At 44.7% G+C, this 119,319-nt stretch overlaps 1 protein-coding gene across 1 annotated transcript; it reads left to right on the top strand.

Moving 5' to 3' along the window:
• Positions 1-10,990: 10,990 nt before the first annotated feature.
• Positions 10,991-98,897, top strand: FOXO3 (forkhead box O3). Its single transcript, XM_036379890.1, has 3 exons — positions 10,991-11,936; positions 82,895-84,329; positions 94,723-98,897. The coding sequence occupies exons 1-2, from the start codon at positions 11,355-11,357 to the stop codon at positions 84,293-84,295; spliced, it is 1,983 nt and encodes a 660-aa protein (XP_036235783.1). The 5' UTR covers positions 10,991-11,354; the 3' UTR covers positions 84,296-84,329; positions 94,723-98,897.
• The last annotated feature ends 20,422 nt before the right edge of the window (positions 98,898-119,319 follow it).

Genomic DNA, 119,319 nt, shown 5'->3' with positions numbered 1-119,319 from the left:
CATTTGCTTCTCCCTTAGGACTCTTAAAAAAAAAGAAAAAAAAAATAAATCTATTCAGAGTCTAAGGCAGATGCAAGCCTGCTTCCTTCTGTCTGGCATTTGGAGCAACCAAAAAAGAGCCATCAGTCACCTCTGCTGCTGCTGCTGCCATCTCAGCAGGTAAAGGGGAAGCATGACAAGGCCGTCTTCCTTCTTCCCCGTGACATAATTCAACACTGGAGAGCAAGGCTGCCCCTGTGCAGGGTTCTGCTCTGAGCACAGATCGCCCCAGGCACACCCAGACCACATCCATAGGGATAAATGAGCCAATGGGCACAGATTAGCTGTGAACAGGCTGTTAAACCCTCTTACCCATCGAAGTGTAGTGACTGCAGACCTTTTAGGCCCATACCTGGGAATTGTTTGGGAAAATGCTAACATCCTGAGGCCAACACTCTGCCAGGGACCAGTCTCTCCATGGATCCAGCTGGGCTCCACTATCTGGGAGTACTCCCACCTCTGCCATCTCCTTTATCAAGAGAGGTAAATGCCATCTGAACACAGAACAAGCCTCCAAAGAGGGAGAGGGATGAAATGGCTCCCTCATTTTCTCCTTCCAAACAGGTCAGCAGCATTTCTAAGACCAGGAAGGCAGCAACAGGCTGGGGCATCTGGCAGTTGCATCAAACCACTCAATGCAACCTCATGCCTCCCAACAAGGGAAAGGGCACAGGGCAAAAAGGCAAGAAGGAAAAAAAGGCAGTGAAGGCACTTTTGCATAAGCTCAGAGAGGAGAGCTTGTGTCTAGGGCTTGCATCACCATGCAGCTGGGATCCAACCCAGGCTGGCAACCTCACCCAAGCTGATGCTTTAGCCCTTGGGAGACCCTGACCTGCCTGTCTTGCACCAAACATCCACTGGGCACCAGCACCCTGGAGTGTCCTCATCACAGGCCTGTCCTACAGTTGCTTGTCAGAGCTGAAACAGCAGTCACCCAGGAATCCAATGCCAACAAAGCTGGAGGCACTTCACACAGATTATACATAGAAAAGGTGCCCAGGCTGTGCCTAAATAAAACTTTGTCTTCAGTTCCAGGGTCCTCAGATCAGGAGGCTGAGGGGAGAGTGATTTTGGGAAAATATAATCTCAACCCCAGCTCATCAGAAGGGAACAAAAGTACCTGGTGGCTAATATTTTATTAGGTTTTGATTAGAACAATAGGGACTTTCTTTTTTTGCTACAGAATTTTCCCCTTTCTTGTATCTCTCAGTGGCAGAAAATGCTGAATCACAAACCTGGAGCTTTAAAAAAAAAAACTATTTCATATGCAGAAGAAACATATCTTACATAATTTCATGCTTCCTGCTCTGCTTTCTGGTGCCACGTTCCTCATTTTCTGGCTGTTTTAAAGGTCAGCTTCACAGAACAAATCCTGACCTCAGACATGGGAAATATGCTGCCTCATCACTCCAGGATCTTTTCTCACATGATTAGTCCCAACATTCCTGCAAGTAGAACAGTCCCCACTGCCACTGCTGCAGACATTAAACAAACAAACAAACAAAACAATCAAACAAACAGAAAAGAAAAAGGGAAGATATTTTTTTCTCTTCATTCTCAAAGTTAATGCTCACCAGCATCACAGCCTTATTTTACAGGCTGGGGGCTACTTCAGCACTGTAATGCTATTGCCATCTACAGACAAGCAATAGTCTTAACAAACATACATACAAGTAAAAGTAGGAATACATGCCTAAACTGACAACTGTTTTTGAAAAAGTCTGAGAGGATGTAAAAGAGAATTTTATTTAAGATTTTCCAGTGGCTAAGATATAGGATCTGAGCAAAAGTTAATTGAAGACAGCAATTAGTCCTCATAGTACTGGTTTTGATTCTGATGATGTATTCATTCAACTGGCTCCATTTTTCTGGAGATTTTTATTTTGATACTATAATTTGAGCAGACAGGAGAGATCACATTAAGGGGCTGATCCAGAAGACACACGTATACTCTGTTTATTTTGAACAAAAGATCTGAACTTATTTGAAATTACTAATATCAATTACCAAAGAATGATGGAAGGCACAGCCATGATGAACAAGCTCCAGTGCTACAGGAAAGCTGAATATTAATTTACTTGCTTAATAAAGCTGAAAATATAAGATTTCAAAATTAATAAAAAACCAGTTACTCTATTGGTTATAAATGACAAATATATACTGAAAAATATTTTGAAGGAAGTATTAAAATTAATTCAAACTCTTTTTAGTGTGCTTAGGCCTCTAAGAAGCAATATGGCTCTTATTCAGTAACTTGGTGGACTAGTTTTTTGTCAGTATCTGTAAGAAATACAAAGCAAAACTGAAGCTCCCACTCACTGGGAGACTCTACAGATGACATTTAAAAGAAAGCATACCACCACAGTGAGATGAAAAATGGGGTTTCTGTTAAATTATAACTAGCCAGACAGTTATACTGCTCTCAGGCTCATGATAAAAGCAGAAAGGTTGCCTCCCATGCCTGCAGAGTTCATTGCCAGGTGGCTCAAACCATGCATGGTTTACTTGTCAGACTTGGCCTCTTCTTGTTGATCCCTGCTGAACCAGTGAAAGGGAAATGCCCAGGCCCTGAGAGCAAACACTGCCCCACAGCTTGTTATTCTTGGGGGGGAAAGAGACAAAAGAAAAAAAAAGAAAGCCGTGAAGACATCGGACCCATCTCGGTCCCTTGCCAGAGGAAAGACTTTGTAAGACTGAACCCTGAACAAGTCATAGGAAAATAACCAAAGCACAAAGTCTTCTAACAAAGTCAGAACAGAAACGTTTGGATAGGATTTCTGGAAGAAGGAGCCAGAGGTGTTTGTGAATAAGCACAAGAATAGGCACTTCCAGTGACCACAGAACTAAAAACAAAAGCACTTTTGTGCACTCCCGGATTACTTGCTCTTATTTTCTCTTACAGTCACATGCTTATGTAGGCCTGTACTGTTTGAAAACATGATCTATTAAGACACCTTAAATTGCAACCAAGTATTGTACTGTTAATAGCAACTTTGTTTTAACTTTCCTGTTCTTAATATAAATTTACAGATTTTTAATCTCTTATGCAGCCAAATCCCCACTGATTCCTTTAAAAGTTTTTCTAGATATGTGCGCTATATTTCCAAAGTGTTTCAGATTTATGGGCTTCCCCCCTCCTTTCCCATCATTGTTTCATTGGTTCGGGGACAACCCCTTCTTTTCAGCAGATTGAAACATCCAGTAATGTGAAACAGATCTGGTGACCCTATAGCATTAAATCATGCTTTGTGGTGCTTTATTCCTGCTCCAAAAGACTTTATGCATTAGCGAGTACATAAAATTGCACCAGAGACTGAATGCATATTGAAAAGCAATAAATGATTCCATATGATCTTAATTTTTCAAAGCAGTGCACCACTGTTTTAAAGCAATAGTGTTTAATTTTCTAATTAAAGGGAGTTTTTTAAATAGCCCTTCTAACCCACAGATATGGGAACACTCTCACTTTGGATATTCTCTCCAGCTGAAAGATTTGGGTACACCAACCATTTTCACAGTCAAATGGTGTCCTTGGTTAGCAAGCTAGCAAGGGTGCAATTAGCCACGGCAGTTAATTTCTTCCTTTTATTCAAAAAAGCTTGTGTCATCATTACTGCGAAGACACAGGTCACAAAGGCTCCGTGAGCAAACTGAATAGCACACGTTCCTCTTTAAGCTTCACATACTTGAACATCTGTCAGACCTCAGCTAGAGTTCCTCCCCCAGTTTTCTCTGTTTACTTCCAAGGAAACAAGTCCATTTTGACTAAACAAGGTTTATAATACCTCTACCTATATTTTAAACTAGACATGCCTATTATGAAGAGTAGCTACTGTGTTTAGAAGCAGCACACTCTCTAGCAGATTGGCATGTATTCAATTAGATGGGCTCAAAAAATAAAATTACCCCCGAAAAATACATTTAAAAACCAACAAAATCAAGTCTCACTCTTGCTGTCATTGCCTCTCCATAGATAAACTGGCAGTAAACGACTTTAGTTGAAGTTTTGATTTGCTAAACTGAAGGAAATGATTTTGCAAGGCAGGCAAGGGTGTGTGCAAATGGAAGAATTCAACTTTTCAGATTCCAGGAAGAGTTTGCAGGGCAGCTGCTATAACTCCATGCCCTGAGCTTGTTTGAATCACGTTCACATGAGCTGCAAGGAATGTAAAGTCTTTAAGAGCAGAACAGTACCGGGGCAGAACCGAGGCATTAAAGTTCAGAACTGCCCTCCCAAAATCCCCTGCTCCTAATTAGATGCCTAATCCTGGAGGCAATAAAGTCCTATTTTTAGGTTGTCAGCATCTCAAGAAACAGGATATTCTGCCTCTCACATACACACAACCACCCCATGTTGGGCAGCTCTGGGCCTGTCTTCCCCCGGACCCAGTGCTGGAATTCGTAGCTCGGACACGTTTCCATGCAAGACGAGACCCACGGCCCCGGCTGCGTAGCCTGCTCAGAGCACATCCAGCACATACCAACATGCTCTGGCTTCTTAGAGCACGCTGCTGGGATCGCTTTTCCAGGACGGGACGGCATGTAGGAGGTGCCCGGCGCTATCCCATCGCTCTGCGGCTACACAGGCACTCGGGAAACACGAGCCCCCTCCCATTCCTCCGACTTGATGCAGCTCCTGAGTCAGCAGTTACCCAGTTCCTCCGAGGTAGGAGAGAGAACCAGCTGCAAATGCTTATAATCAACTTCTCCACCATGTGCTAAGCCGCTGATTGCTTTTGCTTAACACTTCAGCAGCCCTTTTGAACCCTTCCTCAACTCCCCAGGGGAGATTTCCTTCCCTCTGTGTGCCTTGCAGTGCCCCTCACACACACCAGGAGACACGAGGTCATTTTCTCCTTTTCTGCCCGCCGGGGTTCAGATGCCTGGCTCTGACCTTCCCGAAGAGTGCTTTACCAGGGAGGCAGGCCAGCCTGACACGCACTCCATTTCCAAGCAGCCTGTTGAACCCGTACTGCTGCTTGGGGGAGAGGGTGGGGCTTCGGGATTCACGGGAGCAATCAAGGAGAGGCCATGACCCAGCAATAATAACATCGCCATGGGGAAGGGAGGGGACCAGCCTTGGATTTCAGTCCCCTTTTGAAAGTGTGCTCTATGTACTTTACATCAAACATCTGTCAGAGAAGAAAACACAACGTCCTGGGAAGAGGACCAGGAGCCACATCTTCGGCTCCTGAACAAGTGCTCTGATCACTGGAAATACAGGATGACAGCATGAGGGAGGTGCTTAGACTTTTTCCTCCAGGGGCCACGTACGGGAGAAAATAATTAATTCTTTGGAGGAAGCGAAATAGGCCGTATTGGGCACCTGCTGTCAAAAGGAGAGGCCAGGCTGCAAGCCTGAGAAAAGGTAAATCCTTTCCCGCAGCCCTCATTCTCGTCACGGGATCCCCGATTAAATCCCCTGCTGGACAAGCGCGCCTTCTGTTTGCAGGTAGAGGGAAGCAGGGCTGTGAGAGGTAGTTATTTTAGGGCTGTGCTGCGTGAGCACCACCACAACGAAGCAAGGATCGAGGCTGCATCTCTGCACAGCACCATGCGGACAGGACAGTCACCTCGGGGACGTTTTTGGTCCCGCGAAGACAACCGACATTGCTTCAGAGGTGTGGCTTCCAGGTCTCCCTGTCGGTGCCCTACCTCTAGGCATCTGGCACACTGGAATGGCACCCCTGGCTGCCAGACACGTACCCACCCAGCCCCTTCCCCTCCCTCCGCACACAGCTCTCCGCTGCCTCCAACTCACATCTGGAGGGCACCTGCAGCCTGGCACAACTTAGCTTTGAGACAAGGGGATCGGGGAAAGCCGAGACATGGCTTTGCTTGGTTCTCAGTGCAGCAGTACCTTCTGGCTGAAGGCAATTTCCGTGCGAGCGCCGCGGCACCTTGAGGAAAGGCTTTTCTGGCGGCAGGGCTGCAGGCAAGGCCCGGAGCGAGGGGCAACTCCGGGGAGGGGGCGCGGAGCCCGCCCGGACCCCCGCCCCGCGCCGCATTTTACTCGATTGTTTATTATTTTCCTAGGGGCGGCGGCGGGGCGGAGGCGCCGACCAATGGGAGGTGTCGCTGGCCTGACGGGCGACGGGCGGCGGCCAATGGGCGGCGAGGGCGGGCCCCGGCGGTCACGCGCGGCCCCGGAGCATGACATCATTCAGTTCGCACGGCGCAGCCTAGCTTGGTGGGGGCGGGGCCGCGGCGGGGGCGGCGCGGGGGTGGGGCCGCAGGGGGCGGGGCCAGCGCCGCCGCTCCCCCTCCCCGCGCCGTGTGGGAGCTGGAAGGTGTTAAGTTATAATGATGGAGCAATTAAGCGATAAGTGGGTCTAATTAACCCCACGTGGGGGTAACCGAGACGGGCTAAAGTGGACACGGCCGCGTTGCACAACGAGTCCGTGGCGGGGCAGAACGGCATTTGGTCATTCAGACTAGCTCGAGCTAAGGGAGAGAGCTGTCTATCTTCACAAGTCAAAATTCTTTCATATAATCCAAGATTAATAATAGAAGTGGAATTCCTTGGTGTATCTCAGCAATTTGACTGCACCCTAACAGTATAAACTCAAGAACTGCATGTACCCCCAAGTATTTAAAAATTATGAAGCAAGCCTTTGAGCAAAGTCAGCCTAAAGAGCAGTTTTTGTTAAAGGGTTTAAAATATGTAATTAGTTTTTGCTTTTTCCCCACCCCTTACCTTTCTTCCTAGCCCTCAAAGCACATTTGGGTCACATCCATGGTGCATCAAGAACTTGGCTATTGGTTTAAAATGGAAGCTGAGATGCTCCTTCAATGGGACATTAAGAAGAGGGATATCAGGGAAATACCAGTATTGCAGGCCTCATAAAGAATGCTGAGTCCAACTTGAAGCTAACTTGAAGTGGTCTTTAAATTGCTGTTCATCACTTCAGGGAAAATTTTATAGTTAGAAATCTGTGGCCATCTTTGGCAAACCCATCAATTTCCATGGCACAATTTGGACCCTTGTTCTGTGTCTGCCAGTCAGCCAATCTTTCCATAACAACTGCGAAACCCATTAGCCCATTTTAGCCAAACTGGGCCAAAAAGTTAGTCTTAGGGTATCAATTTGGCTGGTTTATAAATGACATTTCTTTCTAATCATCAGCATCCAGCTTGCTCTGAATCAGCCACAAAGCCTATTGCCTGTTGCCCAGTCTGTGTTTAAAGGACACAGTAGGGAACTGTGGGAAGAACAGAAACACATTAAGGGAGCCACTCTCTCACGGTGTAACTGGGAGGGGTACACAGGGTTATTGCAGGAGACAAACTGCTGAGAGACCAGGCTGCAGGTGCCTCACAGAACAACCCATGATATGCTTGTCTGTGTGAGGTCCACACAGACAATGCAGCCGTTGTTTAATATAAGTGCAATATAACATTCATTTACTGAGCGGCAGTACACTTCACAGGAGATGTCCATAATGCTGTACTGACAAGAAATTCCAGGTGTCCCACCCCCCATGCGACTTTATCTCCAACCCTGCTTCTGCAGTTAAGATATTTGTGTGAGAGGTGAAGCCAGAAATGTCACCTGCACTTCTCTAGCTGCCATGTGACTGTGACCCTGCCAGATCCATATAATCCAGACACCGTGATAGGCACAGGTTACCCACATCAACTTGAGCGGCCATAGTAGATAAAAGGAGAGGCAGATGCAGCCCTGCCCTAAAACACTCACAGCCTAAGTAGGCAAAGTAAGTGAGCTGGCTTTCAAATGGCCTGAGGGCTGGCCTAACTTTATTCCTGTTGAAGTCAGTGATAAAACTCCCATAAATGGAGCCTTTTGGAAAATCCCACCCTTGGGGCATGAAAGTACTTAAAAGAGGAGACTGAAAATTGTGCAAGCTTTAGATTCAATTTTGATCGGTTTTTATGTGTATTTCAGAGGACCCAGCCATGGAATCACAATAAGCAGAGCTCCTGTGTCTTTCTGTTTTGCTCATGCACTTTTCATAAGCAAAATGTGTAGGAAAAATTATACTGTGGTTTTAATTACGCCCCTAAACTGCATTATCATGGGCACACACGTGCTGCATGGAGCTGTGAAGAACTGGTATCATGACATGTGATAAAGGTTATGTGGCTGATATACCAGTGAATTCTGAAGAGGACAGGTAATCTTGCTCAAGGCTGGCACTCAGGTGATCCAGTTTTATTTCTCAGTTCTGGCATGGGCTTCCTGTATGACCTCAGTACAGTCATGTAATTGTTCAGTGCCGCAGTCCATCATCTTTTTAATAGGGTTACTACTTACTTATTTCCTTTCTCCCGCCCTCTCCTGCCTCACTTAGACTGCAATTCTGCCAGGGAGTGGAGCATTTCTTACCACGTGCAGGGCCTTCATCCAGTACAGTAAGACCTAATAGCAGTGCCTGTAGAGTAATGCAATGCCAATTAAATAAATAGATGAAGATGATAATATCATTTAGGACTAGATTTGCTGCTTGCAACCCAGCCCAAGGTCAAAGTGTTATGCTTCCCTGGAACCTCAGGATGCGCTCCATGTGGAGGTTTCTGCAGTGGTCAAAATCAACACCAAGCAGTACCTAGTTTTGGGAAAGGGCTGAGCACCAGTCATGGTTCACAGGCAGCCTTCTATGGCTAACTGCTGAAAGCCACAAGGAAAGCCTCCTTGGAGATGTGGTGTTGGACTAAACATCTTCTCACCATGTCTTTTTGTCTGAACTTGGTTTCTGGCTCTTCAATTCCACTGTGGTTTTCCTCCCTACCAACTGCTAAATCATATACATGAATGCCAGTGTCACAATTGCAGAGTGGCTGCTGTCTTTTTGAGCTGCCTTGCATTCCTGTAGGGGCCATGTTACAACAAAAGCCATGGCAAGGCACTCAACATGGTGACCCAAAATGGAGTTGTGGCCATTATTTCCATTACTCGAACCTGCATTCATTCTGATTAATTCAGTGTCTTCTGGTACATTTAGATAACCAGGGGTTAATTGTATGCATATTGAAATGCTGTCCCTTGTAATAAAATCACACTAAATTATTCCTAACTTCAGTGGTGTTTGAATTCAAAACCTAACTAGACCCTTAGGCCCTACTTAGCAGCAGTGTAAGGCACTGACTTAGGATTAGGGCCTTGATGTTTTCTAATAAAATGGAATGGTTTTCAAATCTCTCTACTTGTCTATAATGCAATACATCAGGAATAGTTTGATTTGTCTGCTAATTCTATCCAGCAAAGCTTCAGAAGCACGCTGCTTCTCAGTCCATGCTATTGTCTGTATGTTGTCTCAGAGACAATGCTACTGTTGGACTAAATCTAGTCCACAGTCTAGGACGATATCAAGCCAGGTGAGAACTGATACATAGAAGTTGCCATGTGAAGTATTTATAACTACATCCATATTAATAGCTTTTATGTTCCTTGGTTTTGTGGGTCATCCCTTTATTTAACCCACAATTAACATCTTCAAGCGAGCTACTTTGGAGGGCTTTCTGCTAGGGCATGGCCTCCAAGGAGGAGGTGCAGCAGCACTATATTCACGTGTGGACATGTCTGAACATGGTCCTGGCATCACCCAAAGGCAGAGTGAAAGTTTACAAAGAATTACTAAATTAGTCTATATTTTAAAGTTTACCAGAATAGCTCGTACACCAATAATTTATGACCAGTGAAAACAAGTACAGAAAATAAAGAGGCCTAATACAACCCTCGGAGAGATTTACCGGGTACTTGGAGAGGCTTGAGCGCTTTCCCCTGGGCCGGCCGGACAGGGCTCTGCAGCCGCAGGGAGGGCGAGCAGAGAGGCGCTGCCCTCGCCAGGTACCGGCAGCTTCTCCAGCCCGCCCAGCTCCGGCGGCTCCCCCCATCCCGCCGCTCCCGCCCCGTTGGGGCGGCTCCAGCGCGGCGCCGCCCGCCCGTGGGCGGGCCGTGCCGAGCCGTGCGGTTTGGTTGAGCCTCCCTGCGTGTGTCTATAACTTTGTGTTGCTGCCGGTGGTTGTTAGGAGGAGGGATGTGGAAGTCGGCGGCGAGCAGGGTGACAGGCTGCTCGGGCGGGCTGCGGCGGCGGACGGGCTGGGCGCGGGCGGATCGCTTGCCTCTCGCCGGCTGCTCGCAGGGGGAGCGGGCGCTCTGCCGTTTTCCTATCCTTCGCCTTTAAAGGGAAGGCTCTTTGGAGCTGAAGGCGCAGGAGCAGCAGGAACCATGCAGCAGCGCTGCTTCTTCCTCCCGTGAATTCGGATCTCGATTGCTGCCGGTTGTGGAGGTGGCTCTCGATCCAGCACCCCCCCTGCCGCCTCCCGCCCCTCCCGATGTGGCTTTCCCTGCCTCGTCTGCCTGCGCTTTTTAAATGACTTAAGTGAAGGGGGGAAAAACTGTCAAGATGGCAGCAGCAGGAGCAAGGAGGTTATGAATGTGGTGTTGGTGCTGGAACAAAACCTATTCTCTTTGGCAGCCCTAGGGAGGGCTTAAAGCTACTGGACCTGTTGGAAGACTGGCGATTTGATTTGTTCCCGTTGTGTTTGCTTTTTCCCTGCAAGAAGGAGGATTTATTACTAATTTTTTTTTTTTGAACCGACCAGCCCCCGGGTTGGCCTTCTCCTGCCCCCTGCTCCGCCGGCTGTGAGATTTTGGGGGGTTGCTTGCGCGTGGCTTGGGGGCACCGCAAAGTGACAGGTTTACGCTAGTGTGCAGCTGGATGTATGCTAAGACTTCGGCTCCCTTTAGGGCGTTTTGAAGAAGGAAAAAGTCTTCGGCGTAACCCGAAGGACTGCTCTCCTTGCCTTCCTGCCGACGGAGGGCGCGAAGGACCACCCCCCCAAAAGGCAAGATATCTGCGGAAGCGACGAGGAGCGAGCTCAGAGGCGCCGGGGGCGTGAGGGGGTCCTCTCCCGGCTGGATACAGCGCGGTTCCCGCCGGAGCTACTTCTGCATCCGCATGGAGTGAAACATAAACAAACGCACACACGCACCGCGGGAGCGGCCGCCGCTCCGCCGCCGCGGAGGGCAGCGCGGCGGGCAACTCCGGCACCGCCCGGCCCGTGCTGCCGCGGCCGCTCCGGCTCCTAATCTGATTTTTTTTTTTTTTCCTCTCTCCCTCCCCTTCTCCCCCCGCCTCCCAGCCTCGGCGTGCGCATCGCCTGCGGGGAGCGGAGCTCGGAGCGCAGCGGAGAGCCGGCCAGCCCTTAGCGGAGCGCGGCATGCCCGCCTGGCAGCCCCCCGCCTGCTAGGCTCCCGTCGGCACCGAGGAGGCGGCGGAGGAGGAGCAGGGTCGGCGGCCGCCCGCCCGCCCCGTCGCAGCGCCCCGCAGCCGCCCGTGGGGGAGGCCAAGATGGCAGAGGCGTCGCCCCCCGCCCCGCTCTCGCCCCTGGACGTGGAGCTGGACCCCGAGTTCGAGCCGCAGAGCCGCCCCCGCTCCTGCACCTGGCCCCTGCAGAGGCCTGAGCTGCAGGCCAGCCCAGCCAAGCCCGCCGGCGAGTCGACCGCCGACGCCGCCTCCATGATCCCCGAGGAGGAGGACGACGAGGAGGAGGGGGGCGGCTCGGCCATGACCGTCGGCAGCGCGGCCCCCGCGGCCGGAGAAGCGGCGGCGACCACCGCCGTGCCGGAGGAGGCGGCGCGGCTGCTGGCCCCGCTGCCCGGCGGCGGCCCGGAGGGACCGAGCCTCTCGCCGGGGGGAGCGGCGGCGGCGGCAGGCGGCGGGGGGCTGAGCGGGGGCCCGGCGGCGGCGCCGAGGAAGTGCTCGTCGCGGCGCAACGCGTGGGGTAACCTCTCCTACGCCGACCTCATCACCCGCGCCATCGAGAGCTCCCCGGAGAAGCGCCTCACTCTCTCCCAGATCTACGACTGGATGGTCCGCTGCGTGCCCTACTTCAAGGACAAGGGCGACAGCAACAGCTCGGCCGGGTGGAAGGTGAGGCGGGGTCCCGGGGCCTGCGGCGCTCCCGCCGCGCCGCCCCGACGGACGGGCGGGCTGCCCGTGGAGGATGCGGCCGCGGAGCGGGGTGCTGGCGGCTCGCAGCAGCCCGCCGGGCGCTGGTGCTGGTCGTGCTGATGGTGGTCGTCCTGTCGGCTTTGCTTTTTTTTAAGAGAGAGATTATGGAAAGTTTTGTCTCTTTCCTGTTGCTGTGTACGGGCGGTGAGGGCTATTGACTCTGAGGGCAGAGTACACTCCGGAGCGGAGTTGAGTTTTGTGATGCACGAGCACATAAGCAGGAAAGAGAGAGGGAGAGAGAGAAAGAAAAATGAAAAATATTTATAACGTGTGTGGGTTTTGTTTTGCCTTTTTTTTTTTTTTTTAAAGTTATGGTAACACCAGAGGTAACTCATGCTGGAAAAGAGCAGAATTGCTTTTATGTATGCTCAGTCTGCGTCTCAAAGCTCAAATACAGAACGACTTTATTCTTTTTGTCAAGGAAACCCGCAGTTTTTTGCCTATGTGTTCCTCAAAGGCCGTAGAGGGAAATTCGGGTTTTGACATTTCTTCATAAAGTTAATCAAAGCATGGAGTTATTGGCTGTTCAGCCCCTGGAATGCTTGGTGTGCGATTCCTGCCTTGCCAGTGTATGAGAGCACCGTCTACTGATAGCCCAGCATTTTCTGTCCAGCACTGCGACAGTGAGCAGCTAAGAGTACTACCGTTTTAATAAGTGAGGGGGGCAAAAAATAAAATCTGGTTTTGTGGCTTGTTTACTCAGCACGTGCAAAAGCACGTTGCAGGCAGGCAGGGTTTTACCCTCAAGAAAGAATCTTATAAGGCCTACCAGGAGCCAGAACTGCACGTAAAGCACATTTGAAGTGATTTCCAGAGCTGCTTTTTTTTTTTTCCTCTCGTTTTCCTATTCATCTGTCAGCGTCTGTTGGATGCCAAAATGTCACGTACTTGCAGCTGTACAGAAATGCAGGTGCTGCTTGACGCCGATACTGTTTGCAGAAGGAAATCCCGGCAAGGTTCAGTTGCTGCTGAGGGCCGATACTAGCTGCATCTGACACTGAGTTTTTGTGTGGATGACTGAAGGTGAATTTGCCAGCAAGTTCAATGCTTTTACAGAGAAATTAAATTTTGTCTTTGAATCTATCTAGGTTGGATCAGGTGATAACTTTCAGTATACAAGTTGGTCAGAAATATTGTACAGATGAAACATTTCTGGCAGTTTCTGTACTAGCAGCCCTGTCTTGTATTTTGGTGCCTGAGTAGGACTTGGTGCTAGGAATTGAAGTGTAGCTGTATGATTTTTACCTTCCAAATGAAACACAGGAGAGGAAATATTTAGTTGACAGACTTGTCTCAGGCTGGGGAAAATACAAACACAAAGTTTATCTCTGGCATAGCTAGTTGAAGACAAGGCTTTTAAAACCACACATTCTATTTACAGCTTTTGTGTCTGTATTAGGTGTTGAATTTTGATCTGACTTTACAAGTGTGATGCAGAGTGTGATAAAGGGTTACATCTTCCAATGACAGCCTGTGCCTTCGTAAGTTGTTTGGTTCCACACAGAAGCAGTGGCTTTAGATGTCAGCTGTGATGACAAATCCAGCATTTTTATCTGGTACTTTGAATTTTCAGTAAATTCTCAGTATCTGATTCAAACGAAGATTTACCTAACAGCAGGGCTGACACTGTTTTGAATTTGGTGGCAAAACTCCTTTTCACTTTTGCAGAAGCAGAATCTGGGCCATAATATGAAGTGCTTACATTGATTAGTATCCTTAATACCATCACAATTTTTCTGACAATTTGTACTGTTAATTTGATATTGATTCCTTTGCTAAGCAGCATTAACTGGTACTTGGAGCTAATTAAAATGTTAAAAATTTGGATCCCTTGAGATTCTTCTGTTACAATTTAGTTCAGAAGTTTCTCATAAGCCTTTAGGATGACCTTTCTCAGGAGATGCAGGCACACTGGTAGCAGCAAATTCTGTCTCTGATGATTGTGAGCCATCTCTGAAGTTAGGGTAAGGCGTTCGGTCACGTTAACAGTGGGTGCAGTTGTGTGTGGGTGGTAGGGGCATGCTGGAAGGGGCAAAGGGGAGGTCAGGAGCTAAGAATAATAATTTGCCAGACATCTAAAACTGGAAAATGTAATTCCTTAGCAAGGCTAGGATTTCTTTTTCAAGTGCGTATATGTTCAGAAGAGGACTACTTCAGTTTCTCGGCTGGAGAGTAGCTTAATTTGTGCAGGGGCAGCACTCTTATATGGGGACTCCATCTTAGTCTCCTGATGTTAGAAGACATTATATCTTAATTACCACCTTTGTTTCCTTTACAGGTAATGAATACAACTCTTCAGGAACTAATGTCAGCTTTTCACATTAGACTTCTTCAGATCGCTAGTTACACCGAGACTTTAAATTAACAGAAGATAGTTCTGTGTTAGAAGGCTTTCATCTTAATTTAGAATATTTTTACACAGCTAAATTAATTGTTGAAGGCAGTAAGCCCATTTAACAATATTCTGCTCTGCCACTGAGTGGGAAAATTGTTATTTTAAACAAAGGGAAAAAGAGAACTTGGTCTTATTACCTTATGTATTATTATATATGAAATATTAATACTGTTTCAAGTGAGATGTGCTGAACACCATAATCTGTAAATATAGCCAGGATGATTCTCCTCAAACAATTATTTTAAGAGCTGTAAATTAAAGTTACAACTATCACTTTTTTTTCTTTTCTTTTTTTTTTTTTTTTTTTCCTGGCTAGGGCATTAAAGCAGAAGTGAATATTTCAGATGTGGTTAGGAAGGCATATATTACGTTTCCGGTAATTCGGATAAGGTTTGCCCAATACACCCCCCCAACAATCTCCTTTGCTTCCCCCTCCCCCTGGCCCCGGTGGGACATTGGCTAAGCTAATAGTGCCTGAAGCTGACTGGGGCAGTGGTGTACGGTGCAGTGCTGCAGAGGTGCCGCACTCCTGACACTCCTGTGTGCCACGGGCTGCCCCGGTTGGTACAATCCCATACACTTCCAGACCACTGGAGAGGGTTTCCATGCACGTTCCGGTATTGGCTTCTGTCTTGAATACTTAGGGAAGGTCGGTATTTATCTTCGTCATCACCGGAGGGGGGAACAGATCCGAGGGTGAGCTGGTTTCACCCTTGTGAAATTCACTGTGCCAGGTGACTGTTCCAGGTACTTCACAGAGCTCCTTGATGACTAGATCTTTCCTCATTCAGGTATCTGTTACCCAATCGAAGTCCTGCAGTCACAAAACTAGTGTGCTGACTTAAAAACCAAGTTTTATCTTGCAGGTATTTAAGGTGAAGCACTCACTTCCCTCAGTAATCTTGAAATAAGAAACTGGAAAACCTTTTGGTCTGTGTACATAGTAGAGATGCCCAGTTTCACTACAGTTTAAGTAATTCCATACCTCTTCCCACAATGTTATTTTGTAATTTCTTGAGCACTATCTTTTGAAACAGTCTTTTCTACATGGAGAGTACACTAGGGGGACTATTTTCCTCTTTGCTAAGAGATATGGCAAGACTATGAGTCTCATCCTTTATACAGAGATACCAGCAGTTCCCAAATTTAAATGTAGCTGATTTGCTTTGAATTGTTTTTCATATCAGAAGCCTATTCTGTTTTCCACCTGTTGTATTCTTCTTCCCCATAGAAGATAAACACTCGCTGCTGGGATATTTACTTTGAAGGGGAGGTTTTTGTAAACTTTGTACATTTCTTACCATGTTTTATTGGCCAGTATGTACCAAAGGGCTGCAGTCCCTTTGGTGTACCAAATGCATGAGTCTCTTCTTTAATTACTGAGACTTGAAAAGGCTTGAGAAATTTGCCAGTGATGTAGACAGATGTCTAAATCTGTTAGCCAGATGCTGATATGCAAGATGTGTCGGACTCTTTTTATCATCTTCTTGCAAAGATGTGAGAAGGAAGTAACACCACACTCTTTCTTCTTACTTCTCCTTCCTCAGACTGACACACAATGTCTTCATCAGGAGTGGCAACATAAACTGGAGTCTGCGTCAGTTTCTTTTTTTCCTCTATTGACTTCTAAACTTCTTTTTATTTATTTAAAGGTTCTGTTTCCCAATTAACTGCTAGCAGGAATATTTTTTTCAACCTTCTATTATTTTTTAAATATATTTTTGTGTTGCCTTATTCATCTGTACAGAAGGGTTTGAGTTACAAGCTGTAGCCTGATTATTTTAAGTTTTGACCTACCAAGGAGAGCATGGATTTAAGCACGTGAATGGATCCTTGGGACTTCACTGGGATTACTTGTGTGCTTAAACTTGCTGCTTAAGCATCTTACCTGATCAAAGCCTTACTATGTTGTGCTTTAACAAAATACTCAGAAACATTTGTAAGTGACTTTTGTGCTGAGCAGTGTAAGAGATGTGTGGTTCCAGCGGTTGAAACCATCAGATAACAAATGTCTTTCATCAAAGAGGAGTATACTGTAGTAGCACAGTAACAAATGACTTTTTAAACTTTCCAGTAGAAACCATTTGTAGGTATTAGCACATATTGTTATTTCATATCTGTAGTGTACATCAGAGATCTCACTTTTCCCCAGCTCATGCAGGCAGGTGACAGCTATTAGAGCAGTGAGAGAGAGACCAAGTAAGTAGCTCTCCCAGAATCACTCTAATTGTTTGGTCCACAGTGTGACAGTGAGGAGCACCTCTGCTGAAGGACTTGTTAAATGCAGACAGAAACACATCACCTTGGTGAATGTGTTCAGCTGGTAAGAATCACAGGCTCTGATGAACTCAAATTTTGATGTGAATGAGAAACTTCCAATCAATGATGATGTGATATTGCTGGATAGTTATCACTGCCAGGTAGACCTGCATGATAAATGCTGGAATCGATGTCCCTCCATTGTTCAGAGACAGAAGGTTACCTAAAACAGTCATGCAGCAATTGACATTGTCTATAATAGATCGATTAGTGTCAATATTTGTACATATTTAAAATTTGTGCATATTTAAAATAGGAAGCTTGAGAGTCAGAGGTTGGCTTCTCCTCTTACCTGTGTGTTTGAAAGCACCCAGTTAATGCCAGTAAAAATTAAATCACCTTAGTGGCAGCAATATCTGATGTATTGTACTGGCTTGAACAAACATTGTCTGAGACTGAGGCCGGGGAGGAGAAATGTCCTGGCACTCCTGCCCTGGGACATCCTGCCTCTGCTCGGTGTTGTCCTGGTGAAGCGAGCGGTGTCTTACTCTCGAGGCCATTTTGTATTCGGGTCATTTTGGTGGTGCTACACTACTTTGCTGTAATCCTGGGAGATTAGGGGAGGCTGGGCACGTGCTGGTGCATTTAGAAAGGCGAGTGATTAGGGTTAGCTGTGTGGTTTTGTGAAAGCTCTTTGTGCTGATGTGGACAAAGCAGCAGCCCAGAGTGGAAGGTAGGCAGCTCTGGGGCAGCCCCCCTGCATCCTCCCGCAGCGGCTGGGTGGGTTTCAGCCAGCTCGCCTGGGGTGCACGGGGTGAACAAGTGTGAAACCACCCCAGAAAACTACAATGGGTGTGCTGGCTTCAAAGGGAGGCCGAAGGGATTGCCTTGGAGATAGGGAAAATTGAGGATAAGCAGCCAAAGCATTTCTCTAGGTGGCAGCCTCCTAAAGGTGCCCTGCTAGATTTTGGCAGCCAGCTATTTTGCGTGGAAGTATGGAAAATCTTTTGTGAGGATTGTTTCTTATTTGCAATGCAATTAAACTCAGTCTTGGTGTAGTGGCGAATTGCCAAAGGAGAAACTGAAAGTGTTTCCTAATGCAAGTTGCTACTTAGACTAAAGTCTCTGCATGTTCTTGTTTCTCTCTCACTTTTTAAAAAAGCCTTACTTTACTACTCTGTCTGTCACAGAAAATGTGCCCAAGGGCAGCATTACAAAATGGCAATATTAGTTTGCTTTAGAGGCAAGGAGCCCTCCTCTTTTGGAGGTACTCTGTCTGGAGAAATGCATGCTCTGAGCATCCTCCCTGTTGCTGATCTGTTCCTCTTGCCATGGAAAACTGCTATTTTCAAATTGGCTCTGGAAAGGGGCACAGCTTGGCCAGGCCCTGGAACAGAAGGTACGTTCAGGGTCCTGCACACAGTGACAATCCCGATAAAGGCCTGGCCGATAGCAGCACTCAGGGAGCGCAGGGATTTTTTGGTGTGGCTTTTCTTGGGACTGACAATATGCGCGTAGCGCAGTGGTTCAGGAGCAAAATGAAGTGTTCGAGTAATGTGCATAGTCATGCAGTTTTCTGTACTGCTGGCTCAGCACACCATGAGTTAAGTGAAGATTATGCTTAACCTTTTATTTGCTCTCCTTTTTGTGCTTCTACAAACTTATGCTGTTCTGTTACAATTTCCTGAGCATTGCCACACACCAAGCTTGGAAAATGAGGTGCATTTAGCCAATTTATGGCCTGACATATGTTAATTAACATTAATTACCTGCTTGAATAGTCCATTTAGCACTTATTATTAAAAAGTGGCTTGTCTACAGAAGGGGATTTTCCTTCAGAGTGAGATGTTTTGTTCTAACTTGTTTCAGATGAACTCAGGTTGGGGTATCCCGTGCTTCTCTGCATGACTGTACCAGTTTCCTGATGTTCTAGTTGTACCTGTGGGATACAGTTGTACCACTGATAGGCATCAGCTCTTTACCCACGTGTATTTGGCATTTATTTGACAACAGTTTAGCTTCCCAAGCAAACTAGCGTGTTTCCAAGCATTTTCTGCTAGTGGTGGGTACAGCTCTTGCTCATCTGGTTGAGGCAGCAGAGAAAGAGCCGTGCTTCTCAGCCTGCCAGGAACTGCAGGGGCATCTGGAGTCCTGTGGTGATGTGACCCCAGCACCTTTGGGGTGAAGGAGTAGGAAAAGCTCAGGTGTGCAAGGCTGGAGAGGGTATGTAGGAGTTGCTGGGGCACACCGTGGTGCCTTGCGGGGAGGTCATCTTCTGCTCTTTGTGGAGGAGGTAGATGGACCTTAGGGCTCCTGCAGCCATTGAGAACAGGACACTGCTGGAGTGGAGCGTGATCTCCAACAACAGCAGGAGTCTTGCTGTATTCATCAACTACATTACCCAAGTTATCTCCTGGGCAGTGTGTTGAGTAAAGGTTGTCACAGATCATTGGTCTAAAACCTGTGAGGGTAGTAAGAACCAGAGAGGACATGTTAGCTTTCCAAATACCAGTATTAAAAAAAAAATAAAAAAAATCTGTGCCTCAATTCCCCATATCCCAGTTTCTCATTCCTGTCTTGGAAGGAGAAACTTCCCCTCCAGGGACATTATGTCCTACTTCACCTTCTCCATCCTTCCACCTGTAACACCAGTGGGAGGGTTGCATGTTACACTTCAGTGGGAGGTAGAGGGCTGGCTTGTAGCTGGCAGTTTTGGCTGGGGATACAGCGAGGAGATGATTAGTCTACAGGACTGATGAAAAGCATTGCCATTTCAGTGTGAGGAGTTGGGAACAAGTGAGTGATTGCATCCATGCTCTGCCTCATCCCTGCGGTGAAATAGCAAGGAAGCTGCCTTCCAGTAGGGCTAGAGAAGAGCATTGCTTTTTGCCAGAGTGCAAAAAGCAGAGTTCTCCTGGTGGTGTGCTTGGCTGTGAAGTCCAGGAGGAACCCCTCTTGCCCTGCAAAGCCAGAATCCTTTCTTTGGGCCACCTACCTTGCACATTTGCTCAAGGATTGATATGCTTATAATGCTGTTTTGCAGGGAATTTGAGGGAGGTTGGGAATTAGTGGCATTGATGTGTTCTTCATAACTCTGTCTGTGTGTGTCCTACGTGGACTTTGCTTACTGGGGCAATGTTCTGTATCTGTATGCTGATACCTATTAAAAATAAAGGCTATTTAAATACTTTTTCAAATACCTTCTTAAGATCTCACAGAGAAATGCCCTTCTGTGGATTTGTACTAGTAAAGAAATGCCTTGTGAAAATTAGCTCTTATAACAGATTTGTGGTAACAAATTAAATGGATTGCTTGCTCTATCACAACATGCTACATACTTTAGAGCTGAATTATGGAATGCTGGGTTCTCACATGAACATGTTTATTTGGCAGGGTATTATTTTGCTTTTCTTTATTATTTTTCCCCTGATGGTGAAGTTTCTACTCGCTGTGTGTAAAGAGAGGTGTGAGGACGGTGCATGCTGGTACAGAAGTGTAGAGGCAGCCCACGGACCATTGTTGGAGGAGCTGGTGGAGGAAGGACCACTTGAAGCAAGGACAGCACTGTGTGGCACTGCCAGCTTGTTGTCAGGGCCCTTGCAGTGTGTGCCTCCAGTTTTGGGGGTCAGGAGGCCTGTGGGCGCAGGGCTGTGCCTGTGCAGCCTGGGGCTGCTGTACACCCAAGTGCTGCCCGCGTCAGGTGCGTTTCCGTGGGGTGAGTCACTGGATCACGCCACTCCTGTGTCCGTCCCTTCACCCACTGCCCCTGCTGAGGTGAAGGGTGGGTCCCTGCTGACGTCTCCACGCCAAAACCCAGTTGAGAGCTCTGGAATGAGAGCAGGAGGGAGGAGTGCTGCCAAAGAAGCCATTTTTCTCCTTTGACACCTATCTCTCAGGCTGCCTTCACACTCTGTGCTGGGCTGTGGGTCTGCCTGGGATTCCTCACAACCCAGCTCTCAGCCTTGCATTGTCTTCAGACCAGCCTGAGTCCCCATCCCTGGCCTTCCAGTTCTTTGTCTCTAGGGAGCAGCGGAGGCCATGGCGCTCCCGGGACTGTGATCAGTGGGTGGGATTCAGTGCTAGGAAAGAGTTTCCAGGAGGTTTGCTGGCTCCTGAGTCATGTGAGCAGAAAAGGGCAGGTCTGGCTGCTTGCCAGGACTTGAACAGGGAGGTAACATCTGCTTATCCCAGCCCTAGAGGAGTGGGAGACCACAGATAAGTTGGAAGACTGATGCAGACAGAGTGCTGTGGGAGGACAGATAGAGGAACACCCAAAAACATCAGGATGTGTCTGCTGGGCCTTTGCTCTGCGTCCTGGTGCTGCGACTGCTTAGCTGGGAGTGGGAATGAAGAAGAGTTGGCATGGATGTGGGTTTATGACAGTGCAGCTTTCATGGGTAGATGAAGTAAAGAGGGCAGGTCTGAGTTTCATCCCTGCTAAAGGCTGTGTCAAGGCAGGAGCACACATTTGCATTAGTGCTAGACAGACTCAAGCCCGCAGTGCCAAAAATTCTGGTTGCAGCTCAGCCTGAGCCCCGTGTGAGGACTGAGTATGACCAGGGAGCATTAGTAACAGTGTCATACTTAAGTAAACAAAGCTTTGTTTAAAAATGTATTAATTGCCTAGTAATATCTAATACAAGCTGCTTTCCTAGTCTAGACAGTCAGCACCTCTGACTCTGGAGACAATTTGCCCTTATAACTTAGTGTTTTCTCGTACTGTATCGTGTTGGTTTCTATGCTTTTTTCAAAATAGGTTGCAGAAGAATAAATGTACTATTCTAAAGAAATAATTTTGGGACATGGGCCGAATATTTGTTTTGTCTAAAATGTGGACTGAATTGTCTTGATATGTACTCACACAGCAGTTCTTTTAAATCCTGCTGTATCTGGGGTTTTTTCTCTCCACACTATCTCTTCAAACACCTATTGCAGTTCTCCAAAGGCACATTGTGACCAAGGTTAACTCCACTTTCTTACTTGAAATTTGCAGTGTAAACATACCTTTAAATGTGAGACTTAATCCAGATCAAAAGTTTCTGACTTTGTGTGAACCCCAGTCTTGTGTAAATATATTTGCTAATACTTCATGGAGGATTTATCAGTTTCGCGTATTAAGTTCTAGATATGCTTTAGTAAATAAAATTTGGCATCTGACAAGTGAGAACAGTGCTCAAGAAAGAATGTCTTATTGTGAGTGTTTCACAAGTTCTCACATTATCACCACTTCTGCTGACTGGTTTTGTGCGGACAGCAGTGATGTGGTTTCCTGAAAGCCTATAACTTACTGTTTGTTCTGCACAACTGCTCTGAGCCTTGACTAATTTCCAGAGAAGTTTTTTTTCAGGAATTTGTACAAGAAGGTGATGCCAGTTCAAGTCGTGTCCTGAGATGCTTGTAAGCTGAGACGTGGAGCTGCTGTCCCTGCTTTTGTGCAACATGATCTATTGTGCCTGAGAGTTTCACTGTATGGGGGAACTCAAAACCGTTTGTGTGAGATGTCAGGTTTCAGAGTGAATGGTGCTTCTTTAAGTATGCATCAAGATCTACAATGGGAGGCTGCTGACCCTTCTATGCCTTTGTAGGACAAGAACATTGGCACTGATAATGATGCTGCCACTGAGGAGCTGTAAAAATTCTGAAGCATTTTTTTGAATTTGAAACCTCAGCTGAGTATAAGTGGGCTACATGTAAAATCTTCGATTTGCAAATGGAAGTCATGTCAGAGCTCTGCATGAGTTGGGCCAGAGGTTTCCAGCCTAGTTTGTGCAGCAGCCAAAAGCTCTGACCTAGTATTATGTTCATCATGATGTTGACAGTGTGATTTTCACTTCCCATGGCATGCTGAGATTTATTTCTTGCCCCAGTGCTTTTGCATCCTGATTCATGCACGGCAAAAATACTTCTGATTAAAATGTGCTAGAAGGTTTGCATGCTTGGGGTAGGAGAGAAATCTTTTATGAGGAACTATACTATATAAAGCTATGGGGAGGGGAGCTGTGGTGCTTAGGAAGGTATTTGAAAATCAACAGTGAGGCCATTTTCCATACAAAGAAGAGGGGAAGTGTGTAGTCCATAAGGTAGTGGCATACGGGACTGGGAGGAGGAAGGATTCTCTGAGCTAGCAGTAGGGTGTAAATCAACCTGATGTATGTTCATAGACATCTGATGTCTACTGGGCCTAGTGGGGTAGCTCAAAGCAGGTGGAAGAAGCATATTGTTTACCTAATTAGAAACATAAATAAAATCTTTCCAACATTCTTCTAAATTAAAATGCATTTGAACCATATGTCAGACTTCTCACATCCAGGAAAGATCTCTTAAAACCCCACCGTTCCTCATGGAGGCTGTTTCTAGCCCACTTTCTGCAGGGCTCTGCCAGGTAACAAGTGTTCTTGGTTGGAAGATGGAGTGGGATGTGCATTAGCAGCTGGAGAATGCTGGGGTTCTTCCTGAGTGTACCTGTACTCCTTTTTAATCAGAGGGAAAAGGCATATTGTTTGAGATGATAGACCAGGGAATTGGAATAACAAAAGAAAATTATCATCGTTGAAATAATTGAAGACAGGATTTCACCTTTGTATTTATTGAGGAGTCAGTGATGGTGGGAAGCAGGGCCTGGGCTGCAGTACTGTCAGAGCAGTTTCATATCTCCAGTGTATTTTAGACACCAAGGAGACAAAGATGATGCTAATTGCAAGAGAAACTACTTAACTGCTTTGTATTATGTGTGAAATGAAGGGGGAATAACGCTGATTGAATGACCTATTTTGACTTTCTCAGTATAATATGTTTAATGTTTTCGTCTTTTCCTGGACAGTGAATTATAATTTTACCAAATCCTGCTGGAAATTAATATGTTGCTGGGCAAAGTTATTTTATCCTCGCAGTTTTAACTGCAAAGTTACATCTTGCCACTTAACTCGGTGGCAGGAGTTTTCTCTTTCAGCTGGAAAGGGCTTTTGCCATGCAACACAGCGACAGTAGTACTTTTTGTTTTATACAAAATAGGGACCTGTCAGGAGGAATATAAAATAGGGCACTGAAGTAGTCCAATTTAGAAGGAGAAAGGGCATAAATCTCCACCTCTCTCTGATGACAGAAGGCCAAAGTACAGCAGAAATGTTTCCCTGCTTGTAAAATGCCAGATGCCAGATGTAAAATACCAGAGAGGTTGAGCTGTTAAAGGCACAGCTGTATCTAGCGTCCTTACAAGTTTTTCAGCCTTATTTTTAATATGTAAGGGGGTTCTTAGACAATGAAGCAGCTCTGTTAGGGTCTTCTCAGCTTATTGTGCAGTTACAGAAATTATTTGCTGTCTTGGACCAGTGTCAGGCAGAATAATACTGAATAAGTCCTAAATGAATGTGGATGGTGAAAGGAGAAAAATAATTTCAAATAAAGAGGGGCATTATCAGCTGAGCAGCCAGTGTTGATCCTATGGTGCTGAAAAATGAAAGCAGGAAAAAGGCACTTTCTTATGAAGAATGGAAATTTTTGCTGAAAAGTCTGCTCTGACCAGAGCTTGGTATTCTACTTAAACTTGCAGCAAATTAGCATTGGTGCAGCAGTGCTGTGAAGCACTGAGAGGGAGAACAGAAGTAGGAACTCCAAAAGTAGAAGCCTCCAAAACTTGAAGAGAATCTTCAGATTCCCTGTCCATTTTGGAAAACGTGACCTGTAGTGTCACTTGCAGCTGCTGGATCCAAGAGTATAAATAGTGAAAAGAACACTGGTTTGGCCAGGATAAAATGTTCATTTTGGGTTTTTCCAACAGCTGTGTTGGGACTTAACCCTGGCAAAAACTTCTCACGTGTCATTGCTATTCAGGCTTGTAAGCATGTCGAATGACAATGTTCTCTAATTGAAAGTAAGAAAAGAGGAATAAAGTAGTAAATTGAGAAATAAGTGTGTATTTGGTATCTTCTCAGCCTGAAGGAAAACACTGCTTGAATTGTATGATAGCAGTTGTTTGAGAAATTAAGTATGGATTTCCTTCAATTGTAGTTGAATCATGGCATCTTGCTAAATTTATCCAGCTTTGAGTGCCTGCTTTCTGGTTTTACATTTTTGTTGGTGGCTGTTGGCTGTGTTTGGTTTAAAAAAAAAAAACAACAAAAACTTTTCATTGCCACAGAGGTGGTATTTTCCTTATTTTTTGCAGGAAATTGTATCAGGTATCAGACCATAAATTCTTCTAGGTGATCACAGACTTGTGGGGGTCAGCAGCTTTCTCCCTAGAAGTACCATGAGGCAGTGGGTGGGTTTGAGCAATGCCGGTGATGGGCTCTCGTCATTTTCTAGGAGCTGTCAGGGAGATTTTGCATGGTTTGACCGCAAACTGTAGATCACCGGAGTATCTCTGTGGATAGTTCTCACTATCTTCTGCTTGGCCCTTCACTGAACAGTGAAGGGCTAAGCAGAAGAACTAAATAAGAGCATTTTTTATTTATCCAAAAATCTTCTCAGAAAAAAGTATCAATATAAAAGTTAAGTGCTTGGGAAGTACAAAATGTCAGAAATGAAGCTGCCTCTAACACTTGAAATTACTTCTCATGCCGGTTGTGACACTGTTATTAGTAAGGAGCTCACAGGCTCCATCCACCCCCGCTCTCCTTGGTGGGCTGGATCCTTCAAGGGATGCTCAGGGTTTCAGCTCATCCCCTGTGCTCTCAGTGTGGGCCCCGTGCCATGGCTGTTGCACTTGGCTCTGAGTAAAGAAATACGCCCTTCTGGGTGTGCTTGTCTGTGTCTTTTGCCTCCTCAGTATCCATAGGCTTCCCTGATGAGCACTGTCCCAGCACCAGATATTCTCCCCTCTCCAAGCTCCTTACTATGTTCTCTCATCCCAGTCTCTTTCTCTTGTGATTCCCTGTCTTGCTCCATGCATTCCTCCCTCCTTTTCCTGTGATCTTCCCCACCTCTGCCCACCACAACTGGTTTTCATATCTGGTCTGCTTGTCCATCTTGTCTGTTTTTTTTTTTTTTTCCCCAGCTCCCCATTCCACATTTCCCCCCTGACCCAGGACTGTGTATTTCCTGTGTCTTGCTTGCCTATCCTGGAACACTTATCCTGTTTCTAATCCCAGTTTCAGTTCAGGTTTGTAAAGTTATTAGTGCTGAGGAACAAACAGGGTTTTGTAGTAGGAAGTGTTGGACAATACAAGGTGTAGGTGGGGCTCACAGCACCACCTATAATTTAGAACACTGTTTATATTTTTAACTGATCCACCCTTAGGTAAGCAGTCCTGGTGCTGTCAATGTGCAAATCCTTAGTCATTGGGATAATCCTGTTCCTTGTGCCAATACTGGGTACTGAGAGGTTGCTCATTTGTGTAAGAGATGGAGGGTCCTGTTTCAGAGAGACCTGGATGTCTTACTTCTCTGTGGCCTGACCTAGACACCAAACAGCATCTGAGATTCTACAATTGATGGGGCTACTGAGCTGTCCCTAAAGTATTTAATGGTATAGGTAGCAATTGCTCTTATTTCCATGGTGTGAGGGGCTGTTCCTTTTTCCTTCCTTATCTGTGAAAAGAGAGGAGACATTTGAGTACCTCACCAAAAATAGAAAAGATAGAAGGCATAGAAGTGCATGAAAGTGTACAGTCCATAGTCATAGCATATTCTGTGTCCTCCAGTAAGGACCCTCTGACTTGATGAATAGATTTAGACTTGAAAATATAATGATACAGCTGACCTTTTCTGATATTGCTTCATGGTTTCTTGTACCTTCTGCCTGTGATGCTGACTTCATGCCTGGTCTTTAATGGTTCTGGTAAAATGCTTTGACATCTGGGGAAGCTGATGGCAGTGGTTTTGTTATCAGAATTAGATTGAGAAACTCATACTGAATTGTGGTGCTAGCTAGACCAAGTCATTTATTGGTGTGAATAACCCTGTATTGACCTATTAAAGAACTTGGGCATAGAGTGTGTCATCCATGAGACTCTTGTTCCTTCATGATAAAAGTTCAAAACTTTAATCAGGTTAACAGGGTGTCCTGTCCTCTTTCCGTTGCAATAAAGTGTATGCAAACACGCATTGCAACAAATAGTGCAAAGGCAAATCTAGCACGCCCTGCTTTTTCTCCTGCAGTTTGTTCTCTGCCACTGCTCCCCAAGCCACTCTGGCACGGTGGTTGGCTGAAGGGTTTACTTGTGATGGCTGATGCCTTTCAGGTGCAGTGTTTCAGTTTCCCAGGCTATTGATAATGGCTGTTTAGACACAGGGCTCTGGGTCACGATGTATGGGGATTTTCTGATGGTTGTGGTGACCTTGGGGAGAGAATTAGAGTGGATGTAATGTTCCCAAGAATTGGAGACGCCTGTGCCATTGCACTGGTGCACATTGCTGAATCAATTACTAGCATTGGTAGGATTTTGCTTTAGGAGAACCTCACAGCTATATCACAGTCTTGTTATTAGTAGCATATTGTTAATTTGTTTTAATGCAGAGCCAGATATTTGCAGGGAGAAGGAACCTCAGTAGTTGGTTTCTGTGAAGTATTTTCCCTAAATGCAGCACTGTTGCAGTGCATACTCCAGCATTCTTTCTCACTTTAGTTTTTAGGAAATTTTTATTAGCTCCTGTGTGGAAATAAATTTGGTATAAAACTGTCATCCTCAGGTGAGGAATTGCAGCATGGTGTCCCTACCTCTTCCAAAGCCATTGATGACAACTAAAACTCTCAGCATGAAGATTTTCTAACTTTTTTTGTTATGTGTGTCACTCTGGTGACTCAGTCTACTGAGACATAGGCCCCTGGTGAGCTTTTGCAGAAAGCCTTCCCAACAAACCTGTGCAGCCCTTGAACTAAATCCGTATCACCAGCCTCTCCTGCACCCATTGCTGTAAGTTTACAGTGTTTGTAATTGATTGTCAGTGTGTTGCATTTAATTCAGGGGCTGGTAGAGTATTCCTCGAAATGCCTGTGTAGTGTTAAGCCAGTTAGGAGTTACAAATGTAAATATGTTTACAGAGAAAAGAGGAGTGCATGAAAGCTGGCATTGCCTAAACAGCCAAAAGCAGTGTGATTTTATGCTAGAGGGACACTGGAAATGCAGGTAGCTGGAGTGTGCTTCCAGAAGTAAATCCCAACCAGAAGCACTTGTAGTCCCTGCCTTCAAATGCACTGCCCATGTGCTGGAGTTGCTGAGGCACCATGGGGGAGAGGGCTCAGGAGTCCGTGGGCATCCTTGTGGAGTTTTGTAGGGAAGCTTGAAATGCCAGAGGGAAGCGTCAGCTGTGTCTGAAGGGCTCCTTGTTTGAGATTTTCCCAGGCAGGAGCAGTACAGCTGGCAATGAAGTGACTCCTGACGCCGGTGTTTCATAACTGAAAGTTCAGCATTTTTCACAAGCTGTCTTCCTTGGGGTTGTGAGCGCGGGCACACGCACACCCCTCGCACACCCCCCGCACGCCCCCCCAGCACATTGTTTACTTCCTCTCTAAGTTCTGGGACATTCAGTACTAAGGAGCATGATACGCTTGCATAAACACCCCAGCCAGATTTATCTCTCAAGCCTATCTTTCCTTTCCCATCTTGGAAAGTGATTAATCTGCAGCACACATTTTGTTCTTTGATTGCAGGGCATTATTCTGTAATCATTTACAGTTTTGCAGAGCCGTAGCTCTGGCTTGATGGAGCATTTCTGTCATGTAGCCCCTGCTGTCGGCTGAAGCTTTAGCTGTGTAATGCAGGGGGAGCATTACCCCGTGTCTCTGTGTCATGTTAAAACTGTTTTCTATTTACATTGCCTGGTTTCTGCACATTCAGAAACATTCAAATGTACACATTTAAAGTGCAGATAAGTGTCTGCAGCAATACATGCCGAGGACTGAGGTTTAGGAACAGCCTCAGTACTGCACCGTGCTGGCTGCCAGCTGAGGTTTTCCTTTGAGTTTATGGAGAGTGGAGAAGTTTAAGTAACTTTTGTTTTCCATGCTGCTGGTCATCTATTGAAGCCTGCACCAGTTAGAAGTGGGCAATTTATGTAGCTACAAGAATTGTACATATTTCTTAGGGTCTGTGGAAAACAAGAAAGTGAAGAGATTGAAGTTGAATCAAAAATCTGTCCTGTCTGTACTGCACTGAGGCTTCTCCATGTGCCCTTTGTGTATTTTGTTTGTTTGCTAGTGTGCAAGGAAAGGAGATGGAAGAGGTAACAATCTTGAATTAGCATGTTGTGAATTTGAGATAAGGCTCTTGAGCGGAGTTTTGTTTGATGCAACTCTCCATGCTGTAAGCCTCTTGTTTCAGTAGAAAGATGTGAAAAGTAGGTAGAAAAAATTCAAAGAAAACCATGTTACTTTGGGTTCTGACCTTGTGGTAATTCTCTTTTTTTGCAATGTATGTGCACCTTTCTGGCCTACAAAGGCCCTGAAATGGATGGGCCTAGTCTAGTCACCCGTGCCAATGAGTATCTTTTTCCAAAGTCTCTCAGAAATCTGGCCCACAGCACATCAGATAAAGCATTTTTCTGTCACCTTATGGCAAACCAAAGTCCTGTAGTTACAAGACAGAGACCTGAACAGCGATGTATTGCATGCAGATACCAGGAAAAACTGAAGGCCTTGCAGGTGCAGCGTGTCTGTTAAATGAAATATCCAAAGGATCCCATTAAAATCCCAGGAAAAGTTTTGTGTATTTTGCTGCTGAGAAGTCAAGACAAAAAAAAATCTTCCAACAGCCTTCCTTGTCAGTCTGATTTTGAGGGCAGGACAAAGAAGGGGATTTTCTCTGACTGCAAATCCAGCAGTTGTTTTAAATGGGCAGGTGTCAAGAAGAGTACCCTCCTCTGCCTTGGGGATCTGACAGTGCTGGAGCAGGGAGAGCAGCTGCTTCACTCCTCCAGCAGTGGGCTGTGGAGCAGGAAGAAGAGGCAGCACAGACCAGTAATATCATGGTATTTTAGTTTAAACTCCTGTCCCTCCCCTGATTTTTGATGTATAGGGGTGTCTTGAACATCTAGTCACAAATGTCCTTTTCCCATCCTAGAAATGTAAATGCCTGAATTCTAAATAAAAGGGAACTTAAAAGCAAGGAGAAGGAGAGCTAGGGATCTTTGGAAGCAGCAGCTGTTTAGGGAAACTACCAAATTGTGTAAGGAAAGGACGGATTGAGTGTGTGCACGTATGAAGGTATCCGGCTGCCTGGGTTGTGCTAAAACCCGGGATTAAGGTTCAGTTGGTGCAGCCAGCTTTGGGTACTGGTAAGTGAGGGGAGGTGACTCCAAACAGGAGGCAGAATGGAGTGCAGTGCTGCTGAAGTGCAGCCTGGCAGCACTAGTGCTGTGCCCTTCTGGCATGGCTTGCAGGCCCAGCTTCTGGACCACTGGGAGCTTCCTCTTACTGCACTTGGATACGTGCCACAGGGTCTTGGAGTCAAGGTTCAGCTTTGCTCACCCCAAATCCCTTATCACCTCAAAATGATTTGTAACAGTTGTATTTGTTTGTCTTTAACAGCGGGAGATGAACCCCTTTAATCTCTGTTGTTTGTTACTGTTTATACAGAGTACAGCTGCCCACAGAAAGATTTCTGGGACATACTGGGTTCAGTACAAAGGAGCTTCACACTGAAAACTTGAGGCCCCATTCCCTAAGGCAGAAAGGAGCCTCTGTCTCAGTGTGGGTTAATTATTTAATAGTTGGCTGAGTAGGCAGGATGATCATGGATAAGGAATGAGGCTGGTCAACTATGTCCTGCCTAATATTTCATGGAGTAGGAGGGGTTTTGCTTGGCCCTCCAGAAGCACCAGAGCTAATGTCATGCTGAAGTTAGGAATCGTGTAAAAGCTTTGGGAGGTGAAGAAGCTTTGGGCTTTAACACATTCAATTATGGAAGAATGCATGCACTGAAAGCAAGGTTCTCTTGAGTGGAACACATGCCTCTAAGGGATGTGTTCCTGGTAAGAACCAGGTGCTGAGAACATCTGTTGGAGCACCCCAACCACTCACAGAGCTTCTCCTTGGAGCTCAGTAAAAACTTAGTCTGCTCCTGTGTACAGCCTCCTCTGCACTGTTAACTGTGGTGCTGATGCTTTACCTCCCCTCTTGCCTGGTGCAAGGGTGGGTGAAAACAAGGTGAGTTTGCTTTTCCAATCCGTATGGGTGAGTTTAGAAGGTGATGCTGTGGATTTCAGTTCAGAGAGGCCATCTTCCAGATGCAGAGGAGCCACTGGCTCTTTTTTTTGCATCGCATCACAGAGAACCCCTGAACCATGGAAGTGTCCCATAAGGGTGGAAAAGTGTGCTAAATTTTATGCCACCATTTTATCCTAATTCAGTGCAACTGAAAAGCATGTGTGGTGTTCTTTACCCAAGAAATTTGTTTTTAGACAGACTAAGATCCACCGTTGCCAAGTGCTGCTGTTGTGCACCTGCACAATTTTTGACAGTGATGGCTGCAGTTGGGGCAGATCTTTAGAGAGGACTCCGGCTGTGCCAGCCCTAGTAACATATGTAACAAACCCAGCAGAGACTGGAAAGGGCAGTGGTGGTACCTGAGGGACCACCAGATGACAGGCAGCTCCTCTCTACCACCAGCCCCTAGCTAATTGCTGACTTTCAGTCCTTTCTTTTCCCTAAACTGTGAGGCATCGGAGATAAGTCCTGCTTATAGTCACCCACAAGGGAAACTGGACATTAAATTCTAAACTTCTAACCAGGCTAACATTTTACTTCTTCATTTCATGCTAGAGGCTAGTTCTGGTCTTGAAAGCACCTCCTGTGCAATGTAAAACAGGGCCCAGGGAAAGGAAATGAAATCAGAAATGGAGAAAAGTTATTTTAATCACAAATAGCTGTGGTAGGAAGGTAGATGTTTGTATGTGCAATAGTACAGTACCTACTGTGTGTATTTTAGGAGAACCTGAGAATAGCAGCTGTGCTGAAATACTTGGCAGTGAAGTCAAATATAGTTTAGGTTAAAAAAAAAAAAAGTGGCTGGGGAGGGTGGATTTGCAGCTTGAAGCCTGTAGGTGCTATCTCTGCCGCGTGGCCCAGAACAGCCTGTGACTCTGGCACTCGTTTGTGGACGCGCAGTTCCCGTAACGGGATCCGTCCCGCTCCTATCAGTGTGGCATTGTGTCTGGGTGAATGCCCCCCACCTCCCAAACTTCCTCAAGAGCCACAGTCAGATGGATGACAGCTTTGTTGCTCCCAAGGCTGCCTTTTCTGAAGTGTTGCTGGTTTTGCAGCCAGTGGACCTGTTGAGCTTTAAATCTATAGAGCTCAGAAGAAGCAAAGCTGCAGGCACTAAATCTGGAGCTCTTGCTAATGTGCCAAGGTCAAAAGGATCAAAACCTAAATTAAACTTGTCCCTGAAATTTGGCTGTGAATCACAAATTCAGGAAGTTGTACATGAAAATCGGTCTGGGCACTATTTCTTCCTTAAGAGTCCTTTAGCTAAAAATAATGTATTGCGCTGTAGTTATAAATAATACGGGTTTTTTTTTTTTCTTCCCCTGTCTAATTAAATTGTTACTCTTGCCACAACGAAAGGAAAGGGAAAAGATAATAACATGAATCTGGTTGAACAAGTATGTAGCTTGCAGGTTTCAGCTAGAGTGTTTGCAGCTGCAGACGATGCTGAACTCTATGCTCATGTGTTTAATTGTCAAAATGAAAAGAGGGTGCTCTGGAGGGATCAGTAGTGTTTTCCATGCATCCATCGTTTGGGAACCCTTTTGAAAGCTCGCACAAAGTGGGTTTTTCCTGCACTGTCAAAATACAGAAAAAAGGAATTTTTATTTTATGGTGGTGGGGTTTTCTTTGGTGTTTTTTATTTTTTGCTGCTAACCGAGTGGATTTTGTAAAATTGTGGTTGAACTATATGGTGGGATGTTTTGATGGACCATGGTATCTTACTTAAATGACAAATAGTGGCTACAGACAGCTCTGCCATTATACAGTGTGACACTTGGGCAGGTTTGCTGTGGGTAAGATGTGGATAAAGCTGGATAAATGAACTTTTCTGCATATTAGTTATGGCATTGAGGTGCTCTTTGAAAGCCACGTGGGCAACCTGGCCATGGCCTCCTGCCTGCTGAACAGTAGTGAAGGCCAGCAGCCTGGTGAGGGTACTTACCACACCTATTGCTGCTGCTGTGTTTACTCCAGGAAAGTTTTGTCTATCTTGCTGCTGAGATTTGCCAATGACTTCTGGGGCCTTTTAGCAGTGTTCAGGTTTGTGGTGGATTGTAGATGTTATTGGAGAGACTAACTCACTTGCTTCAGGGAGGGCAGTGATAATGGCCAGTGAAAGCAGTAATCCCAGGAGCCTAAGGGACAACGACAGGCAATAATGTGGCTGCCAAACTTTAGGCTTAATCATGACATCTTTCAGGTGCTGAGAAAGTTATTTTCCTCAAATGAGGCCATGCTGAAGGAGAAAGAAGGATCCTACAAAGCAGAGAAGCTGGCCTGTGTGAGCAGTAGAGCTGGGCACAGGCTCAGAGATTTATTGCACTGAAATTTGCTGTCACTTTAAAAAAAGGAAAAAAAAAGCAGTGCGGCAGCTGCGTTATTTCACTGGCAGTGATGCAATGCTGGTGACACACCAGGACGGGAGGGACCAGCACGTTCTGTGACAGCACAGCATGTACATGGTGTCACCCGAGAGTGCCCCACCAGCCAACAGACCCAACCAAGTGCCAGCATGTCGGCTAGGACTTCATTTTCAAGCCAATATTTATACATAACAGCTGGAAGTATGTTTTTGGAAGTAACCCATCGTGACTGCACGTGTACAATTTCCAAAACACCCCCTTTTGCCCCTCCTATATTCTGTGCTTTAGGGGCTTTTAGACTTTTTTCCTAAAGTTATTTTATTGCAGTGCACTCAAGGCATTTACTAATTTTTCATTCACTTGTCAACTGCTATAAAAGACTGAAAATCTCACAGGAAAACACCATGCTCTGATTGTTGTAAACAGCAGAAATCTTGGTATTAATGTTTACTGCATTGTCCTGAAGATTTCTGCTGCCCCCAAAAGTTAGTGATGGCACAGTCAAAAAAGACTATTGTAGTATTGAAAAGAAAGATCCAAAAAGAAGAAGCTTAAGGATTTTTTGAAGAAAAAATGCAAAAGGGGTGAGGAAGAAAGCTGCTGGTATATTAAGTGTGTGTGTTTGGTTAAGGAATTGAATGGGTAGCAAATACTTTTCCATGTGTGTGGAAAATATGAGTTGGCTTTTGCAATAGCAATTTATGGGAAGAAAGATCAAGGGTTCAGGAGCTGAAATACTTATTCATAAAATGTAGGGAGCAAAGACAAGCTACTTGTTGTGCTTCTGCCCGTTTTCTGTAAGTCCAATCTAGCTGAATCATTTCTAGGAATGGAGTGGGTAACTGGATTTCCAGCCTTCTCTCTGTCCTTGGCTCCTCTCCTGCATGGCTGCTCCTGATTAGTACTTGTTGTACTGAGCTTTATATGAAGGGTAGGTTCCTGTCCACTGCATTGCTAAAGCTTTTACCACCTTGGGATCTACACACAGTCCACTGGAAACTGGATTAAAACAGCCAACTTGTTTCACAGAGGTTTTTTAACAGCTGTCAGACAGAAGCTGACCCGGGTAGGATTTTGGTCTGATGCTGGGGAAACGAAAGGCCCTTCCCCATCACTGGTCCATTGCCACACTTTGTGGGTGGTTTCTGACAAAATCAAACCCAACCCATGCATTTCCCCTGCTGTTTGAGGTCTTCCAAAAAGGCTGAAGACGGATGATCTGCCGCATGAAGCCAAGCTTGCTGCAGGTGTAGCTTGTATTTGTTCAGTGAATGTGATTTTTTATTTGTGTATCTGAAGAAATTTGGTGTTAGGCTGCAGAGACTGCTTGCCTGAAGGTTTTTGCCGTCTGCTCCCTGCACAATGCCCAGACGATCTGAGCCCCACTCAGCTGCCAGGGTGTGCAGATAGGTGTGTGCCAGGTCAGCACAGCAACCTGGGCTCGGCCCCTGCACAGTCCCGTGCTTGCCTTTGTTTAATCTGACACCTTCCCAGCTCACCTGAGACATGGCTGTGTGCCTCAGGGTGGGGTGGCTCTGCAAGGCTGCACTGCACAGGGTGGTGGTTTTCCCCTCTTTCCAGTAAGTGTAATGAGAGAGGGAATTAAAACAGCCGTTCACAACATTTTTAAGAACTTTTGAGAGCCTCTGTGTTTTCCATGGGTTTCAGGACAGGTTGATGCTGCATATGAAGGCTAAAGTTTATCTGCCTGTCAGGAGGCCAAGGGGCTGAGCTGGTGCCACACAGGGTGAATTTTGGTCACTTTGGTTAGGAAAAGCAGCTGTGGTTATCTTGGTGATGAATATAAACCCTTCTGGTTGTTAACTAGCGAGTTTTAGTGTTCTGTATTTTTGCACTTCAGTTCTGAAAAAGGTGCAATTTGGAGCTTCTGATCTTTTCATCCCAAAAGAAGGAAGTGTTTTTAGTGGTGGTCTTGATCCAAGGTGCAAATTGTTTTTTAACAGCAAGTGAAGTAGCTTCCTAGACAAAAAAGGTTCTAGGTAAGACTGTCACCTCTGCGTCCTGCAGTTGCTGTGCATTTAATGAGTGTCTTATGAGGGCTAAAAAAATTAAAAGCACTTTGTTTACCTAAAGATAATCTATGTGAAAATGCCATGTCTGGAGGAATTCAAAGCCCTCTGATGATTGAAAGTTTTTTTCATTTTTGTTGATGGTTTTAATCTTAAGCACGATTCCCTTTCACCCGTGGCTTTTCTAGCTGTGCACCCATTTGTGTGTGTGCACTTGTGTGGTTATCAGCACATGTGTGGCTCCACGTCCCTCGGGGCAGCAGCCTTTCCCTGCCTAATGGCTCTGAAAGGGCTCTGCAGAGCCAGAAAGACCCTGAGGATTTGCAGTTACCACCCTGTTTTTAATACAAGCCTTTCACAGGCCCTGCTGCCGAGGCAGGGCTGCGCCAGGCTGGAGACTGCTCTGCTCTTTGGAGCAGCTCTGGCAGCTCGGGGGTGACCCTGCTGCCCAGGCTGGTGGGGAGATGCTGCCAGGCCAGGCAGAGCAGCTTTAGTTGGGAGGCTGCCAACTTTCCATCTCCTCTGATGGGATCTCCCCACTTCTGCTAGAGAGAACCAAAAGAAAAGGATCTGTACTCCCCAGCATGCTGTTGCTAACACAAATAGGGGCACAGAGAGGGCCAGCTCACTCCTCTATGTAGTGCTCCATTTTGGTGGTGTATGAAATATCCACCTCCATTACCAGTTCCACAGGCACTTCCTTCCCTTGCTGGCTGCCTCCTGCCTAACCCTCTCATAAGAGGTATTTTGGCAGTCATAGGTTCAGCAAGGTTAGGGGAGCACTCACTCAGGCTGAGGGTCTGCTGTCTCTTGCAACAGAGGGGGTTGAATTGTAAGGAGGAGATGATGGCCAGCCTTTAGGTGTAAGGAGAGAGACATCTTGGGCTGGCACACTCCCCATGCAGTTACTGTGAGGCCAGGTTTCTTCTTCAAAGCCACGAAAATACTCCTCACTGCTCTTACTGCTCACCATGGTGAATGTGGGTCCTTCCCTGTTTAAAACATGCATTAATGTTAAAACTGGGCAAATCAGTGGCAGAATGTTTAAGATGGCAAAATGATAATTGGTGTCTGCTCTTTCCTTTTCATGGGCAGAGGCACCCCACATTGAGCTGCCAGGAGAGCCTGGCCCCATTGTGTGAAACATATCAGTGCTGCTATGCTGGAGTTAGGCTGGTTTCTTAGGATATGGGTACTGTGTCCACCAAGACTTCTGAAGGCATTTGGGGGATCCATTGGTGGGGACTTCGCCATCTTCCTCAGGACTCCCGTTATCCTGTGAGGAGATGTCTGAGTCAGGAACTAGAGAGCCAGAAAGGGAAGAGTGTAAATGCATGTGATATTTCAATCTAATAGCATGTCTGTGTTTAAATACCTTTTGGCTGCAAGAACTTGTCTTTCATACCTCATGCTGTCATTTAAAGAAATAAATAGCAAGAGATGGGACTGAATTGTTTTTTAAGCATCTTAAAGCTAGCCAAGATATAGATGTTTCCAAGACCTCTGGCAAAAAGAAATGAAATTGTTTTAATCTAGTGTATTAGGATCAGAGGCAACCTGTCTTTAGGAACCTTCTGCCTCTTCTTCCCCAGCCACCTGGGGAAAGCAAGCCTCTTTCTTTAGGAATAAATAGTTCTTTACAGTGCTGGGACACAGTCGTCCAGCCTTCCTATCTTTGCCGCCTCCAGCCAGTACTTTACTGAGGGAGTTGTGTTTATTCTTTTTTAGCCCGTGCTCATTTCAAATTAGTGCTGTGTTTCCACATAGAGTCAACTCAGATCCTTTGCTATTATCTCTAATATGTGAAGCAATTAAGGTTGTTGAGTATTTGCAAGATGAGCAAAATCCAAAGATGTTCCCCTCTCTTCCAGCCTCTTCCACATTGTGCAAGTGGTTTCGCTCAGAAGAGGCTGCGCGTTTCGGGAGCTTTTCTGTCTTCCTTGCGTGTTGGGCCAGCAAAATTTTAATCCTAAAGGTTGTGATCCTAAAGCACTGCCTATGTGCTGCTGGAAGTGTTGCCAGGTATGGGGTGATCCTACCAGGCTGTTTGAAGGTGGAGGATGTTGACATGGTCTGGTGGGGTGTGATTTACAGCTGTCCTCCCTCAGGTGGGAGGTACTAGGGACAATCAAAGCCATGGGACTCAAAGGCTCTGTTCACTGCAGAGTGCAGGCAGGTAACTCAAAAACCTGAATGTTTCCTTTGCAAGACCTTAAAAATTTCATTCTGTTGTAGACAGTTAGGTGTATTCAGAGCAAACAATCAACAGACTGAGTGTTTTCTGCATTGTTTTCCTGTAGCAAATATTAGAGGGTTACAGTTATCATGGGATCATTGTTTTTGTCAGGATACTTGTCAGCCACTTCTCTGTACCAGGATGAAGATGCATTGATAATTATATTGGTGCATAATATGCTAGGTGAACTAATTCCTGCTCAACAGAAATAATTCAAAATTCATATTTAATGGAATGGTTTTGAGAACACTTTTGTAATCCTTTACTTATTTTAGGTACTTCTCAGTAGTCAGATTTTTTTACCTTCCAGTAGCCTCTCTCTTTTCTTTGTCTCCAGAGATTATTTTTCTGGGAGGTTGTTTCATTAGCCCAGTGTGTGTGGGGGTCATAGTTGTCTACCCAACAGCAGTTACTTGGATTCTAAGCAGGAAAAAAAGAAAATTAATTTGAAATTTCATACTTGTCATTTTTATTTTATCTAAATACAGCTGCAGGATTATGCCAGAAGTCTTATATGAAGCTAATATTCCATATATTTTTGGTTTAATGCAAGATGTACTTCTCTGTCTTCTGACTCAGAAAGGAGGGAATGAAAGTTGATTTAATGTCATAATGTGACATCAGTTTTGGACTACATCTCTGTTTTTTCACAGAAGAGTGAAAAGTTCTTAAGGAACAGTATGAACAACTTTCCCAGACAATAAAAGTACATACTGAGATTTTTCATTTACTGCATTTAGGCATCATTTTACAAACTCTTGCTTTAGATGATAATTGCTTCTTCAGAGCCAATGTGGCTAGGCATAGGGAATGATTTAGGCTGTGCTTTCAGGATGTTAAACATCTTCCCAAAAACATCCTCTTCTTGAGACAGGAAGGGGCAAGATGAGAGGACATCACTGGGACATGGGGCAGTTTTGCAGCCGAGCTGGACACGTCTGCCTTTGGCCAGTGTTTGTGTTAAGGCAACACAAAAGCTGACTTATTTGGTGTCAAAAGGCTCTGCTGCCTGCCACTCCGTGTTGGGAGCCTCTGGGCTCCAAAAGAATGCCACTTGGGAGTTGGTCTTCTATTATTATAGTTCTCAGTCTGGCTTGGCGGGCTGCTGAAAAGTGGCTCAGACCTTCAGTGAGTTATGACAAACCAACTGAAATTAATACCATATTTTACATTGTTTTAGAGAGTGACCTTTCCTCACTTGGGAAACATAAAAGAGCTCATCTTATTTCCCCAGTACTTCTTTCTGAGTCTGTGTTAATTTCCCCTTGGTTAGGCTGAATTTATAATGCTGGAAACAAAGACAAATGCAGAAGATTTAAAAGCGCTTGTTCGTGAACTTTAAAAGTTCCCTTGAATAGACTGGGCACTTCTAAATTTCTCCTTATTTACGGTTGGTTTCCATTTTCTTTTTTTTTTTTTTCTCTTTTCCTTTTTGGAATTCCTGACTCAGATGAAGGAGATTTCCAGTATTACTGTGCTAGAAAATGCTGGAAATTTACCTGTGCTTTCCACAATACTTTAAACAGAAAGGATTGCAAAAAAGCACCCTATGTCAAAGCTGTATTTCTTTCCTATTGCATTGTTAATCTAGTTACTCAAGTGTAATCTTAAAACACCTGATAATCAGATAGAATACACAAGCTCACTTTGTTGGATTTTTTAAATTGCATTGCATTTCTCAGTCACTGGCACCTGAATGAGAACAAAAGGGCAGACACCAGAGCAGTCACCTTCTGTCTTCCTTTGTGTGAAGGATGGGTGGCAGCTTTAACCTTGTGGGCTGAATCTTCTTCTCTAGGGACTTGTTATGATAGATTTGCAAGGTGCTCTTTATTTTCTAAGGGTTTTTTTTAGAAATTGCAAGCAGGGAAGTAGAACTGAGTCTAAGATCTAGTATATTTTATCAGAGTTATTACCTGTGGATTTAAATGTGTTAAACAGTGATGAAGGAGGTTCTTTTGTTCACTACTCAGTTGCTTCTCTCAGAGCTTTGATCAAAAGTTTTAGGGATCAAGTTAGTAGATTTTTCTTAACAAAAGCAAATTGTATCCTTCACATGTAACCCGGTATCTTTTCTTATCAGCAGTTTTTCTCAGAATTTGTGTTGGATTGGACAATTGCATTTTTTTTTCTCTAGCAAGATTGACCCAGTGGAGATGACAACTTGGAGGTTTTTTTTCCCCAGAGGAGTCCAAGCCTTTGGACACAAATCATCTTGATATGGATGTACTTCCTAGGAATCAAAGAGTGCTGTGAGGCTTTCAGGATCCCTGACAGCTGGTGGAGATCTCATCCATCTTTGTGATGTGCATGCCCCATGCAGTGTGTTGTACCCATATTTGCAGGTTTGTAAGCACTGTGAGCCCCAGCTCTGATGGACAGAAAGGTGAACTCTTGACTGATTTGTGTAAGCCAGCTTTAGCTGTGGTCTTCAAGGGAAGTGTTCCATGAAGGGTTGAGATCTCCATGTAGCTGGTCTAGCAGCTTTTTGAACACAGTCAACCTTTGCCTTTATTAGCAGGTTAGTAGTTATCTCCTTATTGGTACCTTTCACATTGTGTTTTGTAATTCACTTTTGGTAGGAGGACCTGTTAGGCACGACCCAGCTCTGTCATTGTCTCTCTGTACCCTTTGCATCTAGCTGGAGAGGACAGCCCCAGCCTGAACCACGTGCTCCAAACCACATTCCTTCTAGCTCCAAGGTCTTCTCCAGGTACTCTGAGTGACTGGACTTCTTACTGTTTTAATTTTTTCTGATGTTCTCAAGATTTCTGGCTTCCAGGGCTTTTATTTTCCCCCCATCTTTCATTAATCCATGTTAGAGGTAAGAGAGCAGCGGTTGTTGTGGACTGAGGACCCAGGCTCCTAGTCTCAGAAGATTCCCATTTGTCAAAGAAAACAAAAGCTGTGCTTCTCTTGCAGGACAGCAAATGGCTGAGCTGAGCAATTCTGCTCATTAGGTCTGTAACTTGCTTCATCTCCCTCCCATACAATTATTTGCAGAGAGAAAAACTCCCATTGCATATTTTCGTTCACATCAGCCAAGCTTGAGGACTTGGTCTAGAAAGATTAAACTCGTGTTCTGTGTTGCCTGCCAAGATGCTGCAATCCACTGGAGATAAAATTAATTCCTTTTTGCTGAGTGAGAATCCAAAGCTATTTATTAATAAGGAAAAGAAAGTGCCAGATCTTTCTTCTTCTCATCTCGTATGTGTGGGCATGGGAAGGGTACTCATCCTGCTTTTGACCCTCCGTTCCCCCTTTCCACGGGACATTTTGTACAAATCAGCATTAGAATAATCAAGTTACTGAAACAGAAAAAACTTTAGTTTAAATGCCTTTTAATTTAAAGTCATTCATGCTTTCCAGTTTTCAGTTTGAAGAATAATGAGGAGATTTTCAGGTATACCAGGAGAATTAGTCTCTCAACTCCTGTTGGCTTTTACTGGTGGGATATGAAGAGAAACAAGAGCTGTTGTCCTTGAAAGATCTCTTTGTAAATTGTCTAGCATTTTGTGATGAGTTGGTGTTTCTCTCCAGGAGTCTTTGAAGCTAGTATTTTCCTGGATCCTTCTTACCAGAATTACCAAGCAAAGCTTTATATTCAAATCTTTAAAAGATTGTAATTGCTTTAATTAAAAAAAACATGCACCTACTTGCATTTGATTTATATTACAAATACCTGTATTATCAGGTTGTATTTGCCAGAGTAAATACCTGAAAGGTTTTAAGAACCTCATTACATTGAAGCTCGTGGACTGAGCTGGCCTGTTTCACAGGTTTCACAAGGTTTTGTCCTATCTCCCTATGTGTGTGCATGTTTATATGGGTGTATATATGTCCTTGTGTTTACCCTACCAAAAAGCTAGCAGCCTGAAGAGCCAAAGTTATCTGTGGTGAGGAGAAATACCCATTGCCAGGTTTTCTGAAACTCCTGCAAACACTGGTGAAATTGCCTTGCATAGCGGGAAAAGGTTTGCTCTGCTCGTATGGGTGCAATCTCAGTCTCTTCTGTGCAAACTAAAGCAAAGTAGAAAACTTCACTACAAGTGAGAGCCACCATCCCTTTCTGCCCAGGTGAGTGTGTTCCCCTGGTAGTGTCACAGCTGTCACCTGAGAATCACTGGCAGGACTGAGTGATGTGCACATGATCTTCTGCTACCTTGAGATTTAATTTTATTTTTTTCCCCTGTATGGGGTTATATTGGTTTCTTACACTCCCACTTAAAAATGCGTGTTGGGAGAAAACATTAAGAAGGTCACAGCATTTTCTAACCTGTTTTGTAAGGGATTTTATGCACACTATTCTGTAGGAGTTGTAATGCACACTTGCACAATATATTGTACCACATAAACACTTTAGCATTTATTTAATGGTTCATCAAAATGCATCATGCTGGGGGGAATTTCTGCTTGTGTCACTTGGTGAGTTGGGGACCAGTGTGAGCCAAACTTATTTTAGGAGCCAAGGTCAAGGCAGGCACTTTTGAACTAAGCCTAACTTCAGAAAATCTCAGGAATTCAGAAGTTAAATTTCACTGAGAAGTAAGTTAAGTAAATTTAATAAAGGGCAAATACTTTTTTTCCCCAGAGCAATACAACAGTCCAGCTGTATGTGCTTTAAATGTGAAAATAGCAAGGGAGGCTCCAAATAGGGAAGGGTGACAGATAAAGCAGGAAGTAGAAGAAAGGGAGTGGGAGCCTCCTCACCGTTGTCCAAGGAATGGTGCAGTAGTGGAGGATCTCACTGGATGTGTGATGGGGGTTGAAGGTACATGTGTAAAATCTGGAAAGAGCCTTCAGCTTTGAGCTCAAAAAAGCCACCTTTGTTTGAAAGTGGTCTTGGGAAGAAGCAGAGCAAACAACACTATCATAATGCGTCTTCTCTTCCTTGGCGTGCAGTTGTCACGAAAGATTTGTAACTCTTTTCTTGGTTCATTGTTCCCCAGCTAGTGTGTATTCTCCATTCAGTAGTGCCAGAATTAAGATGAAGCCTGCCCGTTTCAATAAGGCGGCTTTGTTGTCCAAATGGCAGCACTTGTATAGAAATTGGATTGACTCCAGCAGAGCTTGCACGATACACTGCAAAACTGTTGTCATATGATCCTTTTTATTACTAAGAAATAGCCTGTTCTCAAAAAAATGGACTAGACCTTTTTTTTTCTGTTTTTTTAGGGAGGGGAAAAAAATCACCATAAAGTTCTTTCCATTAATAATAAAATGCAAATTTGAAAACTATGCCTAATGTTTGAGTGAAAGAAAGAGATTGGATTAAGTAAAGTGGTATTAATGTAGAAATATGATAGAGCCTCATCTACTTCATTTAATGTATCAGGAGCTGTGATTAATCTACTCCCAGGTCTGAGTAAGCATGTACTGTTCAACCTTAGTAAGAGGGGATGGGAGGTGATGGCACAACAGAGAAGAGGGAGATGTTGGAGTGATACAAAGTACAGCTGCAGTTTCCAAAAAGTACGGTTCTCTCACCTACCTTCTGCATTTCCTTGAGATGTGGGGAAAAGGCAGCTTGCTCTAAACAAGCTGTTTGAAAGAGTAGACATTCCTTGGTACTCTGTGTTCAGGTAGCACCCAGCACTGTGGGTCTCTCATCCAGGCCAGCCACGAGGGAGGATGCATCCTTATGAGAAAGACATTAACTGATAATGTGTTCTAGTGCTAATAATGGAAATTGCTGTTCCAATTCCCTAAGATTTTTTTTTCTCCATTCTGGAATGAAGCATCTGTAAAGAGAGCACCTTCTTATCAACTAGGGTCCAGGTGGTGGATTTGAAAAAGAGACTTTTCCTCCCCTTTACTCTTGTTTGGTTTGTTTGGGGTTTGGTTTTTGGTTTTGTTTTGGGGTTTTTTTGGTTTTTTTTTTTGTTTTGTTTTTGTTTTTGGTTTTTAGTTTTTTTGTTTGTTTGTTTTTGTTTTTCTTCCAGTCAAGCAGTGGAAAATAGGTGAACACATTTTGTTATGATTATTGATACTACTTATTAACCATGAAATTTTACTAAAAAAATTGTGTTTTAACAATGTGGTAGCATGAGGAGGAATTGGCATAGGTCTAGATGAATTTTATAAAGCACCTTTTTTTAAAAAAAATTGATTCATTAATACACTTTCATCATGATAAGAAGCCTCATTTTGCAGTGCTTTGTGATTCATGAACTGTTTCTTCTTTAGCTTGTCTTTTGCAGCAATGTGATAATATTTGTATAGATTTTGATGGTTCCAAAATGTAATTGAATTCCTAACACATATAGAATAGAATTAATAGATTTTAAAGCTGGAGGGACTGATTATGCTCATGATCTGATGTCTGTGTGACATACAGGACATCAAATTTCATCTAATACTTCCTGCATAAAGGATGTGAATTCTGGCTGAGCTTGAGGTTACTCTTAAGGCATCCAGTTCTGATTTAAAGACTTAAGATGAAGCTTTTGTAATTCTTTTTCCCAGTCGATAATTACCTTAATTTTTTTTTTCTTTTGTTATAAGCTTGATACTTCTTTTCTTCTCTGAACTTGTCAAGCCACTGTTTGGGCTTTTTGGTATTCCATTTTTTGTGTGCTAACATCAGCTTATGTCTCGTATCTGAGAACTTTGCCCAGGGAAGGTACAAATGACCAGGTGTTCTCTTAGATAACCTGAATCCTTGGACTCTTCCTGCTCCTCCTGAAAGTTGTATCTTTTAGGGCTTTACTCTGGTAGTCCTTTACTTTTCTTAATAAAATTTATGTAAGTATTGCTACTATAGTGCATCCTGAAATGTGCTTGCAAACACACTTCATAGTATATGAGTCTCTTCATTTGCTCCAAAGCATCTAGTTGGAGTCTCCATTAAAGTTCAGTTCTATTAGAAGCTGATTTTTTAGTCAACATCAGGGTTTGTGGGGATTTTGATTTTTTTTTTCTTTTAATTGAATTTAGTTTGTGGATTTTTGTTTGTTTAGCGTTGTAATTGAATATATTTCTGATGCTAGGGCTTCAAAATCCCCACTTCCCTCTCTAGACCTCTGTGTTGGGAAAGATAGTTTTCTTTACCTACCCAAATAGGTTAAGTGTTTTAAGTAGAAATAATGTGGGTCTTCCATTCTGTATTCTTGATCCATTTCCCTATTTTGTTCTGCATGTGATGAAGAATTTGGGCTTTTGTAGATGTAGGAGCTGCAGCTCTTCTGAAGCTACTGGAGCTCCAGTCTCAGTTTTCTGCTGCTTTTTGTTTGCCTCTTACTTTGCACAGCAATTTGCAGGGAGAAGCAGCACTGAAGTTGCTACTTCTTGAAAGGAAGAAAGGAAACTCTGAGTTCCAGCATTTCAGAGCCACTTGCAGGAGGCTAAATGCACTTTTACCACAGAGGTCAGCACCGTTTTGGGAACCTTTTTTTGCTGCATGGGGGTGTAGAAAAAGTGTCATGTGATTTTTTTTTTTTTCAGATATTGAAAAGGGAGCTGCTATTTGTGTTGTACATGGCTTCTGTTCCTTGAAAGTTAGCCATGGAGAGGGAGGTGCTTGTACCCACAAATGGTTACAAAAAAAAAAACAAAACCAAAAAAACCAAAAAACCTAAAAAAACAAACAAAAAAAAAAAACCAAAAAAACAACACTGTCTCCGTGCAGGGAAGGTCACAGATGTCTTCTCTCAATGGCAGGCTGCTGGAAGCTCCATGACAATTTTGGTTTGCTTCTGTGTAAATCCAAATCCACAGCTTTCCAAGTACGTGGCACAGGGGAGGTTACTACAGGTCATTTAGCAGTTTCCAAGTTTGGTGAAGCTGCTGTGTAGTGCTTATTAAGGGGATGGGAATATAACAGGTAAGCCAAGTAAATGGATTAGCTGTAAGCAGTCCTATTGTTGGCAGTGCCTGGAGATAGGTTGTGAACCAGGCAGGCATGTCTTGCAAGCGATATTCTTTCATCCCCCCGATTACAGAAGAGCAGCATAAATAGAGTGGCCTACATTGAAATGATTCCTGGAGGAAGGAGGCATTTAAAGCCAAGAATGGCTACGGGTACTCGGAGCAAACTGTTCAAACAGAATACCATTTCCAAGAAGGAGGGGAGGGGAGAGGGGAAAGAGCATTAAGCCAAGTGTCTCTCTGTCCGTCTCTGTCTGAATGCCTGAAATGTTAGAGGACAAATGATTCCTTCGAGGCATGCAGCACTGCTGTCGTCTTTAGAACCCTCATGGAGCAGCTTTTACCTTTATTTTTCGTGGTTGGCTACTGTTGGCTTGAGGCGGAGTTAAAAGAGGAAGGTCGCTAAAGATGGTGCCTTTGTGTTTTATCAACAAGAATGGTTGTGGGGGGGTAGAACCATTGTCCACTTCCAATGGTGCATATCGACACGTTTGGAGAAAGCATTTGCTCCAGCACAGGGATTGCTAATAAAAGTCATGGCTTGTGCTTTTGTGCCTGTAGTCCCTGTCCAAGAAGGTATTTGACTTTTACGTCTGCTTACCCCGAGCAGAAGAGAGCATGGCTTTACTGTGCCCGCTGGGCAGGCGGGGTGCCCACCCACGCTGTACAGTGGCAGCTGGGGGGTGCATGGAATGGGAATGCCAGCTGCTGTTTGTCCCCAGGCAGAGCCCTGGCTGTGGAGGGTGTGCTCTCCTTTCTCCTGCTCTGTGGCTTCCTTTTCAGCAGAGCAGACAGCACTGATCAGTTCTCAGAGGCGTGCTATTCTTGGTGGGGTGTTTTTGGTGTCTCCCCCACCATCCTGGCAAGGTTTACAGCATTGCAAGTGCTTGACAGCATGGTTTGTTGAGATCAAAGGAGTTCAGGAGGCTTAAGGTTGTATATTTATGTGGTTTTTTATTACCTACTATTATCAGTCATATTATCTAAGATTACTCAAACTGAAAAGCTCAGGCAAAACAGTTGCGTCCACAGTGTTTCTTACTGTGCCTGCTGCACTCCAGGCTTCTTTCAGGATGAATCTGTGTTACCTGGGGCTGCCTCCCCCCATCAGCTCCTGCAGGTGTTACTGCAGTGGCTGTGTGTGTCCAAGGTGCTCTCTGCAGGCAAGGAGAGCTCACAACACAGCTCACACCTGCTGTGTTGAATCGTTCTCTTTAGGAAACCCTCTCTACTCCCCATATTTCCATTATAGCACTTAGGTACCACAGGTATCTAAATTTGATCTCTTAAGGTCAGAAAAAGACACTTTCCCAATCCTGGCATCAGTCTAGGTTCCTACCTAGGTATAAACAAGCCCTTTCAGGTGGGCTGAAGGGCTCTTCAGATACAAAAGAGGTTCTGGGCAGTTCTGTCCTACCCTTGTTCTTGCCAACCCCGCTCTGTCTTTTTTTTCCCTCCTTTTATTTTATTAAGTTAATTGGATTTTGAGCTGATAGCAACTTCTGATGAAGATGGAAGGACATTTTCTATTGTGTGCATTAAAAGTCACCTGTAAGGTAAATGTCTTACATGCAGACTACATTGTTTAAAGTGTCCTGCTGTTTCTGCCAGGTGGAGTTGCAGGAATTAACAGTTTTATCACTTAGAAGCAATCTTTCACTATCTGCAGGCAGAAAAAATACACTGGGAGATAGAATGAAAAATCAGGTGATTTGTATCTGGAGAATAGGGCTGTTGATAGAGCATTCTTCCTCTGTACTTGGCACTGATGAGGCCACACCTCAAATCCTGCGTTTGGTTCTGGGCCCCTCAGTTTAGGAAGGACATTGAGGGGCTGGAGTGAGTCCAGAGAAGGGCAGTGAAGCTGGTGAAGGGTCTGGAGCACAAGTCCTGTGAGGAGGAGGTAGGGTTGTTTAGCCTGGAGAAGAGGAGGCTCAGGGCTGACCTTACTGCTCTCTACAACTCCCTGAAAGGAGATGGTAGCCAGGTCTCTTCTCCCAGGCAACCAGTGACAGGATGAGAGAAAATGGCCTCAAGCTGTACCAGGGGAGGATTAGTTTGGACACCAGGAGGAATTTCTTCACAGAAATGGTGGTTAGATATTGGAATGGGCTGCCCGAGGAGGTGATAGAGGCACCACCCCTGGAGGTGTTCAAGGAAAGACTGGATGTAGCACTTAGTGCCATGGTCTGGTTAACAAGGGGTGGTGTCAGGTCATAGGTTGGCCTCAATGATCTCAAAAGTCTTTTACAACCTAATAGATTTTGTGATTCTGTGTAACATGTTAAGTATTAAAGGATTGCAGGGACAGCTTCCCTCTGGGACTTGTCATCTACCCACTGTAAACCTGCTATATCAGATGTGTATGTGTTGGAAATATTGCAGTTTTATAGAAAAAAAAATGACTTTAAGCAATTGGTCTAAATAGGAATACTCATTTTCTGATGTGTTTGATTTAAAATCTTTGTGTATCTCCACATGGATCATTTCCCCCTCAAAAGTAATGGGCTTTTTTCCATGTGAAGTAGTCTACAGTTATACCAAAGAGCATTAATATTTAGCATGGCATGGAAATCATGCAATTTGAGTATGTCCAATTTTCACTTGTGTTGTTTATTTAAAGGATTTCTACTAATGCAGCTCTACAAATATCATGCAACACTGTCTGCAAATAGAGGCTTGAAATCACTGTAATGCAGAGATCCCTGCAATTCTCCAGTGAGGCTGAAGAGCTTTTCGGTGCCTTGCAGCAGGCCAGAGGAAACTACTTCAGCTGCATTCTTCCATTGACATTTCTGTGATTGCTTCCACTAGGAATGATAAAGTGATATTTCACATAACTTTGTTCTTTTGGCAGTTCTTCACAGAGAACTTTGCAAAGCAGCAATGATCCATTTGAGCTCCACTTCAAGCACTGAGGGTGTCAAAGAGTGGGTACATGCCATCACTTTTGGTCTCACTTTATGTGAAGAATCGACGAGTTTCATTTCAGGAATGTTAATTGAGCCATTTGAGTTCAGGTATGAACTCTTTGCATAACTGCCTTCCATCGAGGGAGTGAATTCACGTGACTCTTGCCTGTCCCTCCTGCCTTGTGTTGTTTCATTTTTTCACCACAGCCCTGCTCCAAGTGTATTCCATAATCTAGATTATGGCCAAGGGCAAGACCTACATAAGCATATGGTGCACATTGCACGTTGCATTATCTGAAGTCATGAGGGTGTGATTAATGGGCTTAGGGTTTTAATTTGGCCTATCTTACTCTCGTGTCTCTTCCCAGTGAGGTTGCAAAGCCTGACCAATCACTGTGACTGTGGGGTGTGTGCACAAAGTGGTGAGGTGACATTTATTTCCTTGAAGTGCTGGGCAGCTGCTGGAGGTAAACCTCTGCTGCCAGGAGCGGGGGTGAGCCTGCTTCAAACTGGCTGACCTGGTTTGGATGGCACGGCTTTGCCAGATGCGAGTGTCTCAGGGCAGCTTGGGCTCAGCTGTCTGAGTGCTGCTGGGAAGAGTGGGTGATCTCATTCATGGCTCACATCAGTGGTGATTCAGGTGTTGCTTGGCCTTGTGCAGTGGTGTGGATGCCTCAGGTTCGTAGTGGGCATCTGCTTCTGGGGCACTTTCTGTGATGGGGTTCAACAGATGTGCAGGTCCTGTCAGGGAGGAGCTCATACAAGCTGGATCAGAACTCTGATCTGCCTTGTGAATTTGTGTTCTGCAGTGTGAAGGTTGTACCTTCATCCTCACATTCAGAGCATAAAATGGTTTGTTAGTGCAATACTTGGCTGTCCATGAAAAATATGTTGGATGTGTGTCCTGCACACACGGCAAGAGGCACTGGCTGGCCTGTCAGCTCGCCATGCTAGACAGACAGGGGCTTTACCTGCTGTGTGGCACAGTGGGGGATGATGAGTAGATCAAAGCAGCAGGTACAGAGGCTCCTGTATCTACACTATATTCAAACTGAACATTTTATTCCGGACTAGATTTTGTCTGGTCCTTTGGACTAAATGTCCCCACTACATGTGTGGGTTGAATCTGCCCAAAGCAGAAACTACTTGTTTCATACACTTCAATCTTAATTCAACGATGTGAAGGCATTTGGTATGTCCTGGAGCTGAATTTCCTTTTTAGTTTTTTCTGAAAATAATTTAATTTTGACCCAGCAGAGCCACCTTGTGAAGAAAGCCATCTTGCAATGGGAGGGATGGCTAGGAGGGTTGCTTCAGAACTGCTTTGGACCACCCACGTGTGTGGACACAGCCAGGGTGATCCTAGCTGGAGGTTTAAGAAACCCAGGTTTCCTTTGCATCTGTGGTAGCAAAGGGAGCCATGTGGCTTATGGGAAACTGCTGCACCTCAGGCTGCCCCATCTGCTTCAGGAAGGGTGATGTGAGCTCTCCGGGTGAAACCTGCTTCATCCCAGCCAAATGGACACATCCTGACTGCTGGTGTTCTCATAAACGCTGCATGTGCCTTGTGCTGGGACTTGGGGACCTTGCACTGACTGCATTTGTCTTGCATGTTGTTGCCCTTGCTACTTTTGCAGTGAACCCCACACTTCATAAAATAATCTTGAATGTGTAGCAATGGAGCGTGGTTGTCACCTTGATAATTCAAAGACTTGTATTTACTTGTAATGAGACATCTTGGAAGGAAAATGAGGTAAAGCTTCAGTTTACAGCCAGCTTGCTTAATGTAGTGAAATTAACTTAGAAATACAAAAGTTGAAGTTGTATCTCTTTTATCCATGGTGTTGCGTTCAACAAACTAAATTAGAAGCTTTGTTTGTGGACTGATAGTCAGAATTCTGAGTTTTTATTTATCTTGGAAAGATGTAATAGTTTGTTTTTAGTAATAACAATTCTGCTAATTTTTATGTTAGACAGTCAAATGTTGTTGGCTTAGATATCCATGTCCTTCAGAACTGCTGTTTTTAATTTTTGGATTTGGAACAAACCCAACATCCTAAGTTAAAAGCAAAAGTTTTCTCAGCAGGTTGAGACAAAAAATAAAGCGATTTTATCACAGAATATATGCACTTAACAGCCAAGTTTTTTGATTCCATGGTTACAACAACAAAACAAAAAAGCCTCACACATATAGCCAGTTGGTGATTTTATTGTTCGAGTGAGATGGCCTTTCTTTAAATTAATTTTAATGGACAAGAAAGAATGTATTCCTGTACTTGTGCAACTGAAGTTTATGAAATAGGATTAGAAAAATACACAGAATAATTGGGCACATCCTGTACTTAGTGAATCACCAAGGTAGTGCAATAAACATTGCTGCGTTTGGGAATTTAGATCTATACCCTGCTCTTGCCAAGAACAATGGGAATTGCTTGGGATCACAGCCTACCTGAACTATGTCTTGTGCAAAGTTGTTCTTTTCTTTGGGTATTCTGTGTTCTGAGGTAATTTCTGTTTTCATAAAATAGTTGTTAGTCCAGTTCTATGACACCTTAGACTGACTCAGTGGAGCCTGGGAGACAAACTAGGAGCTGTACGTGGCAGGACCTCTGCAGACATTGGTATTGGTAAAGGAAAGAGATTCCTGAGCAGGAAACTATGCAGTCTACCCAACATCTTCCTTCAGAGAAACAGTCTTTTGTCTTCAAAAGTAAAAACAAAAGCTACAGACATTTGATAATTTCAATCTTGTTTGCCAGATAAGAGCGATAAACTTGTGAACATATTTAAGAAATTACTGAGTTTCCAGAAAACAAACTGTTACTTAAGGGGCATGAGAACCATCACGAAGCCAGAAACAAACACAACATCCAAATCTGCTCTTGAACACACACGTGGCTCTTGCAAATTATGAGAGCTGCACATGCACAGGCTTAATGGAATCCTGATGGAAACCATCCAGGGCTGGAGTCTGGCTCCTGGTGAAATTAGGACTGCTGTCTGGCTAGGACTGAAGTTCGGGTCTCAGGCAAACTGATCGAGATGCTTTCTTCCCTCAAGGAAATATGTGTTTAGTTGTCAGCCAGAAAGACAGGATGGCTTGTGTACAAGGTTTTTGTAGCATTGCTTAGTGTGAGCTCTGGACTTCTTCCATCCTATTTACTTACCCAAAACATGATCATCCTTCTAAGGATGATTTAAAAACTTTACTGTTTTTCCCAGTAGCAGAGGCAGTGAACCGAGCGTGCACTGAACGCTGTGCTCCTGTTGTTTCACCCTGTGAGGGCAACAGCCATCCAGCATTTCTGATACCACTGAGCTGAATGGCAGAATTTATGTATTCAGCCAAACCAACCAGTAGTTTCTTCGAGTGTCTGCAAATATGCATTGATAAGTCCCCAAAGGGTCTTTTACAGCTCTGCTCCATCTGAGGAACAAGAGCCAAGAAAGTAGGAATAGGCTGGAAAAGTCTCATTAGCCCCAGAGTAGTATTTCTGAGTAGTATTTGAAGCAGTGGAACAGCAGAAAGAAATGGTATTACCGAAATTTCTATGTTAGCACAATTTATGGATGTTAAACTTTAAAACATGTTTTCAACAAAACATGGCCTTTTTTGTTAAGGATGTAGCTTCTCTTGGGGGAATAGAGAATTGGGTTCAACAAGCAGAAAGCATTCCCTGGTCTTCTTGCCCTCCTGGATAAACACCATTAAAGGTTCAGGACATTTCTCGGGAGGGGAAATCAATTTTCTGCACTCCTCAGTTCAATGCAGATGCAGCTGTGGCCATACAGTAAGTGACTCACTCTGTGGCCATCTTTTTAATGATGAAACTATTATGTGCTGCACTGCCCATTCAGGCATTTTAGTTTCTAATTCTCTACCCCTGGCTCCCAGAAATATTATTAATGATGCTTTTACCAGTGGTGTGGAAATGCTCCCTGAGACACACCACCAGGGCAGGACGTGCTGTTGGCTGGTGCCATGGATGGTATTAGGGATACGGGAGCGTAATTGGCTTGAACTTCTGCTCACCCCTAGACTTAAGTCCAAAGCTTTTTTATCAAGTTCAGATAAGGTCCCTACCTCTATATGACTCCCATTAGAGCTCTGCTGTTCTGTGTAGTTCTGGTGGTGTCTCCTCCATTCTGTTTGGGGTTTCAGATGGGAATGCCAGCGTTGTTGTGGATGCAATAGTTGAACCCTGGCCTACAAAACCCAGCCAGCTCAGATGATAAGGAAAGGCAGCTTATTACTCCAAGAGCTGCCTTTCCCACATCAGGTAGATCTGCATCAGGCAATTGCATGAATCAGATGCTGATCTCTATTACCATAAAATACAACAAGGAAAATCCCATTTCTGAAAGTCTTTCTACTGTACACAGACCCAGATGTATAGCACTGCTCTGTGCAAAGCAAATGGGACTTGTATGTATTTTAATAATGTAAGTGTAATGTAATTATTCTCTTGTCCATCTGGCAGGTGGTGTTTTCATTAAGAAGTGAATAATCTAAGCTATAGGCTCTGTAGAGGGGGATGAGTATGGAGGAGATTCAGGTCATCTGCTGTGGGACCATAAATAGAAGCTAACAAGGGAGCCCTTGCCGTCCTTGTCCACTAAAACTGAAAATCTGTTGCTTTTATTTTTCCTTTAGCAGACTGCTTGCAGGCTTAGGAGCTGGTCTATTAGTGAAAACTTCTCACCATCATGTAGTTTAATTCCTCATTTATGGCAGTGGCTGGAGGTACAGTGTGAAAAAATAGGTTTTATGTAAGAGAAAAAACCCTAAGTCCTTACATAAACCACTATGCATAGAAAGATAAGATTAAAATCACACTTGTGGAGGTGCCCAGTATGTCTCTGGTACTGATTGAAAAAGAAACTTAGATTACTTAGATTACTTTTTATTAATGTAGAAGGTTCTGATTAAAAAAAAGCATACCAAAACACACACAGAAGAACAACAAGCCTGAGCCATCATCCAAAAAAAAAAAAGTTTTGGGAGGAGTGTTGTGTGTAGCTTTCTAAAGGAAGTCTGGTTGCTCTCTGACCATCTGTGTGGCATCTTCTGTTTTCCAGACAACGTTTTCTGATGTCCACATGGAAACAGGAGCAATTTCCTCTTTCCTTGTCCTAGCAGGACTTTTCTTGGCACAGCACAAGGCCTAGTTTGAGTTTTGCCCTGGAAAGATATAAATATCCTGGCCCTGTCCCAGGAACATTCAAGCAAGGATTAGGTTTTATTTTTTATCTTGTAGCATTCAGAGAAACCTATCAGGTTGACCAGGCTGGGAGGGGTTTTCATTCACTAAAGCTTGTAAATAAAGAAAACTGAGCTTTAAAGAAATTATTATTTTTAATCTATAATTTTAAATTTAGAAGGGGATCCTGAAATGGTGCTGAGCATCATTCATTCATTTTGTAGGCATCACCAGGCAGAAAGTTAGAGATTGTCATTGCCCTTTTGTGAAGCTGCAGATTTTCATTCTGACAGGCTCGTTCTTTCACGGAGGATCCTGCTTATTTTGCTTCCCAGAAGCAGGGAACTCAGGTTGGGTTGCTGTTCAGCCAGGATGGAACACAGAGGCTGTTGTACCACCACTTTCAAGGAAACACTTCCTAGGGTGTTCATTAGCCGGGCTGCAGATAATGGGAAACTAAAAAGAAACCTGAGCAACAGCCCCTTGAAAACAGCTTTAGAGGCTGGGTGCCAAACTGTTTAGTGCTGTCTGGAGGTGCTAGTGTGTCTCTTCTCATTAAGGGTGCTGCTGAGCCTCTTTCTTTTGTGTGGGCGCTGAGAATACCTGAAAGAAAATATTTAACTACTGCACAACTTGCTCAGTACAAGGAGCAATGGGAATAGGGACAGTAAATACAGCATCCCAGGCAAATGGTGAGCTAAAGCTTTGTCAGGCTGTAATAAAGCATGGGTGAGCCTTTGTCAGACATGCATTTCTCTCTTTATTTAAAGATGTTATTTATCCCCCTGACTTCATGAAGTGTTATCTGGAACGGTTTGCTGTGCAGATCAATCTTTATCCTGTCTGCTTTGATACACTCTGCTTTAGAGGGGGTTCCTTGGGTTCTGTAGGAGTCAGCGATCTCAATGTTTTGTGGTTTCAAGCGAGAACTCGTTTCTCTGAATGCATCAAGCCTCAGTTGTTTGTATATGTGTGTGAAGGTCAGTGGGCTTGTCAGATAACCAATTGTAAATCCTGTCACTAAATCAATTTCTTTTAATTAAAAAAATGTGCTGCTCTTCAGGAGAAGTGCACCCTTTCATCTGGACAAAATCCATTATATCCCAACACAAATATGATAGCCGTAAGCTCTCTGCTAGTCTCATGTTGGCTGCTTGTCTCAGCTGGTGCATTGGAGGTTTGGAAATATTGGTGGTCAGAGAGGGGCTGTGTTTTCCCCCCTCTGAAGGAAATGATTGTTGTTACTATTCTGACATCACCTTACTTTGCAGCCTTTGAAGCAGAAAACATTAAATGACAAAACAAGTAGCCACACCAACAGGTGAGAGATGTTCGAGTCCCGTTCTTGCTCCCTGTGGCGCCTGCACCCAGAAGCAGGGAGAAGTCTGTCACAAGGGCTAAGAGCAGAACAGGATTTCACATTCGTTTGGTAATTCCCTTGGGGTTATACTCTTAGATGACTTAATGACTTGGTGTATAGCCTGTCTGGAAGATAAGCAGGCATAATTCATTGCAGGCAGGTCGTTCATCCTTTGAGATAACCAGCAACTACACGCCATAGGGAGCAGGGAGATAAAGACACTAGGCATCAGCAGCTGTAGTTCAAGGTTTCAACCCTTCCACCTCCTTCTGTGACCCAGAAGTCATTTACAGTTGATAATTCAGTCATTTGCTTTCTTTAGAGAGAAATACAGTGGCCGTGGTTGGCTGAAGTGAGTGCATTTTCCATTCTGCCCATGCCTTTCAGCACAGCCACAGCGTAGCTCTACCTGGAAGTAGGCATTCTTGTGTCACTTAGAGACTTCAGGGCTGTGTTAAATGCTGGTTTTGAAAACTTACTGTAAATTGATTCCAGTTTTTCTGGTGTTATTTAAATGGTGACTGTTGTTCATGTACTGCTTGGCATGCCTACACATTGTTAACTTTAAGTTTCAGTTCAAGTGAAGCTTTAAGGGGTCCAGTTTATGTGTTAGGTCCAAACTGAGGCACAAAGAGAGAGAGTGTATTACATAATGTATACATAATATATTCTATTTGTTGATTTTCTTGTGAAAAGACATTTACTTTCAGTATCAGCAGGTCTGTTTTAAAATTGAACAAGTCCCACACAGCCGTGCTGCTCCAAAGCCAACAAATATTAGGATCAAACATATGACATGACTTCTCCCTAGTTAATATTCCCTCCTCCAAAAAACCTGTAGTCTGTAAACAGCAATCTATGTCTTGAGATCGCTTGCATGCAAAGATAAATGATTGCCTCAGTGGGCACTTTATGATGACTAGCTCTCAGTAAAACATTTTTATCTTGTCTGCGTGCACAGCAAAAGAAATAACAAATACAAGGCTTTTGATATGGTCATATGATGGCCACAATGTGATTCACAGTCTGTGATGTTGCTTTATTTAAGGAGGAAGGGAGGGACAGAAGGAAAAGTCTATTTTTGTTTGTTTGTTTTCTAATTACTTGGGCTGGTTTTTCTTTGACTCAGCAACTCTGAAGAGTACATACTGTACTACAGTAACCAGCAGTCAGGGCTGGGAAGTGGAGCTATGGTGATAATAGAAGTAAATATCCTGCATTCTCAGAGGGATTAGGAGGAGATGGAGGATTTAGTCTCGTTATGGTTTGGTGTGGTGTCACAATCCCTCTGCATCAGTGCTGTCTTGTATGTAATCTTTCAATCTGTATTTCTCAAGTGAAGTATGGAGAACAACCAAGCAGTCAGAATAGTTTTATTTTCACTTTAGGTATTTTTCATTTATGAAACACGTGTGTTTAGGCGATGGAAGCATTCACCTTGCACAAGAAACCGTGCAGCAAACAAAACAGGTATCTTGTTTTCAGTTCTTCCTTGACAAATACGGTGCTTATGGCCTGTCTGGAGTGTGTCCTAAGAGAGAAGAGTGATCTTGACTGCCATGAAATAATTTGATAATTGACATGAAAAAATTTGGGTGACATGGAATACCCCTTACCTTGTGATACTTTCCTGTCAGTCTGCATAGCACACAGCAAGAGTTGTGCTTATCATGGCACACCATGTCACTCAAAATGGTTTGAATCCCAACTTCCAAGATGAGCCCTTACTACTTTTAAAGGTGTTAAATTACATTTGTGATTTCAAATAATGAAGATGCTCAAGGCTGTAATGGATTGCAGGTGATTCTGTCTGCAAGGGGAAGAAGTGCAGCCTGTGGACTGCTTTGTGCAGGAGGGGATCCTCACTAAAGCACTTGTCATCTTTGTGTCCTGTGTCAACTTGCTCCATTAATGCTGGACATTGACATGTCAGGGTATGTTAAATACAAAACTTCCTGGCTCCTTAGGGGAACAGCCTCACTTTTGTGAGACCTGTTCATTAGAGTTAGTTGTGAGCAAATTTTAAGCGAGATGTGAGTTTTAAGCAGGATATCCAGGCAGAAGAGCTGGTGTTAATGGCGACTGGGGAGAAAATCCTGGAGACAGTCTTTCAGAGATGCATGGCTCTCAAGAACTGGGAATTGAAAACTACTTTTTTACTCTATCTCATGGGCTAAAAGCCCTGCAAAGTGCATTCTTCCCCTTTGCAACGTGCTCCTCTGAGAAGTCACAAGTCATGAGGAGGCTTTGTGGAAAGGCAGTGGGTTTCTTTAACAGGTAGCAACTCCTATCTGGTTCCTTTCCAGAGACCACTGTTACAGATTTTTTAATGCTTTATTCCATGTTCTTGCTTCTGATGTTTATCACAGTACTGAAAAACCTAAATATGCCCCCTTGCAGCCTTTAATTATGTGATAAAAACCGTGTCCAATTTAAAGTCTGTTCTTTTACCAGAGAGGGTGACCTGATGATGGCATTCTCTTGTGAAGAAACAGGACTTCACTGCTGTTGATGGCCTGCCCTCCTTCTCTGTTCTTTACTGTATTTTTTTCATTTCTCTGATGATTGTAATTGCACTAAATGCATTTGATAATGCAGAAGTGACCTATTTTGTGCTCCGTTCAGCTGATTCTGCAGTTGCCTGTAGGGTTTCCTAGCAATGTTCTTCAGCTGGTCCTTGGCTTACAAAAGCCTGGTAAGTTAGGCATGGCCAGCACAACATACTTGAGGCAAGGAAAGTTCCAGGTAATGAAGGAGGATGAGCCACACAGGTGTGAATGCACTGGACTGAGTGTTAGTGAGGCAAGCTGGAGGAGCAGATTGGGATGAGTGGAATAGATGTCATTAAACATATTAAACTGTTGGAGGCCCTTTGCACAAGTTTGTTAATATCCAGTGACATGGCCAAACATTGTGCCCCTGTAGGCTCAGCAGTTAATGTATGGTACCTCTGGCATCTGCAGTACCTACTGAACTATTAAAAAAATAGATGAGCTGGGACCCATTACCATAAACACCGTCTGCAGCACTAACCCTGGTAACAGATTGTTCTGTGCCTCATTAAAAAGGAGATAGCACTGTCAGAGGAGTCAGGGCTTCATTTTGCCATGTTTGCTACATAATCAGTTAATTTTGCTTAATAGTGCATTGCATCGCAGATGTGCAAAAGGGCAGAGCCACTTCTTTTTCTGCATAAAAGCTCCACTCTGGTGCAGCTGCAATTTTAATAGAGTGTGGTACAGCCAGTGAGCTAACCTTAGTCACTGTCCCTGCCTTGACCTGTCCTGGGCTCTCCCAACATTCATCTGGACAAGTGGCGTGCTTGTACGAGTTCAAGGTACAAGTTCCTGAGGAGTTAGACACAGATGTGTATGAGAGTGGTCATTCAGTGTTCAGTGTCGGCTGTGCTTGTGCCTTTTTTTTTTTTAAATCTTACACAAGGTACTGTCAAGGACTTCTACACATTTCAATGGAAAATACTTAGTGCCTGTCTTTCATTTAAGCATTACGTAGAATGTGAAAGTTAGCATTACTGATTTCCAATGAGATGAATCCAAATATGCCTATCTTAACATGGATCTTTACATTTTACTTTCCTTTGAGTGCTGCTTTTGGGCAGATAATTAACAAGTCAAATACAGTAAGACAAAACATATGGAGAAGCCAAGTTTTGACCCCTGTTTAGGGACAGATTATTAAACATTACAATTCAAGGTTTTAGAAGATCAGTGTATTACACAGTAAAACAGCATATCCAACAATTAGTGCTAATATGCTGCCTAAATTTGTAGTGAAACTGGGTATGTGTAAATAGTTTTCTTCAGATGAAAATTAATGTATTCCAAGTAAGTATATTCTGTACTTACATATCCCAGTCTGAGAATATTATAAGGATATAAATATAACTGAGTTTATAAACTCTGAAGTGTGGTGTGAACATCTTGATTAAAAAAAAAATCCCTGTAAAAAGTAATGCTAGATGTCCGAAGGGCCCTTGTTTAGAAGAATAGGTACACATGTAATTAAGTTCATCTGCCTTCAGAAAAGCAAGCAGGCAAGCACCTACTTAAATCTAAATGAGCTTAAGTTGTGCTTACTTCAAGAAATACTTAAGTATTGTAGTTAACCATCCACATAAAAGATTTTCCCCAATAAAGACTTGCACACATACAAAAGGAGAAAGGTATTTCAAAACCTAGGTATGATTATAGGTGTAAGCACTGGGTTTGATTTTAGAAGAGCCTTGATTTAGAACACTAATTGAAATTCTATGAGTCTGTCTTGGGTCCCTCTGAAAGCCGTGGCCTCTTTTAAATGCTAACAAGTGAGGGAGGTGCTGGCCCTTACAAACTGATTTCACATTAGCACACCCAACACCTTCCTGGATGTTTCTCCCCAGATGCTCAGTGTGAGGATGGAACCTTCTGCACATAATTTCTCCAGTACTGCCAAATGTGCGTCGCTTTGAATATTTTTGAACTGAAAATCCACATCAAAATGCCACTGTTTACAAACTTCACTGTTTATCACCCAGGGAGATTTGCAGAAGATGAAGGGTGGGGTGGGGGTGGGGGTGGGGGATGATGGTTCAGTTGCTGTGCTGTGAAGAGCATAAGAACCTTTTGGAAGCAGGTCCAGGAGAGAACTTGAATTCATAGGTGCCTGACTTGGGTCCCTACCTGAGTCCAGGCATCCTGCATAGGAAGATGAGATCTAAATTTTGAATTGTGCTCTTTCTCTGCTTTTGAAAAATGAACCAAAAATTTTTTAAAACATACTTGAATTTGCAGTGCTTGGTTGATTTCATCTGAAGCCATGGATGTGAATTCTCAAGGTGGTCTCATGCTCACTGACGCATGATGCAGAGCACAGAGAGGAGCGAAGAAGATTAAAAAAGAGACAAGTGGACTCTGGAAACCCTGTTTGGAGCAGTGCCACCCAACATGAGCCTTCCCCACATCTTGGTTGTGAAGCTGTGTGTAGGCAGGCAGCTCCCTAGACAAAGGAGCTGCTAGGGGTGGAAAACAATACACTCATGCATCCACCTAATCATCTCCAGAAAATCCAGGGGGACAGTCCAGGGGTAGGCCTGGGCAGCAGGTCTGTTTCACATCTGTAGCCATGGAGTTGCTGTGCTCCTCTAAACAGATGCACTAGGACATGGAGGTAAATTCCTTTAAAGAAAAGGAGGAAGATTTGGGATTGACTGGGGTTAGTTCTTAGGACAGTAGGTTGAAGTCTTGTTGGTGCTCTGTGCCTGGTAAATCCAGTTCTGATGGCTGAGCTGTGTGGCCCATGGGGTCCATGGCCATGGGCAGGCAGTGGTACATGCTACTTCCAAATTGCAGGTTGCTCAAATCAATGGTCTTGCATAATGGGGCATACAGAATCTCTGGGATGCTATTTATTTATTTATTTATTTATTTTAATTTTTTTATTATTTATTTTTTTTATTTTTATTAAGAATGACTGGCAGCAATATGCCCTTCTGAAGCTGGCATACTTCTCCATTAGCCCTTCCACTTGCACGTAGACACATACAGTCAAACTTGTGCAGCAGCATGTCACATGCAATTTGTATTCTTTGTTTGAGAAGCAGCCTATAGACAAAACTCGTTTGTTTCTCCCTTTTGTGGCATTAAGCTGTTACTGAGGGGATTTCAGAGGCGTGGATGGGTTAGGCACCTGATTTCTGCAGACTTGAGTAGGAATCAAGGCATGTGCTACTGCCTGTGGTGACTAAAAATTTCCCCAAAGGTTTTGGCTTGCTGAAAGCTTCTTCATTTTGTTTAGAAAAGGATTAATAAGTCTTAAAACAAGGAGTGTGTGCTGTTTTGCTCTGGGGGTGAAGGCCTTGTCTCGTTAAAGCTCTTAGGACTGTACCTCTTTCTTTTTTTTCTTTTTTTTCTTTTTTTTTTAATTTTAATTTCTTTTAATAGCTGCTTGTTTTCTGAAGTGCAACTTTGTCTTTCCCAGTGTTGACGAGATTAATGGTCAGGCTCCCAGCTGGTGCTGGGTTCTGCACCCGCTGCCTGGGGTGCTGGGCTGGGAGCAGTAGGTGCTGCCTGCTTTGCTCCCGCACAACACCTTCAAAGTTAATCTGCTTTTAGGCTTGTTTGCACTCCCTTCTTGAACAATGTATGCTGTGTGCATTGTTTGCTTTTCAGGCTTTTAGTCAAGCAGAAAGGCAACTTTTGCACTTACTCTGTGCCAAAAGCGATGGAAGTATTTTCCCCGAGTTCATATTTGGACTCCATAATGAGCTTAACTGTTTAGTAGCTGCTGTAAAATAAGCTCAGGGAAAGAGTTAAAAAAAAGACTGTAGTTTAGGCATGCACTGAAATGTACTTCTGCCTTACTGGGAGATGGACAGGTTTTTTTGTAGGGAAGGGCAGCATGAAGGCTCTTTCACTGGGATTGCTAATGACAGGGCACAGTAGCCTCACTGCTGCCTTATTAGCTCGGTATTACAAACATGTTTCATGGAGTCCCCATCAATAGCACTGCCAGCTTTCAATATGTAGCAGGAGAAGCGAGGTCACCATTAAGGCCTTGACTCATGGAGTTGTGGGGCAGAGCTCACACCTTCTGCAGGCCGTGCCGTGCCGTGCTGTGCCAGGGAGGAGGCTCGCCCTGGAGCGAAGGCAGAGCAGCACTGGTGCCACAGCCCTGAGGGCTGTGTCGGGGATACACAGCTTTGTCTTGTGGATAAGGCAGGAGACACAGCCTGATCCTGTGGGTGGGGATTAGAGCCAGAGGCTGACAAAGGAGCATACTGAATGAGTTTGTATCTTGGCCGTGCACCTTGCTGGGTGGTGGCACCCTTTTGGGAGGTGCTGGTGAACCTCCCATGCTGACAGTCCTGGGCTACACTTATGGAGTGCTGTCTGCCCCTTCCAGGCTAGCTTTTCATGCCCTCTTCACACAGGTGATGCTGCTGTACCAGCCTGTCCTCTTTTGGAAGTACTGGCAGAGCCTTTCCCTTCCATCCTGCTAGACAGACAAGTTTCAGCATCCCCCTGGCCCTGCTGCAGCAGCCTGGGCAGTGAGCCCTTTATGGGGCTGGGGTAGCACCAGGGTGGTGGGTGCAGAGTCTGAGCCCTGGCCCCTTGAGCAGCCCCCTGACATGGTGTGAGCATGGTCAGGTGACTCTGTTGTGGCTTGAACACTTGCTCACATCCCCTTGGGTCTGGGCTCTAATCCTGGCTTGAAATTTTATATTGACAGAGTTAATTCCTGACTGCTTCAGACTGCAGAAACTGGTCTCTGATAAGGCTGTGTTTAATAAGGATATTCGTGGTAAAGAGCTTTGTTGGCTAGACAGAGCTTTACCTTGCTGAGCTCTGCTCTGTCGGATGAGGAGAAGGTCCCCTCCCAGCACGCTCCCTTCTTGCAGCCTGGCAGTGTGGTGGAGTAGGAGACACAAGGGAGGTGGGGGGTGGTACCTCTTTCTTCCTGACAAAAAAATAGCCACTAAATATCTTTACACAGATGGCTGGAAGCAGTACACGGAGCCAGAGTAAATGTACTCTTGCAGTAAGCCTAAACTCTAAAGTAAATGCCAAAAATAAAGCAGCCTGCCTTACTTTTTCCACCTTACATAGCAGTTTCCAACCACATCAAGTGAAAAGTCTAGGTGGGTGTATAGTGTTTATCATCACTGAGTAATACACATTGCATTAGCTGGGACATCTGTTTTGTACCTGACTACTGGTTTAAAAATAGTTTTAGTGAGGGCAGGCAAGATTATTTAAGTTTATATTGCCACCTAAGAGATAGGAGTGTGTTCCTGATTTGGGGAGGAAAGCTGGGAATGTAAGGAATACTTTTTTAATATTTTTTTCCTTCCCCCTTCCACTACAACTGTAAGTGGGTTGAAAGACTGTGGAAGTGCAGTATCCAGCAGTGCAGTCTCACTTTGTCTATGATCATGTCAGAATGGTTTCTATGCCTACATCCATCTGCAGCAACTGCATCCTTCAGTATTTGAAAGTTGTTTACATAGGTGGTAGCAAAATTTTATGTCCAGAGTAATAAAAAATTGTAAGCAGTTTTACATCCAGACCTATACTATCACTGATACATGGCCAGAGATGGATTGAGGAGGTCTATGAAATTAGGGTGAGAGATTAAAGTTCCAGTCTGCCCTTTCTTTACAGCCACTGAAAGTCAGAAATATACCAAACACAGACCCAGAGGATATGTGAGAGTTAGCAGAAGGGGAATGCTGGTGCATCTGGAAGTGGTGGACAAAGAAAACCTTGTTACCTTGCGGTGCCTTAGGCTTTGATGCATTCATTTCAGTCACAGGATGTTCAGGTTTAGCCAGGAGTTGGCAGCCAGATGGACCGCGAGGCAGTTCCCAGAGTGACTCAGTCTAGGCCAGCGTGAAGACTCATTCACATAAAGGTAACCTATTACAGTATTTTCTTAGGATTTTTTCCCCTGGGTTTTCATGGTTTTGTGGTAGTACTTGGGGTTTTGTTCATGGTAGTTTTCCAGTTGATCACTGCTTCCTGCCTTCTTTTCTACCTGGCCACGCCTCCACCTCAGTGGAATGGAGATAGAGGGCTTCTGTTTGGCCTGGTCCAACGCCCAGCTGTTGTTGGTGGCCAGGTGGCCTTGCCTTCTACAGGACCTGTCAGGCAAAAGTATGGTCAATGTAAAAACTGTGACAGCATCCCTGTATTTCCCCCACACCTCCCCACTCCTTTGCTGTCCATGCTGGCCTCATGGAGGATGGAGAAGCACCTGTGATGTGCGATTTAAGGCACTTGTCCTGCTGCTCATTGCTTGGTGAGATCCTGTTTCTGCAGTTAGGAAAGCTCTTTAGGAAGAACTGTTTCGCTTGACCTTTCTTTCTAGAAAGCTGTGGTCTTGAGACTGTATCACATGGTGGTGATGGTGTTTTTTTCCTAAATAAGGAAGGTAGGAAAGCACTGTACTTATTTATGCCAGCTTTTCTCAAGAGGGAGCTGAATAGGAAAGTTTCTCCTCTGAATCAGGGTAGACAGATTTCTCCTTTGGACTGAAATTTATCAGTTTCTTATCTCATCATTTGATGCCTGCTAAATTGCTGTGGAAGCACCAGAGTGAGGAGCTAGTGATCTTTTTTAGAAGTAAAAGAAATTTTAAAAATGAAGGATTAAATAGTTTATTCTCTGAGGCTGAAATTACAGATATTAAGTGCATTGTCTGTTTTACTGTTAGACAAACCTTTATTGTTTGTTACAAGTTATTTATTTGAGAAGGGCAAGAAGAAAGTCTATAGCACCTTTTTGTTGGTAGAGATGAATTATCATGTTGTTTCAATTACTAATTCCTTTTCCCATACCTTTCTGCCTGCCTGCCTTCCCCGTCATTTGGGGCATAAGTGTTTTCCTCCAGTCACCTTAATGGAGGTGGCACCATGGTCCTGAGATAAATTTCTGCTTTTTCATATGCTATTATTATGATTTGGTTTGTTTCTCTGGGTATGCAATGATGAGAACAGCTTCCACAGACATTGTAATCCCAGCAATGAAAAGGAAGAAATTCAAAGAAAAAATATCTTCAGAAAGAGGGAAGAGGAGAAAATCACTGTGGTCAAGCTTGAGATGTCCTGTGCCTCACATGAGCAGCAGGGCTGTTCTGGGGCCTTTGAAAGAAGCCTGAAATGTGTCAGGATGCCTCAGCAGCCTCAGCTCCCAGCTTGGACATCCAGGATGCCTAAAGGTGTGCCATAGGGCTTGTCCCTCTCTTCCTTGCCCTCTATCCCCAGCATGGCGTGCATCTCCAGCTGGGGATGGAGAGGGTGTATGCCCCAGTACTGGGATGGCTGCTTCAGGGATGTGTGTATTGTTGGTTTGGTATCAAAGTAGTTTTAAAAACAACCAGGCAAGCAAGACAGCAGGTGCTGGTAAAATAACTTTAGGAAGGTGCCTCAGGAGGGATTAAGATACAATGCTGAAGCTATTAACTGGGAATATGCTACCTCCTCAGCTTCAGGTTTTTTTGCCAATGTTAAGGAGGAACAGATCAAAGGAACTGCGAAGAGTTAAAAAAACTCTTCAGGCAGAAAGTAGGCAGTTGTTCGAGAGCCACTCACTAGGATCAGACACCTTGCTTGTAAGTTCGTGGGAATCTCAACTTCTCAGCAGCTCCTGGAACATGTATTGGCATAGGACCAAGCTAGGAGGGACAATTACCCTCTTTTGAGGCTGTTTTACAAAGCATTATGCTACCTACCTTCTGTTACTAGTAAATCATATCTTGATTTGAGGAAGCTTTTTCATGGGTTCACTGTCATCAGCAGCCAACAGGACTCGAGGTCTCTGAGTGCTGCTCCTCAGAGCTGTGGTCACAGAGTCTCAGTGGGCACTTTTGGACAGGGAGAAAGGATGCAGCCACACTGGAGAGCGTGTCTGTTGCAGCTTGATACTCTGTGTTACACTGACCCTTTTTGTTCACTGAAGGGTTGGTCAGGCTGCCCAGGAATGTGGTGGAATCACCACCCCTGGAAGCATTTAAAAAATGTGTGGATGTGGCACTTAGGGACATGGTTTAGAGCTGAACATGCTGGGTTTAGGTTAGTGGTTGGACTTCATGATCTTAGGTCTTTTCCAGCCTTAAGGATTCTGTGATTCTATGACCCCTGCATACCCCAGGGGAAGCAGTAAATCCTTGCAGGCCCTTGAGAAGGAGGGTGCAATGAGACTTGGGCAGATAAGGTCAGGCACCTCCCAGCCCTCCAGCAGCAGTGCTGCATCTTTTGTTCGAGGCTGTTATGGGCACAGCCTTCAGCTTAAGGCATGTAGCTCCAGGAGGCCTGAGCTTTTGCAGTCTACTTTGAAGTCTCTCCTGCCTTCTCTGAGGGTTTTTAAAAATCTACTTTTCCAGTGGACAAGAGTCTCAGTCTTTGCCCTTGTGCTTCCTCTCCTATCACACTCCAAAAAGAGGAGTTGCTTGGCCTCGCTGGCAGACAGTCTCTCATAAATCTCTATGGGCCAGATGGTTCATAATTTATTGCCCACTTTACCCCACCAAATATTTTCACATTTCTCCTGTTACTTGCTGGTCTGATTTTCCTATCTATTTCCCCATTCTTACCCAAAAATTTATCCAGGGCCTTTCACACACAAAAAATCCTTAATTTAGATGCATCAATTTTGAAGAAGTCTGTATTCTCTGCTTTGAGTATGGTTTGGGTATGGTTCCTTCTTGACTTCTCCCTAATAGAAATTGGTGTTGCAGAGAAATCTGTGGCTATTGGGTTGCCTCTTGCCTCTGCTCTCTTATTTGAAGCAAAAAGCCTCTGAATTTAGGAGGCTTAAACTGTGTCCTTTCCTGGATCTCTTCTGCCACATGTCATTTCTTGTATGTGAAGTTGTTTATTTGGCTAAATTATGGCAGTCTCTGGCTTTTGCTATCTCTGCAGACACATATGGTCCTGCTGATAGAGTGGTGTGTGTCTGCCTCAGATTTGTGGGCGACAGTGACATGTGCAGAGAGCAGTGGGTGGAGTCGGCCGTGCTGCACGGTGTGCAAGGCCCTGCAAAGCCCCCATCTGTGGGAATTCCTCCTCAGCTCTTATCAGTCATGTCCCGATGCAGTGAGTTGTAGAAATCAAATTAGCAGGCAAGTCAATTGCTTACGTCAGTCAGAAGTTTTGCGGTGGGGATGATGTGATAGCCCAGGGCCCTTCACTGGGTAGCCTTCCTGGCTTTGATTGCAAGGGCTCTAGCACAGTGAAAACCTGACAGTGCAGTTTCACTTCTGTTCTGCTTTTTAGTTTTCCTTCCTTCTTGCTCAAAAGACTTTTTCTCACTGTTGTTTGGGGCAAGCAGAGCAGAGACTGCGTCTTTGCTATAAAAGTAGAGAAAGCTCTGCCCTGTTATTTTACAAAACAAGTTGTTGTGGCATTCTACATGGTTCCTCACATCACTCAGTAGTTTGTTAGTCTGTCACTGTACAAGCATACTAAATGACAAGCTAAAAAAACAGAAGACAGTACAACAGTCCATTAAAATTCATATAGGATATCAAATATTCAAAGTAAGGGATGTAAAAAGAAGCTGCTTGCTGTAAAAACTAATACCTGTAGTTGCATAAACATAAAGAAGAAGTGCTGTGCACCACAAAGCAGTGGACTGCTGCTGACAATTCCACAACTGCCTGGGAATCCCTGTAGTTATTTATTTCCAGAGAGCTGCTACCACTTCAGGGAAAGGTCTCCTTCAGAAGGTCCAGCCTGTCATGTGATCCTCTTCTCCTAAACAGACACCTTGGCTAACTTGAAATTGGAGGCAAGATCAATTACTTTCAAGCTCTCAGTGTCATGGAGTAACAAGAAATGATGTTATTCATTTCTTGTGTCCAGTGCAAAAGCAATGAATCTCAGGCTTAACATTTTGGAGAGCTTTTACTTTTTTTCCCCTGTACTGCTTTCTCTTGAGAGTTAACTTCATATGTCATTATATCTTCTGGTAATTCTTAATTTTCTTTGAAACTGCAAATGCCTATGTCAGCAAACTTAGGACTTAACTTCCCAAGCACAGGCAACAAGCAGGCTTTTACATTTTTTTAAGGGCAGGACTTCTGAGTAAAAGTATCACAGCTTCCATCAGATCTTTCAACAACACATCCCAAATTCAGTTTCAGCTTCATCCCACTTTTTGGAAGAATATCCAGCCTTAAATGCAAAAGCTTAAGGCAATGAAGAATCCACTTCATCTTCAAGTGTGTTTTTTAGAAGGTTAATTACCTTTGCTATTAATATGTACATGCTATTCCTGCTGTGGTTTTGGGTTCCAAATACTTGGGTCTTTTTAAGGCTTTGTCTGCTATTAATATAGTCCCCAGCCTCCTCTACCCAAATCTGTAATAAATTAGTTTTCAAGGCTTTTGTCTGTAGTGATTCTAAAAATAATTTCTTATTGGAATCCAATTGAATCTGAGGGAAGCGAGGTGATAATCAAATGATGTCACCCTCACGTCTTGCACTGCATCTCGCTGCCTGCCAAAACTAGCAACTGTTGCTATGTACCCAGGGGAAGGTGATACTCCCAGCCTTTTCTTGGTGCTGAAAAGCTCTCCTTTCCACTGCTTGTCAGGCCTCTGGGAGCTGCTGACGTCTGTTCCAGGCTTTTCATTTTACCCTTATGTGTTGGGATGGTCATGGAGAAGCGTGCATTGTGTCCTGTAGGATGCTTGGGATTTTTCCTGTTCCTGAAGAAAACCATTTCTATGAACCACTGCAAATCTGGAGGACTGATGTGATTTAACCCATTAGGTGCTGTATTGCAGTGCTTGGGCTGTGGGGTGGAAACCTTGCTGCAGCATGTGTGGCAATGTCCAAAAATCCATCTGACAGGACAATGGCGTGACACCATCATGTTTCCCAGACATTTTTCTTCTTTTTCTCAGTGACTTCCCTGAATACTTGGCTCATGGGACTCCTCCCCCAGCTTTTCTTTAAGTACTTCCTGAAGTTAAAAATACCTCACCAGAAGAGCCGAGCTCATTGTCATTTGACACATGGGGGTCCAGGAGATCTTTGATAACAAACCCAACTGTGTCCCCAGATGACTTCATGCACGTGGGACTCAGGGTGGAAACCTGGGAGTAAAACAAGTCAAATGTTCATAAGGCTCCATCTGGTTAGTGCCAGTGTGTCTTGGCAGTCACTCCCTGCCCTGTCTGCATTTAAAAGGGGTTGCTTACAGTTTTAGTCTTCATTTTGCTATAGTCGTTATCTAAACATGCAAACACTGTCTTTGTGGTTTTGGGCAGCAGAAGGGGCCTGAATCTCAGGCAGCCTGAGGTACAATCCTGGACTTCATGTTTTATTTCAAACATGTGTGGCTGCAAATAGCATTGTGCTGAGTTCCAGCAATGTCCTAATTCCGTGGATGGAGTGGGGGACAGAGAGGGGCACGGCAGAAGAAAGCACTCTGTGTTTCACTGGCTGGTGTACCAGAATGATGGGGTAGGGTTGAAGCACCGAGGCATTTCATGGTGTCACAATTCCCAGGGACTCTTTCCCAAGCATGTACACTGTCCCTGTATATAGCAGCAATCCAGAACTAATTGACATGTAAGTGCCACGGGGGAGTAAAGTTATTTGAAGTTATTAAAGTTGTTTTGTCTTTCACCAAGTGAAAAAACCCAAAGTTATCCAGGTGGAAAAAAGGAGAGGAGGAAAAAACCAGCCCAAACTGTGACTTGTTCAGACTAGTTTGTGAAAGTATCTTGAGGTCTTCTATCCTGAAAACCTTTGAAATTTGAAGACTGTGGACTCTTGTCTCTTGGCACTCTGCCGATTCCTCCTCCTCCTCCTAGCAGATTCTGCCTAACAGTTGCCCTTTTTTTCCACTTTTAAATACCCTGAATCACAGAGCTTGCTCATTTTCTTCATTGAGGTCTAAGGCCTTAAGGACTGTGTTGAAGTAATGAAGAGGACAGCATGTACTGGATACTGGAGCCAAGGGAGAGGGGGTGTGGGCAGAGGGAAGAGATGACCCTGCTTCCAGGCTTTGGTCCTAATCCTGCAAACTTTTTCTCATGTGAAGAGTCCTGCAGAGGTCAGCCAGACATTCTGCACGAACAGCGACTTATTTGCTATTTGGCATCATGCTTGAATTATGCTTAAAGTAGCCATAAAAACACGGTCAGAGTTTGTGATAAGGCGTGGATGGGGTGTTTTAAGCCAGCTCAATAGGGAGTCTGCTGGAGACATGCATGGGATTAATTAAATAGAAATTTTGTGTGTTTGGCAAGCGTGGCTGGGTTTGGCTAACCTCTAGGACTCAGAGAAAGTGCCTCTCTAAAAAGAATATATAAATGCAGTGTCCAATGTGCACTCCCTGGCATTGCCCTCAAGAAGGAAGGTTAGCACATGATAAATCTTGCCAGGATTTATCTGCCCAGGTGGCCCAGTTCCCTGCATGCCAGTATCTTGTGCACTCCCGTGTTTGGCTGTCAGATCAGGAGGCAGTGTTCTGAACCACCCCATGATCATGTTGCATTTGTGATTACATTGTTGGCTCTTGCGGTGGGAACCATTTGTTGGGGCCTGAAGGGGCAAAAGCAGCTCTGCTGGTGCAGCCCTGATCCTGGGCTATTGCTGGCAAACATGACCTTGGGTAAGCAAGCAAACATTTCATCCTGTTGTGCTCTAAAACCTTATGACTGCATATAGGGTCTCTTAACACAGAAGGCCTTGTCACTTGATTTTGTGGAGAATTAGCTTCAGTCCTTACTTTTCTGCTGAACAGATATTTTCTAGAGTATGCATATATTTCTTAGCTACCTCACTAAAATGCAACTTACTAAAATGCAGCTTGAGACATGGAGTCCAAAGTGGCCAACACTTCTGTGGTGTTGGTAAAAAGATGCTCCTCTGTACACAGAGCCTTAAGGTTTCTTGCCATCCTGACTTTAATTGCTTTTGACACACTCATTTAAGGGCAGTGGGGCAGGGAGGGGACACAACTCTTCAGTGTGAGTTAAACAAGAGGAGCCCAAGTGCTGCCTGTTCCAGCTCGTGCAGGCAGAGTGCCACGGGGGCAGCAGCTGGTGGAGGTGGCAGCTGCTGCAGATGCAGGGAAGGACCAGCACCCAGCTGCTCCCTCCTGCCGCCTTCCCCCCGCGCTGACAGCGTCACTGTTTGTCCTGCCGAGTCCTTGTGTCCTGAGTTTCCCCAACTCCAGAGTGTGGTGAAAGACCAGGCTGCTCCCAGCCTCTTCCTCCTTATTTATGTGTCACAGGAGGAAAAAAACCTAGATGGAGATAGGGTGTTCGGGGTCATCCTTGTTGTAGTTATGATGATGGCAACAATTCACAGCTGAAGCATTTGATTTGTTAACCTTATAAAAATATGCCATTAAATACTGTATTTAGCTCCTCAGGGGAAGTAGCCTAGTTTCTTTTTCATTTTCCTTTTCTTATCCCTGTTTTAGCATTAGTGACTCAGCTGTCACTCTCCTGCGGAAGGGCTGCTGGTGTCATAGCTGTGATTGGATGGCACCAAAAACCCATTTCTGCTGAAAATAATTAATGTGGTGCATTTTCACCTCAAAAAGAGCCTGTTACAAAAGTACTAGAAGGTTTTCATTAACTTTTGCAAGCTTTGAAACTTGCCTGTGAACAAAATTGGCAATTTCTGTATGTCTCCTCGTGTTTATCCTTGTCAACAAGGCAGAGTCTGGCAAAGGCTGGTGCACATCTACCCTACACATTGAGGGCATTCCTGTTGAAGCACACAAAGTAGTTCATATGCATTTAGGCATGCAAAAAAGCCTTTGCAGGTGAGAATCTCACTTTGCAACAGGCACATGAGCAGATCCTCATAAACAGAATTAATTTCCACTAGCTCTGAAAAAAGTCAAACTGGTGATGAGTGTGGACTCTTCCATCTCTTTATTTTTTTTATTCCCCTTTTTCTAACCTTAATCAGAAAGTGGGTGGTTCATTTTTTTTTTTTTAGATACCCCATCTCCTCTAAACTTCAATCATGGGGGCAGGGGGAAGAAGAAGGAAATAAAAAGCACAAAGCTAGTAAGCCCATTTTATATTTTGCATATTGTCTCATATTGCAAAAGTATTAGCAGACCTGTCATAATGGATGTACATCTCAGGGTTCTTGGTGCAGTGGGTCCTTTCCCATTCCAAAGGAGGGAAAATATCTCCATAATTATTTGCCATTGCTCGCTCTTTTTGCCCTCATCTATTCAACTGCAACTTGAAAGTGCTTGTTTCTTGTGTACTTTGCTTATGAAAATGATACCTGGCATACTTAGGAGGCCTTGCATTCTTGAGCTATGAATGCTGTGAACAGTGTCATAAGAAAAAGATGATGTACAAAGGCATCATCATTCTTGGCATTGTCCTTTAAAATTTGCCCTGTGTCTTGGACATGTAGGTGTTGAAAAAGAGCTTACTTCAAGCAGTGTAGTTTCACTAATAAAACTCATCAGTTTTCCCCTAAAAACCAGATGTGGCCTGTGTCCACCCAATCCATGTGAGATCTGGGATAGTTTCTCTAAGAAGCAGAAAATTATCTGAGAGAGAATATATCTGGAGGAATTGTAAGGGCATCTCAGAGTCCATACATTTGCTGCAACCCCAAAATGCATAGATTTTGATTCAGCTAGTCAAAACTTTGAATTTTCCAGAGTATAAGATGGTGTCTGTGAAGTTGGCTCAAGGCCTGTCCCGAAGGGCAGGGAAGACAAGGCTGGTTTGTGCTAGCAAATGAAAGCAAAACAAGTGTCCTGATTTTATTTTCTGTGGAATCTTTATGGAGTTAGTGCTCCTTTGTCTGCCTGTTGATGCTGTAAACTTTTAGATGCAAGTGTCTTTCACTGGTGCAGTCCTTCCCGCACCTGGAGCTCAACCAGACTGCATCCTACAGGGAAGATAATTCTTGTCATATTACCTTGTGAGGACTCTTGCTATTGACACAGTCAAGGTCCTAAAACCCATTGCCCTGTGGCTCCTCAGCTGCCTCTGAAAAAGGCATGTATGGAGCAATACAAGGACCCCATCATGGCCCAAGTGTTGGCCTCAGGAGGGATTACTCATGTGTACAGGTTCAAATCCAGAACATGAAAAGGCTCCTCCACTCATCATTCTGCTATTCAGGCTCTGGTGTTGGGGTGGGGCTTGAACAAAGCATTGAGTGCTGAAGCATTTTGACAGTCTAGCTTTAGGCTCAACATTCAGCACTTGGGTTTATGATTGTATCGATGATGGTGGTCTTATTTTCTCAAATTAGGTAAACAGCTTAAAAAAAAAAAAAAAGATGATTTTCATACTTGTGCATTTACCTGGATTGTGAGGTTTCTGGGATGGTGCTGCTGCCAATTACATGAGAAACAGGAATGTCCTGCTTTCTGTAGCAAGGGGCTGATTCATTGGCATTGTAATAGGTGTCATATTCCCTTTTGTCAGCTCCTCAGGTATATTTTGCCCCTGCAGTAAACAGAAAATAAATTTTCAAAATCCAGTAGAACCAGTAACATGCAAGTCATCTGAGTGAAGTGAGGTTCAATGAAAACTAAAACAGCTCATGAGTGGGGTAGGTGAGGCTGGGATGAATCTAGAGTTTGGTTTGAGTCCTGAGGAGCTCTCTGAGGCTGCCATGCCCTGGGCACTGGGAGTCACCATCCCAAAACCTGCCTGCCAGATCTACCCCCACCAGCAGAGAGGGTCAGGCACTCTCAGACGAGAACAAGAAGACAGGCTGGTGGGCATGTTGGGTGGAGGTGCCCCTTTCTCCCCAGGAATCCTGAGGGTGGCTGGTGTCACTAGCCCAGGTTTCAAGTCTGCAGAAAAGCTTTTTCCACAGGGAGGGGAAAAAGAACCAAGTGCTGTCAACTTGGAGATTACACCCAGGGCATCACAGCATGGAAACTAACTTCACATGCCTTGGTGGTGAGTTTCTGGGCAGACCTGGTTTTGGGACTGAGTGCCCTGATGCAATGCATCAGTAGAAGTCAGATCAAAGAATGGGTTGGGGAAAGACTGCTGGAGTAAACCCACCTTGCTACTGTTCTTGTAAAAACAGTGTGGAGATGGGTATTTTTGTCCACCCATGTCATCTGGCACAGCATGAGCTGTGTTTATGTATACAGAAAGCAAATCTGTAGGATTCTTCAAATATACTCTTAAGTGCAGTGTTTAAAATATGTTCCCCAATGCCAGTGAGGGGAAAATACAGGAATCTGTGTAACCAAGAGGCTGGAGAGGACCCATGTGTTATTCTCAGGACGAAAGCAGAATGCACAACAGAATACATCAGAAGGAAAACTGATCACTTTCTACTTTCAAAAGGCATTAATATTTTACAGCTGCCATTACATTTTGAAGAGTGCTCAGGTATTTACTGGTAGCTATCCAGTCTGGAGTCATGAAGGAGATACCTGTTTTTCAAGTTGTTCTGTTCACTTATCCTTTGTCTCCTTATTCACACCCTGTCCACAGCAGTGCTGCAGTAACTGCAGTCACAGCTGTGTGTTCCCACACCAGCTGCCCTTTGGGAGGCTCCCAAGGGGTTTTTGCCTGTAAAAGTCAGTGGGTCAGACCCACTGAGAGCCATGCTTAGATGCATCCCCAGCTTCCCCCAGAGCTCAGGTCTGTGGAACAGGACCATTCCCTTTGCCACCTCAGCTGCCACTGAAGCACATCATATTTTAAACACTGTTGTTTTTTTAAAAAATCAGGTAGTATCTTCTGGTTCAATAAGAAAGTAATTATGTGCTTAAAATAGCACAGGAGAGGGGTCCTGTTTCAGATTAGCTGACAGAGCAGAAATGCTGGGAGCTGGTTTGGAGGTTGCTTGTGGGCTTTCTCGTGAGAAGGTCTCAGGTGCCTTTGCTGGCTTCTGAAGGGCTTGCTGAGGCCTGATCAAACTCAGTCAGGCGACAGTGCATCAGATCTATTCCTCTCATCAGTCACAAGTTTGCTGTTACTGTCGCCAGATTCACAATTTAGTGTGTGCAGCTCAACACTTCCAATTAATCCCGGCCGGGTGTTTAGCAATCTATCATTTCAGAGCTAGCGCTTCGCAGAGCCGCGTGCAGGGCAGCCTTGAGCTTGGCTTCCAGAACCCTGGAATGCTGTGTCCACACAGATTTTATTCTTCCCCTGCCACTGTGTGGTGGGAGTTGTTGCTGGTTTACTTGCATTTCATAGAAAGTGTTAGAAAAATCAACTCATGACTGCAAAAGATTTCAAAAAATGAAGATTTATAATAGGTGATTCAGCAGTGAGAGGCTTTTATGATCTTCCATGGGAAGCTACTATTTTTAGTGAATTATTATAAGCAGTAGCATCACTCACATTTATTTATAAAGGCATGAAAGAACGCCCATACGTGTTTCTAAATAGTCAATGTATAGTAACAGCCATATGCTGAGAATGAGTAAAAATAGAATTGAGCACTCTGGCTTCCACAATGATGCGTAGATCTTTGCATCTAAGAAATGAAAAACAGAAGCTTTTTTTTTTTCTCCCTAGATCTTCTTTCTAGCAATACAAACCCAAAGCCTTCATGATGAAAGTCTGCCTTGCAGTAAAATTGCATTGTTTTCATTAAGGTCTAACTGGGTGACCACTGAGGTTTGGGAGGACTCTTCAGTAGCTTCAGCAGGGGTGGATTGGGGCTGTGCTGACAGGAGTAGCTGCTTTTGTGGGTGTTACTGTTATGTACAGTGTTCAGGTTGATCACTCCTGTGTGCTTGCACTTCTCTGGGGGCTCTCTGGTGTGGTGGAGAAATGCAGTGATGCTGTGCTGAAGAAGCTCCACAAATAAAGCATGGTGTTATTTCCAAAGTTCCTACAGTGGAAACACTTGAAATGCTAGGGCTTGCCATTGAAAAACAATAGGAGAAAAGAAAGATGTTACCTGCTGGTGATACCACTCCTGAACAGAAATTACAACTGTTTTGCTCTGTCTCTGCAAAGACCCAGCCCTGATAGTCCATTGCAGCCTTTTTGTATGCAGCTCCTTGGGCTTAAGTTCAATAAGGGCAACATCTCCCATTTTCTTGCTGACTCTGTTCATGTCCCAGTCAAGCTTGTGATGAGTTCCCTTGGGATTTCACCTTACAAGAGCAATCCCTTGCGGTAAATTCTTGCTCTTAATTAACTTAAATCCTTTTATTTAAATCAGCTGTGGTTTTGAGTTTTGGGCAGCCACAATATGAAGTGGGTGGAAGGGACTGAAAAAGGTGTCTCTTGACAAGGTGCCCTAGCAACCTCAGTGGCAGTGCCTGCCTCCTGATTCCCAAATCCCATTCTAATGTGGAAAAGCATTGCCACAGCATGCAGAGGATAACATTTTATTTTTAGGGGACTTCCTATGGCAAAGGGTGCTGAGGTACCTGGCTCTTGACGCTGGGGGGGGGGTTGCTGGAGAGCCTGACCTTCCTTGTCCACAGCTGTGTTAAAATATCAGCGTTTTCCTTGCACTCTGCTTCCTGTCTCCCAACACCCAGTGTAAATGACAACCAGCATGCTCTACTCACAGCAAAACAAATGTTATTTATTAGAGTCCTCATGTGGTCAGAGCAAGTCTGACTGTAAAATAACTGGAGATTTTTCTGCTAACTGGAAGCTTGGTGCTCTGAGGCAATTTCCAGGCAGTGTATATTTTCAGCTAAGTTTTATTTACGTCAGCGTAGCAATTTGCAATATCACTGTTTGCAAAGAGTGAAGCAGTGGTTGTTTTAACTAGAATTAATTTTTTTAACTTTTCTTACTGGTTTTTTTTTTTTTAGGAAAAACTTTCAAGTCATGACTCAATTCCCATAGGTCCATGCTTTGAGATGCTTTCCTTTTGGAAGAGGAGGGCACAAAGCCCCGTGATGGGCAAGTGGCTGGCTGCCTGCCCTGGTGGCCAGCGCAGCTGGGGGAGCGTGGTGTGCATGTCGGGGGGGGTTTGTTTTCCCTCTGCTAATCACTTTCTCCTGTTGGAATTTGGCACAGTGCAGTGCCCCGTGTGCGGGACACAGGAGGCAGATCCGTGTGCTGCTCTCCTGTTCGAGCACATTTTGGGGGATAAACCTTTTCCTGACTCACTGGTCTCCCAAGGAGCTTAAATCTCTCAAGGCTCTGCTCTTCTGGGGTGGGGGACAATGGCCAGAGGTGCAGGCAGAACTGATCAGAGCAGAGGCATCTTCTGGTGTTCTTCCCCTACCACCAAGGTCAGAAAACTCCTTTGAAGAGTGGATGAGGAGGGGAAACCACAGAACCACCCTTCAGATGCGGAGCTGACTTTCTTAAATCTCTGGGATTTTTTTTTTTCCATTTTCCTGAAGGAGGGCGTGCTTAGGTAGGGCTGAGCCTGTGTCACCCCGCATATGCAGGAGTGTGAGGATGGTGCCTTCGCCACCTGGGTGTGAAGGGCTGTACCCTGCAGGACTCTGGTGTGTGCTGGCTGCCTGCTTCTGCTGAACAGCTGGTGGGATTTTTGGGAGCTGCCTTGGGAACGTGCAGATGATACCAAACATCAGACATCAAAAACACTTTGGGTGTCAGAAAAGATTTCTTTTTCTGTGTGTAATTTTCTTAATGCTTTTTTTGTCCCTGCAGCTTCCATACTTTAGGGAAAATATAACAATCTGGAACACATAATACTTGTTTTATATGGAAAAGAGGTATATCAGGACAACATGGCTGATAGATATTGTGGGAGAACTCTCTTTATATTTTAGTTCTTGATTTTTCTGTATCTGCAGAGCACCCTCACTACTTTATTAAATTATATACATTTTTCTGTTTTGCAAAAGCTCATGGGAAAGAGGAAGAAATTCTGAGGCCACTTTGGGACTTCAAAGTTCTTTGAGACATGTAGCACTGCAGCCTTATGCAGTTAGGCAGCAAGGGACTGTATGGAACCACTAGATTGGTACTTTCTAAAGATCAGCTTCCCTCGGCTTGCAAATCCCTTTCACCAGGAATTCCTATGTACATTCACACAATTGGCAACTTCAGCCACTGCATCTGTTTTCTTGTTTACTTGCAACTGAATCTCCGTGGGGACTTTAAAGCAAACAAAATGTAAAATATGTGAAATGTGATTGTCCCACTGTGCTCTGCACTGATGCAGCATCGCCTTTAGTCCTGTGTGCAGTTTTGAGCACCACAGTATAAAACTGAGCTATTAGAGAGTGTCCAAAGGAGGGACCACAAGGATGGAGAAGGGCCTTGAGGAGAAGCCATATGAGGAGCACCGAGGTCACTTGGTCTGTTTAGCCTGGAGAAAAAAGAGACTGAGGGAAGAACTCCTTGCAGTCTGCAGCATCCTTGTGAGAGGAGGGCCAGACACTGATCTCTTCTTTGTGGTGACCAGTGGCAAGACCCAAGAGAATGGCATGAAGCTGTGCCAGGGGAGGGTTAGTTAAATATCAGGAAAAGGTTTTTCATCTTGAGGGTGGTTGGGCTCCCCAGGTAACTGGTCACAGCATCACTTGTCTGAGTTTAAGTGTCAGACAATGCTCTCAGACACGTGATGTGACTCTTGGGGTGTCCTGGGCAGGGCTGGGTGTTGGGCTTGATGATTCTGATGTGTCCCTTCCAAGTCAGCATATCCTGTGATTCTATGATTCTGTGAAGACTGATAGTTGAAGCAAGTTTTGAGTTACTTCATGAGAAGGCACAGACACTGGTCTGAACAGCTGGGCAAAATGCATTAAATTACTAACAGACTCTGGTTTCGTCAACCACTGAAGGCAAAAAAGTAGGGTTTTCTTAAAGAAAATAATTTTTTGGTGGAAGCTGTCTCTAGAGGTGTTCATCCCAAACGAGAGCTGCGTGACAACATTTTGAGCAAGATGACATAAGCTGAAAACTGAAATTCAAGTGAGCGAGCAGAGCCATGGAGGAGCTGGACTCCCTCTGTTCAGTTAAGCTGGAGTTATTTTCATGGCTTCTTTTCAGTGGTATTACATCTGATGCCTTTCTCTGCTGCATGGCTACCAGACAGCTTCATGTGGTGAAGTAAAAACATTATATATGTTAATACAGGATAAAATAAAGTGTAATTCTCCCAAGTGAGCATTAGCAGCATTTATCGGTCTGCAGATAGTGTTTGTTTTTCTCCCACCATGTCTTAATATCCCACTTTTTAAACTACTGCTTTTGATTTTTAGCTCTAACTTTACAGTTTAGGAGCCCATATCTGAAATTTGAAATTTGCTACTCACTACAAAACACTGAAAGAAAGACCAGTGTGTAACTTGGACTCATCAGCCACCAGCTGCACCTCATCTTGCTAATCTTCAGGCTTTTTCAAAAAAAAAAAAAAAAAACACACAAAAAAACAGGGACTTTTAAGAGTTAAGTTACACAACTCTCATTTTATTTTTAAGGAGAGTGGATTCCATGTTGCGTTGTCGAGGATGATAAATTGATACCACATGTTGCTTCCAGACAAAAAAGACTCTGTGCTGCAGTGGAAGCGCTTGCAGCTGGTGTCTGAGTTAGTGGACAGGCTCCACAAGGTAAACACTGCTTGGAAGAGGCTGAAATGGGCACAGGGAGGGGGAATTTTCTCCATTTTAAAAGCTCAAGCATTTGCTGCTGTTGTCTGACCAAGTCTGAGTGTTGAAATAACACACAGTCCCAGCCTCCTTGGGAGACTCATTGAGTTGTTTGTATCAGATTAGGGATAGGGCACTTTGGAAATGTTTGAGTGTCCTCTCTGTCAGCTTGCCCGTTTGCAGTCTTATCAAAATATTGAGAGAGACTCGTGTAATTAGGACATGCCAGCTGATCTCAGGGGATTTTCCTGAGAGCAAAATGTAGCTGGATCCCTCAAGGAGTACTAACCGAATAAAACACAGTGCAGTGGATCAACATTTGTTGAAATTGAGAGCGTGTCCCTGAGTTTGGGGGAAGTGGCATAAGCCCTGGTGTTGCTGGCCTGGCTGTTCTGGCCCCCAGCTCACCCCTTCTCCTGGTGCCATCAGCCTAAGCCAAGGGAGGACAGCAGCACTGCTTGCCTATGGCACTGCACCACCCTCTGCTCACACCAGTTCTGCCCTGAGTCTTCCTTGTCTCCAGGGACAGTCCCTCTTCTTGCAGGACCACTTTCAAAGGGGACTTCAACCCAGCTGGTCTGGCCTCAGGGCAGTACATGATGCTCTAGATGTTATCTGCAGGAACCTCAGTCCTCTGGCTTTCAGTAGAGCACACGACATTCTTCAAGTCTGGTATAAATAGCAACACTAATAAAGGGAGGAGCTCATCATATTTCTTTTTTGCTCTGCTCAAGTACAGCCCATATGTTGTACCCATCGGTGGTATCTGAGCTGTCTGCAGCCTGGCTAGCATCTCTCCCATCTACATATGGTCTCCAGGACAGATGATGGAGGTTCCTTTATGGATCTTTTAAAGTTTCTCATTGCATTTTGGCATGGAAAAATGTGTTAAATTTCCATCATCATGGCCTAATTCATCTCCCACATAAGTCAAAGACAAATCCCCATTAATTTCATCAGCAGTGGGTTCAAATGATAAACTGTATTTTCTTTGCTTCCCCACCTCCTTTGTGGTTTGTTGCATGGTCACATATTAGTAATGCCCGTAGTTGTGAGCAGTGATTGTCCCCATATACTTTCCTGTCTTTTAAGCAGATAGGAATATTTTTTGACAGCTCAGAAAACAGGTAGAAAATACAGTTATTTTCATCCAGATTGCCACCTGGTAGCACAGTGCAACAGCCTTCACTGATGTGAGTTGTCAATCCTGGTGGCTTCTGTAGCAAAACTTGCATGAGAAAGGATAATAGGATCCAGCTCTGATTTGATTTGGCAGGGCACCCAACAGAAGGAGAAACCAAAAACTCAGATACTGTTGCTGAAGAGGTTAGTGGGGGAGGTTACGTGAAAGTAGTGGGTTTTAAGGCAGTGTTTGAACAGAGGGTGGAGATGGGGTACACAAAAATAAATTAGCCCACAATTATGCTTAAGAAAATCTTCCTGCAGAAGAAAAGCAAAGAAAAACAGAAGCAGGATTATAAGTGGCATAGTGCTTAATGTAAAGGAAAACAAACTGCTTGGATTTTTTATAACTACCAATTTTCAATGCAGAAGGATTATTACATTCTTTTATTATTTGAGTAAAACCGACACTGAGCAAAAAGATATAATAAGAAAATTACACATGTGCATATACATATCCACAGATGCAGGAGTCCTCATCCTGAAAGGTGCCTCAGTCTCACAATTTTACCATTTAGGATTTTTCATGGTTTTAAGCCAAATACTTTAATACTACGGATACCAGCAGCAGAAATAAGCCCTTTTATGAGAATACTATAGACTGAAAACTGTTAGCTGCTGGCACTTTGGATGAGTTTTTTTATATCTGAAGCTGTGCGTGGCACGCTGCACATGCCACCTCAGGTGTTTCTCCTCTCTGAGATTTATTTTTCATTAGCAAGAGTCATGATGCCATGTATTCTTTCACCCAGCATTTTTAGGTAGGGAACAGCATAGCTCCTGTGGCTTTTGAAGCCTGGCCTGGACTTTACATGGAAAAATCCCCATAAAGATGTTCTCACAAGTGGTTGTCCATGGAAGTTACAGGGACTGAGGGTGAGAGCTACCTGCAGAGATGCAGTACAAGCTGGAATATCAAGAAAGGTTATTTAAAACAAAAAAATCAGTTCTCCAGCCAGTTTTACAGGGAGAAACCTGAAAAAGTAAGGAGTGGTACCTAGTTATTAGAAGTTAGACTGTTGCCAGACTCAAAATATTGTTAAAATGCCATCAGTTAAACAATAAAAAGCTTTTCCCCTTCTTAGGCTGAAGAATTATTATGATGCAACTCAATCCACCATATTTTGATGGCATGATAGTCACTCAGAAATGGAAATGTTTATAGCTGAGGCACTGACCCAAACTTCTCTTGAGCATGTCAGCAAAGTCCGATCAGTTGCTTTGTGTAAATTGTTTAAAACATAACAGTTGCTGTTTTGAAGCGTGGTCCATATGATTTCTCTTTTCATTAAGTGATAATCACAACCATGTCTGCTGTCTGCGTGCGAGAACTTCAGGCATGTTTTCCATTTCACAATCTGACAGAAACCACAAAACAGTGAGGAAAGAAAGGCATTTTATACTGAAAAGAATTGTTCTTAAAAAACAGCTGGGCTGTACTTCTTTATATGTATCTCCAGTTTATTTATGTCAAGCATCCATGTTTCCTAAGGATGCAAATATTGTGGTGAATGATTTGTCGATTGATTCATTCTTTGCCCATTTAAAATCTGGAGTTTCTTCAGTGTTTTGTAAACGAAGGGCACTTGTTCTGAATGGTTTGATTGTGTTATGGTCTTGCTGACTATGTGTTTTTAAAAGATGTGGATAGGACAAATATACTCTTATTCTTTTCATAGATACACGTGCTAATTGCCAAAATTTAAGAAAAAAGAACTCTACACTCTTTAAGCTTAGAGGAATAGCACAAGGGCTTTCTCAAAGGAATATGGGATCGCTCCAAAAATCTTTTGGATTTCCACATGGGAAAAAAATGTTGGTTTACCAAACCTGGAAGCATTCACACTAACAAATACTATTTGCTTTTCCTTTCCATATTTTAAGCACAAGATCAGTAGGATGAGTGGAGTGGGATTTTCATCTCAGTTATTTTGGTTTAAATCTGGTGCCGTTTCTCTGGGGGTACCGTGGGCTGGTTTTCTCAGGCTCTTTCTGATTCTGAGGTGGTTATCACCAGTTTGGGCCAACGTGGTGTTTGGGCAGTTTGATGCTGCTGACTAGTGCAAGCAGGTAGGGTGCAAGAGCAGGCTGTGTGCAGGCTCCCCTGAGAGCCCTGTGTTCCATAGCATCCTGTACAGCACGGAGCATCCGGCTGTGTACAGCAGCTTCATACAGCTCTGCATCCAGCAGCTTACGGGGACAGGGATATCGTTGCACACTGTGTCACATCATGTTTTGAAGATGGTGAGGATACTATAGCGAGGGGACAGCTGGCCAGCTACTGCCGTATGGGCATAATTCTGGTGCCTCTAATCAAGAGAGAAAGTACAGCTTAGTCATGCACAGAGTGCCTGTGGGAGAGGAGCAACAGCACTTGCAGTTTTCTCAGGAATTATTATAACAAATATACAGCACACGTGCCGATGAAGAATTAAAAAGACATTTGCAGAGGCTGCGATGAGTGTGACTACCCCTCCAGCCAGATTTTTGTTGTGCCTTTGCAGTTTTTATTTCAAGGAACTGATGGCAAGATTACTGATAGTAATAGTTTGTCCTGAGTAAAAAGTAAGGGAGGAACATCTAGCTCCTTTCTAGCAGGAATGTCACTCTCTTAGCAATGTCACCTTCTCTTAGGATGAAGCTTTTAGTGGTATGGAGATGGGCACAAGAATGCACAACTAGTGCAAGCTTGGGGCTTGCTTTACAGCAGGATGCTGCCATGCCACAGTCACACTCCAGCCCTCCCATATCCAGCACCTGAGAAATTCACAGAGATGTCCAGGAGGGTCCAATGATTTTATTCATGTTGCTGTTATCATGGGATGTTGGTTTAATGATTGAGATTTGGGTTGTAAAAGAAGTGGGGTGCTGGTCTTGACGCTTTGTTTTGTTCCTTTCCTGCAGAATTCGATCCGGCACAACTTGTCACTCCACAGCCGATTCGTCAGGGTGCAGAATGAAGGCACCGGGAAAAGCTCTTGGTGGATGATCAATCCAGATGGTGGAAAAGGCGGCAAGGCGCCCCGGAGGCGCGCTGTGTCAATGGACAACAGCAACAAGTACACCAAGAGCAGAGGGCGGGCAGCGAAGAAAAAGGCAGCCCTGCAGACAGCCCAGGAGACAAGTGAGGACAGCCCTTCCCAGGTCTCCAAGTGGCCAGGGAGTCCCACCTCCCGCAGCAGCGACGAGCTGGATGCATGGACAGATTTTCGCTCCCGTACAAATTCAAACGCCAGTACGATCAGTGGCCGCTTGTCACCAATTTTGGCAAGCACCGAGCTCGATGATGTTCAAGATGATGATGCTCCACTTTCTCCCATGCTGTACAGTAGTCCATCGAGCTTGTCCCCGTCGGTAAACAAACCGTGCACTGTGGAGTTGCCTAGGTTGACTGATATGGCTGGGACAATGAACTTGAATGATGGACTGACTGATAACCTCATGGATGATCTCTTGGACAATATAACACTCCCTCCTTCCCAGCAGTCACCCACAGGAGGGATAATGCAGAGAAGCTCCAGTTTTCCTTATGGTTCCAAAGGTTCAGGGCTGGGCTCCCCGTCAAGTAGTTTCAACAACGCTGTGTTTGGGCCGTCGTCCCTGAATTCCCTCCGCCAGTCACCCATGCAGACGATTCAGGAGAACAAGCAGGCCACCTTCTCTTCCATTTCTCATTACAACAACCAGACGCTGCAGGATCTCCTCACCTCTGATGCGCTTAGTCACAGCGATGTCATGATGACACAGTCTGACCCACTCATGTCACAAGCCAGCACAGCCGTGTCCGCCCAGAATTCCCGCAGGAATATAATGCTCCGCAACGACCCCATGATGTCGTTTGCCGCGCAGTCCAGCCAGGGCGGTCTGGTCAATCAGAACCTGTCCCATCACCAGCACCAGTCCCACAACTCCTCTCTTAGTGGCAGCCGTGCCTTGTCCAATTCCATCAGTAACATAGGCTTGAGTGACTCCAACAGCTTGGGATCCACCAAACATCAGCAGTCACCTGTCAATCAGTCTATGCAAGCACTTTCTGACCCGCTGTCAGGCTCCTCTTTGTACTCCTCTAGCGTGAACCTCCCGGTCATGGGACACGAGAAGTTCCCCAGTGACTTGGACCTGGACATTTTCAATGGGAGCCTGGAGTGTGACATGGAGTCCATTATCCGCAGTGAACTCATGGATGCCGATGGGCTGGATTTTAACTTTGATTCCCTCATCTCAGCTCAGAACGTTGTCAGTCTGAATGTGGGGAACTTCACTGGTGCTAAACAGGCTTCATCACAGAGTTGGGTACCAGGCTGAAGGATCTTTGAGAACAGGGAAAACGGGCAAACAGGTCAGTGCCCCATAGATGTGGTAAAATAATTGGTTCCTTAGTTTTATTGGAGTTTGCACTGAACCCTTAATAGTTAGTGCTCACTAATAATAGTAATTTGGCTTGTGATGGCTTGCTGTGTGTTGGTATGCAACAGGCACAACCAAGAAACGTGGAGGTGTGGAAGGAAACGAGGCTAAGCTATAAAAGCTGCTCGACTGCAACACTGTCGGCACGCATCTGGTGTTCAGCGCCCTTCTTAATTTAGGCATGAGAAATGTTAATGACAAATCAGGCAAACCAAGGTGGAATATTTGTGGTTTTTAGGAATCACAGAGCTCTAACTCGTCTTTGAAGTCGCAACAGATGGATTCCCTCTTGCAGCCGATGCCACGTGTACCCAAGCTGTGTTACACAGGGATGGGGCGAGAGGCTCTGCAGTCAGTGGAGCAGAGTTGCTCTGGGGGAGGAGGAAGAGTGTCTTTGCAAGATCAGAGCACTCACTTGGGATCAGGTGTGTGGGACAGATCTGGACAGAATCAGAGTTGTGCTGCTGCTGTGGCTTAGCAACACTAGCAAAGTTGTTTGGGTTTGCTTTTTTGTAAAATTGTATTTCTTGGCCAAAAAAAGGTATCAAATGGAGGAATTATATATTGGTGGGATCCTGGTCTCAGGAATGTCCTGGCCTACTTAATGTTTTAAGTATGCAATAACTGTTTTCCTCCTCCCCCCTCCCTGAATGGGGGAGGAGGAAAAAACATCTTTTTCTTTTGGACTCCTCCAAGAGTATATCTGTAGATTTAGGTTCTGACATAGGTGTTTTTCAAATGTTAGCTTCTTCAGATTAATTTTTTTTCAAGATTGATGTGGTTTTTTTCTGTTGCTTCTTTTCCACAGCTGGGGGCTTGTAATCATTGTTTCTGTCATTCTTTTGTGATTCTTCAGGATCCTGCCCATACCTCTGCCTGCTCACACATACGTATTCCCTGACTCATAGGGCAGGTGCCACACGAAGTGCCCTTTCTCCTTTGTTTATTTATTAGTATAAGGGAGTAAATTTCAAAATGTAGTAGGATAAAAGGTTAGCTATAAATTATTGAAAGTGTTCTATTAACTTCAGAATAGTATGTAGAGCATCTCAGTGGTGAGGTAAAATGAGGCATTCATTCAGTTTACAGCTTACTTCCAGCTTTCTTATTTTCCAGGTGAAGGACAGAAAGAGGGAGTCCTGTGTCCTTTGACTTTACAGTGCATAATTTGCCCCTTTCATCTTTAATTGTGTTTTCATTCACTGTTTCACAGTTAGATGTTCAAGGGGAAGCTTTGTGGTAGGTGAGCAGCAGTGGTGAACCTGGAGAATGTTTTCCTGTTTCCTGTGTGTACGGAGCACCTCAGGATACGTGCTGTGATCTGCTCTCTGTGAGGGACAACAAGGCTGCCCAGGCAGCCTCCTTTCAGTCCACCTGCAAAGCTTCCCCGCTCTGATGGAGTTGTTGGTGTGCACAGTCCTTTCTCTGTCAGTGCAAGGATTTGCTCTGGTTCTTGCACATCTTCTCACTCTTAGCAAGAGCCTTGCAGTGCTCAGCCAGGAGATGGGCTGCGGAGAAGGCCTGTAGAGGACACCACATCCCACAAACCCTGAGCAAGGCAGCAATGTGGCAATGCCAGGGCCACAGATGAATTTTGGGGTTTCTTCAGTTCTGGTTGTGGAGAATTTAGGAAAAGAAAGGGGGGAAAAAAGAGATTTGATTCAAAATTGAGGAAGCCAAAGTTTGCAGCAGGTCAGGCTTGCTGACCGCTTATCTCTTCCTTCAGGTGTGTGTGCTGCGTGGATTTAAAAACCTTCATTGCATGATGTAAAAAAAAAAAGGCTGTAGGGACTTCATTGCTGTGCAACATCCAGCGGTACAATCTGTCAAATGGGGCCTGAAAAATAGATGTTATAGACAGTTTTGCTTGACACAAGCAAGTAGGGCAGCCTCTTGCTTCCATAGCCTCGTGTGCTGCGTGTAGGTGGCAGCCACCGAGGGGGACTTGTGTGGGGAGCATGGAGGAGACACAACACCCCACCTCCTCACTGATGCTCCCTGCTGCCTCTTCACCCTGGCTGCTGGCATCCATGGAAAGCATAGCTGCCATGATCTTTTTCAGACTGCTGCCTCTGAATAAAGGAGCTGACACATCTGTGTGAGCAGAGTCTCATTGCAGAGGACAGATTTATTAACGAGACAGCTCTCCTCGCTGGATTACTGTCCAGTCATCTGTGGAAGCCTCTCTCCCTCTCCCTGACAAGTGGACCGGCTGCTGTGGGGTGCCTCTGGTATCAGGTGCAAGCACAGATGATTTCTGCTGAGCTGGTTCATCACCCTTCCTCATCTGTAAAGCAGCACTCTTTGAGAGTTTGCCTCCCTGTGAGCATCTTGTGTTTTGATAGGGGCTTCTCGCATGACATCAGATGCGATCGTTCTGAATTGGTTTTCTTGGTTACTTCTCCACTGCAGCAGTAGGGATCCCTGAATTAAAATCTTCTCTCAGCAATGTTCATGGCCCCAGTAATGAATCTTTACAAGTCCAAAGACTGGGGTATGTTTTTGGCAGAACAGCCTGGCAATTGCTTACGTTAAATCCGTTTCACTAGGGCAGCCAGGTGTGCTTTGCAGGCAGGCAAAAGTGGTTACAATGGATTATTGGCATACCTAGGAATAGTGAGTGCTGTGTGTTCTATTAAAAATAAGAGAAACATTGGAGTCAGTTTTCAGGAAGAAAAGAAAGAAGGCAAATACACAGGTATTTAATTTATACATACTTAGGTATTGAGGGAGGTTTACTTTGGAAGAAAATCAACTACAGTTTCTTCATAGGGAAATTAAAAAACCCTGCAGGAGATGCCACTGTTGCAGGTTTAGTGGCTGTGCACGTTTGCTGCACACAAGCCTGTGCATGGTCCCTGCAAAGAACCCTGGCCAGTCCCACCCCACCAACCTGTGCCCATGAGGCTGCCCAGGCCCAGCCTTTCAGAGGGCCCTCATTGAGGCATATAAATGAATTTGGGTTCGGTTTGGTTTTTTTTTCCTATTACAAGAAGGAATAGAGAAAATAATTTTTTTTTTCTTGCTTTATTCACTCAGTCATAATTTCCCCCTCTTATACTGCCTGGGGCCTCTGTTCCTCTCTCTCTACCTACTTTCCAAAAGCACTGCATAATGCCCTCCACCCACTCAGATAATCATCACCTTGGTATTTCAGAGGGTTTAGCAATAAATAGGCATCACTATTCCTTCACCTGTCTCTAGAATACCTTTTATTTTGAAATTAATGGGTCCTTCTCTTAGACTGTGTTTCCCACAACTCTGCACTTTGCTCCAGGGTCTGTCTCACCTGACAAGTTCAAAGGGACTTGGCTTTTGCCGAGGAATAATCCCAAAAGAGAGCATCAGGGAAGACTTCAGGACTTGTGCTGCTGCCTGGAAGGTCAGGAGCTGGTGAGCAGTTGCTGCATGAGCAAACATTTTCTCCAGCACCAAAACTCATCCAAGAAGTTGCTTTTACCTGGATTGTTTCAGTGATCCAGTTTACAATGGCATCATGTAGGCAGCAATGCTGTCAGGGTTAGGCAAAGGGTGGAGAAAGGCTCAGCACGATCAGGGCAGGAACTTCTTGAGTTGGTGTCATAGTCTGAAAAACTCATCTAAGCTGCATCTTCTGAAGGAGGTTTCAGTGTGTCATTTATCAGGGTGCCTCTGGGCTCTGTAACAGAGCTGTGCTGGACTCACGTTGATTTATTTGAAAATTACATGTAAAATACTAGACAGATGAGTTAAAGTCACTCATTTTCCACTAGTATCATCTAGGTCCCACAGATTCTTACTGCAGAATACACAAGCTGCAAATAGTCACGTAACATTCACACTTGATGACTAACATCTCTGGTGAAAAAAAATCTTAGGAACCCTAACAAAATGTCTGTTAGTCATTCATTAGTCCGTATCAGCTTGGACTACTTGCCAGTTTGTTAATTGGTGTTCAGCCAATTCTCTGTACAATTCATACCTAAGACAAATTGGTCTGAGGATGACTTCATGTTTACAACACCATCTTAAAAGTAAAAATCGGTAGTCAAAGATCTCCATTTGGATGGAGTTTTGAATCAGAGAGTTGTGTACAGTTTGCCACAAAGGAAATGATTTTTGTTTGTTGCCAGAAAACTTCTGCCCATGAAAGCTGAATTACTGGACCTCTTACCTGATGACATGTGACTGCCTCAGGACCACAGCTGCACTTCCTTTTCTCTTATTTTGAAAAATGAGGTCTTAGGGATAGGACTGCCAGGTTTTTTACACAGAGCTAAGGTAGAGCTGTCTGCCTTCAAAAAATCTAGAGGAAATTCAAGACCAGCACATTCTGCTGCTCCATTTCTAGTAGGCCAGTGGTTAAGGTGGTGGCACTTGTAACATTTAAATGTTGTTTCTGCCAGCCCAAGTTTTGAAAGGTGGTTTTGTGACTAGCTGAACTCTACACATGCCAAGTTTAGTCTTTGATCAAAAATATCTATGTAGAAAATGTATTTTGTGGGGAACAGGGATCCCTTCAACTCCAAGGAGGGCCTGCCCTGAGCAGGCTCCTCAGTGGCTGGGGAACACATCTGTGGCAAAGGAACAAACTCTGTGCTCATGGCTGCTGGGGAGGAGGAGAGGGGATATTGTGGCAAACCCCATTGGGACTGTCCCCCATGAGGTCCCACTGAAGCTCATCAAAGCCCCTTGCATCCAGAGGCCAGTCCTGGGCTTGCTGGGATGCTGTGGCTCTTGCTGACACACAAATGAATTGCTCACTCCTTCTGGGAGTAGGGCTTTTTTGTTCTGGTATGTTTTTAATCTGGGTTTATTGTTTGGGGTTTTATTAACCCAGAGAAGAGATCTGTAAAAACCAGGATTGGCTCCACAGGCTTGTTTTGTGAGTGTAAAGCAGCTGAAGCCAGGACAGTGGTCTTATCCTGTGGTTTGGGTGTTCTTCTGGTGGTGTTTTATATAGATGTATTTTTTAGAACCTCATGCTTTGTCATGTGATTCAGCAGCAATAATTAGGCAGAAACTTGCTGTCCCTGCAGATGCTAAGATTACAGGATGACATACTCTCACCAGATGACAGCACAAACTGATATTTTTAGCACAGCCCGCATCAACTGGTCTCCCCAGTGCTTTCCTCCTTGGATCAGCAGTGCACAGGTTTTGCTACAGAATGAGTCTTTGCAAATCGTCTCTCTCATGTGAATGAGCCATAATGACTGTTTAGAGCTGCAGATCAGTGTTGGTCCCTCGGTATGCAGTTTGCCTGATAACTGGGCTGGTTACAGGTGGATTTTCTTTGTTCATTCCTTCCTTTGAGCCAGACTTTGAAATAGCCCCCATGAAAGCATGTTTTCTTGAAGAAGTGCGTAATAAGAGCTCCTTTTTAGAAACATAGCGTCATGCAGCTGAGGAAAGGTCAGGGTCTTTTTTTCATATCAATTGGGCACTCAGCCCAGGTGATGAACTGACAGCTGGAGAGGTTTAAGTCTTGTGTTGATGCCAGCCAAAAAGCCCAGATACAGTGTGGCAGTGGGAGTGCACGATGGAGTAGTACTGTTAGCCAGCCTTTCTGTCCTGGCCTGGGGAAGGGGGGATGAAGGAAGGAGCCACGCTGGGCTCCTGGTGCCAATGGTGAAGGAGCTCCAGCAGGATGTTCCCATCAGCACTGTCCCCGATCAAGGCCCGAGCGGTGTGTGGGGATGCTGACCCCGTTAAATCAGGTACCTGTGGCTGGGTGGTGGGAATGCCTGCTCTGGTCCAGTCTGCTGGGGATGTTTAATCAGCTTTTCCACTCAGATTGCTGCACAGGGTGGCAGTTATTGGAGTCTGGCAGAGGGACATCTGCTGAGCAGGAATCGGACAGGGACACAGCTCAGGCTAGCGGAAGCTGCTGTGCAGCCACGGCTGTCTGCCATTCCTCCAGGAAAAAGGCCACTTTTCCCAGATGATGCTGTGGAGAATTGCTTGTGCTTATGCACTTGTATAGCTGAGCTGAATGTCTTGCCCATTGTTTTTTCCTTGCACTGCCTGCATCTCCTGACTTGAACAGAAAGTTGGACCAGATGATGCTGATCTCTTCCAGCCTGGACTTGTATATGGTGCTGTAGAGCAGTGGGATATCAGAATAACCTGCTTATAAATAGTTGTGGCACCCCACTACAGTTCTGGCCTTTCCCAGGGCACTGGTACAGGATGAGAAAACGATCTGCTGTCTTAAATTACATTTGCTTCCAAAATACTTGGTTGTCTCCTATGGTTTGCAGTGTTCCTTGGAAGAAGAGCAGCAACAGAAGGAAAAGAGATACTTTTGTGCCTTACGTGCTTATGCAGCTACAAGCACTGCAACATTTTAGCTCCCATAAGTCCTGGTTCTGTGCTGGCATTCTTCCTCTCTTCCTCTTTCCATCCTTCAACCCTTATTCTCTGCCCCCAGTTCTGAGCTGGGAAAAATCTATTTTTATGAGCAGAATTTAAAGAGAAAAAGCAAAGTTGCAACATGCCTGAAAGTTCAGGAAATAAAGCCACATTAAGTTGCCAACTCTTTTTTTTTGTCCTTGGGCTTTGTCCCCTGACCTCAGTGTTGTCCCTCAGCACCACGCCATCCTGTGGCATCCTCGTGCAGCCTGTAGGGTGTCACTGTGGCATACCTGCTGTGGGCATTGGGATTTCCATTTATTATTGTGCTTGAAATATAAATCTCATGCTGTAGTTTTGTTGTTACAGAAAGACTGGCCACAGTAGCTATCTTCCTTACTTGTTTTTCAGCAAATTCTGATTATTTTTCAGTCTTCAGCTGTGAACCTCAGGCAGAATATTAACTTCTAACCACACGAAATCAAATCTTGCTTTTTGAGCCTACCCCCACTTCGGAGTAGAAGCTCAGTTGCTAGAAGTGATGACAAATCGAAGGGCAGAGGCACCAGAACGAATGCACATCTGTCACTAAAGGACACAAGTTTCCTTGAAAATGTTTGCTTCCCAAGTGTCTAGACAGTAAAAGTAGTTACTGGGATTTCCTGTCCCTGGAGAGTTGCAAAGTGGTACCCAGGGAGAATGCTTGTTTTACAGACCTCTGAAGGTTGATATTTTCCAACATGAGATCCACTGAACAAGCCTTCCAGCCAAATCAGGAGATCCATGTTAGGCTGCCATACAGAGGAGCTGTGTGTTGGCAGTGCAGATTCTCATACCATAATTGTGTAAAGGAGCACACAGCTTTTCTTCCAGCAGAAAGCTTCATGTGCTGGTGGCTGTGCTGGCTCACTGATAATCCAGGGCACATTGTCTACACCCTGCTCTGGGGAGCATCACCATGTCACCTTTCTGTTCTGAAGAAATTTCCAGTGCTTCATAATTGGCACCACTGGGAATCAAAGGGAGAAATCCACAGGTGGCAGATGATTCTTCAGAGCTGCTCTGATGGTGCACAAGCTGGCATGGGGCTTGGGAGTCCGGTTAAGTGGTGAAATGATATGAGACAGAGGTGAAGAAATGTTGTTGCTGGAGGGAGATTAGAACTGGTCAGCTTGGCCGCAGAGTGAAATGAGAGTAGCATTTGTAACTGGTCAGTAGCAAGGTAGAGGGTGGGAGGGCAGAGAATAGGACAGAAGAAAGGGGCATCTCATCTCCTGCGTGATTGTTTGCAAAGCTTTTGGCAAGGCATGTTCCAACAGGACAAGGGTAATGGTTTTTAACCAGAAGAGGGTAGATTTAGAAAAAATAATAGGAAAGACTTTTTTTATAATGAGGGTGGTAAAACACCACAACAGGTTGCCCAGTGAGGTGGTGGATGACCCATCCCTGAAAGTGCTCCAGGCCAGCTTGGATGGGGCTCTGAGCAAACGGATCTAGTTGAAGATGTTCTTGCTTACTTCAGGGGGATTGGACTAGACAATCTATTAGGTCCCTGCCAGCCCAAAACATTCTATGATTCTGTGATAAATGAAGGCATAACTGGAGCACTTGTTTCCCTGCCTTGATACAGTTTTCATCACTGTGGGATAGCCAGCTGCTAACTCAGGGTAAATAAGCTTTTTGTGGTGAGACAGAAAGCAAGACTGTGTGTGTCTGCTACAGATGTTAACAGGGTAATTTGAAGGCAGGCAGGTTAAGACTTTGATCTAGCTCTTTTCATTTTTAATCCATTTGCAAAGTCCATGTAAGCAGAGGTGTGAAAATAGAACATAGTTTGGTTTTGCTATATGATGCACACCTCAGCTGTGCATCTGTCTCCAAAATGTTGGCACTGTCTGAAGTACAGGTCCCACAAGAAAAAATATTTGGCAGTGCCACTTCCACAAAAGATGCTCAGCTTAACCCATCCTCCAGTTTTTTCCTCATCACTTGGTTTCATAGGATAATGCTTCACATAGATTTTTAATTTAAACATTAAGCAGTACTCTGGTGCTTTATTGGGAGTTTCTGTACTCTTTTACTTTTAATCAATAGCTTTATTCAAAGTCAGCAAGACTTCTCACATGTGCCACAGTTAAGTCCATGCTCAACATAACTGGCAGCTGCCTGAGAGGGAGCTGACTTGCTGGGCTGTGGCATTTGGGACACGAGCCTTGCCTTCAGAGGGTGTTGTGCTTTGGGAAGTCACTCATTTCCAGCCCCCTCTGGTGCTCAGGCTTTAAGAAACAGAGAAATGCGCTTGCACTTATTTGAGCTGCTTGTGAGCCACTGGCCAGGTTTTACTGGGGGCTGCCAGGCCTGTCTGGGTATCTCCTGCTGACATTGTTACGGCCATCGGGGCACACCAAATGGAGTCATTGGCAGGCAGTCGCATTAACGAACGGCCAGCCTTAATTTGCCCTTTGAAAATGAAGAAATCAATATGTTGATCCAGTCAGAAATCCCTTTATTCACAAAATAGTCTACCCCAAACCCCTCCACATAATTAAGGCTAAAGCCAAATTTTGTTTGGGTGAAATGCACAATCTGTCTGCTCCCTAAGCTGTGCTGAATGAAGTTCTCCCCTAATGGCACAGGGAGCAGCTGTCACACTGTTGCTTTAATAACCATGAGACAAAATGATTAAATTTCCATCAATCATTTAGCATTATCAGAATAGGTCATTTTAATAAATTGTTATCATAGGATCAGTGCCTGGCACCTTAGACAGGAGACAGTTTGAGTGATCCTCCTTGCAGGAGATGCCCATCCTAGTTAAAGCAGCAGTTCCACTAAATCCGCCATTTTTCATGAGGGTGCCTGCTATCAGGGTCTTTTCAAAATAAAGACATTCCTGTAATCAACTCAATGGTTTTTTGGTTTCAGCCAGTGTCCCCTTGTTCTTGCACTGTATAAAAAATCATCAATCTTTCGTCTTGGGGAAAATCCTCAAAAGGCAATACGTGTGAGGTGTGAGGGGACTAAACCCTGTTTTCAGAAGCCATTTCAGAGCCAGAAGCTACATGCCCAGCAATACAGATGTCTACCAAGTGAACTTTCTGAAAATGTGAGAGGATTTCATGGGAATGTTTAAATGTACATACTTTCCAAAACCCTATGTGGTGTTTGCCTATATCTCTAAGCCACTGAATACCTTTAAAACTCTGTCCCCTTGCCCCCCTTCATTGAAATGTTCATCTGTTTTCAGTGTTTTACCTACTTACCATGTTTCTTCATAGTTATCTCAGTGTTGTATCCAAGGTGTCTTCCCCATGCTTCTCTCTCCTCAGAGAAGTTTCTTGGCTAGAGAATGAGATAGACCCTAACCCAGTTTTTAAAGCCAGCTGGACCCTGTCTGTTGCTGGTGTATTGTGTGAGCAGGAAAATGGAAAACCCCAAAGTCCACACTGAAATTCGTGGCTCCTTACTGTTTGTCTTAAGCATCCTCTTCATCTGTCCTTCAAGGGTGGTGGTGGATGTCAAACACTAAGAGAAGATTTATTCAGCTTTTTGGTGATGCTGAGAAAAGGTGATTGTGAAAAATGGAGAAAAGCTGGAAGATGTTTTATTGCTTCTACCTGGAAATATGTTTAACAAATAGACAGTGCACTGGGTTTCTGTAAATCAGACTTGACCATCATTTTTCATCAGAGAGAGGGTTTTTCTGTCCTGTTTGGGAGCAGCTAAGCCATCAAATAAACACATGAACCTTGGCAAGGGAAAAGTATTTTCAGGCAGGGTCATCTTATTCCTTGCTATATGTTTGAAGTTCCTGGGTGCAAACATACCTGAAATGTTCCTCAGTGTAAGCTGTTGTTTTGTTTGGATGTTTGCTTGGTTGCCTTTGTTATTGTGGTGGGTTTTTTTTTTTGTTTTGTTGGGTTTTTTTTAATTTTTGTTTGTTTTTTCTACAAACAGTAATCTCACTGTCTTTTTTTCTTTTTCTTCTCCAGGCCCTCAAACTGACACGAGATGTAGAGAGAGAACCCTTTGCCAAATCTGCTGTCAGCAAGTGGACAGTGATACTGTTTACAGCTTACGACCTTTGTGAACCCTGCATTATTTTCCTAATGAAGCAGACTGTTAATAGGCCCCTTACTGGAGTGAAGAATCTACTTTTTTTTCTCCCTCTTTTTCTTTTTTTTTTTTTTTCTTTTTTTGTTGAAAATTGAACTCATTCTGAAGTATGCAAAATCTTCCTTTTCTGGGATGGCCAAGCACCTGTTGTGGAGACAATGTTCAGCACCATCCTGTTGAGAACACGCTGTGTAGCCTTTACACTAGTTACTTGTCAATGAGTATGTGGTGTTTCAATATATTAATGGTTTATGGGATGTTTTAAGTTGGTTTTTCTTTTTGGAGGTTTTCCCTATCTGCCCACCCTCCCCCCCTACAGCCTCCAGTTTGATTTCTGTAGATTTTGAACCATTTTTGCTTTCTCTCCCTGGGGAATCTGAGGCACTCTGCACACGAATGGAAATGACTGTAACCCAGCACCGCTCAGGTGTCAGGGTTTTCTGAAGGTACAGCGTTTGTCAGTCCTGTCAGCCAGCTGGATTCCAGAGAGGGGATGTGTGTGGCCTGCTTGTTTGTTGGGTTGGTTGGTTTGTTTCTTCCTTATTCTTTCCTTAAGTTTAATGGTACACCCCTGTTTTCCGTAAGGGTCAGCCCAGAGCTGGTTGCAAAGCAGGGGAAGCTGGTGAGTGCCTCTTGGCTCATGAGGACAGACTGACAGCGGGTGCCACTGCCCTCACATGCACCGAGGCAGGAGCCCCTCTCCTGCCCGCTGGAGCAGGCTCCCCTCCTGCCTTAGGTTAGCAAAGCTGCCCTCACTGCTGTGGGGGGCTGGTGAGGGTTACAGGCTGAGCTGCCACACGAGGTGGATGTAGTCACCTGTAGAGATGTTGTTTGGAAGCACAGGAATTAAAGGAAACCGAGCGGCTGCGCGTCGGCAGGTGACTTGCAGTGACAATGCCAGGAGCTGAGGCACAGATCACTGCAGGTGTGTTATGGCATTAGTGATCCTGTTTATTTTTGTTGTTGTTGTTGTTTTGGACATATCCTTGATTATTTTTTCCTTCTCATTATGTATAATCCATTGTGGCAGAAGAAGCAGGAGTGGGAATGGCACAGTATCATGCAAATGGCTTTTCATACGAGCATAGATTGTAGCAGGATAAATGACACTGAAAGACAAGGCAGTTTTATATATTTTGCTTCTAAGACTTTCTTTTGTAAAATGGATAATAATTAATAATAATAATGAATAAAAGGTATGGTGCTGTATAGATCCTCTCTATAATCTGGAAAGTTTGATTACTTTTTATTAGTATCTGGGGGAGGGAGGGATACAAAAAAAGAGGGGAAAACACCAGTGGTACATAGGAATTTGGTATGAAGAGGTTCTGAATAGGACAGTGTATACATAATTCTCCAAAGCGATATATGAAGTTTTTTTTTTCCTTTGCATAAAAGCATTATGCATATAAATATATAAATATATTTTATTATGTACAGAAATGAATCATTATGCATGGATGTTAGGAAGACAAAACTAGCATTTTAACCCAAGGTCTCAGTGCATGAGTTCCCACCGACCCGTGTCCCATGCAATGTGGAGTGACTCCCTCTCGCCACTGCCACCACACATGCACAGTCATGCACCAACACTCACACGCATTCGTGGGCCCTTCCTCACTCCTTACCTTCCAGGTCCCTGAGGTGATTTTGGTGAAACAATGGCTCCTAGTGTGATGGAAGTTTTGGTTTTTTACCGTAGCCCCCATGCTGTTCTCTCATAAAGATGCACCTCTTGGTTTCTCCCCCCAGTTACGACTCTGTAGGCTCTGTGCAGTTCTGGGTAGCATAGCCCTGTAGCATATCGCATATCAACTCTTTCAAGCAGCCAAGGGTTTATCATTTGCCTTTTAAAAAAACTTCTCTTTTCTTTTTACACTGAGGGGTTCTATTTGTTAGCATGTGGCCTAGTTTATTACATTCATTGGAGCTGGCTGGTGCACATTACCCATGTCTATCAGCAACCAGCTTCCCAGGATGCTTGTGTGGCACAGCTGGGCACCCTGCTTACCTGAGTCCAGTTGCAGGCACCTTTTACTGAAATTGGTCAAGAGGTCATCACTGGCCTCCCCTGAGCATGTGCCATTAGCCCTTATCTTCCTGGTACACCCCAAAATGTGAGTGTATGCTGAAGGACTTCCCTCTGGTGTTTCTTTCACTGAGGCTTCTCTGCAGCTGCTGCCCTGAGACTGGACTTGTGCCCCAGCCCCATGTTCTGGCTGTCAGCAGAGCTCACTCAGTGGCTCCCCGTGCTGAGGTGCAGCTTTTGATCCCTACACAGATGAGCCTCCAGTGAGACCCATGGTGCTGCCCAAAGACCCCTTGTCACTGACAGATCAGTAAAGCCTCACACGATGGTATGGCCAAAGTCAGCAAACCCCATAATTTATTTTTTTCTTAATACAGATACAGTTCTTGTCTTGTCAAAGGCAAGGGAAGGCCTGTTGAAAAATGAAAAGGCTGCAAATTCTGCTCTGTTCCAGCAACTTAGCCTGCTTGGGTTCAGAGGAACTGCTTTCCACTGGCAGAAATGAGAGATGGAGCGATGGCCTGCTCTGTTCAGAAAATGGAGAAAAACCACTTGGTTTAGAGACAGCCCATCAATGGCAGAAAAGTTTTTTTTAAAAGAAACAATAAAAGCATTAGTGGCTGAAAGGCTTAACCTGCCTCCCAGCAATGTCAAGGGGAGCATTTCCATTGGCGTGGCTGGAACAGCTTGGGCCCCTGCTTTGGAGAACATCCCAGCACTCACTGAAGAGGGATGGACCTGGCCAGCCTCTTCAGTTTGGTTTGGTTTCTATCACTCAGTTTTGGGGCCAAAATTTCAAGCAGAAGTGCCTGGTATCAGGCACCAAACGTTGGGGACTCCAGCGTGGCCGCAGGGGATGAGCTGCTCTGCCCTCATGGCTTCTTGAAGGACGGGGAGGGACAGGTCCCGCCAGGCCCAGGGGAAGGTCATCGCCCTCTTCACCTGCTGAGGTGCCCAGCAAAGGCCCTTTACTCCAGAGGTGCTAGATAAATCTCCCTGAATTCAAAGGGCCAGTTGTTAAGGTGTCAAAATTAAGCCTTGAATAGTTAGTTTGAGGAACTTACATTTTGAAAATTTGGCCTTTGAGTCTTTGAACATGTTTATGCCTAGGAGTTGTCCTTGTGAAATCATGTCAAACAGATGAAGGTCAAGGTCACAATTACATGGTTGGCTTTTCAACACTTGGACTAAACAAAAGGTCTAAAAAGGTGTTATTTATGCAGTTTCTAGTCACAGGTTGGGGCTTGATTTAATGATTTTGTAAAAGAAATTTTCTTTGAAGAATAATCGGATAGTTAAACACTGCTTAACTCCAGAAATTTTTGTGCCACTGCTTAAAAAATTACCTTTTAGGTCATGTATTTCTCCAAAATTATATCATTGCTTGGCAATTGGTGTCCTGTAAGTGTTTCAAGTACACAGTATACCTTTTGGAGTTGCCAACAGATGCGAAGGGGGACCAGATACATTTCGTAACTATGGGTTGGAAAAAATGGATTGTACATTTGGCTTCACATGTTTAACTTTTTTTTTAAAAAGTTGCATGATTGGAAAAAATATGTATACAGTATCTGTAAAACTGTTTTATCTGTTTCTGTTTCAAGCCATGTAAATTGGAAGAATATTAAATCCACAGCCTTATCGCGCATGGCCGTCTTTACATACCGAAGAGCTGAACAGTTTATACTTTTCATTTGGGCTATCTTGTACTTTCATTTGAAAGCAGACACTCTCATGTTGCAGTCTTACTGAGGATTTTATATTTAAAAAAAAAAAAAAAAAAAAGGAAAACAAAGAAAAAAGATGCTGCCCTGGAGGAATATATTACCTTACTACTCAGAGGTTGGAAGGAAGTTTGTTTTGGAGCAAAACCTGCCCCTTTCCAAATGAAGTAGAGATGCAGTGCTTACTCCACTTGGTGTTAGTAGATATTGCCTTGTGTATTCCATTTTAAATTGTAATCTAGTTTGTAAAAGAGATGGTGACGCATGTAAATAAAGCATAATGGATCTCTACATTGCACATTTGCCTTTGCTCTGTTTTATTGTGTCACAGACAGATGTGTGTTTACACAGGACCTGGAGAAGGGGTGACTTTCAAGCAGCAAGTGAAAATGGCTGGTGGGGTGCTTGTGGCTGGGCAGGGGTCCCCAGCCTGCATCCCCTAATATCTGTCAATGCATATTGACATGGGCCTTGGCCCTTCAATCCTTCAGCCGAGCCAGTGTAGTTTTGGTGCTCAAATAACCCCCAGGAGGATCATTTACTGCTGCTAAAAAATCACAAAGTTCTCTTGAATCTGGGGACAGAGGGGGGTTTTCCCCACAGGTGGCAGCTGCACTGTGCCAGCTGCAGACCAGCTCTCCTGACCTGGGAGAGAACCAGTCCGACCGCAGACCCGTCCAGAGAAGGGTTACACCTCCCACCAGGGGCTGGCTGGGTTTCAAACTGTCTTTGAAAAATGCCTGGAGTACTTGAAACCACCTGTTTGGGATTTGGGATAGTAAAACCAGCAGCCTGACTCAGCAGAAAGTTATACTGAGGGCTCTGGCTGAGGCCATGGAGAGCGTGCTCAGAAATGAGAGACATGACAACAAAAAAAACTCTTCTCCCACCCTGATGGGAAGCTGAGATGCATATGGTCTTCTTGAGTCGTTTTCCAGGAGGAAATGATATTTTCAAGAAAGAGGAGCCTTTCTTCACAGGAAGGAGGGGGTTTTCATTACTCCAGGGGCACAAACCGTGATGTTGTCCGTGCAGAGCCCACAGGAACACTACACTGAAGTACTGCAGCAATAAAGAGCAGCTTGGGGATATCCCTTGTTAAACACAGCAAGAACTGTTCAGGTTTTGCTCTAACTAGAGACAGCCTGGAACATCACAAGATCCAGACAGGGAGTAAATAGCCTTTGACCAGGAGAAAGTGTGCATTAAACTTGCCAGAGTGAGAGTGCACTTGTCCTGCAGCAGCTACAGCTTCTCCTCACAAACAGGGCTGTTTCGCTTTTTTTCACAAGGCTTCTCCAGCAAGGCTCTGCCAGGGAAGGACCGGGCCCTCTGCCTTGGCATCGCCTCACTGATATTTGGGACACTGATATCGTGATTGTTTGGCCTAGTGAGGTGCCAAGTCAAAGGGACTCAGCTTTAACCTGAATTTAGGCAGGGGTGGCCACAGCAATGAAGATGAGCTGATCAGCTCCTGAGCAAGTTTAGTGCTGAACCTACTTGGGTCTATTGAGCAATGCCTCAGCTGTGACCTTCAGTTCACACGGCCTTGGAATAGATCATTCTTATCTTTCACAGTACTTTCAAAATAAGTCCAAACATTTTAAAACTTCTCCAGGTTGTCCCAGAAGGCAAAAGACTTTTCAAGCTGCTGCTGAGGCTGATGAGGCAACAGAGAGCTATTTTAGGAGCTCCCCACCACATTTGCTGAGTCGTGAGTTCAGCCAGACCAGGGAAAACAGTATTTTACAGCTCTTGTTTGGTTACTGCTGCCAAGGAAGTTTGGGGTGCTTTCAAGAAGGCTGAGATAAGTGAATCTAGGAGGCTACCTCTTTTACTGGCTGGAGCCATCATGGCTGGAATCTCCCCCTTCAAAAGGAAGTCTTCCTGGGTGAAGTGGAGCCCTAAGCCAGATGGAGTAGATACTGCTCTTGCTGGTACACACACTCATCCCACTGCCAGCAGCTTCTGGGCTGTTTCATGGCATCTCTCTTTGCCCAACCCAGCCCACAGAGCTTTTTTTTCCCATTGGGTCTGCCTGTGGATTTTTTTAAAATGAAAATGTATTTATCACATAAATATAAAGCATAGAAAACAAACCAAAAAACAAGTAAGCTTTTAATTTTTTTTTTACTGTGATTTAAATCTTTGAGAAACTTTGGAATTGTCTGACAAAATTCAGAATCTCCAGATGGGAATTTTTATTTTTGAACCTGGATTTTCTTTGCATACTCATGACATGAGCAGTTTTGCATATGTCAAAACATTTACTTGCTAGAACAAAGCATCTCCTGCTTTTATTTTTTGATGGTTTGATGACATACCAAGGACCTGATTTAATCTAGAAAATGAGATAAAATGTCCCAATTCAGTAGGAGCAGCTGGCATAAATGAGGTTAACTGTTGTAACATTCTTTTAATGTTACATTATGCCATGCAGGTTTAAAGATGCCTTTGTCCTATGAGTGACATGGTGAAATGGGGGGAAAACTGTAGAAATACGACATCTCATAAAAATATTTCCAACTTCCAAGACAAATATAATGCTGATCAGGAGTCTTTTCCCTCAATTTTCATGTTTTTGAGGCAATACCCTAAAACTTTGTTTTTGCTGAAATTTAAAGCACAGAGCAATTCCCACATGTTGCCTTTCCCTGGGGATCTGCCATCCAGCAACGCTCTCTGCAATGGGCATTGAGGCTGCTGCTGGCACCTGTGGACCCTGGCACCACAGAATGGCAGACTTTGGCTCTACTTCGTGCTCTGAGGGCCACTGTAAACCCTGAATTATCCCATGGCTGGTGCAGCGAGGTCCAGTGCAGGAGGATGGGAAGGACATCAGTGGGAGCAAACACAGCAGGTGCCAGCACCTTGCTCTGGTGTGTGATAACCTCTCTAAGATTCACCTGCTGCATGGTTCCTTCTGCTGTTCCCAGCCACCTTGGAAAAGGATGGCATTGGTTAGAAAGTGCTAGTTGAGAAATACAGGTGTACTCTACCTCTGACCTCCAATGCAAAAGGTGGAAAAAATGTGTGCATTGGCAGAGTCACCTCAGAGGTGACCCTGGAGAGCAGCAGAGGAAGCTGCTCCTGACACCTTCCCCTCCAGGAGGGAGAGGTCCAGCCATTCCAAGCCTCTGCTGTGAATGACTAGCCTAGTGTTTGTCTTGGATTTGTTGTTCCAGAAGAAAATTCATACTTCACCAGCATTTTATCTTAAATCTCTCAGGCTTCTCTTACTTAAGGTTAACCAGGCTTGTACACCATTAACTAATTCATGGATGAGTGTCCTGGAGAAAAGTTACTGCTTAGCAAGCAATAAAGCAATTCATAAAAGACATACAATAAAAAAACAAAGTCCTTTTACTCATTAAATTAAACCCATTGTCATTCACACTTCTCTGGAGAGTCATATTTGCAATAATCAAATTGTGTTATCAACCTCAGTGTGCATCTGTTAGTCAGAATTTATGGCAAGTCTGCCTCATTTATACAGAAGTTCTTGCCATGCACTGTCACTCAGCCTAGCAGACTCCCATGGAAAAGCCACAACTGAAGTTAAAATTCTACTCTGCCATAGCAGTTATAAAATTATAGTGGCTTTCAGAGCTGGATCCCAGTCTCTTCCTGAGGAAGGCAGCTACCTTTGGGTGTCTTCTCTGAAGCTTCTGGAGAAGGTATCAGAGGGGAGGTCAGGCATGGATGTGGATGTGGAGGGGATGTGCAGTGGAGTGTGTTTGCTCTGCAGTCTGGCTATGGTGGCTGTCACCACAGGGCCAGCACCAACCAAGTTACACAGACAGGAGAGGTCATGGGGGAAGTTCCCCTGGAGTAACACAAATGCAAAGCCTCTCTTCCCTTCTCCTCACCCATAACAAGCACTTCAGGGTGAGCCCATTTCACTCAGTTTTTCACCAGAGGATGTCAAGGTGAGAAGTTGCCTGCAGAAGGTGCCCTGAATTGCTGGGTCCTGGGGGACATGGCTGCATTTCCAGCCTGTTGAATCTCCTACCAGAACATCTCTGCTTTTCCACAATCTCTTCACCTTCCCTTGCCAAAGCTTTGTTCCCTTATTAAGAAAGGGCCTCTGGGATGACAAGATGATGTTGCTGTTAGCAGGAGACTCTCAAGGTTTGGTTTTCTCCCACAAAGGGATGTTTAAGGAGCAGAGGGGTGGGCAGCTCCCACCTTACAGATCTCATGGACCATGCATCCAAGGGGGCTTCTCCTTGGGTGCAGAGAAAATGTCAAGAGATGTGAGCACATGGGAGTGAAAAACAAAGTGGCAAGTGGAAAGGGTTCCATAAAATGCTACTCTTTAAATTATACAATGCCATGGGGGCATCTGAGCCACTTTTTCATTCCCTTTAGTCATTCTTCAATCCATATCTAAAGTCACCAGTGATTTTCGTTGCTGTCAGCAATGATCTTCCTATCTTTGAATCCTCATGAATCTTTTTTGGAAATAATTTTTTTTTCTCCTTTTTTCATTCTATGACTTTTTTACATTCTCTGTTTTTCTAAGGCCCATTGTTAAAATGTTTGTTGGGTCAATTATGTATGTTGTGGACATGATTTTTTTTTTTTTTTTTTGAGGCTTTGATTTAAGCAAAGCTGTGATACCTAGCCCAGGTATCACAGTTACCTGGTAAGAACTCATTGCCAGCACAAGTTACACCATTCCTGCTACACTAGGAAGAAACACTCCTTGTTTTGCTGCTTCAAGCTACACCTGAGTCTGAAGACAAAGTTTGCTGCTCTATCTGCATAAGCCACCCTTTCCTAACTCAGGCTAAACCCTGAACATTGCTTCACTTGGAATAGTAAAGTTTGCAGCCACTGTGGTCTGGTGGCTGTATTCACAGGTCTGCTAAGGTAAGGAGAGGTAGAGCTGAGAGTACAAATGGTCTGTGGGCCTCTTACCAGGTATGGCAGCTCAAAGGGACACCAGCCCAACACTTCAGAGCAAACTCCTACAGACAAATAAATGGCAAAGAAATGAGTGCCTTGTTCTTTTAGGAAGTGTCTCTGTTCATGCTCTGCCAAGTTTTTCTGTGAGAAATGAATATTGTGAAAAACTTTGTTCAGGTGCAGCCCTGGACAGCCAGCTGCAGAGTTGACAGTGGTGTCTGCTCTCTGGCAGTGCTGGCACGTGTGACCTGCAATGCTTCCCTGGGCCATAATCTGCAAAATAAGATTGAGAAACTTAGATTCTCTCTATTTCAGTGAGTCAAGAATCTGCAAACTTTTCCAGCTGAAGGTTATCAGAATTTCATGCTGATCACCTCATCCATAAGCTAACAAAAGGCTTACCTGTTTCTTTTCCTCAATAACAGACAGCCCTCTCTAGGCACATGTTCAGCATTTCAAGACTAACTTAAAGGTCAAATTTACCATCTGGGCAGATCAGGTGAGCTCATGGTTGAGGAAAGACCACTGAAAGGTGACTTGTCTAAGATCTGCACACACACACACACACACACACACTCAGAGGTCACACACATTTCTTTTTGCTCTAGCCTTGTCTCAGACATGACCCATGTGCCAGAGTATCAGGATAATTCTGTACTAGAGATGTAAGATGTGGGCTGAATCTGGCACCTGAAACATGAGATCCTAATAAGAGCCTGACAAAAGAAATGTTTGAAGAAAGAGATGGAGCAGAATTACATTGTTCTGACCCCTCTTATCTGAAACCTGAATTATGACAAACTGTTGAAGTACTTTGTGTTTAAGCAGTTACTCCCAACTTTTGGGTTGACCATTATGGGATGCAGACTCTCATGCTGGGAAACAATGACCAGTCCCTACATTCTGAGGATTTCTTCACTGTGTCCCACAAACTTTTTGGCCAATTGACAGTTTTCAGCCCCTCTACCTTCCACCTGGCAGAAAAACCACAGGTTCTTGACCAGAGAAGAGGAATTTGGAGATGGCAACTGCTTTTTCACCAAGACATTTCAATAACTACTGGCTTGCTTGTGTGCATTTCTAAAAGCTCATGTGACAGACCTATGTGTGCTGTCTCTCCTCCCAACTGTCCCTTCTATCCTCCTCCTATGAGCCTAATCTTGTTCCACACTTGTCCCCCTGGTCCTCCTGCCACCTGCCCCACCCAGCCTTGGCTGGATGCCATGGCTGTGGAGCCCTGGAAACCCAAAAGTTGGCGGCAGGCTCCGAGTGCTGGTGCAGCCCAGGCAGCCCAGCAGCTGGAGGAGACTGCCCAGCACCCAGCAATGCCCAGGTGCAGAATGGGGACGGCCACCATGGGCCAGCAGGAGGAACTGGGAGGGAAAATCAGCCAGGTGAGGTTCAGCAGACAAAAGAGGAAAGAGACCAGCTACCAAATGCCAAGAGGGGCACAAGCAGCAGCCCTGGAAAAAAGGTGTTGTGGGCAGTAAGGAAGTAGAAGCTGTCTGAGCACCTGCTCTAGAATTGTGGCACTGGGGCCTCCTCAGATGTTTAAGCCAGGCTGAAGAGGACCAAGAATGAGCAGGGGCAGTGGGAATGGGGACCAATGGGAGAAGGCTGATGTTATGTGTTAGAACAAGTTGAGAGGGGACACAAAATACCTTTTTATTTTTAAGTAATTTTCTTCATTACTTCATGAAGAAAATTACTTAAAACCCCCCACCCTTCATACCCACTAAGGAGAGGACACAGCCATGTTTCATCTACAGGAAATTTAGATTATGTTCTCTTAGCTATGAAGATAATTAACACATTTCCTAGAGGTGTGGACTTTTCTTCATTAAGGATGTTTTTTGGGAACAAAATGTTTGCCTGGATTTTCCAAGGCCCTGCCTCAGAGCAGGAGGACGATCTCCTGAGGTCGCTTCTAACCTCACGCTCCTATGACTTCCCTTAAAGCGGCTTTAAAGCAAGACAAAAAAAATTAAAATGCACAGAGGCTTCTGTCCTTTCCTACCTGAGGCACAGGTCTCTATGTACAGTAGCAAACTGTTATCTTTTCTGCTGGTTTGACTGTAGCAGGTACTGAGCAATGTTGTCCCACTGTGCTGACACGAGGCAGGGTGTGCCCCCGACCCCAGGGAGGTGTTGATGTAGCCCAGTCATGGAATCACAGAGCCTGCTGAGCTGGAAGGCACCCTTCAGCATCATGGAGTCTGACTCCTTCTGGACCAGAAGTATAAATACAGGTGAAAATATAGATATTCCTGCAGTGGGTCAGGTTTGTTTCAGAGGTGGCCTGCTTTCCCTGCTGAGGGCATGGGTTGGCCCTCCTGGCAGGGACAATGGGCCAGACCAGGAAAAGGTGCAAGCAGCAAAGCCCCACTGACTGTGAGCAGCAGGACTGAGTGGGCAGGGACATGTCAGGGAGAGGCAGCTTTGGGTGAGCACCAGCTTATCAGAAAACCCAGGCCCTGGTGAAAGATGCAGCCTGAAACCTTTTGGGGTGTCCCCTGTCACTGTTGCCAGGCCACCAAGGCAGGTGTCTGGGAGGGTGTCTTTCTGGGACAGGAGGATCCAGACAGTCCATAATGGCAAAAGTGGGCCAAGTTCTGGTGTCTGAGCAAGCAAATTATGCCAGAGGAGAAGAAGATGCTCATGGCAGCAGCAGCCTCCTGTTCTGCTGGCAAACACGAGTGATGGCTGCCTCCATGCCCAGCAGTAACCTCACCAAACAAGGGCCCAGCACAGTCAGCCAGTAAACTGTACCAGACTTGGGCTCCCAGACAGAGGAAACAACCCCCTGCCTGTGTGATGTTTACATTAGAAGTTTATTTTACAGTTCATTTCACAATCCGTTTCTCCTCTCCCTTTGCTGGGAGGTGATTTATGGTGCTGCAGATCCTATCTGCCCGCCCTGCCCAGGGCACAGACCTGGGGGAGAAACCTGCCAGGGCTCTGGCCTTGTCCTTGCTGCTCTTTCCTCTACAACTGCCCTTACCTATGAGTAAAACTAGAGCAGTTCTTCCCAAATAATGATAAATTAGTCTCTTGCTCCCTTGTGCTGGTGTTGGTGTTTTGGGGGTGGGCGACTCAGGGTCTCTGGGGAGAATGAGCAAACAAGCAAACGTGAACTTCCCTCTGGCTGACTGCTCTCCTGGTCCCGTGGTGGGGTGCTGAGGACTCCTGCTATGCTGTGGGACTGCAGACCCTGTGTCCCCAGGTGAGGAGGTGCCATTCCTGGCCTTGAAGCTGTTGGCATGATCCATGGCAGTGGGACATGGCTGGTCCCTGCCCGTCCTGTGCCCTAAGGGACTTTCAGGGGCTGCTGGGATTAAGTGGGATTAGTTGCTCAATGGTACATTTAAATGCTGATTTTTGTGTTTCCCTGTTTTAGTGGCATTCAGGGAGGTGGTTTAGCTTCACTGGTTTAATCAAGAGCTCCAGAGCTGAACGTGCAAAAATGATGTGCTGCATTTTACTGAGAAAATAAGAGATCTGATCAGAAGATCTGGTGAGAAATCCCTGAGTAATACTTGACCTTCCTTGCTGTCTGTGTGCTTTGAAGGCAAAGGATTTAGTGCTTCCTTGTGCAGAGCCAGGTGTTCCCTATGAATAACTGGACCCAACCTAAAAGCAGGAGGAAGTGTATTTTAAAAAACAGAGGTGTGGTAATGACACTATCAAGCTGTTTGTGTGTTGTGCAATCCACGGCTCCTGAAGAGCCTGCTCCCCAGTCATGCCTAAATCACTCCATCAAAACAATGACAAAACCCTAATAAATTGACTGGCAAGAGGGGTTTGTTCCTTTTCCTCAAGAAAATGCTGTTCACCTCACATAAATATGAAGTTCTGTGGACTGAATGCTCATGTGACAGATACAGTGCCTCATAAACATCAAAGCCAAAAGTCCTGAAAGAACTTTTCTCTTACAGTTTTCTTTATCACCACTTATTGCCCTGATGATGACAATGTGTGCAGATGGTAAGAAACAGAGGAGTTTCACATAGAGGGCACTGAGATTACCTATGATTACCTAGATTAACAGCTAAATAAGTGTCTCTCCATAAATGTTAGTAATTGACACCTTTTGAATTGCAGTTGTACAAACGGGGGGGGGGGGAAGGTTAATGTTAAGAACATTAAGAAATTGTTTTCTTGTTCAACCTAATGCAAACTAGAAGTCTAGAAAAAGGGCATAGATTTGGCAATACTTGTGTTTGGGTTTTAGGTGTCTGGATCAAATTTAGTCCATTCCTACAAGGGTAACAGTTTTTAAAGGCGATATAAAAATACCTTTTTTCTCCTTTCCTACAAAAAGCACATGTACTTTTATTTAACTGTGGAATGATTCTTTTCTGTGTGTAATAATTCTCCAGACACTGAATGATGTCGGAAATAGATACACAAAATGGTCAGGTAAGTACAAACTTTTCTGCTTTTGTGCACCTGACTAAATACTTGAAGGGAAAATCATTCCACCATTCATTTCATTATTTTATGTGTCAATAACACCACCAAACAGTGCACTAGAATAACAAACTAACACTCTAGCTATAGAATTTGACCTTAGATTAGCTAGACTTCTATCTGATATACGTCAGTAAACTTAAACCATTTGCACCAGTACTATGAAGCTGAGATGGGTGTTGGGGTTTCTTTTCCTCTTACTGAAAGTGCACATTTTAGGAAAGGCAGCAAAGCTGGCACTGCTCAGCAGCCTCGTGTGGAGACATTCTTAAAAGCTTGTAAGGAAGTCAAAGGTAGAACTGAAAAGCTGAGGAATGGCAGCACCAGCAAGGGCAAGGATGATTTCTGCAGGGTGATCAGGAGGGGCATTTCGTAAGAGAGAAACCTTCTCCCTGGATAGTTTTTCATAGCTAGCAACCATGCATTGCAGTTTCTGTCTTGCAACACAAGCTGTCTGCAGAGATTGTGTCTCCCTACCTGACCTGCATGCCCTGAAAGAGGGCCATGAAGCCTCAGGGGAAAAACACAGCCCTGGGGTGTCCTGTGGACCCTAAGTAACCTCTCAAGCCTGGTGCAAACTCTGCCCAAGAGTTTGCAGAAAACAGCCTTCCTCCTGGCAAACCTGCCTTCACGTGGAGCAAAAGTGGAGAGGTTGTCCCCTTCACCTCCTGCCAACCTCTCTGGACAGACAAAACTCAAAACGTCAAGGGAAAAGATTCAGCTGGTCTGTTGCAACATCCTTCCTCTGTTTTTGCCAATCCTATTTCTCAGTCTGTTGGCTAAGGTCCAGGATAATATCTCAAGGACACCCCAGTTCCATGGGGGAGAATAGGAGAGATGCAAACAATTTTGAAAACACTTTTTTACATTATTTTGTAGTTTTTTGGGCATCTTAAATTAAATTCAACCTGCCCATGAAATGAAAATAACCCAAGGGAAAATGTTAGTAAAGGGCTTGCCAATATATCCCATGAGGACTACAACATGGTAAACATGCTGCTACTAAAAGGAACAGAGGTATAGATGCCAAAGTCTGGGTTTCTCTGGTTTGTAAGTAGGATTTAATTCCACTCAAATTTACTCAAATTCAAATTTAGTGCCCATTGAGGGTGTCCACTTCCCAGTTCCTGAACAGTTTGACTTCTGAAGCTCTGCTTCTTGCAGTAGTCTCTGTAGGTTTGGGTCTCCACAGTTCTTATCTACAAAAATCCTGGCAGTTCATGGAGGAATGGTTTTCTAGCATTTTATTCCGTCACATCTCTCAAGAATGTAGTGTAGGATTAAGGCAAATCTATGATATATTTTCAGAGAAGTTTGCATTTAGCAGTGCAATACATGTAATAGACAGGTAAACCTTCCCCTAAAGGTGTGTGCTGGACAAAGGGCAGAAGCACAGGGCTCTCCCAGCCTTGCCACTGGAAGGAGCCCAGTGGGACAGACACAGGGACAGGGCTCCAGCAGCTGCATCCAGGGAAGGACAGCTTCATGTGAGACTGGCAGCTCAGGGAGCTGCTGTGGAGCAAGCTGGGGACCATGGGCATGCAGGCCAGATGTAAAGGAGCAAACTGCTGGCATTAAAAGAGCTCCTGCTCTTTAATTGGCATCCAGGAAGGGCCTATGATACTGGGAGGGGTGGATCAGAGATCTGTGGAGCCCTACTTTTTCATGCTGATTGAAGGGGACTGCATTAATAGGGCTGCTGAATGTTGATAAGGGCTGCTATAGTAAGAGAAGCCAACTGATATGATAAGACATGTATCTTTGTGTTATGTTTCAAGCCATTTAATAGCATTGGGTGGGGGTGGGGTGAACAGGAGCAAAAGTTGGGTTAAAAGATGTCCTTCATGTTAGAGAAACCTATTTGAACTTGCTTTCCTGTAGTTTAAATGAAAAACTGGGTTAAATTATTTCTGATAAAGCACTAACTGCATGAATTATTGTTCATAGGCAGGAAAAGTGCAAATTTCTATCACTATTCTGCCAATGCATCCTTTTGGGTTTGGGGTGGTTTTTTATCACCCCCCACAGGACAGTACTTGAAGCCTTTCCCAAATAATAGCATCAATTGCAAAAACCTGCATGTGAGTATTCTGCATTGTCACCAGCCCAGGGACAAGGATGCCAAATTTGCTTTCATTGTGGATGATTTGATTCATCTTTTATTGAGTCCGTGACAGGCTATTGAACCGACTCTGACATGGCGTCTGTGTTTCAGAGACCCAAGGTGGTTTTTTATGCAGTCCCTCCCCTTTCCCTCTGAGCCCAGAAAGCCTGCAATTACAGGCAGTTTTCAAGGATGGCAGCTTTTGCTGACAGCCAGGACTTGTTGGGGCACAGAGTGGAGGGGCTGGACTGAACTTGGACCAGAATGAAAGCTATTTCAAATGGTGCCACTCAACCCCCAGGGCTGGGGGGTGCAGGCTTGGAAGCTTGGAAGCCAGGATCTGGGCTTGGAAGCCAGGATCTGGGCTTGGGAGCCAGGATTTGGCCTTGGAGCAGGCATGTCCCTTGATTCCAGCTGCAATCAGTTGCTCCTCTGCTGTAGGGAGCAGACACCAGTGAATCCATGTGCACTTCCATGTCCTCTGCCAGCATCCCTAATTGCTCTGGTCATGCCTTCCTGTGCAGACCAGGAAAGGGCAGCATTTGCAGGAAAACTCTCAGAAACTGGGTGATTGCAGAGATCCTCAGTCCTGCCATGCTTGACCAAGAACAGGCAATGGTTCCAAGAGCTGCTGTAGGAGTGACTGACCTTGTGCCACTTGCTTGTGTAGAAAACCAAGCTTGAGCAAATCTTGAGCTGGCCTGAGTGCCTTTGGAGAAGATGAGATGTATTCATTTGTCTCCTGCTGCCTGGAGCCCTCAGGAGTGGGGTCTGGGTCTTTCCACGACCTTTTCCGAGCCCCCCTTCAAAGCCTTACCTGAAGCACTTGAATGTGCTGGCAGCTGGAATTTTTCCATCCAGAGGCTGTGGTAGTGTGGGCATGTGGCAGCACAGGTGAGGAGCACACAAAGGGCCTTGCCAGAGGGAAAGGGAAGGGCACCATCTCTGAGCTCTGGTCTTCTCAATGAACCCCAGGACCCTCCATTAGAGGGTGGTGATCTGCTCCTAAAACTTTGCAGTGGTGAAGCAGCTCCCTTTGTAGGACTCACCACCCTGCTCTGATGTATCTCGACCTACATTCAAATCTAGCTGTCCTGGTGGGTGCTTCATGGTGTCACATTTGTCTCTGGATGGGATCTGTCTCTGTCACTGCAGACAGCTCTGCCCTCTCAGCCTGCAGTCGAGGTATTTACATATTTACAACAGTACAGTGTGCTTGTAGAGGCAAGGCAATTTTTCCTCCTTGCAGAGGCAGTTCTGGGTCTTTCTGGCAGCTTTCTGTCTTGGCTCACAGGGTCATTAATGCTGTTAATGGTTGTAAAATCACTGTACCCATTCCTAATATCAGTTGACTTTGGCCTTGAGAGACGGTGCTACCCTTTACACTTTAGCATTTCACAAAGACTTCAAATGCTGGCAGAGAGAGCTGGGCATGAACTAATCTGGGCAGCAAGTTACAGGTTGCTTCACTTAAGCTTTCCACGTGTTGACTTCAGGATCATAGTTACTGTGTGACTCCACTGATGCAAATGGGAGTTCATTTTTCCCCCGCACTTGTGACTGAGCTTGAAAAATTAGTTCCTCTGAAAGCCAGTGTGTTTTAGCATTTGCTAAGTGAACCTTTCCGTCCAGGCAAGTGGAGTACTGGGCTAAGATTGAGCTTTGTGATTCAATCCTACAACTTGCAGCCACTCCTCACCCTTGGCATGAGGTCGAGGTGACACAAGGTACAGATCATTTCCTTCAAATGAAAAGCAAAATGTTCTTCTAAGAAGGCCTGAAATATCCCTGGTCTGAAAGCTCCTTCAGGAATATAATTCATGGTGCCTGTTTTGGGGTAGGGGTGTCAAGGTAGACGTATCCCATACATTTTAATCTGCACAACATGCATGTTTCTTTCTATGATCCTTCACCCAGAACTGTATTTTAATGTTACAACTGAAGACACATATTTAATTATTGTGGTGTCTGTAAGAAACTCCAGGCTCCTCTGAAGTCCTCTGACAATGCAAAGTGTTTCACAATGTATGCAGAGGTAATTTGCATGGAGAATCAATATGCTAATTATTTCTGATTGTTTTGGCGTGTTTCTTGGCTCTTTGTCCCGGGGTGTACAGCCATGTATGGTCCCAATTCCTCTGTGAGGTGTAAGATGTGACTTGGCTCTGCCACAGTCACAGGACTTGCTAAAAGAGATGCAAACCAAAGAAGACTGGCACAGCTTGTACTGTCTTATCCAGTCTAGCTTCATTCTGTCAGGGAACATCAATTAAATCAGATGAAGAAATTAGGGAGCTTTTGTCTAGCTGGTGAGTTAAATAAATATTGATTAAAATAAAATGATTGCTAAGCAGATGAGTCAAAATAACCACCATACCAATTCGTATGTTTATATAAAGCCAAGTGGTGTGGGAATACAAGTGTCAAATATAGTCCCAGAGATGTTCTCCTTCTTCGTTTTATTTATTTCAAAGATGGTTGTGCTCTGACTCAGGGACCAGGAATAGTTGTGCCAGGCTCTGTGCTGCCTCAGAACAAAAAGATGAACTTTGCCTCTTGGCTTTGTCGGCAGCCTGAGGCTCTTTGGGACACCAGGGCCAGGCACACGGGAGGAACATGAGAAACAGGAGGACACTGTGGAAACTGTGCCAACACAGGGCACACACAGCCTGTGCTGCACAGCTTTGGGCCACTGAGCTTCTGACAGATAACACCATGGTGGGGCTGTGTGCCATCCAGGACAACTGCCCAAATTGTCCTGGGAGCTTGGGAAAAGCCCCCAGAAAACACCATGGCTCTCTGCTGGACCTGTTAGCTCCTAAATTGCTGCACAGTAACCAATGGCTGAGCTACCTAGGAAGAATTTCAGTGCAAACTTGGATTACACTTCCAGTTTTAAAGTGCTTGCTTTAGGGGCTGTGGATACGTGTGGGGCACAGGGAAGGCTGGTGGAGAGGTGCTGTGGATTGGGATAAGCAGCCAAAAGAGAAGAATGTGGCTCTTTCCTCACCCTTACTGTCCCTGGATGCAACAAAACACAGTGCAGGCAAAAGGGACAGGTGTGCACCCGAGAGCTCCCTGTTGTCCAGGTTTTCACAGCATGAACGAGCGTGGCTGGACTTCCTGCATTTGCCCAAATGTCCACTGCAAACTTTCTGGCAGATCACTTTTTGTGATCTGACAGATCACTATTGTTTCCCCCTCACCTGGGAAGAAGGCTGCTGGGTCACTGTTTTGCCAGCCAGCTGCTAAGTTGCTGAACCAGCAGCACACAGTCAAGTCTGACACCCCACTTGACCCAAGTTTGTTCCCCAAACCCTGATACTCACCTGCCAAGGCACAGAATGGCTCTTACACCCACCCTGCATGTGTGTTCCCTGGGACACATGGATTTGTCGTGGATCCCAAACTTGGGGGGCCAGGCCAGGGGCTGGTGTTGGGTGATGCTGAGTCAGTCTTGCACCTTCTTCATGCTTACTCCCCAACTCCAGCATGAGGAAAATAGTTATTTACTGTCTCTCTACAGCAAAGATAAAAAGCAAGAGCAGGGAAGGGTTTATAATGTATTTATATTCGCTAGTAATTTTCAGGTATACTTTTTCTAAGTCTCTGTGATGAAGAGCTAGGAGAAAAATATTTGTAAATGGTGCTACCCTGAACCTCAGGCAACCATCAAAGCTTTCTTTTCACAAGTACTTCTAGTTTTACTTTATCAAGGATTCCAAGGGCTTTCTGAGCCTAACAACAAGCCTTTTAATTTGAACAAGCACATCTTTGGGTGGGTTTCCTCCCAAAAGTTGAGAGATTATATACATGCAGGGTGAAGCTAACCTAGAGATGACCTGCCCTGCTGCTGGCTAATCTCTCTTTTTTTTTTTTTTTTGGTTTCTGATTTGTTTTGGGTTTGTTTTACTGGAAAATTTCAGGACTACATTTGTTAGGCTCATGTTCTAACACTTCATATTTTTGCTCTACATGTCAGCTTTTAATTTTCAAATTGCCAGCTACTATCAGGTAACTGAGGTTAACAGAGGTCTCTTTCTTTAGCTGTAACTTAGGAAGCAGAGGAAGAGTAGAGACTATTGAGAAGTCCCAGACTATTGAGAAGTCCCACTGGAAATTTGGCAGGGTGCTGTTGCTCCTTTACCTGCAGTAATGAAGCTGGCCCCCCACAGCCTCTGGAAAGCAGCTCTGCCAGCGGGACACCTCCGGCAGCCACTCTCACAGGTGAGCACAAAAGCTCACAGAGCAGAAATGCCTCCGGGCCCCCGGCATGTCAATAGGTCTGCTCAGCTATGCCGAGTTTAGTCATGCATTTCAAGTTTCTTCCTGAACCGGGGTCTTAATTCTTGTGCCATTTTACTGGAACAAAGAGGTCAGATTATTTATAGGTCGGTCGCCTTTGTGTGCACGGAGCTAGCAATGCCTTCAGTGCTCCAATTCCTGGGACTCTTTTTCCCTCCGGCTCTTAAGTGCCGGCTATTCTCTCCTAATGCAATAACAGTAATTATCCTATCGCCGGCCAGCGCAGCGCCCTGCATTAGCGCCTGCCTTACCCAGGGCACAGCGGGGCTGGCAGCCAGGTAAAACCCCTGCAATTTATAGCTCATCAGAGAAGCCAGCCAGCCCACGGTCTTCCTGTTTTGCAAAGAGACAGACTTATCACCCAGACGCTGCTGCTGCGATGGGCGCACTGGAAAGGCAGGAAGATAAACTGGTGCACATGCAAGCTCTGGCCCCATCTCTGTTTGTGTTCCCTGTTGTTTCATCCAGGCATGCAGTCAAGCAAAATCATCATGGCTCGATGCAACCAGGAGACAATATTGATGTGTTTTTGCTTCCCAGTAGACCCATGACATTTCACAATGTAATTGCTGTTTCGCATCCGGCCGCTGAGTGCGGAGGGAGAGATGTGGAGCTGGCCACGCCAGGGTGTCTCTGCTAAGCCTTGGATTCACATGGGAACAGCTCAGATGTTTTATGTGACTGGTGTCCTACAGCACCCTATAGGGTGTGCTGTAAGATGCACAGACTGACTTCACTTCAGTCCTTGTGCAGTTTGATGAGCAGAGGGCTGGAGCACCTCTCCTGTGCAGACAGATTGAGAGAGTTGGGGTTGCTCAGTATGGAGAAGCAAAGGCTCTGGGGAGACCTTACAGGACCTTCCAGTGCCTAAAAGGGGTAACAAGAGATCTTTTTCAAGGACATGAAGTGAAAGGACAAGGGAGAATGGCTTTGAACTGAAAGAGGACAGGCTTAGATTAGATATCAGGAAGGAATTCTTCACTATGAGGGTGGTGGGACACTGGAACAGGTTGCCCAGAGAAGTTGTGGAAACCCCATCCCTGGAAGTGTTCAAGACCAGGCTGGATGGGGCTGTGAGCAATCTGGTCTAGTGGAAGGTGTCCCTGGCCACAGCAGAGAGTTGGAACCAGATGATGTCTAAGGTCCCTTCCAGCCCAAACCATTCTAAGATTCTATGAAATTCTACATGACAGCACTTGTGGTGTGTCTGCTCTTGTGAGGAGAAGATGTTTTCTTTTACTGCTAGGCTGACACATCCAGCAGGATTTGGAGGACAGCAGAATTTGATGAGGACAGATGAAATTAGGAGCAGATTTTGAAAGAATCACTGTTGACACTTATCCCAACCTCACGCAGGCAAGGCCAGACAGTCCTTTGTGCAGAGGGTGCAAACACACACACGTGTGTGCACTGGAGAGAACAGTCAAGCAAAACCTTCTCCAATACCCTTTGGACTTGGCCTGCTGCTGTTCCTCAGGTAGTGAAGAGCATTTTCTGACATGTTAGAACACCTCACGATGATAAGCAAAAATTTACTAGCAAAGAAGTTTGTGGCAATGTTTTGCTGAGTAGCTTTTGCACTTCTGATGGTCCCATGACCTCTGAACTCAGCAGGAGCAAAGCTGCAGGGTCACAAGTACACTTTCTCTTGATGCTGTTCTTGTTTTTGGCTGAGATAAAAACTCTTTTGGTAATTATTCATATCTTCGTTCAGTGCTTTGGCAATCTGAGGAGCCTCCACTACTCAATGATGCTTCAAACTAGGAATGGTAGGGCCCAGATACCCTTGGATTTGACAACCAACAAACATCTTCATCAGTGAAGTCATACAAGGAGATGTTTTGATGTGCAATTAAGTTACTAGAGATCTAGTCACAGAGCAGAGCTTTGAACTACGTAGCTCTTGCTGTTTGAAGCAAATGGGGAGAATAAACACAAATATGTGTGAGTCTGAGGCTCAGTTTGCCAGCGGGCAGGCTGACAAGTGGGGCAATGTTCCTCAGCAAAGCTGACTTGAGTGGAGAAAGTGGAGGCTTCTGTGCAGGGAAGGCACAGACAGGGGTGTGGAGGTGAGGCATCATGCACCCTGCCTGCTCGCTCCACTGGGATGCTCAGTTCTCTGGTTAATTCTGGAGAGCCTTGCAGAAAGAGGAATTTATCATTTAGAGGCCATAGAAAAATACAGAAAATATTTTCATGTAGAAAAACAGTAAGTGTAAACATCAGAAGCAAACCTGAACTGAAACTTGTAAAGCATTCCAGAAAAAAATGGGAAAAACTTCTTCAATGTAAGAAAGGAAGAAAAACAAAGTCAGACTGTTGTGCAGTGAAAGAGATAAAGATAATTTAGGCATGGCCTGCAATCAAAGGAGTATTTTACCTCTGCTCTGGTTTAAGGAAGACAAATCCTAGGGGTAAAAGAAGGCTGGTTAATGGGAACAGGGATATGGAAATAGAATTGTTACTGTGCTCAAAGAGCAGGCGGCGTTCCTCTTGGGAAGGCAGGTCATGCCTGTCCAGGAGTTCTGGAAAGACCAGCATGAGAGGTGGCACGTCAAAAAGCAACTGTTTTTATAGATCTGCCAAGTCAGAGAGGGACCCCGTGACTTCAGGATATCCATTACAATGTGTTCAGTGGTGCAGGGTTAAAAAATAATCCAGCCAACATCGGCGCCCTTGTACCTCTGACCTCACTGGTATGCGGGGCCTTGGAACCTGCCTTGAAGGTTAATTAAAAATGCAAAGGCACATCAAAAATGGGATGAAATGCAACTAAAGGCACATCCTGCCAGACTAACCCGATGGTTCTCTTTGATAAAACAATTATTTTTCCAGACAGGTGATATCTGCCAGATTTACTTTATCTAGACTACTTTAATGTATTTGCTATGATGTCAAGTGAGAAACCACTGATGTTGCTGGAGACAAAATAGATTATTAAAAAAATTGTGTTGTTGGTAAGAGGAGGAGACAACGAGTGCTGAGGCTGGAGATCTCAGGTTAGGAGAAGTTGTCTGTGAGAGTTCTTCAAACAGGAGTTTTGGGACCAATTTTGTTTCACTGTTTGCCTTAATGGCATGCTTCTGGCCCATGTGAGCACTGTGCTGATGAAATATGCTGCACAAAGCCATGAGGCACTGCTGGCATGGAGGTGGTTTGCAGGTCAGGCAGGATGAGCAGGGCACCTGGAGAATGGCTGCAATAAAAGGAGGGTGACATTCAAGTAAAAGACAAAGAGTCATACAGGTGAAAACTGATGTCAGAGGTGGCTTTTGCTATTAACAGAGAGTGAATTGGTTGGGAAAAGAGCTGAGGAAAAAGAAAAATCAGCATTAGATACTCACAGGGGAGTTGTGTGCTGCCACCTTGATTCTGATGTTGCACCTATTTCCAACTAAGAAGAGAAAGTATTAGTGCCCAGATCAACTCTCCCTTCCTACCCCTCCTTTTGGGAAAGATGTATTAACAGCAGAGCAGCAGAGAAGATCTGCAAGGGAGACCAGGAGACCAGAGACCCTCTTTTCCACTTCCATGGGGAGTTACTGGAGCACATACATGTGGTGATGGGGATGGAGTTTGATGAAACAGGCACCCTCCTGCTGTCACAAGTATCCAAATGCTCCCTGCTCCAGCCTAAGGCCAGCCCCCAGTTGTTGCCAGCCACTAGCATATCCACATCTATTTTCTTTGGATTAGGGTCAAAAGCAGCCCCTGGAACAAGAAGCATTAAGTGGGGGTAGGGTGGGGGATAGAGAAAAGCTCAGTGGTGCCTCCCAGTGCTTTGGTACCAAATGAACCTGGGAGCCACATTCCACTCCCTGTCCCGGAGCTGCCAGCTCTTCCACCCCCAGTCCCTGGCAGCTGAGCTGTAGCATCAGGGGTCTGACTCCAACACTGGCATTCTGTGAGGAGCAGTTGCAGTGGCATGCAATTGCATTTGTTTGAATGTTTTTCCTTAAAGCTTGGAAAAGCAATGAAAAAATGAATAAAAACAACTGCCTGTCTGCATGATTCATAGCCAAAGCAACCAACTATATCTTGCTCTGCCTAGCAATTACCAGAGTTTTCATACATGTGTTGTGGAGAAGGGAATTTGCAGTAGGGCCCCAGGTGAAGCCTAACCAAACAGGTAGGAGCAGAACCTGACCCTCTGGCCATGCCTCAGGCCTGTCAGATATGGAACAATGTGGGTCTGGAAGCTACCTTGCTGCCTTTGCTGGAGATGCACTGGGAGAGCGGCTCTTGTAGTGAGCTGCCAGACACGGCCCAGCAAGTGGCCAAGAGATGGTTTCCAGCCCAGGTTTGTTGCCCCAATACTCAGGTCAGCAAGGGGAGCAGAAGTGCTCGGGGCTGCAGGGCCTTTCACAGAGGGACTGCAAAGTCACATTCCAGAATTCCTTCAGCTCCTCTAGGAATTAATATTGTCTCCATCACTGCTGCCTTTCTAAAGAGAAAGGCAAGAAGGTGAGAGAAGAGTAAGTCAGACAGAGAAGAGCTGGGTGCTCATGCAAACCTGCAAGAATTAAAAGTGGTGGCTGCCAATGCTTGTGTAAGAGCCACACGGCATTTGCAGCCTTGGCAAAGCGGTCGGGCAAGCTCTGGCTCCTCTCGTGAGAACAGTCGGGAGCAGAGCGGGACTCTCCCACCAGGGAGCCCTGGCAGGCTCTTGATTCACACGTTGGTGTTGAGAAGCTAAATCAAATACAATTATTAAACTGATTATTCATATTCCATTCTGTTCACTGTGGGAAGATACTCCTTTTGGGGTTTATGGGACATACAGATTGTCAGAGTGAATCTAATTAGCAAGAGAAATCCAAATTGGAACTTGACTGGTAATTGTTAATGATGCAAGTGCATATTATACCAGCTCAAATGAAATCTTGGGTTGCAAGCAACACTGAAAGGCAAAAGAACATTTACAGTTGTG

The sequence above is a fragment of the Molothrus ater genome, chromosome 3 (assembly GCF_012460135.2).
Source record: "Molothrus ater isolate BHLD 08-10-18 breed brown headed cowbird chromosome 3, BPBGC_Mater_1.1, whole genome shotgun sequence".
Lineage (NCBI taxonomy): Eukaryota > Metazoa > Chordata > Aves > Passeriformes > Icteridae > Molothrus > Molothrus ater.
The sequence above is the reverse complement of the archived record's forward strand: the minus strand, read 5'-3'. Positions and strand labels throughout refer to the sequence as shown.

What these genes read in the sequence shown, in the direction of transcription:
- FOXO3 (XM_036379890.1), top strand. Translation starts at nt 11,355, where the DNA reads ATGGCAGAGGCGTCGCCCCCCGCCCCGCTCTCGCCCCTGGACGTGGAG. An exon ending in ACAGCTCGGCCGGGTGGAAG is followed by an intron (nt 11,937 to 82,894) that starts GTGAGGCGGGGT and finishes CCTTTCCTGCAG; the next exon opens with AATTCGATCCGGCACAACTT.